Source organism: Phyllostomus discolor, chromosome 2, assembly GCF_004126475.2.
Source record: "Phyllostomus discolor isolate MPI-MPIP mPhyDis1 chromosome 2, mPhyDis1.pri.v3, whole genome shotgun sequence".
Classification (NCBI taxonomy): Eukaryota; Metazoa; Chordata; class Mammalia; order Chiroptera; family Phyllostomidae; genus Phyllostomus; species Phyllostomus discolor.
Window position 1 is genome coordinate 179838469 of NC_040904.2, and position 121629 is coordinate 179960097.

At 38.1% G+C, this 121629-nt stretch overlaps 3 protein-coding genes across 8 annotated transcripts; 2 read left to right on the forward strand and 1 right to left on the reverse strand.

Moving 5' to 3' along the window:
* Nucleotides 1–401: 401 nt before the first annotated feature.
* Nucleotides 402–29288, forward strand: TM7SF3 (transmembrane 7 superfamily member 3). Its single transcript, XM_028532210.2, has 12 exons — nucleotides 402–658; nucleotides 6697–6851; nucleotides 9347–9497; nucleotides 11475–11595; nucleotides 14574–14745; nucleotides 18442–18619; nucleotides 21366–21452; nucleotides 22730–22810; nucleotides 23425–23577; nucleotides 25960–26057; nucleotides 26630–26792; nucleotides 28505–29288. The coding sequence occupies exons 1-12, from the start codon at nucleotides 568–570 to the stop codon at nucleotides 28765–28767; spliced, it is 1713 nt and encodes a 570-aa protein (XP_028388011.1). The 5' UTR covers nucleotides 402–567; the 3' UTR covers nucleotides 28768–29288.
* Nucleotides 29289–33289: 4001 nt separating this feature from the next.
* FGFR1OP2 (FGFR1 oncogene partner 2) lies at nucleotides 33290–60491 on the reverse strand. 2 transcript variants are annotated; one of them, XM_028532762.2, is made up of 7 exons: nucleotides 60196–60491; nucleotides 47827–47975; nucleotides 44217–44334; nucleotides 42092–42234; nucleotides 39574–39687; nucleotides 36758–36871; nucleotides 33290–35297 (listed from the first exon to the last, which is right to left on the reverse strand). In XM_028532762.2, exons 2-7 carry the CDS (start codon nucleotides 47959–47961, stop codon nucleotides 35160–35162), a joined length of 762 nt encoding a protein of 253 aa, XP_028388563.1. In that variant the 5' UTR covers nucleotides 47962–47975; nucleotides 60196–60491; the 3' UTR covers nucleotides 33290–35159. The 2 variants fall into 2 exon arrangements, with proteins under 2 accessions (XP_028388563.1, XP_028388564.1); XM_028532763.2 differs by lacking the exon at nucleotides 39574–39687 and having other exon boundaries at nucleotides 60196–60489.
* An 89-nt stretch (nucleotides 60492–60580) lies between these two features.
* INTS13 (integrator complex subunit 13) lies at nucleotides 60581–89598 on the forward strand. Of its 5 annotated transcripts, none has more exons than XM_036019234.1 (18): nucleotides 60591–61130; nucleotides 62111–62346; nucleotides 64311–64385; nucleotides 71787–71989; nucleotides 72345–72425; nucleotides 73772–73862; nucleotides 75313–75441; nucleotides 75570–75593; nucleotides 76988–77072; nucleotides 80321–80410; nucleotides 80577–80666; nucleotides 82147–82325; nucleotides 83633–83803; nucleotides 84044–84198; nucleotides 84493–84723; nucleotides 86222–86361; nucleotides 88199–88334; nucleotides 89082–89593. In XM_036019234.1, the coding sequence occupies exons 2-18, from the start codon at nucleotides 62122–62124 to the stop codon at nucleotides 89116–89118; spliced, it is 2142 nt and encodes a 713-aa protein (XP_035875127.1). In that variant the 5' UTR covers nucleotides 60591–61130; nucleotides 62111–62121; the 3' UTR covers nucleotides 89119–89593. The 5 variants fall into 5 exon arrangements, with proteins under 5 accessions (XP_028387899.1, XP_035875127.1, XP_035875128.1 ...); XM_036019235.1 differs by lacking the exon at nucleotides 60591–61130 and adding an exon at nucleotides 61269–61287 and having other exon boundaries at nucleotides 89082–89598; XM_028532098.2 differs by lacking the exon at nucleotides 75570–75593 and having other exon boundaries at nucleotides 60581–61130; nucleotides 89082–89417.
* The last annotated feature ends 32031 nt before the right edge of the window (nucleotides 89599–121629 follow it).

Sequence of the window (121629 nt, forward strand, 5' to 3'; positions counted from 1 at the left end):
GGAAACCGTTATTCTGGCGTTTTGAGCACCCGATTCCTCTTTCTATTTTCTTTTTGCAACGGATCGTTAAATTCGGGAACAGGGAGCCTAGAAATTTAGGCCGCAACAACGTTCTTTTTACTTTAACGGTGGCTTTCGTAAATGGGAGAGATAAAAAAGGGAGAAGTGCAGGTTACACCACAGAACTTCCTGGGTCTCCTTCGAGCTCAGCGCGGGGACGTGGGAACGCCGCCTGCCGGGAGCCCACCCGGCGCCGCGAGGGGGCGCGCGCCGCGCGGAGACACCGCTCTGTTGGTCACCCCCCCCCCCTCCTGGGCCGCAGGGCGGTGACGTAAAAGGGGCGGGGCGGCAGGCGGTAGTTGGAGGGAGAGAGAAAGCGCCGTAGGTGCAGTGGGGAGTGTGGCCCAGGTTGCCGGCCAGCCTGCGGACCTGGCTGGTGCGCGGCGCGAGTCCTTGGCGGGCGATGGCGCCGAGCGCGAGCGCCCCGGGGTAGCGAGGGCCAGGCTGCGCTGTTCGGAGCGCGCCGCTGTCCGACCCTGGCGTCGGCTGCGCCGGGCCCGGGCTGCTATGGGGATCCTTCGGCTGACGGTGCTGGCGGCGCTGGCGGCGCTGCCCGGGGTGGCTGGTGGAGCCGAGATCGTCGGGAACTCCAGCGTGGGTAAGGTCAGGGTGGCCCAGTTTCTGCAACCCAAGCTGCTTTTTGTATTTCTTGCACGGTCGAAATCCACCTCAGGGTATATCCACCTAGCGGGAGAGGTTCAGAGTTCAGAGCCAGCAGGAGCGGATCAGAGTCCTCTCCTGCAGAAGACAATCCCCTTTGCTTAGGAGGCCTCCTAATTTAGGCTGTGGAAATGGGAAGAGATACGTAACTCTCTTTCCCTGAGGGAACAGCCGTGTTTGTGGGTTTAATTTAACACTTGAAAGCACCGCTTTGATCCCAAGGGGTGTATCTGAGCCTTTGGACTGTAAGGCTTGGTGCAAAAGCGAGGGCTTTACGATTGATGATCCTCCCGACTGCAGCAGGTTTTTACACTCCAAAATCTAGATGCTTTTCTAGTTGGTAAACTCGACAGAGTTTGAGAGGAAAAGTGAGCTCAGATTGGGTTTTAGATTGTAGGTCATGTGCTTGGCGAATGATGGGTTTTAGTCGTAATGCGTGGTTTGTTAATATATAAATTGTGAAAAGCACTAATTGTGCTGAGCTGATCATCATGTGCTTTTCCCTTGAGGTTAAGAGACTAGTTACGGTTCTGAAACATAGTGTTTTATGAATAATGTGATTTTGTTCCTAAATACGTATCTTTGAAAAGCTCTTATGCAAATTGAGTTCTGGAATCTTTGCATAGAACTTAAGGCCAAAGCTGAAAAGGGAAGTTATATTTTTACAGAAAAAAATAGCCTCTTTTATCATAGGATACTAACATTCATTGCAGTGCAGAATGTGTCAGGTGTTGTTCATGGAACTGTTATTTAAGCCTCACGTGGCAGAGGGTGAATCCCAGGCGGAAGGTGATGATGCTCACTACCCAAGCAGACAGCAAATAAGGGCACAGGCAGCATTTGAACCTGAATAAGTTTTGCTGCCAATTTCAAGGTCCTTCCAGCGGGTTGTCAAAGCTGCCCCCAATATTTAACTTAGTATGGTGCTTTACTCTCAATTCTTCTGTGAGTTCTCATTTCTCACAATAGCCTTATGATGGAGGTAGAAGAGATGATGCTCCTCCATTTTAACAGGTGAAGAATTAGAGAGATTGAGTTTGTAGTGGATCCAGGCTAGACCCTGAGTCAGGAGGGCTGCAGCCCAGAACTTTTCATCTCTAGGTCTGTGTGTTAGTATTTTTATACAAAAGTTGAGAAATGTGAGCAATTGAGAGAGTAGTATTTTTTCAGATGCTATTTCTTGCCCCTTTTCTGTGACTTCAGCCCTTATATTTCATCTACCATGTTATTCTTTTTGCCTTGCGTTAGTGTTGTTGCTCTGTGCAGAAGGACATGTGGGAACTTGACTGCTGAGTGATGATAAAGCTGATGTTCTCCACATTTGTCAGATAAAAATCAGTATAGAAATTAAGAAAGACTTAGTTCAGTTCAAGACTTGTATTCTCCTGCTGGAAAGTGGCTAGATTTCTGTTTGTGGATTCTGATAACTAGGCAAGCTGAATAAATTAAGCAACTGCTGTAATTTAGGAGGACCTACCCATCTTTAGCAGGACAGGTTCCCTTACACCACTTGAGTAGTGGCTTGAAAGCCAAATGCATCTTTGAAAGGGGCAGACAGAGTTCCTAGAATGAAGAGGATGCTCTCTGTGACCAGTGGGCACAAGAGGGGTGTCACACATTTCAACAGTTTACCCTTGCCTTGGAGTTCCAGTTCTTTACTGCCTTGACGCCTATCGTTATTGTTTATTTCGAATCCATGAACTCACATGAAGTTACATAGCAGTTGGAGTTGTGCAGAATGTCATTTGAACCTTCTAATACGTGTGCTATTGATAGTGTTGTAAGTAAGGGAGCAGGCCATTTATGTAGTTAGTTGCTAGTGATCTTTTTCTCTTGAAAGTATGTGACAGGTGGTATGTACACTTTTGTGTTTCCTTTCAGCTTTTAGGGCTAATGAAACTTCATAAGATATAAATGAGCAATTGGGAGGGGCAGTTGAATGCCAACCAGTTCCAGCAGCTAAATGAACTGCTTCTATTTTTAATATTTCATTTGAAGAGAATTATGTAGACTGAACTTTCACAGATCTCTCCTAGAATTTGGTTGTTGAGTGAAAATACAAACAATGGAGCACAATACAAAAATGGTAAAATGAAGAGTTGAAAATTTTAAGTTTGCAAGGTTTAGGATCCGATAGGAAAAGAAAAGGGATTGGGTAGTTCTCTGTCAAATGAAATTCTTGGGAAGAAAAGTTGGGTAGCAATGAGGAAGAGTATGAAAAATAGAAGAGTCCCCCCTGTTATGGATCAGATGGTAAAAAATATTTTTAGCAAAACCAAAAAAACCCCAGAGGCACTGCTTTCTAGAGGAGAGATACAGTATAAAGGTGCTGTCTCCGTGGTAGCCATCTGCTCTGTAATATTGCTTGATGTAGTTTTCCTCCCACTCCCAAAGTCACAAGATCTAATTATGCCTCATAAAGTGTTTCTGACAGATCCCTTTCCAGATGGCTTCGAGGTGAATGAGGTTCCTCTTGACTTCTACAGGATATATTTTGGTTGTATGCCTTTATTTGCCCTGTGTGCTTTTATGAGTAGAAATTAAGGGCAGATTCTGCTAGACTGAGCTGTTCAAGTTACCTTGACTTTCAGTATTTTTCCTTGTCCCTCTGAGGAAGTCTCCTTCTCAACTTGATGCTTATGATGGATGTGCCGAGCACTTAACACCTGTTAGTCCTCTTCTTCCCACTGGTTTATTTGTAGGACCTTACTGAATGTCTGACTCTTTTTGTTTAACATAAGATGAGCCTCTGAAACACTGGAAAGCTAATGGAGGTTAATACTATTTTAGTGGGTGGTGTTGGACAGTTTACAGAATTTTCCCCATTTGTTTGATACTTGCAGCAGCCAAGGGATTTATGTAGCACAGTTACCTCCATTTTATTGTACCATGAGGGAACTCAGGCCCTGAGAAATTACTTCCCTGAGATCATAAAATTGAACTATCATTTACTCAGTGTTTACTATGTGTCAGCTAGGTGACCAGTAGTGTACTAGGTTTCGGAATGTCAAACATGACAAAGCCCTGTATAGCCAGGAGTTAAACCATAACTGATTTTGTTAATACACAACCTTCTATAAAAATCGTGAAATGGCCCTGGCTGGTGTGGCTCAGCAGATTGAATAACAGCCTGTGAACCAAAGGGTTGCTGGTTCGACTCCCAGTCAGAGCACAACCTGGGTTGCAGGCCAGGTCCCCAGCAGGGGGCATGTGAGAGGCAACCACACATTGAATTCTCTCCCTCTTTTTCTCCCCCCTAAAAATAAATAAATAATTTTTTTAAAGAAATTGTGAAATGGCTCTCAGACTATGCAGAGGTAACGCTGCCAAAGGATTTTCATGCAGAAGTTAGATTAAAGATAACTGAAATAGGAAAAAATTACTTATCGTTCCCTAACTCATCAAATGTTGAATTAGGTGTTCTCAACTCTGGCTGAACATTAGAAATCAGCTGGAGAACTTTTTAAAAAGGCATATTGGTGAAGAGATAACTAGAAATTTACAGTTAAAAGAAAAAGTAAGTTGCCTGGCCAGTGTGGCTCAGTTGGTTGGAGGAGTATCATCCTATACACCAAAAGACTGGGGGTGTGACTTCCAGTCAAGGCACATCCCTAGGCTGTGGGTTCAATCCACTGTTGGGGCGTATACGGAAGGCAGACACTCAGTGTTCCTCTCTCACCTCAATGTTTCTCTCTTTTTCTTCTTCTCCCTCTAAAATCAATAAACATTTAAAAAATATTAAAAATAAAAGAAGAGGTAAGTTTATAATAGCATCAAGAAACATTAAATATTTAAGGCTAATTATAACGGGGTATGTAGAGGCACTACAGAGAAAACTATACAACATTCTTGAGATGAATTGAGAAACAGTATGTAGAAGGCTATCTCAAATTCATAGGTTAGAAAATTCTGTTATAAAGATGTCATTTCTCCCTAAATTAATACATTTAGTGCCATCCAAGTCTAAGTCCCAGCAAGATTTTTTTAATCTGTGTGTGTGTGTGTGTGTGTGTGTATAAATTGAGAAGCCAGTTTCTAAAATTTACATGGAAGTGAAAAAGGGCCAAAAATAGTCAAGATAGTCTTGAAGAGGAAGAACAAATTTGGGGCAGAAAAACAAGATGTAACCCTAATGTTAGCTTAGATAGAGAGACCAATGGAACATAAGAGTGCAGGCCCAAACCCTCACGGAAGGTTGCTTGAATTACGTGAAAAATGGAATCACAGGGAAACTGTATTTTCGGGAGAGGTTTCTATGTCAACTGCACGTGCATATGGAAAAGGGCCTTCCAAGCATGAAGGTTTCAAAAAGAGCATGAATGTTTTTCAAATTGTGTAGCTTCTTTCTGATAAGAACACCTCACTATCACTATAGAAATTTTTATAAACAGTGAACTGTATAAACAAAAGAGAAATCACTTAAAATATATTCCCAGGGATGTCTACATTTAATACCCCTACTAATTTTAAGTTACTGGTTGTTTAATAATGTATTTTAATATCCTCATCCTATTTTTCCTTACTGTCTTTCAAAGCAGTGAACAGTTTGGTTCTACAAATATTTCTTTTTAAAAAAAAAATTTTTTTTTATTTCAATCATTGTTCAAGTACAGTTTTAAAAATTTTTTTTAAAGAGTTTATTTATTTTGAGAGAGAGACAGAGGGAGGGAGGGAGGGAGAAACATCAATGTGCGGTTGCTGGGGGCTGTGGCCCGCAACCCAGGCATGTGCCCCAACTGGGAATCGAACCTGCGACACTTTGGTTCGCAGCCTGTGCTCAATCCACTGAGCTACACCCGCCAGGGCTGGTTCTACAGATATTTCTTACTTGTGATTTATCTTCACTCCGGTTTACCTGTTTAGTAGATTATTTGAGAATTAGGTTGGACTAAGAAAGAACTGATGTACAGCTGGGACAAAGACACATAGAGGCCATGGCTCGTGTGGCTCAGTGGACTGCAAACAGGAAGGTCGCCAGTTTGATTCCTAGGCAGGACACATGCCCAGGTTGCGGGCCAGGTCCCAGCTAGGGGCATATGAGAGACAACTGACTGATATCTATGTTGTTCTCCCTCGCTTTTTCCCTCCCTTCCCCTCTCTCAAAAAATAAATAAATAAAATCTTAAAAAAAAAAAAAAAGACACACAGAGAACCAGGGACAGAGTGAGTGAGTTACACACAACCAGAAATGGAGGCAAGTAGACAGATGAGAAGGGCCTAGACGAGGTGCTGGAAAGCTATTGTTATAACTTCTCTTTTATGTGGACTCTGAACTTGATCTTTAAACTAACAAAAAGCTCTTTTTTTCCAGAATACCTGTGGTTCATGACTATATGTGAAGTATCTGGCATGAGCATTCAAATGACATTTTTGCCAGTGTTGATGGCACCTTCTTTTGCAAGCTAGGTAATACAGTCCCGTTTGACAGGTGAAGAAATTGAGGTTCAAGGGAGTTAAGAAACTTGTCTAAGATCACACAGCTAGTAAATGGTGGCATAAAATTGAAGTCAACTCTGTGTCTCCAGGATAACTTCAGAATTCATTAGATCATACTGTTCTTTCATTCCAGTGCATTCACAATTAGTAGTAGCTCCCCATGGCCGTTAGTTCTTAAATTCAGGGACTCTGTTCAGAATAGAATCGGTAGAGTTGCTACCAGATGGGAAATTTTTGTCGGCTCTGGGAGCCGGGTACCTTGAACACCCTCAGCCACTTTAAGTATTGTTTGCATCTTTTGAAATACCTTTTTACCACTTTAGTTCTTAGTTCTACCACTCACTAGCCGATTCACCCTGGTGGGCTGCTTCACCTCTTTAAGATTGTCCTCATCAGTGAAATAGGGGCAGTGACAATGTTGATCTCGACTGGTTTTTCTTTCTGATCATTAAATTAGTAGTGTGCATGTTCACATACATGATCTCTACAAATGGATATTAGCTGTGCATATATTACAATGAAACATTTCTCTCGTTCTAGGTATTACTGAGTTTTCTGTGGGAAAATTTAGGTACTTCAAGCTCAGCAGGCCCTTTCCAGAAGAAGCTATTTTGCGTAATATTTCCAGCAATGTGACTTTTCTTATTTTCCAAATGCATTCACAGTATCAGAATACAACAATTTCTTTTACCAAGGTAAGTACAAAGGATTATTTCTGTGCAAACTTCTCCATGTTTGGAGGCCGTGCATTTTAGTATAAGCATTAGAATTTGATGCCTCTTTCTGTTTAACTGTATATCTTACATTTTTCAACAAATTAAGTTTGGTTTCTTTTAAGTTAATGGTTTAGACTGGCTAAGAGGTGAGTATGTCAGGCCTTACCTGAGCGTGGTGACATGTGGCATCAAGAGGAGGTGACAGAGTGCTGTGTTCTGGGGGTGGGGGGGAGGGACAAGTTGTGCCAAGTGTTTCCTGTCTGAATGTAGTTAGAGTTTTTCTCATGATTTCCCACTTTTTCTTTTTATTACTTTACCAGGCCCTTAATGATTTCTATCTGAGGATACATTTTAATGAGTTTTCATTTTTGTTTAGCCATTCAGTGTTGAAGTTTACTAAGACCTGTACATTTAATAAGACCCTTTAGGATCAACTTTATTCTTTGGTGTCTCATGGAAACAAAAGAATCCTAAAACAGAGTTCATCTTGTCCAGTGGTGGGCTTCTGGCAGCATGTAGAACTCGTACAGAAGTCATCACTAACCCCCTAACCTCAACCTCAGATCTGGGAAGTTTTCAGATGCCTTGGATCAGCCTAAGTTGTTAAAGACCTGCCATTTATTTTAATTTTTTATGCATCTATTTCTATTTGGTTTCTATGACCCATTAGACAAATAAATTCCACTCTCTGTGATGTTGTGTTTCTTTTATTTGTCCTAAGCCTATCTTCTAATAATTGTCTGGGATTTGCTAGACAAAGCTCTCTTGGTCCAATTCATATATATTTTATAGGTATTGGTCATATTATCTTCCAAACTAAGTATTCTGTATTTTTTTTATTCAGACGTACTGCTCCTATCATAAACGGTTTGAAAGTGTGTGCATTGTGTGGTAGTTTAATAGACGAGAAATGGAAGTGTTCAATTGAGGAAAACAGGAAAGAATACATTGTTAATTGAAAGAGATAACAGTGTCTATGACCCATATAGAAATCAAAACATGTTAAATTTCTTAACTTTCTTAGAGGAAAACCATGCCAATTACTCGGGGGAAGCCAAGTTTTTTCCTAGGACTATATTCAAAAGGAAACTTCCTATTTAGGCCCTTACATAGGAGACATAATAAAATGGCACTTACATAATTTCCTTCTTAACAACATGACAGCACAGACAACATTTGAAGGAAGAGAAAGGGTAGAGAAAAAAAGCATTCATATTTATTGCATACCTACATGTGCTAGGCTGGTGGTTCTTAGCTCCTGGGGCCATAGATTTTGAATCCGCTGCAATCTATGGACTCTCTCTGGCAAAATGTGTAGATACATCTGTATGATTGCTGTCATGGGGACCTCTGAAAACTCTGGGCCTCTGGGGCTTCTAGTTAGAAACCCCAGTGTCTGGTTTGCCATATAATTAATTTAATTCTCACCACAGCTCAACAAAGTAGTTACAATGCCTGTTTTTACCTCTGAGGAAACAGAGCTTGGATAAAGAGATGTCAACATAACTAATGTGACAAAAGGCTTGGATGAACAACACCTCAGGCCTCAATTTTCATGCAGAAGGAATCTTAGTTGTCTTTAATTGTAATAACGTTTCTTCATTGTGCTGTGTTCCTTTAGTTCTCACTGTGTCTGTACTACCGAGGTGATAAGCAGGACTGCAGTAGCTCTAGCAGTGAGTGGTCTGTGTGAAGAGAACTGTTTCTGTTTCCTGTGCCCTTCCTGATGAACTGTGGCCCTTTGGATTTTTTGGGTCATTGTGGTTGGATTGTTGAAACTGTTTGCTCCATAATTTGTCATTTAGTATTTGGGTCATTCTCCCTTATGCTTGTCCAATTGAAACCCATCTGTCACTTATGGAAAACGCAGTCTGCAAGTCAGTCTGCACTTACAGGAAAACCTGTCATGGAAACGTAACATATGCCAGTCACAATCCTCCAGCTCAGTTTTAGCTAAAAATAGGACTGCGAGTGTTCTAAGAACTTCCTGACCTCCTAGCCCATCATTCCCTGTTTCTGCATTGCTGTTTTTAATGTTCTGTGAAGCTCGCTCTTGCCCCAAATCCCTCAGGAACGGTATTCCACAGCTTATGAGACATTGCACTCCCCTAGTCCATGGGGTGTTTTCCCCTGAATAAAGGACATCAGACTCATTATGGAGTTCTTTTCATTTCATCATTCAGTAGTAGTGTTAGTACCTGACATAGTAAGTCTTAATTTGGGGAACTGAAAAGCTTGGAAATTTTATTGCATCTGATCAAACAGCATGTATTTTCAGTAGTTCTTTCATATGTCTGTGTAGGCACATTCACATAGAGGTGAAAAAAATTATTTAATTATCTAAAGAAGGCCTGTTTTTATTCCTTTTTGCTTTGAGAAGGTTTGGAATAGGACATGCATACTAGATCAGCTCTGGAACTTACATACTTTGCTCAACTCCCTATTCATAAAGACTCTTTTCTCCCTTACTGTAGACTTTCCTTCCCAGTACCTCAGCAACAGGCATTGACAAAGGACTGGTTTTCATTCTCAGACCAGAACAGAGTATGTGCTTTTGGTATATGGAGGCTTTAGATGCTGAACCTGTCCAAAATATGGCCATCCCACTCTCCTACTCAGAAACAGGTAACCTTTCTGTCTTTGACTCCCATTGCTGTCCAGAATATGGGGCTTGTTCATGAAAATTTAGGGAGAACTGTAATCTTATTAAAAGTGTTTATTGCAAACATAATATATTTCATCAGGCCTGATGAAATTTATTCATTCAAAAAACATTTAAGGAGTGCTTGGAGAAGCAGTAACAAAAAGACAAGATGTAGTCCTGAACACTTGAGATGGTTATTCTAGGCAGAGGAAGGTGCTAAAGAAAAATGGAGTACTTGGAGAATGGCAAATACTGGGTGTTTCATAGTGTCTCCCGCATGCCAGGCACTGTTTCTGGGGGATGCGAACTGCCCCGGAATAAGCATAAGGCCAGGGAGTAGTCAGGAAAGTAAGAGAAGAGCCAGGAGGCTTTGCCTGAAATAAGGAGTGGTAAATAGTACATTGCAGAGAGGTCAGAAGAAGTGACTGACAGTGTCCATTTCAAAGTGCAGTCAGTGGTGGCCTTTAAGGAGAGTCATTTTAGTGCCTCAGTGGGGATGAAAACTAGATTACAGTGACTGAAGAGTAAAGATGAGGTGAGGAAATTTAGACTACCCTGAAAGTTTGATGGTAATGAAGAAAGGGAGCAGTAGGTAGTAAAGGAAGAAGAATCCCCAAAGTGACCAGAATCAAAGAAAGACAGTATTATCTGTAACAAAAGTGTAACCTGATCAAAAACCATGGACTTCAAGCCTCCATGAAGGACAGTGTACAAAGAAAAATGATGAACAATGGAACTTGGTCCACAATTAAAATACATATCCTTTTCTCCCATATGGTAAATACTCATAAATGTAGTGAAAGGAAATTATGAAAGATCACAGAATTTTGAGAAAAAACCCACACCATGTTAAAACACGTGCACGGGGTATCTCCATTCCAAATCTTGCACAGAGTGGACCACCAGAATTCCTAAGTTTGAGGAACGTAGGACCTAACTGTGGGAATGAGCAGATGAGTGTATGCAGTTGAGATCTTATCCATCCTTAACTTGGTTCGCCTTGTGTTCTGTCTTACCTCAGGCTCTCCACTTGAGCCCACTATATACAGTTCTTTGTATGGAGTTGAGCTCATCTCAAATGACTGGCTTAAGTTTTGTCTTGCTTAAAGGTCATGAATAGGATTTCTAGTAAGAACAGCTGTTTGAGCCATATTATTAATAAAATGAAATACCCAAAATTTATTTTGTATTTAATTAAGCATTCAAATAATGTACAAGTACACTGGTTTTGGAGGTCTTTTGAGATCTCTTACTCTTTCATGTACACACAAAGACTTTTCCGGAACTGAGGATGACACTGTCTTTCTCCCTGTTGAAAGAAGCATGTAAAAAGTAGACACCCCCTTCTCCATTTATCAGGAGTCCCTTTTTCTTTGGTAGTGTTTTTTTCCCCCTCTCCATCCCAGGATTCTTACACTCTCTTTTGTGGGGTCATAGACCCCAAAATCTAATAAAAACCTATCTCCCTAGGAAATGTACACATTCAACATGCAATTTCAGGGCATTCATGGAAGCCCTGAAACCCATTCTCGGATCTCAGCTTAATAATCTTGTCCCTTCTGACCATTTCAACTCCAGAATTTGGCAAACCACAGACTGAGCCAGATCCTGCCCACTGACCATTAGTATGTAAAGTCGTGTTGGAGTGCAGCCATGCCTATTTGCTTATGTGTTGTCTATGGCCATTCTCGTGCCCTAAGGGTAGGGTCGAGTAGTTGCCACAGAGACCATCGGGCCCTTGAAGCTTAAAATAGGCACTCTCTGACCCTTTAGGGAGAAAAGATTTACTGACTCCTGTTCTAGAACCCTTAATCTCAGTTCATTAGGTCATACAAAACTAGAAGCTCTGTAATTAACTTCTATACGTAAAGTTCTTGTAAAAGTAGAGTTCAGTTTTCTCAGTATAATTTGAATATATGAAAATTCTGTGTCCAGTGACTTTCTTATTTTTCATACAGATCCTATCCCTGGAGGCTGTAATTTGGAGTTTGATTTAGATATTGATCCCAACATTTACTTGCAGTATGATTTCTTTGAAACAACTATCAAATTTGCCCCAGCAAACCTAGGCTATGCAAGGTATGTCTGTCTCTTAAAATTACTTTTAGAACATTCATGACTAGCTTTTCTATAGATTCTGTGAACTCTTTCAAAATTCATTATTCTATTTAGTAAAATTGAGTTGTTTAATTTTTTTAAAAGATTTATTTATTTATTTTTAGAGAGGGAAGGGAGGGGGAGAGAGAGAAAGAGAGAGAGAGAAACATCAATGTGCGGTTGCTGGGGGTTATGGCCTGCAACCCAGAAATGTACCCTGGCTGGGAATCGGACCTGGGACACTTTGGTTCCCAGCCCGCGCTCAATCCACTGAGCTACACCAGCCAGGTGAGTTGTTTAATTTTTTGAATGAAAGTAATTCATATGTTATAACTAATGCTGGAGCTGTCATGTATAGTTAATATTGCCTTCTCCAATTGTAGGAAGAGCCAGATGTTGAGTCTCTATTATGAACTTACAAGTACATCTTAGTTTCTGTATAGAGTTTAATTATTTTTAAGTATATTTTATTGATTATGCTGCTACAGTTGTACCAATTTTTTCCCCTTTGCTCCCCTCCACCTAGGACCCCCCTTACCTCTAGCAATTCCCTCCCCCTTTGTTCATGTCCATGGGTCATACATACAAGTTCTTTGGCTTCTCCATTTACTATACTATTCTAACATCCTCTTGTCTATTTTTTACTTACCAACTATGCTTCTTAATCCCTGTACCCTTTTCACCATGCTCCTCCTCCCCTATGCTCCCCCTCCCCCTCCCAACCTCCAAATGATTCCATATCTATGATTCTGTTCTTGTTCTGGTTGTTTGCTCAGGGTTTTTTTGTTTTGTTTTGTTTTGGTTTGGTTTTTATTCAGTTGTTGATACTTGTGAGTTTGTTGTCATTTTAATGTTCAGAGTTTTGATCATCTTTTTTTAAGTAAGTCTCATTAACATTTCTTGTAACAATGGTCTGGTGATGATGGCTTTACCTTGTCTGGGGAGGACTTTATCTTCCCTTCCATTCGAAATGATAGCTTTGCTGGATAGAGTAATGTAGGTTGTGGGTCCTTGCGTTTCATCACTTTGAATACATCTTGCCAGTCCCTTCTTGCCTGCAAAGTTTCTTTTGAGAAATCAGTTGATAGTCTTATGGGAACTCCCCTGTAGGTAACTAACTTCTTTTCTCATGCTGCTTTTAAAATTCTTTCTGTCTTTAACCTTTGGCATTTTAATTATGATGTCTTGGTGTGTGCCTCTTTGAGTCCAACTTGTTTGGTACTCTCTGTTCTTCCAGGACTTGTGATTTGCCAAATTAGGGAAGTTTTCTTTCACTGTTTTTTGAAATAAGTTTTCAATTTCTTGCTCTTCTTCTTCTCTTCCTGGCAGCCCTATGATTTGGATGTGGGCACCTTTGGAGATGTCCCCAGATGCTTCTTATACCATCCTTGTTTTTTTGAATTCTTGTTTCTTTTTTCCGTTCTGGTTGAATGCTTATTTCTTCCTTATGTTCCAAAGCATTGATTTGAACCTTGGTTTCCTTCCCCTCACTATTGGTTCCCTGTGGATTTTTCTTTATTTCACTTAGTGTAACCTTCATTTCTACCTGGGCCTTTTTTATGCTGTTGCCATGCTCAGTGAGTTCTCTGAGCATCCTCATCACCAGTGTTTTGAACTCTGCATCTGATAGGTTGGCTATTTCCACTTCACTTAGTTCTTTTGGGGGGTTTTGTTCAGTTCTTTCATTTGGGCCATATTTCTTTGTCTCCTCAATTTGGCAGCCCCCCTGAGTTTTGCTTCTGTGTATTAGGTAGAGCTGCTTTGATTTCCTGTCTTATCACACCTGTTAAGTTGTATGAGGCAGAGCCTTAGGTATTTGCCATCATTGGACAGCCCGCTTCACTCTTGCGTGGTTCTGTGTGGGGGGAGGGCTCGGAGAGAGGACAGTGCCACTGCCTGGCTTCTGGAGGTTTGCCCGGCACTTGCCCCATTCGTCACTTCACCCACTTCCCGTATGTGACTGGTGCCCTTCCTGCTGTTGCTCTGGTGGTGAGGCCCACTGTGGGTGGGTTTGCCTATGTTAAGTCCACGTGGGCCCTTTAAATGGACTCTGCTGAAAAACCAGCAGTTTCTTCTGTCACCCCCACTGGTTTTTACAGCCAGAAGTTATGGGGCTTTATCTTACAGGCACTGGAACCCTGGGCTGTGCAGTCTGGCTTGGGGCTGGGATCACTTGCTCCCAAGGCATCCCTCCCAGTTTTTATCCACCACACGTGACTGTGGGTGTGCCCATTCCACTGCTTCTGCTGCCCCTCTGCCCTGACTTCACATCCCCACCCCTTCCTCATCGGGATCAGTGTGGCTTCTTTAAATCCTTGGTTGTTGAACTTCCATACAGTCTGATTTTATGGTGGTTCTGGGTGTTACTTGTTTTGGGGTTTAGCTGTAATTCTCCCTGTGGTTGCACAGGGAGGGAAAGCATGTCTGCCTGTGCCTCCATCTTGACTAGAAGTCCTGTGGAGAGTTTTAAATACAGAAAGCATTTTGGAGCTGTGAAGCCTACTTTTTTTTTTTTGTAAGGATTTTATTATTTTAATGAAAACTCTGCTTTAGTTTCTACTTTAATAATAGTGATAGCTAACGTTTGAGTAATATTTGAATGTTCTCTGTGCATCATCCACAGTGCTGAGTGCTCTATGTTGTCATTTAATTCTAAAAATTTTATTAAGAAGTGGCAACTATTCTTATCTTACTGAGAGGTTCCCTAAGGGTCATTAAGATTAAGTGCCTTGCCTACTTACAGTTAACAAATGGCAAAGCTGGCACTTGACTCCAGACCTGACTGCTGACATTAACATCTGGTTCTTTAACCGTACTGCTTGTCAGTGTATCATCATTCTTCAGGATGCCAGCACTGGAACCATTGTTTCGGAAGTTTGAAATTTGATCTTTTGGCTCATTTTTATAGATGGATCTTCCCCCACAAGGGATTGATGTTCAGTTTTGTTGCTTGACTTTAGAGGCACAGAATCTCCGCCATGTGACGTCAGCACGGGACAGGACACTAGGTGGAGATTGCAGTATGACGTTTATCAGTATTTTCTGCCTGAGAACGACCTCACCGAAGAGGTGCTGCTGAAGCATCTGCAGAGGATGGCGGAAGTGCCTCATGTGACCGCGAATGCTGTTAAGGTAAACAGTCCGACTCTCTTGATTTGAGGGGCTGGATTGCAATACCTTTGTACGAGTTTGAGTAGAGGAGAAGTTACCAGGAGCTTATTATTTTACTCTTCACTTGGTCTTTCTAGGATTCTTACTTTATTCTCTTTTATTTTGTTACCATCTTGGGAGGCTTTGCAAGTGATACCTCAAAGTAATGTTGGCCTTTTAAGGAGATGCATGTAAATTATGTTACATTTTAGTTGCAGCCACATACATGACCCGGTAATCTTGATATATGGATGGGAGTGGTGGTAATTTTTTATGTACTCCTACACCTATTAGATTAAAACTTTTGGCAAATATAAAGGTTATAGCATTTTGAGAGAAAAAAAAGAGAAACTGTTTAAGGGTGTACTCATTGGCATGGCATTATTATTTAAGCCCAATCTCCAAGTCTCTACCTCGGAGAAAAAATTTCCCTGAGCTTTTGAACCTCCATTCTCCTTACTCCTCATGTGAGGCATGGACCAGAAGGAATGGCATCACCTGGGAGTCCCTTAGAGTCGCAGACTCTTGGGCTTCACTCCAGACTTCCACAATCATCACTGGCATTTTACCGAGATCCCCCCTGTGGTTCCTGTGCACATTAAAATTTCAGATTCAGGGCAGGATTTTATGTCTTAAAAGGTGCTTGATAGCAGTCTACTATACAAGGTCATCCTTAGTCTCACGGTTAATGGGTAGTGTTTTTCCAGACTACTCGGATCCCCCCCAAAAGGTTGGGAGAGTGCCAGATTCTATAGAAAGAAGTCCTTGGCACAGAGCTTGTGTGGTGAGCCCAGGAGGTCAGTCCGCCGTAGAGCGAGTCTCATTTTGTTGCTGCGTCACCTAGGATGTCTTCGCCCCGTGCTAAGACGGAACCTTGGACAAGAAAACTGATTGTGCTTGTTTATAAATTGGGAAAAGTGTATAGTTTATCCTTTTAAAATAAGAAATTTTGAAGACCATGTTTATTCTTACAAAGAGTATAAGAACTCACAGAACAGGGCCTTTTAAGGTTACTTTTTAACATTTAGTTAAGAGAATATTGTGTGCCAGAATTCAAGGAAGCTCTTGGTGATTAGTGAGGCCATGGCAAAAAGGCTCTGGAGCCTATGTGAGGAGGCTCACACTTGCCAACTTTGGGACAACTCAGTGAACAAAAAGCAAATGATTAATTATAGTCTTGAACTAAGAAAAACAAGTTTGTACTGATAAAAAAAGAAAAAGAAAAAGCTTGCTTCCCTTGGAAGAGACTCTTAGACCAAATAATTCTTAAAATTTATACAGGGAAGGAGGAACTATAATTCATTCTCAGTTTATGAGAGAAAGCTCTTTACAGAATAATGTCAACTAGTAAGTGTAGAAGGAATAGAAAATCAGTCTTTTGTGACCCTCAATGAAATAATTGAGGCAAGGATCATCAGGTGAAAGATTGTTGAGGGACAGGTTATTACCAGAATGCCTAACTGGCACCTGCAGAGTGCCCTGGCCAGTGTGGCTGGGTTGGGTGCTATCTCGCAAAATGAAAGGTTATCAGTTCCATTCCTGGTCAGGGCACATGCCTGGGTTGTAGGTTTGGTCCCAGTCAGAGCCTGTACAAGAGGCGGCTGATAGATGCTTCTCTCTCTTTCTTTCACCCGCCCTTCCCCTCTCTCTAAATATAAATAAAATCTTTAAAAAAATAGCACTCCCAGTTTAATCCTATTTGTAAAGAGAAAATGGTTTTAAGAATGGAATGATCTGATTGTTTCCTCCTTATCCATGTGGTCAACATAGCTTCACTGACAGTGGGTCCACCTGCATTATGTGCTCATATGAGTGCAGGCTGACATTTCACCATTACCGTCACCTGTGGAATATTCTAACAAAACGTGTTTAACCTGAATGCAGTCCTGGGAGTTCCTGTTTACAGGAACCAGTGGGGGATAAAAGTACAAGTGGGACACCATGAGCACAATCTGAGAAATGCAGATTGTGGACTACTCTATAAAGTGACTGCCTTTAATCTCTGCCAAAGGCATTGGGTGAGTGGGAGTGGGGGAGTGGGAAGGACTCCTGGATTACTGAGATGAGCACTGTGCATGAGACTTGGCTGGATCTTGGTTAAAGGGGAGAAAAGCTATAAAAATGTTTGGAAAAAATCTGAATATGGACCTTGTATCACATAAGAAATTATTGATTTTCTTAGGAGAGCTAAGGTATTGTGGGCATGTAGGAGACTATGCTTCATATATCATATTGTGCTACTAAAGTGGTGGTAGAAGAATTGGTGGCATAGCATTAGCGTCACCAGAGAAATTGGTGGAAAAGCAGAAAGTCAGGTGCCTCCTCTGATCAACAGATTCAGAATCTGAATTTTAATGGACTGTCCGATGCATAGGCACATTAAGTGTGAGAAACAATGCTTTACGACGTGCATGCTGAGGTATAATATTTAGAAGTGGAAGGTCGTGATATCCGTAACTTACTTTGAAATGGTTCAGCAGGAAAAAATAGAGGGGAGGAGGAGAAGGAGGGAGGGATAGAAAAGCAAATATGGGAAAATACTAACAGTGGTTAAATCTAAGTGGTGGTATTATTCATTATCTTATTATTTCACTATTTCTGCAAGGAAAGTTGCATAATAAAAATTTGAGTGAATAGGAGGTACATTTTGTTGAACTTGACCAAATTCTTTGCCCAGGAAACATTTATGCAGACTAAACAAGATTTTTAAACAGTGAAAGTCCTCTAAGGGTCTCACAATTATTTATTCCAGAAAATATAATGTATAATTTTCTCACTTATTAGGAACATAACTTTGTATTATGATTACATGGGGTTTTTGTTTCTTCTGTTATATGTATTACCTATTTAAAAATGACCTTTAAAAAGGAATTTTCTTTTAAACAAACCTGTCATTTTTTTAAAGATTTTATTTATTTATTTTTAGAGAGGGAAGGGAGGTGGAGAGGGAGAGAGAGAGAGAAACATCAATGTGATGTTGCTCGGGGCCATGGCCTGCAACCCAGGTATGTGGCCTGACTGGGAATCGAACCTGCGCTCAATCCACTGAGCTACACCAGCCAGGGCTTAAAAAGGAAATTTTGAAGTTAAGGAATATTGCATAACACAACTACATGTAATGTTTTCTTATTTTAGAGCCTGTTAAACAGAAATAAGCGGGTGCTGTCTGTGAGGTGTTAACAGACTCTGTCAGCTCTGTGACTAGTAGTCATAGCTAACATTTGCTGAGCACTTCCCCTGTGCTGGGCATTGTGCTAAGTACGGAGGGAAGGCTAGTGAGCAAGATACATGTGGTTCCTGCCCCTCTGCTGTTCATAATCTAGCAGATGAGAAAAAATTATTTTTGCTTTGTTCTAACTAGCCTTTACATGTTATGTAGATCTTATTTTACTTAATTACTAACATTTATCACTATACAAAGCTTTGGAAACATTTGGGTAAGAGCTTATTTATAGTGTTTATAGTAAAAAACTATTATATATTCCCTGCATATTGTTTATAGTATAGTAGTGCCTACAAACTGTGTAGGACAATTTTTTGACAATGCTAAATAGGTTGGTGTATATTTTAAACAAGAATTATATTTAAATTTTAAAATTATCACATGTAAGTAGATTATAACAGAACAGCCTTTAAAAAAAAAATCTAAGCATTAATCATGCATTATCTTGGCTTCAGGTGGTTACTCTGACAGCTAATGATAAGACCAGTGTCTCCTTCTCCTCCCTCCGGGGACAAGGCGTCATTTATAATGTCATTGTTTGGGACCCGGTTCTCAATACATCTGCTGCATATGTTCCTGCTCACACATATGCTTGCAGATTTGAGGCGATGGAGGGCAATTGTTCTTCTCTTGGTGAGTATTGGATTTAAACTTGGCAAGTTCTTCTTTGGCTTTGCAGATCTCTATCAGCTAATGTAGAACTTAAGAATATTAAAAAGTGCTTTTGTACAGTATTCATTTCCTCATTCATTCATTCATTCATTCTACAAACGCCTTCTAAGCCCTTATACTACCTCACTCTACTCTCAGCACTGGGACATAGCAATTAATAAAAGAGCCAAATACTTGCCATCCTGGAGCTTATATTTTAGTGGGGGAGATGAGACAGACAAGAGAAATTTGTGACATATATAATACAAAAGAAAGTGATGACTGCTGAGAAGCACCACTGAAGTAGGGAAGGCACAACAAGTGGCTGTGAGAGAAGAATTTGAGATAACGTGGCCAGGGGAGTCCTTGCTGGGAAAGTAGTATTTTAGTACAGACCCAGAGTGAGGCAGGGAGCCTCGTGTCTGGGGGTGCCTGCCAGGTAGAGGGAACCGCGGGTGCCGGGTCCCTCAGCTGGGAGCTCATGGTGTGTCGAAGAGCTGTAGCGAGAGCAGTGGCTGGAGGAGATGGAGAGTTTCCCAGGCAGGCAGGCCCTGTCCTAATGCGTAGCTTTTATTTGACGTGAAATCGAAAGGCATTGGAGGGTTTGAGCAAATAGTGCCGTGATTGGACTCATATTTTAATGGGACTACTCTGGCTGCTTTTTTGAGAAAAGTTGGGGCAAGAGCAACAACAGATTGATTAGCAGGCCATTGTAATAATCCAGATGAGAGATGCCAGTGGTGGTTTAGTTACAATGGTGGCAGCAGAGGTGTGACAAGATCATTCTCTGCGTGTGTCCTTAACATTTTATTTCGAAATACATCGTTTCATGGAAAAGTTGGAAAAATAGTTGCACAAATTTCTGCATAATCTTCAACCAGATTCCTCAAATGCTAGTTAACATATGCTGTTTGCTTTAATTCCATTTATAGTTCTATATAGTATTTTTCTATAAAGAAGAGCTTTCTCTCATCAGCTGGGGATGAATTACAGTTCCTGTTTTAAAAGAGGCAGGCTAAATTCCTTCCCTTCAGCAATTCCCAACCATAGGACTTAAAATAAGCAGGCTATGGCATTATCTTTCATTTCATCTTTCTTTTGGGTTCTTTGTTCTCAGAAAAGCTGATATGTAGGTATGTGTTATACCCTACAAATTCTGGTCTGCTATCTTGTATTTCTTATTTAAATGTAGGTCTTTATGATAATCTCCATCTGAGCACTCTTAAGTAGCTTATGTGTTTTGATTGGTGCTAGGTTTGTAACATTTTTTTTTTAAAGATTTTATTTATTTATTTTTAGAGAGGGAAAGGAGGGAGGGAGGGAGAGAGAGAAAGACATCAATGTGCGGTTGCTGGGGGGTTATGGCCTGCAACCCAGGAATGTACCCTGGCTGGGAATCGAACCTGGGACACTTTGGTTCCCAGCCCGCGCTCAATCCACTGAGCTATGCCAGCCAGGGCTTGTAACATTTTTTACATGAGTTTTATATAGGTGTTTTGTTTTGGTTTTATTATTTATTTATTTAGAGGGGAAGGGAGGGAGAAAGAGAGGGAGAGGAGCATCAGTGTGTGGTTGCCTCTTGGGCACCCCCAGCTGGGGACTGGTCCTACAACCCAGGCATGTGCCCTGACTGGGAATCAAACCTGCGACTCTTTGGTTCACAGTCCGGCACTCAGTCCACTGAGCCACACCAGCCAGGGCGGGAAGTGTATCCTTTGGCATCATGAAGCATGTCATGATTTACTGTTAATGCAATTTTCTCTTTTCTCAATGCTACATTTTTGTCCCAAAGCAATAAGTATAATTTATAAAATTGGTAGTAATTTTTTCATGTGTGAATTATAGTGTAATACATGCTCTTTTATATTAATGTGAGTTTTGGTTAAAGTTTTTATTATGGAAAACTATAACTTCCATATACCGTTATTCAGCCTAAACAGTACTGATTTGTAGACATTATCTTGTTTTAGCTACACACTCACCTGTGTCTCTGCCTCCCTAGCTCCTTTATCACTGGATTCTTTGAGATCAAATCACTGAATCATCATTTTGCTCACAGAGTTTTAGTATGCAAATTCTAAGATAAATGCTCTGTTTAAAAAATATAGCCACCGTATCATTAACACGAGTTTCAATTAAAAATAGTGAAGATAATTTCTTAATGGTTTTAAATTAACAGCCAAATGTTGACATTTCCCCAGTCATCCCAGTTGCTTTTCATAGTTTTTTGTTTGCAAACAAATCAGGTTTCAGATGAGGGCTGAACAGGATTTAGTTAATGTGTCTCTTTTAGTTAATGTGTATCATTTAGTTAACATGATTTGATTTAGTTAATGTGTCTCTTAAATCTGTTTTAATCCAGTTGTTCCGTCTTCCTCCCACCTTTTTTTCTTGTAGTTTATTTGTGAGGAAACGGAATTGCTTGTTTTAGGTACACTTTCTCTTCTTCTTCTTCTTCCCCACTTCCTCCCCACCTCCTCCACCAAGAATATGTTACATGATTCTCTCAGGAAGTATGTTTCTTATTTCTCCTTTTGTCATACGAGCAGCCGTTGCCTTCATACAATAGTTCATTGACAGGTGGGAAGGGTACTTTTAAAATAAATCACACATGTACAAAATGCATTATTGCCAGGTGACTTTGCTTTTTTCATGAAGCTTTGTTCTATTGACTAAATACAAAGTATCAAATTACATATATTATCCCCTAAATTTTCTTAATTTTTAGGAAGAGCATCTACCAAAGTGTTTTTCACTCTTTTTGCCCTGCTTGGTTTCTTCATTTGTTTCTTCGGACACAGATTCTGGAAAACAGGTATTATGTCTGATGTAGTTGCTACTTATATGCTACTTGTGGCCTTTTTTCTTAAATACTGTGGGGAATTTATGACCTGTGATTTATCTCCACTGTTGTCATAGATTTGTGGCTGTGTTGTTATAGTAAAGATTCTGAGTTGCTCTGCACTTTTCTCTTTTCTGAATAATGAGTGTAACCTTCTCTTGTTAAGAGGGGAGTGACATTTGGTTTGTGCAGCAGACTTCTCCCATTGCTAGACTGGCTAGTTGGCTAAAGATAACAGGTTAGCACTCAGGGCGTCAGTGTGAGAGAAAGGAGATGTGGATTTTGGTGATGGTGAGTGACATGCTTTCATGTAAGTCAGGCTGGGGGCCTCCATGTACCATGAGATGGAAATACCTGCTCGGTCCTGGGAGATGCAGACAGCGGACGGGAACCCCGCCGTCTGCTCAGGGACACGCAGTGCAGGGAGTAGAGTGTAAATTATGCTCACTGGATTGATTTGACTTCTTTGGGTTGCCTTTTATGTAACTAGTGTTTGCAGTTACTTAAAAAAAAATAACCTTATTCATTAACAGGGAGTGTAAATGCAGCACCACGGGGAGAGTGAACATAGTCCTGATCTCATAAAACTCTTCAGACTTGCCTAACTAACCTGTTCAAAGTGGCAGTCCCTTTCCCTCCATCACTGTATCTTTTTTCTTGATTGAGGGAGACTATTGTGAAGAATATACAGTTCCTCAAAGTGTAGAATGCTTCTGTACCAAAGAATTTAATTGCTAATTGTATGCAAGGTGCCAAAGATATTACTAGATATTTTCATGGATGAAGACAAGAGTTAGTTCTTCATCTTAAACAGGAAAAGATGAGTTTAAAGAAGATAGAAAAGCTACATTTTGCTTTGGAATATGTGGGGGTTTTTTACCTTTTAAATTTTAGTTTTGTTAATCTAACAAGTTGAAATTTGGTGTGCAATTTCAGATTAGACACAATGAGAAAAATAATATTCTTGCTTTAAGAAGTATACCTATATTAAAAAGAGCTCAGAAGTTAACAACTGAGCAATTGAAATTGACCTATATACAAGAAGGTATATTCTATGGTTAATACTTTAATGTTATACCCATTTAATAGTAATATTTACTACCAATGATTTTTCCTCTTTTAAATAATAATTTTCCTCTGAATGCCTAAAGTATGAGCATGAACTTGTATATTAGATATTTAACTTGCATTGTAAAAGGTATGCCTAACCATAAATGTGTTTTTTTCCTTTACTGGTGATTTGCTACTAGAATTATTCTTCATAGGCTTTATCTTCGTGGGATTCTTCTTTTATATACTGATTACAAGACTGACACCTATTAAGTATGATGGTAAGTAAAAAATGCCGTTTAGTTGGGTGTGCAAAAAGAAAGATGCTATGTTTATACTCCACCTTTGCTTCTACGGTTTGCTGGTGTTGTGTGTGACATGCTACTATATTATAAATAATATAAGGCATATGTTCTAAATAACTTTTCTAGACTGCTCATTCAGACCTTCTCTCTAAAGTTTTTGGTAGTTGGTAAATTAGTTCTTAGGGAAATGAAGGGCCATGTGGATGATAAATCTGTGTTCCAGCTATGTGGTATTCAATAACAGTCAAAATGTTAAGATTTTCTTTACCTTAAAACAAAGACAAATCTCCTTCCTTGTCAATTTAACAGAATGCTTGTCACCTCCTTTTCTTCAGCCCCAAATTATAGGTGGTGCCAGGCCATGCCTGCCCCTAGATCTGGAAGGTTTAGTCCCCCTGCTAGTGTTGGCCTCTCAGACCGTCCCCTCCCTGGGCAGAGCTGGTGCCAGTTGCATAGCACCGCTGAAGAGTCCACCAGCCTTCTGTTGGTGTTTGACCAGCAGAAAGGCCAAGGGTGGCTCTGGTAATGGTTACTGTGTCTAAAGTACACAGCAGGAGAAACTAAACAGTTTGTCTTCTCTCTGTGTTCAGTTCGTCTGATTCTGACAGCCGTCGCTGGAAGCATCGGTGGGATTTTCTTGGTCGCTGTGTGGTGGCGATTTGGGATCCTCATGCTCTGCATGCTGTGTGTTGGACTGGTGCTGGGCTTCCTCATCTCCTCAGTGACTTTCTTCACTCCGCTGGGTAAGAGATGCACAACCAATGTTGTAGGTGCTCAGCTCCTCCTTTGAAAGGTCTTACTCGGGCTCTCTAGTACAAATCCTGCCTCAATGGGGGTTCGGAAATTTGTGCTTAATGACGTGGCACGTTAGGGAGCCAGCACAAATAAGATCCCTCTTTCCTCAAAGGCACCTGTACTACGTGACTTGTGGGATGTCTTTCGAGGATGCCGTGCACCTCTTTGTTGTGGTAAGGCATGTGGCTATGTGTGTTTCTGTCAGAGTTAATGGAGGTAAAGGTCATTCTTTTTTTTTTTAAGGTTTATTTATTTATTTATTTTTTAGAGAGGGAAGGGAGGAAGAAAGAGAGAGAGAAACATCAATGTGCAGTTGCTGGGGACTGTGGCCCGCAACCCAGGCATGTACCCTGGCTGGGAATCGAACCTGCAGCACTTTGGTTCATAACCCGCGCTCAATCCACTGAGCTACACCAACCAGGGCTGTAAAGGTCATTCTTAATATATGGCAGAACAGTGGTTTTTGTGTTTCATTTTTTTTCAACCCTTGAACTCTTTATTCAAATGACTCCTAAGCAGAAGCCCAATATATCCCATGGATAAATTTGGTGCTGCTTTGATGGCAGCCGAGTTGGGGGACTTGGTGCTTTGTTCTTGGTCTTCTCTTTTCCCTGTAACCTCCACTCCCACCCTTCGCCAAACCTTGTGTTCCTAAGGTACGCACTTGTAGACATCCTGGGGCAGGAGCACAGAGGTTTGTTTTTGTTTGTTTTTTTAAGTAGTTCAATTTCTATCAAAGAAAAAAAGTTAACTTGTAAGTTAGCTTTCTTTGCAGTTGTGCAGTAACTTAAATTTCCTGATTGTTGTCAAAAATAGAAAAGAGAAAAATAGAAAATCCACCCTCTAAATTACTCTATTAGGCTGTTTCCTTCTTGTGATGACGGTTCGTTCTTATATTACAATATCAGATTCAAGCTGATGGGAATGTTAGATGTAAGTACAGTTGTCTGTTTAGCTGTCAGCTCTCAAGGACACAGGGTATAGCAGAGTGCAGTTGGCTCTCCAAAACTTTTTTTTTTTACGACCAAAGAGAATTGACTGCTTTTTTGTTTATTGACCAATAAGAGGCCTTTTTGTCCAATTTTAGCAAACCTATAGCCAGGTTCGTTCCCACAGCCCACCCTGCAGGGAGCTCTTTTTAAAAATTTTTTACTCTTTAATTTGTGTGAATGGGAGTGTGAATTGGTGCGGCCATGATGGAAAATAGTGTGGAGGTTCCCCTCAAAATTGAAAATGGGCCTGTCTTACAACCGAGCAATTCTGCTTCTGGGTATATATCTGAAGAAACCCAAAACACCGATTCAAAAGAATATATGCACCACTATGCTCACTGCAGCATCATTTACAATAGCCGAGATACGGAAGCAGCCCCAGTGCCCAACAATAGATGGGTGGAGAAGAAGCTGTGGTAAAATATATATATAATGGAATATTACTTGGCCATTAAAAAGAATGAAATCTTACCATTTGCAACAGCATGAAGGGACCTAGAGGGTATTGTGCTGAGTGAAATGAGTCAGCCAGAGGAAGACAAACCCCACATGATTTCACTCGGATGTGGAGTCGGTAGAGCCCCCACTCTACAGGATACCTGGGTCTCAAGGTACAGGGCCACCTGCAGGTGGACTGAGTGATGGTGCCAGTGTCTGTATTACATCATTGTCAGGCTTATATTCTTACTATTTAAACTTGACTTATAAATAGGAGTTCTGATATATTCATCCTGTGTCACTCAAAGTGTGCCACATTTTGGAGAAAGTTTAGTAGGAGCAGATAAGTGGTTAGCTCCTGTCTTTCCTGATGCATTAGGAGATCACATCTGCCAGGATGCAGTGGCTGAACATGAAATGCATTGATTGTAAAAATCTACTAAATGGACTTTGCTGCTTATATTAGGTGGGAGTTCATATACTTAACTCTGAATGCCATTTACCTGTATTTTTTACTTTGCAACACAAAATCATGGAATCAAAGAAATTTAGAGCTAGACTGGATGATTTGGAGTTTGGAGATGAAGTGGTTTAATCTTCTCATGTTATGGGTTAGGAAACTGAGGCTCAGAAACAGCTAGTGAATGGAAGAGTGTGGACTAGTCAGGCCTCTTCTAAATTATCCTGGTAATAAATGCAGAGCATTTACATGCTTGATTTTACTCCTACCTTTATACCTGCTAGGACACACCCTTCAGAGATCATTGCCTAGACAGTCAAATGAATAACATCAGAATTCATTTCTGATCGCCAACACATTCCCTGGTTGTTACATTAAACCTTCTAATATGTCCTTACACAGATGTTGAGAAAGTAAAATTTTTCTTTTTGCTTTTTCAGGAAACCTAACAATATTTAGTAATGATGAGGTGTTCTGGGTGACCTTCTCTGGTATAGCTGTTCTCATTCCAGTCATTTTCATGAGCTGCCTGAGAATGGTAAGTGTTTCACCAAAAGTTGGATTTATTTATTATATTGTCCCGGGTCTTCAGTTGTTCACTTATTGCATCAGTTTGCATGTTTTATTCACTGGGGAGAGCTTTTGGGGATTAATTTTAGATAGCCTTGTTACTATGAAAGCAAGAAAGTTCTAATCATGATTACCATACAGTGTTTTTGTAATCAAGCAGGACAGGTTATCATTGTTAATATGCTTTTGACAGTGGGAGCAGAGAAGGTGGGACTCTCTGTAATGCAACAGCCTGATGGACGATTAGCTGTCTCTCCAAAAGAAAGGTTCTTCATCTAATTAAACTTTATTGTTGAAGTTCTTCCACAGGGAAGATATTTTTATGTAAGGTAAACTGTGTTTTAAGGACTCACTGTGGGTGTTAAAGATTATTTCCAGTTTATCCTTCCAGGTAACCTTTGTTCGGCTCTAAGGCTCGGTCCCTTTTCCTGTGCCCCATGGCAGCAGAAGCGATTCCCTGTGGTTGAGGCCAGTGGTAGGAGTTAGGAGCTGTTCTTGTTCTACCAGAGGCGAAGCCTAAACTTTCCCGCTCTCCCGCAGCTGAACATACTGGCTTGTGGACTCGTTGGCTCCTACTCGGTGGTCTTGGCCGTTGACAGTTACATGTATACGAGCCTTTCTTACGTCACTTTGAATGTACTCAAGAGAGCACTCAGCACACACTTCCGCGGCGCTTTCACAAATGTGCCTTTTCAGACTAATGGTAAGACTCTAAGTCCACGAATCGGTGACAGTCAACTAGGACATTGGCCCGCCTGTGCTATAAAAAGCACTGGTAATTAGATTAAATGAAGGTTAACGGGGTGGAGAGAAAATTAACTGGACACAAGAAAGAAACAAACACTATACAAATGCTTAAAGCCCTCTGTGATCAATGCTTAACTTATGATCATAGAAGCAAGACTTTAAATTTAGCAGTTCGTAACTTCTAAAAATCTACTAAGTGAACTTAGTTAAGAAATTTCTAAATCAGGATTGATCGGGTTTACCTGGTCAATCCGAGATGTGAGGAAAGCGATGAGACTAAAGATGGCACCTGGTGGGTGGGGTGAGGTCTGGAGTGAGAATGTCACCCCGTTTTCTAAGTTATTCCCTGCTTCCCTCCTTTAAAAAGCATTGTAGAATTGCTAATTGAAAGTGAGAGTGATTTGTAGTCATTAAGTGTATTATTTCCTTTGTTGTAAGATTTCTATCCATTAAAGATTTTCCATTAACTTTTTAAAAAGATTTATTTATTTATTTTTTTTAGAGAGGGGAAGGGAGGGGGAGAGAGAGAGGAACATTAATGTGTGGTTGCCTCTCACGTGGCCCACAACCCAGGCATGTGCCCTGACTGGGAATTGAACCTGCGATGCTTTAGTTCGCAGCCTGAGCTCAATAGACTGAGCTATGCCAGCTAGGGCTCCATTAATTTTTTGAAGGAAAAAAGACTATTAAATTAAATGTTCATAAAGATTGTAAGATATGTTGGTTTCAGAAATGTTAAAACTTGGAGAATGGAAAAGCATGTCTTACAATCAAAAATGTATAAGCACAATCATGATTATTACGAATATTTAAGGACAAATCTTTCCCTGTACTATTCTCAGCCTGCTCTTGTTGGATAAGAGGTTGGTGGTACATCCCTGACTGGTGTGGCTCGGTGGGTCGGGTGTCATCCCGTGAACTGAAAGGTCACCGGTTCGATTGCCGGTCTGGGCTCGCACCTGGGTTTCAGGGCAGGTCCCCAGATGGGGGCGTGTGAGAGGCAGTCAGTTTATCGTGCACATCAATGTTTCTCTCCTGCTCTTTCTCCACCCTCCCTTCCCCTCTCTCTTAAAATAAATAAATAAAATCTTGTTTTTAGGAAAGGATGTTGATAGTAGAAACCTTGAAATCCACGTGTCTTTTAAGTTTTACGTACAAGATGATATTTTGCCAAGCCTTTTACTAGAAGCTCAGTGCAATTTGCCGAACCTCGCCACGCGTTTCTGTACCCACCGTGTATGAGTGGGGTGAGGACTGGGGAAGAGAGAGCAAGGTGGCGCCCGGTGCTCCCTGACGTGCCTTTGGGAGGCAGACCTGGGTTGCTGCCTTCTCCTCTGCCCGCTGCGAAAAAACGCAGACAGCTGTGCCTGTGGGCACCGCTCATCAGATATTGGATGTCAACGATCCAAACAGCTGGTCTCTTTATACCCTGCCCGGACTTTCAGATGCCTGTAATAGAAAATTCCTGTTTTCACATGTAAGACTATAGCTTCTTCATTCGTTCCTTGGTTTGTAAGTAAGGAAATAACTTATGTTTGGACAAACCCACCACAGAGTCTAGTTTACTAAGAAAGGCTGGCATGGATTTAGTCTATGAAAGGTGACATGTTAGATCTGCTGGGTTTTTAAATCACAAAAGTTCGAACTGTGATTTTTACTGTTTTTTAGACTTTATTATCCTGGCAGTGTGGGGAATGCTGGCTGTAAGTGGAATTACGTTGCAGATTCGGAGAGAAAGAGGACGACCACGCTTCCCTCCCCACCCATACAAGTTATGGAAACGAGAGAGGGAACGCAGAGTGACCAACATCCTGGATCCCAGCTACCACATCCCTCCACTGAGAGACAGGCTGTATGGCCGATTAACCCAGATCAGAGAGCTCTTCCAGAAGGAACAGCCAGCCGGAGAGAGAACACCCCTGCTTCTGTAAATGCCACAGGGCTTGGCCAGTGGATCTTACAGTACAACCCAGGCACCGCGTGTCAGCTTTGGTGCTTACGCCCAGCCTGCTTCAGCCGTCTGCAGTCAAGTCTAGTGAGAAAATAGGCTTCTGTCCTGTGTGTGGTGTCCTTACTGATGTGTGGTAGGGCTATGCAAGGAGATTATGATCATTCTGAGTGAAGAAGATGACCAAAAAATTGGTGGTAGGCAGGCTTTTCCTTATTCCGAAATACTTAAGAAATTACTTTTTGGCTTACATGATCAATTTGTAACTTCTTGAACAATTCTCTCACCAGAGTCTGTCTAAACCTGGGGACAGAGGCACAGAGGGTGATTTGATTTAAGTGTTAGACTGAATTTTTTGCCATGTTCAGAGGTTTAAGGATTTAATCTGGGGTCTTTGAACTTCAGAGTACAAAAGAAGGAGAACTACCTTAAAAGCAGTCTGATTACTTAGTTGCATCTTTCATAGTATCAGATATTATCAAAAGTACTGTTCTTTTGCTTATTTTTGTGATAAAAAACATTTACCACGTCTATCATTTTAAGTATACAGTTCAGTACTTTTTGTTTTTTCCTTTTATTGCTTACAATGGTAATTTAAAAAGCTAAATTATTTCAGTTATTTGAAAAGAGGTCAAATTTATATAAATAACAGAACTTATATATGGATGATTTATTTATATTCTAAATAGCCTTTTTTTTCTTTCAAGACCCTTTAAAATAGTATTGACAGCTGTCTCTGATTTAAACCATATTAGATGACATAAGAATTGTTTTCTTTTTAAGAACAAATGACTCCTAACTTAATCTGTAGTCCCATTAATAAGGAAATCTTTTAAAAATTTGTATTTTGTAATTCTTTCTGCTAAGTTAGTTATTGTATTGATGTAAAATATAATTTCAAAAAATATCTCTTCTGTATGAAGCCTTTGTACCATCTGTGTTTTGGGTTTTTTTTTTTTTAAGATTTTATTTGTTTATTTTTAGAGGGGAAGGGAGGGAGATAGACAGAGAGAGAAACATCAATGTGCAGTTGCTGGGGGTTATGGCCTGCAACCCAAGCATGTACCCTGGCTGGGAATCGAACCTGGGACACTTTGGTTCCCAGTCCACACTCAATCCACTGAGCTACGCCAGCCAGGGCTCCATCTGTGTTTTAAAGTGATGAGGAAATAAAAAAATATTCAGGTGTTTAATAGAGCTGTTTTTTGAGTTAGGACCTTGGCATTTTAAGGAGAATCCCTTCAGTTTTGATCCCTTTTCACCCACTCCGAGCAAGTACCTGGATGCCCTGGGCTGTGCCCTGCTCCTTTTCCTTTACCCATCAGAGCCTCTGCTGCCCGCTCTGCTTTGGACTTGAAGCCGGCGACTGGCATGCCTGATGGCGGGGCGGTCGTGGTCGTATGGGCATCTGTAAGTTAACCACTATGTGAAACAATGCTGCTTTTCAGAGTTTTTTTCAAAGCACAATAGATTTCTGAAGGTTCAGGTAACTGAAAAATTTTCAACATTTGCTTTTAAAAGTGTTTTGGAAAGGCTAGAACAAAATGAAAAATATAAAACTAATCATTTTGCTTTGAAAAATTATACACAGGTGTTTGTTTACTGTTTGTAATCCACAGTTTATATGATTGCAGTAACACTTAAACTTGAAGGAAAAAAATCTTTGTTATAATTTATCTGAAGGATTCTGGCTTCTGCCATATCTTTGTACATTCCAACAAAGTTATGTGGAATATTTGTGAGTTATTTTCTAAACCACCAAAATGTACTGCCAGTGAAGACTGTTAAGACGAAACACGCTTTTTTGGAGGGGGATACAAATTGTTAAGAAAGTTTTATGGTAATTTGTGAGTAATGAAAAGCAAGTTTGTACAATTTTTTAATAATAAATTCCTATTTTGAAAAATGCTAAAAAGTCTCATTATTATAAAATTCTTACAAAAATTTTTACCATCTATATTTGTACCATAGTAACAAGACATAAGATAGTTTCCTAGCTATAAAGACAAAATTATTTAATTAGAAAATAATTATTTGAAAAATCAAATAGTAGTTTAAGCATAAATGATAGGAAATGGAGGAAATCTGGGCAGGCCGCCGTCTTTAATGGATTAATTTGTGTAATGTCATTAGAACTTCAGGTGTGTCAAACTGAAGAAAAGTAGGTAATATTACTGGAAACTTATACTGCTCTTTAAATGTCTTGTTTCTGATAACCTGTTACAGGTTAACTGCCAGGTTGCCAAACCACAGCAGCTAACCAATGCTACAGACCAGGTGAGTTCTGCAGAAGATGGGGCAGTAAACTGATTCTGACAAAGAAGTGGCTAGAATATTAGACCAGGAATGGATTTTGGAAATTATACCTCACCCCTTTACTTTATACATGAGGAAATACTTTTTTAAAGATTTTTTATTTTTAAGAGAGATGGGAAGAGTGGAAAAAAGGGAGGGAAACATTGATGTGTGAGAGAGATTGATTGGTTGCCTCCCACACACCCCCAACTGGGGACCTGGCCCACAATTCAGGCACGAGTCCTGACTGGGAATCGAACCAGCGACCTTTTATTTTGAAGGCTATCACTCAGTCCATTGACCCACACCAGCCACAGCTATACCAGAGGAAATTCATGATGGAGTCAACTGTATGAAGAAGTCACAGTTATGAAAGAGTGCCCAGACCAAAATTTGGGATGCCTGACTCCCTTTGCAAATGTGCTTTATACTTTATTGTACTGAAAATGTAAGTCACTGGTTATTTTCAATTTTTGTCTGGCAAATTGGTAGGAAGTATTTAATGTTAATATTGCCGTGGTCTCTTCTTTGGAGTTACAATTTTACACAGTGAAGACAAGTTTTTCCAAGTTTATTCTCTGAGGCCACAGGCCATTCAAGGAACATAATACTTAAAAATTCTCATTATCCATACATATTTATCTGCACAGCAGCATTTGCATAGAAGATATTGGTATAAAGTTTACTCCTTGATGGTGTATTTGATACTTGTTACTGAATTTCATTAAAACCCCACAATTCTGGGCCCTTGAGCTTTCCCCAAGAGCTTTTGCTGTGGACTGAATTGTGTCCTCCGCCAAATTCATGTCGAAACCCTAACCCCCTTAGTACCTCAGAATGTGACCATATGTGAGACAGGGCTTTAAAGAGGAAACGAAGTTAAAATGAGGGCATTGGGGTCTGATCTGACTACTGTCTTGGTAAGAAGAGATGAGAACGTGTGGTCACCAGGAGAAAGTCCATGTGAGGACACAGCGGGGAGGCCACATGCAAGCAGAGGACACAGCGGAAACCAACCTTGACCCTGGACCTCTAGCTTCCAGTGAGAAAAGTCAGTTTCTGTTTAAGCCATGGAGTCTCTGTTGTTTTGTGATGGCAGCCCTACCAAATGAATATGCTTTACAAATCCTTTTCCCTGACTGTTGATTGCAAGATCTCTGGACAGTCTGCCCATTGTGTCTGCAAGCACCACTCTTTATCGAATGGAGGTAGAGGGGGTTCTATCTCACCAAGGGAGTACGGATACATAATGGGAGTAAGAACTGAGCCCTGGGGCTCTCTAATGTTAAGTTGGAGAAAAAAAGGAACAAAAGAATTTGAGGTGCAGCCAGTGAGGTACAAAGAGAATGTCCCTTCTAATTTCAATTAGAAATTATTATTCTCTGACAAAGACAGTGGTCACCAAAAATTAAGTTCTGGATTTATGATACTACATCATCCTTGAGGCTATTTAGAAATACAGAATTTGGGAAGTCACCTTGATAATAAATATCAAAGAATGTTGCTTTGAGCAGAAAGCATTTCATCTTCAAGGTTGTATATAACCGATTTTTTAGAATTGCATTCCCTACATTAAGATGAAAACTAAAGTGGGTAGATGACACATGAAAGATGTGTTTGTTTCCTAGGGCTGCTATATATTCTCACTGGCCGGGCAGCTTACAGAAATTTATTCTCTCAGTTCTGAAAAGCGAGAAGACCAGGAGTTTCAGGAGTCTGAAATCAATCAGGGTCAGTCCCTTCTGGGGAGTCTGAGGGAGACTTCATTCCATGCTGCTCTCCTAGCCTCTGGTGGCGCCTCGTAATCCTTGGGGCTCCCTGACTTGCCCAACAATCTGCATCTCTTCATGGCTTTCACCTTGTGTCCCTCCATTTCAAATCTCTTAAAAAAACGTGAGTCATTGGGTTTAGGGCCCACCTCAAGGTCCTCCCAACTCTGCAAAGACTTTATTTGCAAATAGGGTCACGTTACTAGAGAAGGTTAGAACCTGAATATGCTTTTGGGGGGGCGGTGGTACACACTCTTAAACCCACCACAGAAAATAAAGAGGCTTTCAGGATCAATAACAAGTTGATGACCAATCCCTCAAATAGAGAGACCAAGTTGTGGCTAAGTACCAGCTTTGTGGTAAGCAGAGAGAACAGTCCTAAGAATAAATGTAAGTAAACATTGTTTTCAAATTAATCTGGAGAGCACACAAATTTTAAACACTCATCTTTATTGATAAAATAGGCTCCTATGCACTACATACCTCCAGACATAAATTTTAAAAAAGTATGGGATGGAAAACTTTCTATATAACAAAGTAAATGTCTTTAAACACCAAGATCTTAAAATTATATCCAAGTAAGAAGACTAAGAATAAATTAACTCAACTTATTTGTTTACAAAAATATCAAGTAATATTTCATAATAGAGCTGCCTCAACGAACTGCCTCAGACTTCATCTCAATTGTGTAGCATATTTTCTTTCATTCTAACTTGGGATAAAAACTATATGAATGAATGTGCCATCAAATTAAGGGATACTTTCCCAAAAACAAATAGAAAAGTTAAAAAATAAAAACTGTCATTTATTTATAAAACATTAAGGCCTCTGAATGAGAACAGAAGTCAATTTAACGTTTGGGTCCACAGCCCTTTTCTACTCAATCAGCCCCATTAGCCCCACTTACCCCAAACTTAAGATAGAAAAATTCTGAAAAGTAGTTTTAAATTTTACCAATCTATGAAATTATACATAAAAATTGCCATGTAAATATTTAACAAATTTATACTCAAAAGTAAATTCTCTATTGTGCTAATTTTCATAGGTACTTAATATAAATGAGCATAATATATTTGGTCATATCTGCCACTCTTATCCTTTTATTCTGTAATCACCACAAAATAATAAAAATTTAGATTTCAATTGATGTTAAAGCACACTTCTATTTTTGGTGGCTTTAAAAAGTTTAAGTTTACATATACTGGATATGTATTTTATAGAAAAATAAAACAAATACTTCTAACTCCATTGATTTTTTGGTCCCTCTCTAACTGAAAGGTTGTAAGAAAAATCTTATCGGTTGTGAGGACCAGGTGGTGCTTAAGAACAGATCCAGAAACATTTAAAAAAATTTTAATGTACTTTTTCTTCTCTTAATAGTTACTTTTCAAAAAGGGCTTTATGAGGCAGAGGATTCCCCAATACACTTTGCAATAACCATACCTAGCTAGCTTTATCAGACATTTCAACTCTGGTAGCCAAATGAGCTCCATAATATCCTTAAAGATCAACCAGAGAAGAGAAAAATCTCATCTTCGTTACTGGTTTAGAACCAAAACTTATTCTTTCAAAGGAGTAGTTTAACCTACTAATTACGTCTCTTATAAGATCTTTCTTAGAAAGTAGTATTCCTTGTCTTTCATTCCTGAAAAGCTATTTCATATGCTTAGCAATTATGGACAATTGTTTGCTGAGTTTTAATTACGGTAAATTAGTTAAAATTAAATTACCTCTTTTGTTTATGGTGCATATAAAACATTCCCGCAGTTTTTCAAACTGAATTTTCTTTGACAAAAATTTAAATTAATGGGAAGTTAGGTAATCAATGCTGAAGTTTCATGGTACATAAGCTATTTGTTAACTTTGACACCAAACAGGGAGGAAAAAATTTAGTATGACTATCTTCCATTCACCAAACTGTGAAAAAATCTGTATGTTAAAATTGGAATAATTTCATGAATTCCAAAATATTTATTGGGAATATTCCTGTTTATCCAAGTACCATCCAGAAAGCCAACAGCACTACTGAAAGCTCTTGATATGCTCAGCAGTCATTGTGGAAATCTTCAATGTGTTCAGCAATTAACAAAATCTTAGTTTCTACTTTTCAATTGTATTTTGGAATAAAGTCTATGACCATGAATTATACATTTTGTGTTGCTATCTTAAAATGTCATTGCCAGTGCACTGTACACTGTACATATTATAGAAAATAAAAGGGTAGCTTGAGGTCGATTTTTCCGTAATTCATTCACTTTAGCAGGCCAGTCCCGGGGATCGTGTGGAGCCTTGTAAGAAGCTCACAGCCTCTTCAGCTCTTCCTTAGACTCAGGTCACTAGTGGTCACTAATGCTGACAAAGACGTACTTTCTGATACATCATCTTTCCTCAGGTTCAAAAATGATTCTCGAGTTATTTGAAGGATCTCTCTCAAGCCTTTGTTTTCTTGCTATAAGAAGACAAAAACAAAGATGCAGTCACCAAGGTAGCTATAAGAGCACCAACGTATCTTAAGAAAAGCCAAACATATGACAAATAGAAAGCAAGTTCTGTAAATGACAGGCACTAAATGATATATGCAGTTGTAGCTGACAACTTGAATCTACAGAACACATTTTTAAAGAGGTAGGATCCTGTGTTCAAGAAGTCTTCCACCCATGCAAAGTCTTCTTTATGCAGCTGTAATTGTAGATGGAACCTCAGCAATTGCCTTATTTTACAATCACAGTATAGATGAAGAAAATAACATCTAGATTTATATTGTCATAAACTCAGAAAGTTTGTAAATAATACCCTGGGACTATAACCTATTAGTACTTTAGTACTTTAATTACTTTCCATGATGCAAGAAACGTAAGACGAGCCATCTGGTTTGCTTTCCTAACTGGAATTCAGCAGCAGCAGGGCTGGTTGAGTACATTGTAATGTTTTTGTTTTTGTTTTTTTTAAAGATTTTATTTATTTATTTTTAGGGAGGGAAGGGGGGGAGAGAGAGAGAGAGAGAAACATCAATGTGCGGTTGCTGGGGGTTATGGCCTGCAACCCAGGAATGTACCCTGGCTGGGATTCGAACCTGGGACACTTTGGTTCCCAGCCCGCGCTCAATCCACTGAACTATGCCAGCCAGGGCTTTTTGTAATGTTTTTAAAGAAGGAAAATAGGTAACCAAATCTAGCACTGGTAAACAACTTTACCTTTTTTTTCTAGTTACTGGAAGAAATTTGCAGACATTTAAAAATTGCCCTGGCTAGTGGCTCAGTAGATGGAGTGTCAGCCTGCGAACCAAAAGGTCGCAGGTTTGATTCCCAGTCAGGGCACATGTCTGGGCTGCGCACCAGGTCCCCAGTAGGGGCACGTGGGAGGCCACCACACACTGATATTTCTCTCCCTCTCTTTCACTCTCCCTTCTCCTCTAAAAATCAGTGAAATTTTTAAAAAAGTAACTTCACCAATTTATTCTCTACCACTGTCTTTGGTTTTTCTAAGTTTCAATGGTACAAGGCAGGGATGTTCAAACTGCAGCCTGGCTTGAGGTCTGCTATTATAAATTAAGTTTTACCATAAATTTTGCATTACAATGGCCTAGTTGAGTCTACAGTAGAGACTGTCTGGTTTCTGAAACCTAAAAGACTTACTATCTGGCACTTAAAAAGTTTGCTTAATCCTGTTACAAAGAACAAGAAAACCTTGCATGGCTTAGAGAAATAATTTTTGGCCCTCTGACCATTTTCTCCACTATGATTTCAAAATGTACCTTTTAAAGCATAAAAGCCTATTCTACTGATTTGGATTACTCAACAATGATTTATGCTTTCACTACACAAAATAAAGGACCATACTGTATGGGATATATCTTCTGGCATAAATCTCTGTATGAGTTTTCACCCATATTTACAATTTAAAACTTACTTCCAACTGAAATATTCGTTCCTGTTCCTTACAACCCTGTTGCTCATCAATTTCAATGGCTTTCCTCATCACTGCTGCCATTTCAGTTATCTGGTCAACATGTGCTTGCAATTCCTGGAACAAAGAGTTGGCAGTTACAGATTAGTGAAATGCTGTATTATTTTTATTTTTGGATCCTCTTCTTTTCATCAAATCTGCATTGCCACTTAATATGGATATAATACTCGTATGCTGCCATTTAACATGAATTACTTTATCAAGCAGATATTACAAAAAGCTGACCGACCACAATTGTGCTTTTGAAATTAGACTGCTGTCGGGACTAGAATTAAGGATAAGCAGAACAATTTAACTAATACACTGGTTAAGAAGAGTACTCATATTTCTCATTCTTCTCACTACAAATGATCAACAACTTTTTCTTTTTTTTGCAATTACCTATACTATTGATCAAAGTAATGGGAAAGATAAAAGTTTATGACATTCATTCTTTCCCCCAAAGATTTCATGATTTACAAATATTCCCTGTATTACCCATGCCTAAAAATTTATCTCAATCCAATATAGAACCTTCTAAATTATTAATCCTCTTTGACAGCAGAAACTGTACCTTATTTATATTTGCTTATTAGTGTTCAGTACATAATGCATAATAAATATCGATAAAATATTTATCGATAAAAAGCAGAGTTCTGCTTTTAAGTATTAAAATAATAAATGGCCTCTTTGCAAACTGTTCAAAATATAATTTCAGTATAAAATAGACATTCACAGTTTTTTTGGTGCAACAGTAACAAATTTCTTCAGTTGCACTCACTGTTTTTGCACACCTACAATGTGTCAGGCACTGTGCTAGGCAATAGAAATATGAATTCTGTGAAACCACGTTCCCTGATTTCAAGGAGCTTACAGTCAAGTGAAAGATACAGACAAAACATTTAAAATCAACGTAAGCTTGAGAGTAATAATTTTTTAAATGAAATGCTTCTATAGACCGTTATTCACTGTCAATTGAGGGTTATTTTACTATATTAATAAGTACAGAAGTTAAAAACAAAAGTTAACAGCTCCCCAAGTAAACATGAAGTCTCTTAAATAGTTGTGCATTTCCTATTTGTATAAAGGGTTTGAACAGGACCCCCTAAAACCTAGAAAACTAGTAAGCCATGGAAGGAGATGGAAAACAAATAGGACTATCTTTTGCAAATACACATTTAATACCTTCTTAAGCAACAAAAATGCAGGTCCTTATAGTATTTTAATGGGGAAACCTGTACAATGTTAGTACACAGAAAAGGCAAAATAAAGGACTAATCGACACTGTCCAATATGGCACTATTTAAATTTACATTAATTAAAATCAAATACAGTCTAAAGAAATGAGCGGTTCAGCCCCTTAGTTGCACTGGTGACAATGCAAGCACTCGACACCGCAGGTGGTGGTGGCCTGCACACTGGGTCGCACAGATAAGAGCACCTCTGCTGCGCCAGAGAGCGCTGCTCCAAGGCCCCGGATCGGATGATGGCAGCGAGAGTGGTATCAAGACTAACATCTGCCATACTCTGCAAAATTATTAAAACCCCTCCCTGTATAAAGGGAGCATATAATGTTTAAAAGTCAGTTAAGGACAGATAACTACAGACACAAACTGAGAAACGATGAGTAAACATTTGGAATACAAACAGCTCTCTCAGTTTATGAGTTTTTGTATCCTATGGGACTGACCTAGGTAAAAAACTATGCAGGAAGTAAATAATTCTTTGCCTTTAAAATGGAAGAAAACAAGATACCAACACTTTTTTCAGGACTGAGTCTATTCTAATAAAATCATTGAGGGAAAAAACAAAACAAAACAATTTTTTGAACAGAACAGCACTTTTACAGGCCCAGTTCATGGATGGTCCACTTATTACAATAAACTCTTTGGAGAAATATAGATCTTTTAATGGGCACAAAAGGTCAAGACCTGTGCTTTCAAGACTCTTAAAGGCAAGGAGTGTCAGCAAAATAATTCTCGAACTGTCTTAACATGCCTTTTTCACTTGTCACCTTTGTTTAGGTTTATTTCAACTTAGGTCAATAAAGGCCAGCCACAAGTAAGTTTGGGGAAAAAAAAGTTAAGACACAATGGAGAGTATACAACTACACTTAATAACACTTAAACAAAGACATTTCAATTTTATGTAAACTCAAAGGAAAGGACCGAAAACTATCAAAATCTGAATTAAAACAGTTCATTTAATAATTTGATTGAACAGCCCTGGCCAGGAAGCTCAGCTGGTTAGAGCGTCAGCCCAATACACCAAGGTTGCAGGTTTGATGCCCAGTCAGGGCACGTACAAAGAAGCAACCAATGAATTCATGAATAAGTGGAATGGCAAATCGATGTTGTTTTTCCTCTCTCTCCCTTCCTCTCTTTCTCTAAAATCATTAATTAAAAATTTAAAAAATAATTTGAACAAAATTTTTATGAAATCAGATTGAAATTACTGCAGAGACCATGTCTTTGATGTCCAGAAAGAGAGTAACTGTTTCAAGTTTACTAAATTTGCGGCAGTAACTGGTAAGAGGACCCAGGGGAAAAGCCGGCCGGAACAGCCTCTAGAGCCTGCCCCTACCTAACAGGGCGTGTGTGACACCACACGCGCAGGATTAATGACGGCCTTAAGTTTTCTGTATTTTTGCGTGGCTATTGAAAGCACAGCATTTTAAAGCAATTTCATTTGTTTGTTGATTTACTCTGGCATAAAAGAACTTTTTAAATGAACCCCCCTTCCATCCACACCCCCAAAGGTGACTATTTTATTTAGTGTACATTCTGATTTGCTTCCAAGTGCCTCCTCTCCAGTCCAGGCTGAGGTGCTTCAAGGATGTGTCGAGATGCATCAAGGAGGAATCCCTCGGAGCTGTTACGATGTACCATGTCAATCTGTAGTACAGAGTCATTATAATGTTAATACGGACATTATCCGTAATTTAAAAACTGAATGAGTGTTAGTTCATGCGTGTTAGCCAACTGTTTGAAATGTTTGCTTTTTTAAGATTTCCAAAAAGGCACTGTTCAAAAATAATGAAAAAAAAAAGGGTATTTGGATGAAAATGAGTTCTCAGTTTGACTTTTAAATGTGTGCTCAAAAGCTTTTGGGTAAGGGTAAAAGTCTGTATTACAGTAGTCTCAAAAGGGTCTCTTATTCCACACATGCTGTTATTTGTAACTCTGTTACCTGTAAATGTGTTATAAAACTGTTTAATGTTTAGGCAGGTCAGGGCACTAGTACCCAAACACGCTGTAGCATCTCTTATTTCTGCACCTTCGTCACACCAGTTTCTCTGCTCACCTACTTCTGCTTGTTCACACCCAGCCCCCACTAATTAATACCTGACTGGATTTAGATGGATTTCTTCCTTCTCTTACACTTTCCCAAATTCTCCTTAAGAGAACAAATCTTGCTTCCTCTAATATTCCAGTAATAATCCCTTTTACTATTTTCCGATTCATCACATCCTACCTTGTATCAGTTATATTTTTATCTGTATCTCCCATTATACTGTAAGCTCCTATGATAGAATAATGGAAGTTATTCAGTCATTCATCTTATTACTAACAATAACTAAGCCAGTGCAAGTGTTAACAGATGTCTGTTTAATTGAGTCAAAGTGTTTCCTTTTTGGGAAAAATCAAAATCACAAACATTAATATGTATTAGTTGGAATTAATAACAAGTAATTGAATAGCCATTTTATGGAAGGCAAGGATCAGCACTTACGATGAATTTAATTTATATAATGAGAAAAGATGATTTACAGCTATCTTCAAAATGTTTCATTCACACTGCTAAGTTAATAACACATTTCTGATGAATGGTAAAATCTAATGTGTTTTAGAAAACATTTACTTTCGTCACAGGTACTACCAGATGGAACCAGCAAGCTGCAGTATCTTATTTTATGCACTTTTTGGTCATAGTATTCTCTTTAGATCTTAAAAAAATTACTTCTCAGGGTATTAAACATAAGGACTTATAGAATTTCTTGAGATCACATATTTTCTTAATAATTTAAAGTCAATTCATCTTCATACCTTTAAAAACCTCTTAAGTTACACATTTAAATATATTTTAATAATCTTTAACAATAGACACATTTTATATTCAAAAGACTGCTACATAAACATTCAATGTTTTTCTTTTGGTTAGGAGACGAATATAGCATAATTAGTTAACATTAAACCCATATTTATTTATTTAATTTACTACTTTACTATTTGACACAAGAGATATCTGTTACTAACTTCCTCAATATATAAAGTTGTCATACAAAGACCTACCTATTAGGCATTTAATTTTAATAGAATTAATAATTAAATAATTTAAAAATACCTATAAGCACTATGGTGGAATAAAGAATCCAAAATGTGTTTCAATAATTGAGAAAGATAAAAATGGGCCTTAAAACAACATTTCTTAAATAATATTTGTTATAACAATTAATAGTTAGCTCTTCATTTTCCATTACAGGTAATGGCCTAGTAGCCTAGCAATCTAAACATTTGCTCATGATACTTGCTCATTATAAATTCACAATCTAGTCTAATATTTTTACTTCATACAGCAATTAAAATCCAGTTTAAAATGAAAGGTAAATGGTAAGACTGTTCTCCTTGTCTTCACAGTAGCCGTCAGCAAACACCGGCTCACACGCAAAGGGAACAGACACAGGGACAACAAGAAGTAAGATGAACAGAAGGAGAAACACTAATTTTTAGCCAGCTCAGCTTTTCTGAAAACGATGTTCCTGATATGTGATTTGTGGGGAGGGGAGAAAATTTTAATATGTTGCTTCTTTTCCTCTCCCTGACACTGTGTTTTTTCCATTAGAGTCAAGATTATAATTTGAATCAATTAGCCTTATTCAGAAAATAGTAGTAAGAAAAACAAATCTGCCTTTATCTGTGTTCAAATTTTCAAAGTTTTCCACATTTCAATTTTTGTTTGTGCAACAGATGTCAATACACAAATCTACTGAAAAAATATTTCTTAAAAGCAGATAACTTTATAAAAGTAAATCTGAATTGAATACTTACCTTTATCTGCCAAAAAAGTTTACTTTTTAATATATATTAAAACTACTAGAAGCAAAGAAATTAGAAGAGTAAATCTAACAAAATGATATATAACAAGAAACAAAAAATTAAGGAGAAACAGAAAATGTCAAAAAGATGAAGTATTCAATATCATGTTAAATATTTATCATGTGATTTAAAAAAATTCTGAACGCAAGTTAACCAATTGTCATTCTTCCCCATTTCAAATTGTATTCATAGAATGGATTACCTTGGAGTGTTGCTCTTTTAACTTCACTGTGAGACCCGGCTCATCTTTTTTGCTAGCCATTAGCAATCTAAACATTTGCTCACGATACTTGCTCATTATAAGTTCCAAGGCAGACTGATGTTCTTCCAGGGATGTACGTAATTCTATCAAGAGGAACAGTATATTTTATTCAAACTTTTCTCTTTCATATTATACTTATAAAAGCAACTTATAAAAGAGGGTATTTTAAAAAGAAAACATGATGGCTAGGAATCTAGCTGTATAGAAATAAAGATACCAAAGGGAGTCCTTTATTAGTTTTTTAAATGACCATTTAAAACTCATTTTTTGGGACACATTTCAACAAACACTTACTGAACAACAATTAGGTATCAGATGATGCTCTATATTAGGAATACCAAAAGGCCTTGGAGCTCAGGGTATAGTGAGGAAAACAAATATATAAATAATTATACGTGGTAAGTGCAGAGAGGAGCTCTACTCAAATATATATTAAAAGTATGTGAGGAGAAACTGGGGAAAGCTTCAGAAAAGCTTGAGATGAACTTGCATTCTATGAGCCAAAAAATAAAGGAAAGGACATTCTAGGCAGGCAGGCATGAAAGTGAATAGCATGTTCGGAAACTAGTTGGGGATGGCAAAAGCAAAGGGGAAGAGAGGTATGGGAAGAAGACAGAAAAGGCCTGGGTTGACTTTGAAGGCCACTGGAAAAGGAATGTCACTTACAGGTTCTGTGACTTTAAGCAAAATGATGCACGAGTATAACAAAATCAATTTTACGAAAGTGTAACTGATATACACAACAGTTAAGTTCCTGTGGCATCTCATCAATGTTCTAACAAAACAACACTGAACAAACTGATGTTATTTGAGGACCTGCTGTATAAATGAGGGTTCTTAAGCAAAATAATAATATGATCAGATTTTTAAAAAAAGATTTTTAATTTATTTCTTAGAGAGAGAGGAAGGAAGGGAGAGAAATATCGATCAGCCACCTCTTACATGCCTCTTGCAAGTCCCCAACCCAGGTATGTGTCCTGACCAGGAATCTAACTGGCAACCTTTTGGTCCACAGAGCGATGCCCAACCCACTGAACCACACCAGTCAGGGCTGATCAGATGTATTTTTGAAAAATCAGTCTGATGCCTGTGTTGAAGAAGGACTGCAGGGGAAAAGAGAATGGAATCAAGGAGATCAGTTAGGACAGTTCAGGAAGAGACTGCAAACACCCAAGCCAGGGAACAAAGCAGTGGGATCGCAGAGAACGAAAATGAGTTATTTCATAGGTGACAACAATGGCACAAACTGGATATTTACAGTGAGGATCTAAGATGACTCCAAGCAAGGTAGACATTCAAATGTAGAACAGGATAACAGGCAATAAATGTGATTTAGAAATACTGGGTTGGCCAAAAAGTTCATTTGGTTTTTCCTGTAAGATGGCTCTAAGTAGCACTTAGTTGTCTTTAACTCCATTTGAAACAATTTTGTTCGATTGTATGGTGACAGCTGTCCTATCAGTGTACGTTAAAAAAAAAACTTCTCAAAATTGGTGAATTTTTTGTAGCCATTTTATATTGAAGATAGAAGAAAATATGCAACATTTTTGGCATATTATGCTTTTTTGGGGGGCATATTATGCTTTACTATTACAACAAAGGTAAAAATGCAACTGAAATGCAAAAAGATTTGTGTAGTGGATGGAGAGGGTACTGTGACTGATTGAACACATCAGAAGTGCTTTGCAAAGTTTCGTGCTGTAGATTTCTCACTGGATGATGCTCCATAGTCAGGCAGACCAGTCGACGTTGATAGCGGTCAAATCAAGACATTAGTTGAGAAAATCAACATTATACCATGTGGGAGAGAGCCAACAAACTCAAAATATCCAAATCAACAAAGTTATTGGTGAAAATGAGAAATTTGTCTTTTATTTTACAGAAGTAAATGAACTTTTTTTGCCAACCCAGCATGAACTGTAGAAGAGATGAGATTAACATCAAAAAGTAAATTTAGTCAATTACTTCCCCATTTTTGACAACATTAATTGATTTCAAGTTGATAGTACAATTGCAGATTAAAGTTCTCTTTTAATTTGCTATACATAATAATAACATATCTTGCCTTTGTTCTCTTGTTGCAATTCCCTGATTTGTCTGTTTTCTTGCTGGATTCCCATAACTAATGTGGATCGTGGCCGATGTCTTGCAACTTCATTAAGTTCTTGAATTTCTTCCTGATACTAATGAAAATATTAAGTAAGAACATGTGGGAAGAAAATATTTGGAAATACAAATCTGAGGCATATATCTGATAAGGGCCTACTATCCATAACAGAGAAAAAACTCTCACAACTGAATGATAGGAAAAACCACCCCATTAAAACCTGGGCAAATAAGTTCAGGGATGTAATGCACAGCACACTGAGTTAACAGTATTATATTATGTACTTGAAAGTTGCTGAGAGTAGATGGTAAATGTTCTCACCACACACTTGCAAAAGGTAATTAATTATGTGAGGTGAGGGAAATATTAACTAACCTTATTATGGAATCACTTCATAATATCCAATTAGCAAATCATCACATCGTTTGCCTTAAACTCACACAATGTTTTATGTCAATTATATGTCAACAGAGATGGAGAAAAACCTGGCAAAGGATTTAAAGAGACATTGCTCTAAAGAAAATATACAAATGGCCATAGCACATGAAAAGATGCTTCACATCATTAATCATTAGGGAAATGCAATTCAGTACAAGATACTACTTCACAACTTCTAGAATGATTTTAATCAAAGAGACAAGTAATAACAGATGTTGGAGAGAATGTGGAGAAACTGTAACCCTCACATGTTGTTGATGGGAATGTAAAATGTAACTGCTCTGGAAAACAGTCTGGCAGATCCTCAAAAAGTTAAACCAGAGCTATTGTATGACTCATCCATTCCACTCTGAGTTATATACCCAAGATAACTGAGAACGCGTCCGCACAGAAACTCGTACATAAGTATTTGCGGCAGCACTGCTTATAATAGTGAAAATACAGAAACAGTCCAAATGTCCATCAGCTGATGACAGGTAGACCCAATGTGACAGACCCTCATAATGGAATATTATCTGATAATAAAAAGGGATGAGATGTTGATTTCTGCTATAATATGGATGAATCTTGAAAACACAATGGGTCACAAAAAGCCCCATATTGCATGATTCTGTTCATATGAAATGTTCAAAATATGCAAATCCATCAAGATAGAAAGATTAGTGATTGCCAGGGGCTGAGAAAAGTAAGATAGAGGCTTTGGGGTGAGAATATTCTGGAATTAGTGATTATGGTTGTACACCTTGTGAATATTCTAAAACCCAATGAACTGTATCTTTCAAATAGTAAATTTTATGATATGTAAATTATATCTCAACTTGTGCAAAAGAAATGCAATATTCTTTCTTTTTTTTTTTTTTTGTTTTATCCTCACCCAAGGAGCTGCTTATCAATTTTAGAAAGGGGAAAGGAGGGAGAAAGAGAGGTAGAAAAACATTGATGGGAGGGAGAAACATCGATCAGGTGCCTTTTCTATGTGCCCCAACAGCAGGCCGAACCCACAACCCAGGCTTGTGCCCTGACAGGGAATCAAACCTGTGATGTTTCAGTTTGCAGGATGATACCTGACCAACTGAACAATACTGGCCACGGCTGTTTCTTTTTTTTTTTTTTAATATGTGGGAATCTAACTTTAAAATTGTATGCCTTCATTTTAAGGCATTTGATGAGTCACTTACTAGTAGTCATTATAACATTCATGGTTCTAAATTTGGTTGTCAAACTCCTTTTTTTTACAACTTAATACCAGGTACATGAGGTCTGTCTAGAAATAATCCAGCCACTGGTAATATAATGAGAATGGTTGCGTGACATCGATGTAACTTGACAGCCCAGGAAAGTTCACTGTGCTATGATGACTTCACTGTACCAGTTAGTGAGGGCAGTAGACACCACTGAATGAGCATGTGTACTATGTGGCCATTGCAATTCAAAATGATTAAGGGAGTAGGGCAATGAATCTGCATCAAATTTTGCACTAAGTTTGAACATTCCTCCATGGAAATTATTCAGATGATTCAGAAGGCCACAGCTATGGGAAATTGGTGATTGGCAACTTCATCACGACAACACGGCCACTCATGCATCACGTCTCATGTCGTTTTTTGGTGAAACATCATATCACCCTAGTGACTCAGTTGCCCTACAGCCCAGATTTGGCACCCTGAAACTTCTGGCTTTTCCCAAAACTAGATTCACCTTTGAAAGGGAAGAGATTTCAGACCATCGATAATATTCAGGAAAATACAACAGGGCAGCTGATAGTGATTGGAGAACTGTGTGAGGTCCCAAGGTGCCTACTTTGAAGGAGACGGAGGCATCATTATCCTGTGTACAGTGTTTCTTTTCTTTTTCTTTTTAAAAGAAATTTTATTGTTCAAATACAGTTTTCTGTTTCTTGTATCTTTTTTATTTGTTTGTTTGTTTATTGTATCTTGTATCTTCTTCAGTAAATGTCTGCTTTTCATATTACATGGCCGGATAGGATCTGGATAGACCTCATCTCTCCACTGGTGTGCATGCAACAACTGCAGAGTTAGGGAGGTATATAATCTGTTTAGGGCAACAGAGTTGCAAAACAAACTAAGTAAACTTGTTCCATTATTTTCAGTAGCTTTGACAGAAGTATTATCCCAGGTTGCTTCCTTTGACAAAATGAATGGTTTCATAAGAGTGAGCTATGAATATACATTCCCCTCGACTGATTTCCATGGTAGTATCAGAGACTTTACAATTCTCTTAGAGTTAGCCCTGGCTGGCGTAGCTCAGTGGATTGAGCGCGGACTGGGAACCAAAGTGTCCCAGGTTTGATTCCCAGCCAGGGTACATGTCTGGGTTGCAGGCCATAACCCCCAGCAACTGCACATTGATGTTTCTCTCTCTCTCTCTCTCTCTCCCTCCCTTACCCTCTAAAAATAAACAAAATCTAAAAAAAAAAAAAATGCATGGTCATTTAAAAAAAAAACCAAAAAACAAAACAAAACAAAAAACCACAATTCTCTTAGAGTTGAAAATTTTGTATCAGAAGAGGGCTTAAATTTTAGCTAAATGCCATAACCCACTGGAAAGTCCTTATGTACAACACCAAGGATAACAAGGAATGAAGCCCTTTTCATTTTTTCTAACTGGCAGCATTAAATGTAAAATAAGGCAGCAAGTATAAATACAGTAACTGCATGAGCTGTAAACTAGTTATTGCCCTGCATTATTTAAAAAATTTATTGTTAAATAACTTTACCTAAGTACTTTTATAAAGAAAAATATAAACATTTTTATATTATAAAAATATGAGAGGAAAATATGTATCTATATTAGTAAATGACATTATCTTATCTTTCCCAAATGTATCTAGACTGAATAAATTCATGTATTTTCTAAATGCAAATGTGTGTGTCAGAAAGAAAGTGATCAGGTCTACAGGTTTTACAATATCTATAATATATGTGTGACACGACAAAATTACATTCTCTCCTAGAGTAAAGCTGACACATATAAGTCAAACTACTTTTAAATTTTATAGGGTACATTAAACAAATACTAATTACATAGAAGTTAGTGATTCAAGCAATACATAAATGTCAATGACTGCTTTTTTAAAAACTAGAATCAACAAGAAAGAAAAAACCCAAACCTGCTTCATCGCTTCTACTCGCTTGTTGAGAGCTGTGGTCTGCTCAATCAGAGATTCCGCGGCATCATCGTGATCTCTCAGTCTTTCAACAAGAGCTTTAGCGTCAGCAAGTGCCTTTTCAATTGTGCAACTCATCTCTCAAGGAATACCTATAATTAAAATTAAAATTAAGACTCAAAGCTAGCATGCCATCTTATTTTAGTTTCATATTAACACACACTTCTGGAGCTACATTTGTTACAGGATTGTTCATTCTCTGGGGAGGAAAATCATTTAAGAACACTGGTGGTGTTGCTTCTGTTAGGATGGCAGAAGCTTGAAAGTGAATTTATATTTGAAAATATTAGACAATATACAAGCAATCTGCAGACATAATCAGAATATATGTAAAATACCCTGAATTTATAATAGGGGAAAAGTACACATACAATGAATACATTTTATATTATGCAGAAATTGTGCTCTTCATAAGGGCACTGCCTGTCTTCTCATTTGTGAAAAATGTCACTTTGTTAGTCTGTATTTTGTAGTCAGTCTGACTATAAGATCCTTCCTAGCTTCTGCTTGGTCAGGTGACCCAAGACAGCATTCACAAACACACACTACTGACCAGCTGAAACAGTGTCTATGTGTCATGATAAATCAAGGTGTCAACCTTCTTCTGGTGGAACTTGTTTCTTATATAAAGTTGCATTAATTCTACCCCCGCCACCCACCCACTGGGCAATCACCAGCTTTTTCTCTATATCTATGGGTCTGTTTCTGTTATTTACTCATTTGTTTAGGGGATTTTTTTTTTAGATTCCACATATAAGTGAAATCATATGATATTTGTTTTCCTCTGTCTGACTCATTTAGAATAATACCCTCTAGGTCCATCCATGTTACCTCAAACGGCAAGATTTCACTTTTTATTGTTGAGTAATATTCCATTATATATAAAGAAGTGATACATGTACATCACTTCTTTATATATTTATCTATTGATAGACATCTAGATTGCTTCCATATCTTGTCTATTACTAGTAATGCTGCAATGAGCATATAAATTCATGTATCTTTCCCAGTTAGTGTTTTGGGTTTTTTTTTGTTTGTTTTAATAAATACTCAGAGATAGAATTGCTGGATTGTATGGCAGCTCTATTTTAATTTTCTAAGGAATCTCCAGACTGTTTTTCCCAGTGGCTGCACTAATTTACAATCCCAGCACAGTGTATAAGGGCTCCTTTTTCTCCACATCCTCGCCAGCACTTATTGTCTGTCATTTATTGATAGCCATTCTGACAGATGTGATACTTCATTGTGGTTTTTAATTTGCATTTCCCTGATGATTAGTAATGCTAAGTATCTTTTCATGTTTATTGGCCATCTGTATGTCCTCTTAAGAGAAATATCTATTCAGGTCCTTTGCCAATACTTTAGTTGGATTGCTTGTTTTTTTGTGTTAATTTGTATAAGTTCTTTATGTATTCTGGATACTAACCCCTTATTGGATGTATCATCTGCAAACATCTTCTACACTCAGTAAGTTGTCTTTTGTTTTGTTGATTGTTTCCTTTGCTGTGCAAAAACTCTAGTTTGCTGTAGCCCCGTGTGTTTAATTTTCTTTTTGGTCTTGCTCAAGGAGACATAGTCAAAAAGATATTGCCAAGAGCAGTATCGAAGAGTTTACTGTCCATGTTATCTTCTAGGAGTTTTATGGTTTCAGGCCTTACTTTAAGTCTTTCATCTAGTTTGAGTTTATTTTTGTGTATGGTGTAAGAAAACGTTCCAATTTTATTTTTTTCATGTGTCTGTCGAGTTTCCCCAACACCACTTACAGAAGAGACCGAGGGATTTGTCTTCTAAAATTGGAGACATTTAGATAAGGGTACTTGGAAATAGGATTATCGGAAAAAAAACATTAAAGAAATCAATGTCCCAAACTGACTAAAACACAAAAGGACAACTATCCAAAATTTGTCCAAGATGCTGCTATAAGGGAGACATTAGCATACACAATGCCCTGTCCTTTTCTAAACTTCAAAGGGAAATTATCTAAAAATAAAAAAAAAGGAGGGGGACAGTGGGTGGAGCAAACTGGCTTGCAATAAGTAAAAAATAAAGTAAAAACAGAAAATATATTTGTTTTACAATCAAAATAACTGGTTGTAACAGATGCTGTAAGAAAATGATTTAAAAAACTTAATTTGAAAGTCTAGAGAAAATTGTAAAAGACTTGAGATAGATACAGTTTATCTTGGTTTAATAGAACAACTCAAGTACCAAAAATCTCTAACAATCCCAGGTCTCAATCTGTAAATGATATTATTGGGGCCACTATCAGAAGAATACTTATTTATGCTCTGTAACACAACATCTACAAGTTTAAGAAAAGGATCTGTTTTCAAATAAAATTCACTAAGGCTGCTATATATGGTCAGATGGTAGGTGATTTAGACATGACCTATGGTGTATAAAATTCAGTAAGCTACAAAAACAAACAAACAAAAAAACTGTGCTTCCAGAATCCTCTGGGCAAAAGAATCCATAGGCATAGATTAACTGGAACTGAGCCCTGAATCGAGATGAAGCCTTCCTAGATAATCATACATCTTTCTCGTTTTTGAACTATGAAGAGGCTATGCTGTGTTCTGGGGATATTAGTTGAACAACATGGCACCTAAGACCCACTGTCTATTAAATCCTAAGCCTTAATTCAGTAGCTAAGGCTTAGCCTCCTTCTCTCAGTAATGGACCTCCACTAAATCATCTTAGAGCTTATACAAAGTCTTTTAGCCTAATGTTACCACATGCAGCAAATCCCTATTGCTAAAGGAAACCACTCTAAAATTTCTCCTAGCTGAATAATTATGAACTATTGTTCCTTTCTCCTTTCATATTACCACCCACTGGAGTAACACTGTTACTCCAAAAATCTTACCTATTGAAAGAAAACCTTATGATTGTGTTTCCATAGATCGGGAGGTGCCCAAGGCCAAATTTTGAATTTTCTAGTACCAAATCATAACTTTATTGTCTGTTAGTGAATTTTATTTTTTAAATTTATTTACTGACGAGAGAGAGCAAAAGCTAGTGAGCAAGCGATAGAGAGAGAAAGAGAAAGAGAGAGAGAGAGAGAGAGATCTATTTGTTGTTCCACTTATCTATGCAATCATTGGTTGTTTCTTGTGCGTGCCCTGACCAGGGATCAAACAAGCAACCTCGGTGTATCTACCCAACTGAGCTACCTGGCCAGGGCATGTTAATGACTTTTATATGAAACACAAAAGGTGACAACAGATACTTCAGTCACTCTGATAAAATTAAATTTCTTATGAAAGGCCAAATTGATCAAATGACTTAACTGTGGCCTTCTTAGACAGAGCAACTTGCTAAAATAAGAGAAAATTTATGCACTAATAGTTGGATCATTTTGGGAACAAATCACTTCTTTGAAATGTTGCGAAGAAAAAACATTCCTCAGATATCCCTTAAAAACAACAAATAACATTACTTGATGGCTGGATACTACCTAAAACAATAAAGGCAGAGACACAGAATAAAAAAGATACAAGATAATTTACTATACTATAGATACCATGAAGCTATTTTAAAATACTCTATAAAAAGATTGCTTTGACTAAAAAGTCTTTATGCAAGGGCCTCATATAATACAAGAAAATCATAAAAAATCCATGAAGAAGTTCAAAAATTCCATCAGATACACAAAATCTGGCCTGACAAATTCCAAAAAGAAACATGGGGTGACCAAGTTGTAAAATCCGTGAGATAAGAGCTGCCACTATCAGAATGGCTACCTGATAGCACCAGATAAAACCTCAAATGGACACAAGAAATTCCATGAAACCTCTCGTATCAGCTGGAAAAAAATTAGCCACAATATTAAATACTGATCGGAAAATGTGATGGATAGCAAAGGTTGTGACCCAGTGTATACCTTATTATTTGTGAATAAATAAATCTGAAAAATTGTGAAGCTGAAGCAAGGGCTAAAACCATTCTTAAAAGATTTTCTAACATCTTCCACTGGATTTAATAGAGTACCCTCTCTCTATGGTTTAAGAATATGCAATGTTCCTAAATATACTGATAATATACTAGTATGTTTCTGTTATGGATGGCTTGAAAAAGTCCTCTGTTAAAAAGCCATAATAAAATGGGGACAACTATAACTGAACAATAAAAAAATAAAAATTTTAAAAGTTTAAAAAAAGAAAGAAAAGAAAAGCCATAATACTTACAATGGTTAAAATACTATTATACTTTGTGTTTCCTACCAAGGACATTCTAAATTATTGATCAAGTAATACAAAAATATATTTAACTAGAACAATTATTATTTTTTCTTTGTCTTTTTCATTTTTTTAATCCTCATCTGAAGATATGGTTATGGGTTTTAGAAAGAGAGGAAGGGAGAAAGAGAAACACTGATGTGAGAAAGAAACATTGATTGATCTTTGGCGCCAGACTAGGGATCTAACCCACAACCTCAGTGTGTGCCCTGACTAGAAATCAGAACTGCAACCTTTTTGTGTAGGGGATGATGCTCTAACCAACTAAGCCACCAGCCAGAGCTGGAACAATTCTTTTATGAATTTAAAGTATGCAACATTTTGCCTCTTTCTTGGGAATTTACCTGTTTTTATTATTCCCAGACCTCAGCAAATCCCAAAAGGGATAAATCCAAGAAGGTGCAACTCAGACACATCATAACCAAATTTCTGAAAACTGGAGACAAATAAAAACCTAGAAAGGCCGGTAGAGAGTAGAACTTAAAGAGCTGAAAAAACAACTGTCGACCTGGAATCCTGTATTCAACAAAAATTGCCTTTACATTAAGAAGGTGAAAGAATCAGTCTCAGATGAAGAAAAAATCAATTAATTTCTAGATTTGTTTTAAAAGAAATTCTCCAGAGACAAGTGAAATGATATCAGAAGGAAACTTAGAACATTCAAAATCAAGGAAGAGTAACGAAAACTGTAAATATCTAGGCAAATATAGTAAACTATTTTCTTCATGAGTACTTTAAAACATCAGATGTTTGAAAATAGGAACTATAACTTTTGTCTGATAAAACTTCCAATTTATATAAATATAACTACAACATAAAGGCAGGAGGTTAAGTGGACCTATATAGTAATAAAGTTTCAACATTTCACTTGAAATTATAAAATGTCAGTTATAAGTAGTATGTAAAAGTTACACACATACATAGTAATTCCTAGAAAAATGTCTAAAAAACTGTATAGAGATAATACCTTATTTATCAACATATGAGGAAGAGGGCAATATGGTTATTGGTACAGGACATATCATGTTATTCAACTGAATTCCCTACACCCAGGAAAAGTAAAAAATCACAACAGATGAATTAAAATGAATTAAAAATGCCCAGTAACCCAAAGAAAATGAAAAAGGGGAACAAAATATTAAAGGAACAGACAGAAAACAAATGATACCACAGTGAACCTAAAACTAAATGTATTAATAATTACACTAAATATAAATGCTCTAAACACACTAATTAAAAGATAGATTATCAGAATGAATTTTAAAAACAGGACCCTACTATATACTGTCTATACAAAACTCACTTCAAATATGATGTAGGGAGGTGGAAAGTGAAAAGATGGAAGAAGATACATAAACACTAATCAAAAGAAAGCCCAAGTGTCAGTGAGCACACAAAAAGATGCTCAATGTGATCAGCTATCAAGGAAATGCAAACCAAAACAGCAGTGAGATGCTTCACACCTACTGGGATGGCTATAGTAAAAATGACAGATAGTAAGGGTTGGGTAGGATACAGAGAATTTGGAACTTCATAAACTGCTGGATGGAAAACGGAGGCATTTTGGAAAACAGTCAGGTAGCTCCTCAGAGGGTTCAACATACAATCCAGCAATTGTACTCCTAGATATACACCAAAAATGTCAATCTGCCCATGTCTGAAACTGTGCATAAATGTTCACAGCCAAAAAGTAGAACCCCAATATCTACCAACTCATTAATGAATGAATAAAATGTGGTATATCTGTAAAGGTGAAATTTTTTGACAAAAAAAAAAAGACATGCTACATCATGGACAACTGAAAAAATTATGCTAAGTGAAAGCAGCCAGTCGCAAAAAAACACACACATTTTATGATTACGTTTATTCATATAAACGTAATCATGCCAGTCTAGAAGAGGCAAATCCATAGAGGCAAAAAACAGATTAGTAGTGTCTAACCCGGAGGAGGGGGGCAGGGAGGAGGGAGAGGGGTGACTGGGAGAAGTAGGGAGAATAGGGAGTGAACGTTAAACGGCACAGTATTTCTTTATGGAGGAATAAAAATACTCTTAAAATTGTGATGGGTCGCACAACCCTGTAAACATATATAACCCACCAACTGTATACTTTAAATGGGATTTTACACATTTAAATGGCATGTGAATTATAGCTCAATAAAAGTGTATGATATATAAATTATATCCCAATAAAGGTATTAAAAAATGATAGCTGAAGCAGCTATATTAATATTTAGATGAAGTAACTTTAGAGAAAAGATACATGGATGGCAAATTATAAGAAAATGTTTATCACCATTCTCTATTAAAGAAATGCAATGAAAACTACAATGAAAACCACTACAGTCCTATTAAAGTGATTAAAAGTACTGACATACCAAGCGCTGGCAAGGATGTAGAGCAATTGGAACTGTTATACAATACTGGTGAGAATGCAAAGTAATATGGCCATTTTGGAAAATGGTTTGGCTGTTTCTTACAAAGTTAAACATATAGCTACCATGTAACCCAGCAATGCCACTTCTGGGTATTTACTGCAGAGAAATGAGTGGATAAACAAAATGGATTACTACTCAGTAATAACACAGAATGGAGTAGTGATACAGGCAACAATTTATGTGAATCTCAAAGGTATTAGGCTGAATGAAAGAAAATAGTCTCAAAAAGTTACATCCTGTTTCCAGTTACCTGGCACTGCCAAAAGGACAAAACTATAGTGAGGATAAAAAGATCAGCAGCTGCCAGGAGTGAGGGGTGGGAAGAGGGTGTGGCACCAGGGATGTTCAGGGGTGGAGAGTTCTGCATCCCCACTGCAGTGGTGGTTACATAACCCTGTGTACATGTTAAACTGAATAGAGCTGTTATCCAAAAAAGGACTATTTTTATGTTGATTTTTTTTAAAGATTTTATTTACTTATTTTTAGAGAGGGAAGGGAGGGAGATAGAGAGAGAGAGAGAGAGAGAGAGAGAGAGAGAGAAAAACATCAATATGCGGTTGCTGGGGGTTATGGCCTGCAACCCAGGCATGTACCCTGGCTGGGAATCGAACCTGGGACACTTTGGTTCCCAGCCCGTGCTCAATCCACTGAGCTATGCCAGCCAGGGCTTTTATGTTGATTTTTTAACTTAAAAAACGCTCTTTGTCCCCAAGATTTTGTCCTTGTCTTTAATCCATCTGTTGTTTATCAGCATGTACAGTATAAGGCAAGCATCTATTACATTTCCTTTCTTTTTATGGGGGCAACTAGTTGCTCCAGTCCCATTTATTGGAGAATATATTCTTCCCCCACTGAATTTTTTAAAAAGTGAAATATATTTGACATATAGCAGTATGTAAGTTTAAGGTGTACAACATGTTGATTTGATATATTTATATATCATAATATGATTGTCACTGTAGCAATAATTTGCACCTCTATCACGTCACATAATTACCAGTTTTGTGTGTGTATATGGGTGGAACACCCCTACTAAATATTAATGCCACACCTGTTATATGTTTTTTTTTTTTTTAAATAAATGGTATGGGTATGTTTCTGAGCTCTCTATTCTGTTCCTGGGTCTATTTATCTATCAAGTTCTGTATCAATACCATGCTGCCCCAACTATTACAGTTGTAAAATAAACTCATTATCTGATATGGCAAGCCATCTTTTTCTTCTTCAAAATTGTCTTACCAATTCTTAGCTTCTTTCCAATCTAATTCAATCCACATTGACCCCTAGAGCACTCCTGAATAAAATCAAACTGCTAGATCATTATTTTAATTAATTCAAACAGTTGGTAACTTTCCAAACCTGACTGAGGACTACTACCTAATAATGTCTTTTGGTCAACAGGACAAATGTTCCCATTTCATCTATGAGGAGATAGACTCAGGGATTCTAAATATAAGGAGATGAGAATGATAGCACAGGCAACAAGGAAGGAGCTAGGCTAGTACTGTAACAGGGTGCAGCCAAGAAGGGAGGCCCCAAACAGGGATTTGGAATGGGGTCCAGGAAATATTAGGATGTCCTCCTGCCCCCCCGCCCCCACAGGTGTGGGTTGGGGGATGGAACACCTGGAGCAGGGCCATCAGAGCTGTTTTGCATAGCAACAGCTTTGCAGCTAACCTCTGGTGTGGTCATTTAACATATCTATAACCTTTAACTGGTTACATAGATATGTTAAATAGCTGTGGCCATGCTCTGAGCCAGGGGAATGGAAGTAACTTCCCCACCAAGACATAACGGGGGGGGGGGGGGGGGGGGGGGGGGGGGGGGGGGGGGGAGGTCCCCCGAGTTACAGCGCCTGTGTGGGAGTTTGGATAAGACTGGCTCCGTGACATGGGGCCACACCTGCCCAGATTCACAATGGCAGCCCAGTAGAGCTGGAAGGATATGAGAGTCCTGGCAAGTGTAGCCAATTGTGGGAGGAGTCGGAAATGGGGCTGCAGAGGAAGATTGGCGTGGGGATTTAAACCCAGACAAGGCAGCCCTGGGAGAGAGAATCACGCGAGTTTGCCAGAGTGGGGACTCCCGAAGCTTTAGAAGGGGGAACAACCACCCAGCTTTAGCAGAGATCCTGGAGACACAGCTGATGGTGCCGGGAACTGAGGGAGGTCTACCAGCCGAGACGGATTACTGGGAAGAACTGGGGGCGTGCCTGAGCCATGGACTTCTTTTTCTTTTCCTGAGATACGGTACCCCAGACTGGGCAAAGGGGAAAGACGGACTGTGTGTGTTTGTGGGTGTTTTAAGGGACTTTGGGATTTTGATGAAGACATTAGGGCACTACTTTAAGTCTGTACAGCATTAAATAAACATTTCCTTTCCTTTTCACGAATCTCTGGCATTGAGAGATGTCTTTCCTATAAGGCAGTGGACATAACGAACCTGGGGGGTTCCTTTCGGTAAGAGTACATTGCCCTCGGCTCCCCCTTGGCCCCCCCTTGGCCCCTGCTGTTCTGTAACAGTACTATACCAGAAATAGAATTGCTGATCCCCAGTCTAGTGCTCTACTCAGGAGCCAAGGTGGATGGATGCCCAGGACCCTGTTTGCTTTTACCTGTATATTGTAAAAACCATCTCAGTCTCCTTGGCTGGAAAAATAAAGTAAATTCCCTGACCTTACTTCACCAAGTTGACTTCCAAAATATTTTAAAACATTTCAAGCCAGCAATAGAAAATAAATAGGAGTGTAAATGAAAAAAGGATGAAAAATAACAAAATTTCAAATATTTTTTCCTTATAACTAAGAAAAATCTAGCATCCATTTTAATTAGGCATTACAGTTAATTTTAAGACCAACAACAAAAGTTTATGGATAGGTTTTTTGAAATTACAATTAACATTCACATTAAACAACATTCCCTAGATTGCATAAAAAGACTACAATAAAAATAAACTATGTTTAAATTTTGTTTTGTAATTATAAAAACAATGCTACTCAGAGAAGTGAATTTTAAACATCAGGTAATTCAAAGCATAATTTTATCAGCATTTCAGAAAAACAGTGACACAGTTTCTAAGAATCTGTATGTTCATTTCCTGTATGTGAAACCACAGAAAAGTTTAAAATATTTTATAATGTGCATTTACTTTGCCACCCGTTTTGAAAAACATTGTTTTTCCCCTCTTTTTTGGTTGGTAAGTGGGAGGAAGACTATTTCCAAATTCTCTAACAAGTTTTAAAAATAGACTCCAGTTAAAAAAAAGTATTCTCAATTTATCTGTCTATTTTTATACTGTTTATTGTAATTAACACTTACATTATCTTTAACAGGTAGGCCTAAATTACAGGTGAAATTTTTCGAGAGCAGGTTTCCACTTGCATTAGCCATATTCTCACACATTCTGCCACCCAAAAACATTCACAGTCAGGCTCTTGGCAGAGAGTTCAGAACATTCTGCTGCTAATAAAAGAGAAACCACCACCCACCCATGACAGCAACTGACAGCTGTTTAGTTTTAGATTTTGGTTAACAAAATTTTAAAGAAATTTAAGTCGCTCTTCTTTCTTTTAATCCACAAACTGAGTATGCCATGTAGCTGGACCTACAGAAATATCGTGACTACTGATAGGACATTCACTGAAATGTCTTCAAATATCAACAATCTAGTTTAGCTAAAAACTTTTATTAGTTTGCTCAGGTAGGAACCTAGTGGCAATTAAAAAATAATATTAACAGACACATACAGAAACAGGCATAGTATGGCTTTCTTTTAAATTTATAATTTAAAAAGATCAAGAAAGAATGCATGTAAGTTACTTGTAAAAATAATCACCTTATACAGACACATCAGTGTATTTGAAAGCACAGAAAATTTTCAGTCCTTGAAAATGATGGAATGAACATGTCTGAAGCTTTATGAAGCAGATGAATTTTTAAAATTGGAAGAAACAGAATTTTTTTCTGGGAGAATTTTTAAAAATCACGTATGTTACCTTAGAATTATGGCTAAATATAAATTGCATTTATGTGTGTGTGTATATGTGAGAATATATATATATTCATATAGATATGATAATTCAAAAAGGAAATAACCTAATCTAGATCAGTTATATCTAACCAATGGGCCAAGGAGTCATTGAAGAGGTGCATGGATGTACATACACCAAGCATGGTATTTCTCTCACACATATAGCCCACTATTTTTCAAATACAGCCACAGATTCATATAATAAAAAAACCCAAAATCAATTAAAAGCAGGGCAGTTTTTAGCCATTATGCATAATTTCAATCAACAAATACTACAAGTACAACCACTTCTGTGTTAGGGGTCCACAGTTCCTTATATTCAGAACAGGTCAGCGGCCATTTAGCTAATATTCAAGGTTCCTTCTGGCTCTAAAAATTCTGATTTTAAGGGCACTTAGGTCTCCTATGGTGAATCTTTACTATTACATTATAAATATTTACACATAAATACACATATATATATATAATGCCCGTATGTGGCAAGCATTAGACTAGCACTTGCTACAAAGATGACTTAGACATGATTTCAGACACAAGCTCAAACTGGCTCAAACAAGAGACAGATATATGAGCAAATAATACAATCTTATAAATACTGTTAGTATTTATAAACATGCAGAACTGCCTCAAGTGCTTTGGGAGCACAGCAGTATTATCAATGTCACCTGGGGGATATGAGGTGACAATGATCTATGAATTGGGTTTTGATAGGTTGTAAAAACAAAAATAAAGAAAAGTAAGCATTCTAGACAGATGGTGCAGCATGGAACAAAGGCACAGGGCTTTGAATGTGCATGGCATTTTTGGGGAAACAGCCAGTTGTCTGGTATGGCTGGAGAGTAAGACAGTATTTGGAGACGCAAGATGAGACTAAAAAGGTAAAATGGATTGGGAAAGACAGTAAAAGGTCCTAACGATACTGCTTACCCATTGGGCAACAATTCTGTCAGCAATATGGTTATTGGTAAAGTTTAAGGAGTGATATAAACAGATTTGAATTTCAGGTGATAACTCACTAGGAAGGGTGATGGTGGGGAGACTGAGCTGAGGGAGGGACAGTGCAACAATTCCGGTGAGAGAAGAAATAATACAGTGCAGTGCGGGTGGAATTGCGGAATCAAGGACGAAAGTTTCTAGTTTGGACAGCAGGATGGATACTGGTACAATGATAAAAAAATGGGATGCAGAAAGGAGGAGAACAACCAGAAAAAAAGTAGTATTCCTTGGGGGGGCAGTTACAAGAAAAAGGGAATAGCTGTCCATGTCCTATACTGCAAAGAGGTAACTGAAAACCGAAAGGGTCCGTTCTTCCTCCCCTCAAGGGTGAGCTCCCAGGTGGGTTAGGCAGGAAGAAAACCGATCAGGAAGGTGTGTCCAGAGGGCCAGGGTCAAAGCTTTTCATTAAACTTGCCGCACTTCAGTCCCGGAAAGAGGAGCTCAGAGAGGACGCCGCGGAGGAAGTACCGCTCCCAGGAGACGGTAACCGGCAGGTGGACAGGACTAGGACCCGGCGGCCCGTAGTTCAAGAGGGGCAAAGCACCACAGCCGCCTAGGGAAAGGAAGCTTACGGCTCCCTACGCCTGCTCCTGTCCCTGGATTTATTCCACTTACTCTGGTCTCAGTCCCTCGCAGCCGTCAGCTGTGGCGATAACGACTCAAAGCCTCTGCCAAAGGGGACCTATGCACCCGAGGTAAGCGAGTCCTCTTGTTCAGCTTTTTCAGCAAGCAGACGCAGAAGCCCGCACAGGTAGTCCAGGAGCAGCTGAAGGGTCAGCAGGGATCGGCCCCATCACTGGCTGGGGAGCCGCATCCTACTAGAGCTCCTACAACGACTCAGCCTCGCGAGATTTTCTTCTTTGCGTCACCACGGGGGCAGAACGAAGAGATTTATTTGCAACTTCTCACTGACATGCGCGAGAGATGGGGGCAGGTCCCTTATAAGTCCCTCCCCATTCATCTACTCAGGTTTTTGCTTGGTTTCTCACAAAGTCTCGCGAGTTTTGCCAGGGAAACCGGCCTAGGTGAAGAGACCAAGAAGGGGAGACAGGGTGGGAGGGCCTTGCGCTTAAGGGCCTGTGTCTGGTTTAACTGGTGCTGTGGCTGGTACTTCGCTGATGGGGAAGCTTTCAGGCCGCCCGGAACAAACCGCCCAATGGGTGATTGGGAAAATTAGTGGGTAGAAAGTCTCGAGGGTCGAAGGCATTTTTTTTTCTTTTGGCTCCGCCCTCTTCCTGTTCGGCGACCTGGGCGTCTGGCCCACCGAGGGGGAAGGGCAGGTTGGCGGGGCCTTCGAAGGGTGCTTTGCGCACGCGCGAATCCCAGTGTGTGAGTGTTTGTGTTCACGCGCACGCGCGCGCGCTCCCGCATTTAGGAAGCTTGGGAAGAACTGGTGTGCTAAGAGATGAGCGGAGAAAGCATAGTCCCCTGTCTTTGGTACCAGACACTCCTGACTGTGCGCTGACCCTCCCCACCCAACCAGCAGCCTTTGCCAGAGAGGCTGTGGTCCATAGCCTCTGTTCGTTTTCACTTCAGGACCAGGCACGAAAGTAAGCTAAACCTCAATCCTGAGGTCTTCCTTATCCACTCACCTTGTACTTTCCACCCCGCACCCTCCAGCAGAGTGTGTCTAAATTTCTCAAAGAAGAGTTTTGCATGAAGGGGAAATGCGTTTGAAAGCAGAAGAAAATAGCTGGATCGTTAAAAGTCAGTTCGTTTTGATGAACACTTTTGCTTCTGCTTACCATGTGCTTTTTGAATGTCGCTTGTCTCTATTCAGTATAAGATTTTATTAACGAAGCAAGGGAGTTTTTATAAAAAAAAAGTTTCAGAAGTTTCTCCTCCCCACCAGTGTGATGGTAGCAACTAAGTTTGTCTGTTCTATGTGATGAATTACTGTGGAGTTTCAAAAGCTAAGGGGAACAGGGTGCATTTGGGATCTTTATCCTAATGCACAGACCAGATATACAATTTATGTTAGATGTGTATTATGTTTTGGTCTTTTCTGTTGCTGTCACTTTTATTTCCTGTTAATTGCCCCACCCCTCCCCTTTTCAGGAGTCATGAGACTTTGGAGGGAAGCTCAAAACTGTTGACTTAGGTTAGTTTGGGGGTTTACATGTGATTGCTGTCAATTAGCAAGGATCATCAAAAGAGTAGTTGAAAAAATATTTGTCACTTATTATGTTTGGTATTACGTAAGAAAATCAAGTGCTATTATTTGTAAAGATATTTTCTTTTGACCATATTAATTTCATGTGAAAAGCACAAAAAAAAATGTGTGAAGTGTAATTTTGCTTGTGACTGATAGAGTGCAGCTTAATATGGTGTAGCTCATACCTTGAATTGATAGCTACTTTCTGGTCTGACCTCATTAAATCTTGTCCTTTTTTGGATAAATTTCTTTGGCTACTGATTATTCATGTTCCCTACAAAATCTTCTTGAAGAAAAGACACATTATTTAGAAATAATTTAAGATATTAAATGTTAACTGTGAGACATTTGACTAATATATTTTATCCTTAACAGGTTAAATCAAAATGAAGATTTTTTCTGAATCTCACAAAACAGTATTTGTTGTGGATCACTGCCCTTACATGGCGGAATCATGCAGACAGCATGTTGAGTTTGATATGCTGGTGAAGAATAGGACCCAAGGAATCATCCCATTAGCCCCCATATCTAAATCATTGTGGACCTGCTCAGTAGAATCTTCCATGGAATATTGTAGAATAATGTATGATATATTTCCTTTCAAAAAACTGGTGAGTGTGAAGTACAAGCAAAATAATGATTTGGGGGATGTACTTAATTACCTATTAAATTTTTTTATGTATGAATTTGCTGTAGATTTGATTTAAAGACGGTTTACAACTTTAAAAATGTGGTATATAGGATCCCCCTTTGTGATTAACTGTCATGTGTATTAATTGGGAACCAACAGTAACAGCTAACAGTTATGCAGCACTTACGGGTGCCACATATATTCCAAAGTGCTTCATTTATATTAACTCTTTTAATTCTCAAAGTCTAAGAAGGCAATTACTGTAATTACTAGGATAATATTCAAAGTGTGTAATAACCAAAATGGAACAGGCACTGACCATTCATTGTTGCTAGCTAAGCAGCAGGGGTGTTGGCTGTAAGCAGTTTGTCAGACTGTGTTGGTATGTACCATCTGAATATCAGCCTTGTATATTACTGCCACAATGGAAGTGCAGAAACTGAGGTAAAGAGAGGAAACTTATCCTGAGTCGTGTAACTAGTTAAAGGCAGAACCAGAATTCAGACCTAAGCGGGCTGGCTGCTTACATAGGTCTAGTGAATGTGTACTAAATCACTGCAGGATTTGGCCATATTAGAAAGAAATGCTCTTTAAGGATGCTAAGCAGAAATTGTTTTTACCAATAAGAAACGAAATTGCATATCGATACACATTTTCAAGTATAAAAATTTTCTTTAGTGTTCAGGATCTCAACTGTTTTATTTTGAGAAAAGTCATTTATTTGGTCATCCAGAAGTGGATAATTTACTTTCTGTCTCATTCTGGAGCAGCCTAGGCTGGGACCTAGCCAACATAGAGAGTCAAATATTATACATTTGGATATATTCTAAATTAAAATATAAGTTTTAATCCCACTGCAAATTATGCATTATACAAAGAGAAAAAAAAAAGACATGAGGAGAAGGATAATTTAGTGATTTAGAGCACAGACTTTGGCTTAAATTCTGTCATTATTCACTACCAGCAGAGTGACCTTGATCATGCTGCTTAATTTTTCCAAACCTGTTTCCCCCCATATAAGCATAACACCTGCTGCTTACAATTATTGTAAGATTTCAAGGAGATAATATAAGTGGCTAGTAAAACATATCCCTGTCTGATAAGGCTTAGGAGGGAAGGGTACTTATCAAACTTATGGGGGAAGCAAAATTAGTATTTCATGGATATTAGGGGAAAAGATCATGAATTAGATCATATAGTTCAAGGGAAAGAAATGATTTTACCCTTTTCCCAAAAGGGAACATAGTCATCACTTAACATACTTTCTAATATATCCTTACTGTCATTGTTTTACTTGATAATATTTTTTGGTTTGCATTTTACTTTAAAATTTAGAATGAAGTCCAAATCCATTATTTTGGATTTCAGTGCCCTCTGTGATTAGGCTCCTGCTTATTTTTCTGAGCTGAACTCCTGCACTCTCTCTGCTCTGACCTTCACCCTTTTGAGAGTGCTCAGAGGCTTTTGCATTTGCTGTTTACCATACCTGGAATTCTCTATCCCCAGCTTTTTCTGAGGCTGATTCTTTTGGGCATTTCAGGTTCCTCCAGTTGCCACTTCTGTGGAGAGCCCTTCTCTGTCCAACAAACCTAAAATAGTTAATTACCTTTTTCTTCACATTTATCACTCTGAAATTATCTTGTTTGTTTGTTCCTTGTACTACACTCTTATCTTACCATACCTGCCAAATCCCCATCTTTCCCCACATTGTGAGAGAACTGTTTAATTCCTTGCTATATTCCCATATACCCTGTACTGAGAATAGCATTGTGACATGTACTAAGTATTCTATACCTATATGACTCAATCAACAAATCAGTGCTAGAGGCTTCGAATTTTTTTTATTGTTTTTACTGTTAACTAGTAGCAAGCTGTACATTTTAAATATGATGTGATCAAATGGAATTGGAGTTGAATACTAATTATTTCTTTGAAATCTATTAGGTGAATTTCATTGTGAGTGACTCTGGAGCGCATGTTTTAAATTCTTGGACTCAAGAAGACCAAAATTTGCAAGAGGTATGGTTAGGTTTTGAACTGTGGCCTTTTTGAAAATTATCTGAATGTGGTGCTACTTTATTAAAAACGATTTAAAATTTTTTGTCAATATAGTATTTGCACATAGTTTTAAAACACCAACTCATATTAAAAGAAAAACAGCTATCTCCATTCCAGTCTTTCCCCACTTTCTAGAAGCAAACTTTCAACTCTAGCTTATTTAGTATTCATTGTACTTCCTATTTCTAAGTAACATTTTTTACTGCCATTTATATAGCTTGAGGTTAAACTTTATTTACCATTGTTGTCAGTGAGGATTTATCTTTTATATTCCCTCGCACCCATGCCAGTATGCGTGCCCCCTTCCCTTTCTTCATTTTCACAATATTGTTATATCAGAATTTTTGGTTAATTCATGATTGATACTTGCTTTAAAATGTTTATGTGAAGTGTTATTAACTGCTAAGCCAAGTAATGTGTATGATTATTTATTTTTTAAGATCTTATTGAGCTATTGTGGACATGCAATATATATAATGACACGCACTCACTCTCAGGGGTGTCCAGCCTCTTGGTATGTCTGGGCTACACTGGAAGAAGAGGAGTTGTCTTGGGCCACACATTAAATATATTGTGACACATATACAAAAAAAAATCTCCTAATGTTTTAAGTAAATGTACAATTTTGTATTGGGCCACATTCGTAGCCATCCTGAGCCACAGGCGGCCCAGTGGCTACAGGTTGGACACCCCTGAGTCATACAGCATTGTATAAGTTGGAGGAGTACAGCATAATGAGTACACTTACGTATTATTTCCCTTCTTGTACAACTTCCTGGAATTTATAATTCCCTTTTTTTTCTAAGTTTGCTTAGTTTTCTGTGTATCTGTTGTTCCTTTTCCTTTTCATTTTTTAAAAAATGAAAAGTTTTAAAACTTTTGAAACTTTGAACTGTGGCCTTAAGTTTTAAAACTTTTCATTTTTTAAAAAAATCATAAATGCATTAGAAATTTAGCGGTTTGATTTTTTTCCCTTGCAAAACTTCTCAGAGCGCAGTCCTCTGCTTCTGTTGGAATTGACTGCGTTCTTGGTCTGGTATACTGTGGTCATCTTCTCTCTCCCTGCTTTTCAGATCCCAATTTTTTTCTTCTTTTTCTTTGTGTGATCTCTTGTTTTGGTAGCGAATAACCTCCAGAATTTCTGTAACTTGCCATATTTTACCATGTATAATGCGCACCCCCATTTTTGGCCCAAACTTTCAGAAAAAAAATCTTTTGTTTTAATTTTCTAATCCAATTATTTATTTATATTTAGATCCTTGTTTTTTATATTATAAAGGAATTTAGCATTTATTTTTGAACATATTATGATATAAGAAATTTTATATAACATAATTGCAAAACACAAGAACAGGTAACAAGATATTTCAGGTACTAACCATGTATAATGTGCATGCTTATTTTTCTCTCAAAAATTTGGGCAAAAAAGTGTGCATTATACATGGCAAAATATGGTTCCTTAGACTTATTGATACTTGTAGTATAGACATTTCAGGTTGGAAATAACTTTTTCCTCAAAATTCTGAGCACATTACTCCACTATTCATAGTTTCTAGTATTGGTGATAAGTTCAATGTCACTTTTCTTCATAATTTCTCTTTGAAATCTTTTAGAATCTTTTCTTTCTACCTTTATGTTCTGAAATTTCTCAGTGCTGTGCCTTGGTGGTTAGTCTTTTCTCATTTATGTGTTAGGGAGAGAAACATCGATGTGTGGTTGCCTCTCATGTGCCGCCCACCAGGGACCCAGCCCCCAACCCAGGCATGTGCCCTGACCAGGAATCAACCAGTGACCCCTCGGCTGGCAGGCCAGTACTCAGTCCACGGAGCCACATCAGCCAGGGCTCCCTGTATTTCTTTGATAATGTTCTTGTCTCTGTGTTCTTTGTCTTTCTAGAATCTCTATTGGTGGGCTGTTGGACCTGCTAAATTAAATTCCTTATTGTTTTTCTCACTGGTCCTCTTATTGTTGTTCTACTTTCTAAGCCTTTCACCTACTTCCTTTTAACCCTTATATGAAACTTTTTATTCGATTGTATTTTTAACTCCTAAGAACTTTTACTTGGGCTTTAATTATGTCTATTTTTGTCATATCCTTGTTTTATGGGTATAATTTTTAAATCTGAGGGTATTAGTAATAGTTCATTTAAAGTGTTTTTTTTTCTTATCTCTGTGTTCTCAGAGTTCTTTCCATATTGAGGCTTTTTTTAATGCCTTGAGACATTTAGCTATGCAACCTTATTCAAAGGTGAGTCACCAAACAGCAGCTTAGAAGATCTGCATGTTGTGAAGTAGCTATTACTGACTGAGCTTCACTCTAGGTTAATCTAATTGTTTTCACTGGGGGATCACCAGATGTCAGGATCAACGGATCTTCTCTTGGGGACTGTTGAGAGTCTTCAGAGAAGATCTTCCATGGTTCTACCCGTAGGCTATTAGACTTGGTTGTCAGCTTCCTGGGCACCGTGGAGAAGGTAGATTCTACCATCCCGTAGGCAGACTTTCACATAATCTTTCTGGTTTTGGTCTAGTACTATACTCTCCAATATAGGAGCTACTAGCCATACATAGCTACTATTCACTAATTAATAGCTACTATTTAAATTCACATTAATTAAAGTTAAATACAAAACAAATTCAGTTTCTCTGTAGCACAGGCCATGCTTCAACTGCTCAGTAGGCCATGTGGATGGTGACTACTGTGTTGAACATCACAGGTGTAGAACATTCCCATCATCACAGAAAGTTCTGTTGGGCAGTACTTGTATCTTACCCTTATACTCTGCTGTGATTTGTGGTATTCGTGCTTGTACCTTTCTGGTTCAGTTCCTCCAAGGAACCTGATTCTGTATCTAGGGGGATGAGGGAGAGGTAGTCACTTACATGGATAGGGTGTGATGTGGGAGTGAAGTTGCTTCTTACACTCTAAGTCATTCATTGTTTCGGATATCTTGCCTAACCCTTTCCTTATGTTCCTGAACTTCTCCTGAGTTCTGAAGGGCCTATCATCTTTTTTTTTTCCTGTAGGCACTTAGATTTCAGATTATTCAGTCCTCTGAAGTCCATCCCATTCTTCCATCCATTTTGATATTCTTACTAACATCTATTTGCTTGTCTCCTTCATTCTCTTTATCTTTGTGGGTTCCTCCCCCTCCTTTGGTTTATGATTTTTAAAATTAAATTACTACAGTTTCAGTGCAGTGTTAGGAGGGAGCAGAACTAAACCCATGCTTAATCTGTCAAGTTTATGCTTTTTAAACATTATTTGTCTAAAGATGTTGAGTTTGTCATAGCTTATGTTCTATGCTATTGTTTAGTTGGATAGAAGACTTTAAGTTAACTAGGTTCACTGACGGGTGTGAACATGAGAGACAGGCAGTGGTGAAGTATTTGAACACATTGTTTGAATTATTTCATGTTGAAATTTTTCTCTTAATGGATGTTCCTCAGTGGCAATAACCCCATCCAAATGTGTTTTAGATGGAACACTTTTAAAGAAAGTGTTTTGCACAGGTTTGGCCTTCAAATGTAGTGGTTAGTATTTATTATATATGTATACATGTCGAACCTTTCTCTTTCTTGAGATGACTCACTCCTGGGGAGTCTTTTATTTTCTTGGCTTTGCACTCCAGAATGTGCTTTATTCTTTCATTACTTGAAAAAATATTAAGGATTCTATACATTCTCCTGTACTGTCTTTTTGCAGTGGCTTATATTCTGCTTTACTTCTTTGAAGCGATACTGTGAAAAGCTTGAAACTTCTCTAGTTGTGTATGAGTAAAAATAAGTTCAAATGTATACAGCTTTTTCTTAGTTTACCTCTGCAGTGCAGTAAAAGGTATGCCTTTGATAATGGTAGTATACTGATGTTAAGAGAATTACTACTTCCCTCCATTTCCTGCAGGTGAAGGCACCTTATATCACACTCATTGCTTTAACATTTTTTAAAAATTTACTGATTTTTAGAGAGAGGAAGGAGAAGAGAGAAAGAGAAACATTGATTTCTTGTTCCACTCATTTATGCATTCATTGGTTGATTCTTGTATTTGCTCTGACCAGGGATCAGGCCCGCAACCCTGGTGTATCAGGAACTACCCGGCAAGGGCCCATGCTCATTGCTTTTATATTGTATGACCTGAAATGGAAACTCCAATTGTGAAGGCAACTATATTATATTAGCAAATCTCTGGTGTCTCGACGATGATATAAAATAATTGACATTTCATATAAATTATGAATAATCTGTATGTTAACACATTTAATTCTCAGTTGTGGTTACCCATGTTACACCTTCCCTAGTTGTGAATAATTGTGATAACAAGTGGAAGAGGCTGATTAAAGAAGGTTTGGTCTGGAAGGATTGTAGGTGAAGGCACCTTATATCCTTCCATTGTTGACTCCATTGTGCAGGCGAAGGCCCTGAGGCCCAGAGGGGCCAGAGTTTATTTAACCCTCACGCCTGGCTCCAGGGTTCTTTCTGTTGTAGCTCATAACTCTATCCCACACATCTTAAATTTTATTACAAAAAAATTGTCAGGCTTCAGGAGTTTTGGTCTTTTGTTGTCTAAATTAAAATTTGAAAGTGTCACATTATGTGAGACAGGTTCTATTGTTATTTTCACTTTCAGGTTAGGAAAAGGACTAGGAGAGATTGACTGGGTTCACGTAGTAGTAAAAGGCAGAACCAGAATTTCACATACCTTTATCTGAGCATAAAAAATAAGCTTTCTTCAGCTATGTTCCCCAGCACCCTACCACCCTTCCCCTAAAATAGTACTTTTTACTGAGCTTCTTTTGTATACCAGTGACTTGATATAGTTGTTTATACACACTATTTTTTCTTTCTTTTTTGATTACTTTTTATGAATAGGTGATACATATGCAGCTCTAAAATAAAATAAATGAGGTCTGTTCAGAAGGTGTCTAGCCAAGTAATATGAAAAATAGAGACACTTACTGAAGAAGATACAAGATACAAGAAACATTGTACATAGGACAATGACACCTCAGCTCGTTTCAAACTAGGCACCTTGAGACCTCATACAGTTCTCCCAATCACCATCAGCTGCCCCTTTTTATTTTCCTGAATCTCATTAACAGTCTGAAATCTCTTCCCTTTCAAAGGTGATTTTAGTTTTGAGAAATGCCAGAAGTTGTAGGGAGCCAAATCTAGGCTATAGGGTGGCTGAGTCACCTGGATGATTTGATGTTTCACCAAAAACCTCTGCATGAGATGTGATGCCTGAGCATGTGTGTTGTCCTAATAAAGCCTCCAATCACCAGTTGCCCATAGGTGTGGCCTTCTGAATCATCTGAATAGTTTCTGTGGAGAAATGTTCAAGCTTAACACAACATCCGATACAGATTCATTGCTCTACTCACTGTCATTTTGAATGCAATGGCCACACAGTACACATGCTCACTCAATGGGGTTTACCCAGTGAAGTCACCATTGTTCACACATGCGTGTTCCAGTCCACTCTCCTGGGCTGTCAGGTTACATTGATGTCACACAAACTTCTTATATTAACAATGGTTGGACTTTTTCCAGATAGACATTGTACATATGTACACATGTATGTGTGTGTGAATGTAAGTAAAAGGTAAACCTCCACAAGTTTCCCACTCATCCCCTGTCCCAGTTGGTGGTGTGCTGAGCCTGCTCATACCAACTTGGGAGAGCTGACTGTGTACATCTCCCACCAACTTCATATTCAGTGAAACTTAAAATCAGCTCTCATGGGAATATTTAACCATAGATATTGATAAACACTACAAATTAGAGTTCCCCCACCTTTGGAGAACTGGTTCATCAGCACATCACTGTTTATCCTTACCACTATGAGGTTTTTATGGGTCTTTCCAGAGACCCATATATGGGTATACAAAACAAAGTCCTCCTACTTTGTTCTTTTCAATATTATTTTGGCTATTCTGGGTCCCTTGCAATTCACATAAATTTTAGAATCTACTCGTCAGTTTCTATAAAGAAGTGTATTGGTCTCTGACCAGTGTGGCTCAGTTAGTTGGGCATCTTCCTGCAAAGTGGAAGGTGGCCAGTTTGATTTCTGGTCAGGGCACATAGCTAGGTTACGGGTTTGATCCCCGATCAGGGTGAGTATGAGAGGCAACAGATCAATGTTTCTCTCATTGATGTTTTTCTCCCTCTCCCTGCGTCTCTCCCTCTCTCTTAAAAAGAAAAAAAAAAAGCCCTGGTGTCTTAGTGGATTGAGTGTCAGCCTATGAACCAGAGGGTCACTGGTTTGATTCCCAGTCAGGTCACATGGCTAGGTTGTGGGCCAGGACCCCAGTAGGGGGTGTGTGAGAGGCAACTACACATTGACGTTTCTCTTCCTTCCTTTCTCCCTCCCTTATCTTCTCTCTAGAAATAAATAAAATCTATTAAAAAGAGGGAGAGAAAGAGAGAAGAAGAGGAAATCTACTGGGATTCTGACAGAGATTGTATTTAATTTGTAGTTCAGTTTGGGTAATACTGACATTTTAACAACATTAAGTTGCCAATCCATCGTCATGGGATGTTTTGCACTCATTTAGATTTTTAATTTTTTGCAACAATGTTTTGTAGTTCTCAGAGTAAGGTTTGCATTTCTTTTGTTAAATGTATTCTTAACTATTTTATTTTTGTTGCTATTATGGATGGAATTGTTTTTCTTAATTTCATTTTTAGATGGTTCGTTGCAAGTGTGTGGCAATACAATTGATTTGTGTATTAATTGTGTATCCTGCCACCTTGCTGAACTTATTATTTCTAGTAATTTTTTAGAAGATTCCTTAGGACTTCCTACATACAAGATTATACCATCTGCAACAAAGAGGTATTTATTAGTTCTTCCTTTGCAATCTGAATTCCTTTTCTTTTTTTCCTCTTATTGCCCTGTGGTGATACTGGACATTATTGTTCTGTTTCTGATCTTAGAGGAAACTCATCCAGTTTTCATCATTAATATGATGTTATCTGTAGGTTTTTCGTAGATATTGCAGTACTATTTATCTGCTTAAGGATGTTTCCTTCTGTTTCTAGTTTGTTGAGTGTTTTTATCATGAAAGGTCTTAGATTTTGTCATGTATTTTTGGAGATCATGTGTTTTTAAAATTTCTATTGATAGGATACTCATACAAATTGATTTTTGAATTTTAAATAACTTTTGCATTCTTGGGATAGTCCCCCTCCATCATGATGTATAATTCTTTTTATGTGTTGCTCAATTCGATTTGCTAGTAATTTGTTGAGGATGTTTGTATCTATGTTTACAAGGTATGCTGGTTTATAGTTTACTTTTCTTGTGTCTTTGCCTGGCTCGTGCATGCTCTTGTCAACATAATTGTCTTCCCTTTTATTTAGCTAATGGCAGCATTAGCTGCTGTTGGGCCCCCTAACCCACGGGCAGACCCAGAATGCTGCAGTATCCTACATGGTCTTGTTGCAGCAGTGGAAACCCTTTGTAAAATTACAGAGTACCAACACGAGGCCCGAACTCTACTAATGGAGAATGCAGAGCGTGTTGGAAATAGAGGGCGAATTATTTGCATTACTAATGCCAAAAGGTGAGACATTAATCACTGTAATTCACACGCAGGGAATTTTAATGTCCTATTAGAACTTTTATTTTAAAAACGAGGGACAACATGTTAACACTGAAATATATCACAAATGGCCTTTCTAATATTGAAGCTTTGTTTATTCAATTTAAGATAAAGACTCAGTGAAAACTTTAGATTGTCATGTAGATTAATTTGACTTCTCTCACTGGTTTTTTCACTGGTTATTTAGTGTTGTGAATGAGCATGCTAAAGACAATCCTTAGTGAAGTAATTTTTAAATGCCTGTAGCTGAATAGTGTTTAATTTTTCTCTCACTGTTTATTCCTCTAAGTTTGTTACCTCTTTTTTATGCCACCAGTGATAGTCATGTGCGAATGCTTGAGGACTGTGTGCAGGAAACAATTCATGAACATAATAAGCTTGCTGCAAATTCAGACCAGTGAGTATAACCATAAATGAAATAAATATTTCATGTTATAGTCCTATATATTTCATTCTAATTATTTCAGCAGTTTTAATAGGAATTGGTAAAATTGTCTTCAGCCTCTACAAATTAGTCAAAAGATGTATTAGATCAGAAACTTTTCCCCCCCATTTTTCCTTTTACTTTAAAATTTTACTTTTTACTTGATTGGATCTATAATGTAACATATAAATTCATAATACATATTTGGTTTGATGGCTTGGTCTCATATTTTTTCAGATTTTAAAATGAGTAAATTGTTGGTGGCATTATTCACCATGTACCGCTCAAAACACAATGAATTGCATTATATGATTTTTTTTAAAGAAAAAAGCTATTAAAGATATGTTTTGTGGACAGTGGCAATGTGGCATCTAAATTAGATTAAGCTATTAATTTCCTTAAATGACTGCTGGTATTATTGTTAATGAGTAGGGTTATTCTCACTAGGAGAATCATGCTGAGATATTTAGGAATGAAGTATGATTCCTCTACAACTTACTCCCTAATATCTTAATTTTAAAAAAAGAGTGTGTATATCTGTTTAGGTAGTTGTAGAGAACAAATACAACTATCACTTAATGAATCTAGTTTAAGGATATATCAGCATACATTGAATAGTACTTTTCTTTCAACCTTTTTTTTAAATAAATTTTTTAAGAGTTTATTTATTTATTTTTAGAGACGGTAGGGAGGGAGAAAGAGAGAGGGAGAGGGAGAGAAACATCAATGTATGGTTGCTGGGGGCCATGGCCTGCAACTCAGGCATGTGCCCTGACTGGGAATCGAACCTGCGATGCTTTGGTTCGCAGCTCGTGCTCAATCCACTGAGCTACGCCAGCCAGGGCATTCTTTCAACCTTTCTGTAGGTTTGGGAATTTTCAAATGAAAAGTTGGGGGAAACTTTTTAGCATTACAAGTCCTGCATTCTGGAATAACCAATTATAGATCATGGTTAACATTGACTGATAATTTGTCCTTAAAAAACATTAGTAAAAAGGAAACTGATGTACAACATATTTATTTTCTCTGTGGCAGTTATCTACTGAAAATTATACCTGATTATAAGAATTTTCCTTTTATCCTTTAAACATACAGAAAATTATTTTTGCATTGAATTTAATTAATATTCAAAAATTATTTAATGTTCATACAGGTACAACATTTATACAGTTTTTCTAAATATTTAGCTTTTGTGTTAACAGTAATAGCTGATTGTAAAGATACACTGTTTTGGTATATTAAACTTTCAATAGTTTACCTGCCTATATTCTTTGCATAGTATGTATTCTTATATTCTAAGTGAAAAGTTTCTCTTTAAGTCTTATGCAGATACAGAAGTGTGAGCTTGTCTTGATCCATACCTACCCAGTTGGTGAAGACAGCCTTGTATCTGATCGTCCTAAAAAAGAGGTAAATGCAGAACTAATGGAAAGAAGGATCATTGTTAGTTGTTAATAATAAATACTAAAAAGAGTTAGCAATAGAATGATCACAGTTGCAAACATTTTCTTTCAACAAAATACAAGGTGAGGCAAAAGTAGGTTTACAGCTATGAGTGTTCAAAACAGAATTTGTTCTTGTATTGTTATTTATTAATTAATTGTATTCTTTTCCATATGAACAGTGTAAACTTACTTTTGTTCCCTTTTTTCCACCCTGTATATAGAGTTTTCAGAGCAACCTGCATAGCAAAACACCTCAGTTGGTTCTTTATGTTATAATTATACATTTTAAAGTGTTTTCTGCTTGGCTTGCCTGTTGATGTTTAAGTAAATGTGTTGTAAAATCATATATAGTTTGTATTGTTCCTTCTGCTTTAGAAAAGCAATATATTCTTTAACAAAAATACACTCCAGTAACAGAAATTCATTTTACCCATTCAGATGGAGAAATAAAACTAATTTCCAACCTTGGTTTTACTTTTTAAAAAAATTTGAACATTTTTAAAAGAAAAGTCTGTTGATTATTAAAAAGAATTTGCCTCACATAATATTCTCCATTAGTGGTCTACATTTAGAGATATAGATATATGCATTTATATAATTATAATAAATGTGTATGTTGTCATGTTCAAGTTTTTCATTTAGCCTTATTTCATATAAACATGTGAAATATTACCTTAGTCTGTGAATGTTTTATAGTTAAGTGGTATTTTTAGGTCATCACTGAAGCTCACATGAGCTTTATCACTGTGTTTTTAGGTGGTTTCCAGTGTAAGCCCCCTTTTCATTAAGTTTTTTCTGTGTCTTTTGATAATGTGGCAGTATGTTGGGTTTACTTTGTGATAGCTAAAAAACTTATTTACAATAAATATTGTTACTGTGGAACGAGTAAACTTTGTGTTACCTTGTTATAAGTAACTTTTGGCTGCTTTATCACTTTCATTGGTGATAAAATATGATGTTTGTAGTGATGCCACATTCTTTATAAGTAGTTTTATGTTCAGAGGTTTGTTTTCTCCACAGAATGAATTATTTTTTTTCTACTGTATTTCTGTGGGCCACTTCAAATCCATTTTGCCTGTAGAGAAATAGAAGTAAAATTACAAATGAAAAGATATATTTAAGTCAAAGACTGATTTGCTCTAAGTTTCAATAGGACAGGGAATTTTCCTGTTCTTGGCTGCATCCTCCAACAGCTCATACAGTCTCTGGCATATAATGTAGGAAGTTCTGCTTGGTACCTATTTTTGAATGATTGAACATTTATCACTGAAATGATCATGATTAATTCATGGACCTTTTTACTTTTCCAGATTCTAAAAAGTGAAAGCACTTAATATGGGTTGAAGTAAAATGTTTAGCATTCAGTTACAATGTATTAATGTTTCACAGAGTATTTTTTTCATGCTTTTCTGTAGTTGTCCCCTGTTTTAACCAGCGAAGTTCATAGTGTTCGTGCAGGACGGCATCTTGCTACCAAATTAAATATTTTAGTACAGCAGCATTTTGACTTGGCTTCAACTACTATTACAAATATTCCAATGAAGGTAAGCAGTTCTTTATCCTGCTATTTTGAAAGCGCTGTTTTGCTTTTTAAACATTTGTTTGACATGTATTATTTATTTTAATTGAACCTTACTTTTTTCTCCCCATATCATGTTTTCTGTTTTGCTAGCCTACATTCAGTGTCTTTGACCAGGTCAGTAAATACTGAAAAGCAACAAGAAAGGATCACAGACAAAATGCTGTATTTTTCTAATAAGAACATTCTATATCGACTTTCTGGTTTTTAATTATATTCTTGTTATTTTCATCAAAATATAATCTCTATCTTAAGTGATTACTTTTTCTGTGATTCTTTTTCTGACAGTTGTGCTGTTAGTTGTGTTATTTACTTACATTGTGCATTCTAGCGGGTCTTTTATTTTCTCTCTTTGTTTTTGCCCACCAAGTATAAAGGTGTTTGTAACTAATACATATGCCTAGGGAAAAATAGCTCATAGTTTTAAATGAGTTTATTACCCTACCTGAAAAATCAAGGGTGTGAGTCTTATGATTTTATTAATGTATATTCTTAAGAATCTGTTGCTACCTGTTTTTTTTTCATCATATTACCATTAAATTGTCTAGAACTAGCACAATGGCTAGCCCATAGTAAGCTTTAAATGAATTTTTACCAAGTGGAATTGATTTTAATTTTATTAGTTACGTTTACAAATAGAGTAATCATCATATCTAAAAATGCAAATAGAACAATGAAATTGAGAGTTATAAGAAAGTCTTCCACCATGTGACGAACACTAAATTGTATGAGAAGTACCTTTAATTATTAATTTCCTCCTTATACCACTAGCTGGCTTTTAAATAGAAATTGTGCTTTACCTCATAGAATGGTTTGAATGCAGAAGCTATTAACAAGTAAAGTAGCATAATAGGTGTGCTTTATATAATGTTATGAGTTATAAGAAAAATACTTGAGTGTGACAGGTACCTTGTTCTTAGCATTTGATTACATTTGTGTGCTACTGGTGTGATTCTTTATTCAGCCTCTTTTTTTCTTGTAAATAGATAATATAGAAGTTCTTATTTACTATTAAGTGAAAACAAGTTACCAAAGTGGTTTATTAATCAGTGTTTTCTTATTTTATATAATTGATGTTTGCTAATTTACTGTAGGTATTTAAAGATGCTATTTCCTCCTTTAAACAACTATTTCACTTTGAATTTATATAAACTGTCTCAATTACATTATACTTATTTACAGACAATTTGTGTATATTTGTAAGACAATGCATTCAGAGTAAAAAGTTTCTAAAATTTCTGCATTAATTATGTGTTAATTCTGATATAACATAAGAAAAATAATTAAATACTGTATTACTTATATATAGCCAGTAGTTTTTGATGGAGTTTATATTTCAGTGGAAAACTATTGCATCTTTAAATAGATTCATTACAGTGCAAACTATACCATTATTATAGCTAAGTTTTGTTGGGTGAATTTGATCTTACTTTAAGCAAAAAGCAAAATTAATAGTTAATAACTTCTTTATTTAAGAAACACAATCAAGTTATTTTAAATTTTGCTTTAAGGAAGAACAGCATGCTAATACATCTGCCAATTATGATGTGGAGCTGCTTCATCACAAAGATGCACATGTAGATTTCATGAAAAGTGGTGAGTAAGAGACATTGCAAAGTCCTTAATGTGTAAGATTAACATATGAAAGCATAGGAACAGCTTTGAGATATTCTGTAGTAAACAGACCTGATTGTCTTTTAGTTCATTTGCTTCCAAACTTATCTGGCATGGAACTAGTGTTCTTTCTGTAGAATTTACTTTGGGAAAGACTAAAGTGTTGCAAAAGAGAGCCAGTAATATTAGAGTTTTTCTTTTGTAGGCAAGCCACCTTGGGAAAAGGAGAAGAATGGGAGCTGACTTAAAAGAGTGATAGACTTATAGCTTACCTGGATAAAAATCAGTTGTCTTGAAATTTTGTGTTATTTTTTTTCCTCTAAAAAGTATTTGAATCAGTGGGTCCTTTCTCTAAAACTGTAATTTTTGCTACGGTATCAGCATGGTTTAGGGGAAAAGACTCTGGAGTTAGGCGATAAGAGTTTTAGCTAAAGCTTTCCCACCAGCTAACAGGTCCTATGTGTTTGTCGATTTCTGTTTATGTGCTTGCAAATTAAAGATGCTAGATTAGGTGAGCTGTAATATCTCATCCATTCCCCAAATTCAGTGTAATTGCCTTTAAAATTGGACACTCTGTTAAATCTTCTAGAATGTTTTCTATGTAAATTGATGCTACCAGAGAATTAAATGGTTGATTTGGATTATGTTGTATACATCTTTTCTGAATTAAATAGCATGAGCCAGTCATAACATATGTTACACATATAAGGAATCTTAAAATGAATATAACATGAATTTTTAACAGTAGAAAAACTATTAAGGTAAATGGATATGATAATGTTTAACTAAGGAATAAAGAACTTGTTTCAGAAATTACACTATGTGGAAACTAAGAGCCTGTGAGGTACTAGCAATTTTTAAAACTTAAAAAAATGATAAAAATATTCTTTGTAACACAACTTCTCAAAAATAGTTGTTGATCGACCTGTAGTTTTCTATTACACATGGACACCATGCACAAAATGCTATGGCGGCAATAGGAAGAGAGTGCTGTGGGAACACAAGAGGTGGCATGTGACTATGGCTCTGAGTTGGGCAGGCTTTACAGAGGAGGTGCAGTAGAGCTGGATGTTGATGAGTAGGCCTATACGTTAGCCCAGATACCTTCTCTAAGCTCCGTATCTATACAGACAGTCCCCAACTGACTTGTACAGTGGTTTGACTAAGGATTTTTTAACTTTATGATGGTGAGAAAGTGATATGCATTCAGTAGAAACCACACTTAGAATTTTGAATGTTGATCTGTTCCTGGGCTGGAGATGTACACACTGCAACCCTCTCTCCTGGTGTGGGGCAGCAGCAGCGAGTCCCAGCTCCCCGTCAGCCTCATGATTACGTGGGTACACAACTGGTACTCTACAGGCACTGTGTCGCCAGCATTTTTTGGGTGTTGTGTTTGAGCACATTTAGGTAGGCTAGGCTAAGCTATGATGTTCAGTAGGTTAGGAGTATTAAATGAATTTTCAACTTACAATAGGTTTATCAGGACATAACCCTATCATAAATCAAGGAGCGTCTGTATTTTCTACTGCCTAATTACAGTAAGTTCTTACTTAATGTCAACAGGCTCTGCAGTTTTAAATGAAATAACATACAATGAAAGAAGTTTTACCTTAGGCTAATTGATATAAATAAGAGTTAAATTCCTATGGCATCTTATCAACATTAAAATGAAATGATGTTGAATCAAACAGTGTAATTTGAGGGCCTGCTATATATCTATTTGATATCTCCTAGGCACCTAAAACTCAACATACACAAAACAACTTCTGAGTTGTGCCCTCTGAACTGGTTTTCTAATGTTCTCTGCCTCAGGCCATAATCCTATTGTCTATCTGGTTATAGAAGGCAGAAACCTCAGAGTCATGTTTAAGATATCGCTCTGTCATTCTTCATTTCTAATCTATCATCACATTTTCTTTTACTTTTTTTTGTCTTAAACAACAGAAATTTTATTTTCTGTTCTTAAGGCTAGAAATTCAAGATCAAAATGACTATACAGTTAATTTCTTTTGAGGCCTCTCTCCTTGGCTTGTCGATGGCTATTTTTATATTCACATGGTCCTCTGTATTAGCATATCATCACATTTTCTTGATTTCATCTACCAAGTATCTCTCAAATACATCTGCATCTGCAGCTCCACTACTATTACCATCTCCCTATTATTAATCCAGCCTATTATTTTCTTACACTATATCCCACAGTAGCCTTCTAAATGGTATTTCTCTTTATTCTTGACCTGCTAACTAGAATGACTCTTACAGTGCTAATCATGACATACTCTCCTTATCTTAAACCCCACCCAGCGCTTTTCTGTTGCCCTAAGGATCAAGGCAAATTGTTTAAATGTCTTACAAGGCTTTGAAACTCTTCATGCTTTCACCTGCCACAGTATCTTGGCATATGCTGTTTTCCAAGCTCCAGTACTCTTTCCTTCCTTTCTTTAGTTAATTTCTGTTCATCCTTTTAGAACCCAAACTAGTTTTCATTTCCCCAAGAAGCCTTCCATGATGTCTTAGCATAGGTCAAATCTCTTGATAAAGACCCTCATAGCACTGAACATATTTCCTTCAGAGCTTTGTCAACTTTATAGTTTTGCATTTATTTTTTATTATTTTATTAATACCTGTTTACTGTAGACTGCATTCAGGCCAAAAATGCTTATTGTTAAATGCTATATATTTACTTTCCCTGTCATTTGATGTTTCTTTTCATAAAATCATTAAGATTCAGTATAAATAATTATGCATTTTAGATTCCTAAAGCTTTCTTTAAATACTTAACCATGTTGTATTATTACTTAATGGTATCAAAGGGGAGCAACTGTAGATTCTAGATATTTTTAAAAATTTTGCTATTGAATTTCAGTGCTGTGGTAGATGATTAAATTAATTAATGAGAAATTAAACACTTACTTTAATCATAGCTAATATCCAAACTCTATTTGGTATTTTTCTTTTTTTTTGATTAAAAAATGTCACTGATGTTTATTAGAGCAAAGGTGTTTTTTTAATTTTATTTATTTATTTTAATTTTAATCATTTTTTAAGTACAGTTTTCTCCCTTTTACTCCCAATCCAGCCCGCCCACCCAACCCTCCCCATATTTGGTATTTTTCTAGGAGACGTCATAAAAAAGATGTTCTCCGAGAGGTATATTATAAAATTTAAACTCAGAAATCTTGGGTAAACAATTTGAAATGTACCGTTTCTCTGACTTATTTTTACAGGCGACACCCACTTGGGTGGCAGCAGTAGAGAAGGCTCATTTAAAGAAACGATAACATTAAAGTGGTGCACTCCAAGGACAAATAACATTGGTAGGTATTTTAAAAGACTTTTAAAGTGTTTTAAAGGGCTCATTAATTTGCTGCTTTTTGAATTTTTGTTTTACATTGTTTTACAGCATTCAAAAAAACAAGTTTTTTTTCTCTTATGGAAATATTTCCTTATATTCTTTCAAATCAGTGTTCTCTTCTATTTCAGAATTACACTATTGCACTGGCGCTTATCGAATTTCACCTGTAGATGTAAATAGTAGACCTTCCTCCTGCCTTACTAATTTTCTTCTAAATGGTAACTTTCATCATTTAATTGTTTTGACTGAGATTGTTACAAGTGAAATCATTAGTGAGAATATGTGAAAATGAGAAATCTGAAAAAGCCATTTTTTCAACATAGTTTAACCATTTTATTTTGCAAACTATTTTAAAGTTATATAATTGTAAATACCCTTTACTAGTTTTACTAATGTTTAAAATTAAGATGACTTTATGTGTTTTGGACTATTATATCTGTTTTAGTTAATATATTTTTTAGTAATTTAATTTAAAAAGACCATTAGAGTCTACTTTTCCATTTTTTGAGGATAGAACAATACAGGCATTTATCTTGGCCTATTGAATTTTTTTAAATTTGACTTTGGAGAGGGAGAAGTAATATTGATTTGTTTTTGTTTTTTAGATTTTATTTATTTCTTAGAGAGGGGAAGAGAGAGAGAAAGAGAGGGAAGCATCAATGTGTGGTTGGCTCTTGCATGCCCCACACTGAGGATCTGGCCCACAACCCAGGCATGTGCCCTGACTGGGAATCAAACTGAGGACCTTTTACTTTGCAGTCCTGTGCTCAGTCCACTGAGCCACACCAGCCAGAGTCATGATTTGTTGTTCCACTATTTATGCATTCTTGGTTGCTTCTTGTATGTGCCCTGATCGGAGGAGATGGAATCCATGACCTTGGCGTGTCAGGAAGATGCTCTCTCCAGCTGAGCTACCTGGCCAGGGCCTTGGCCTATTGAACTTTAAATTACAAAATATACATGAACTTATTTCTCTTTGAACACTCTATCTTTACCATAAACATTTTAATGGTATGCTGTATTATTCTTACACACGTGGTCTTAAATTTGTGTTCTCCTTGTTTGAAGAAAATTTAAAAAAACTAATTTTTGGATTTCACTTACTAAATCTAAATTCTAATACCTTTTGTGGTGATTCTCATCATCAGCTAGGGTTTTGAACCACTGAAATGATGAGTTAGCCAGCCTTCATTATAAGATTAATTTCATAGTTATATTAAGCACAGTTTGATTATCAGGCTGTGTAAAATCCACATTAAATAACATTTGGTAATGTAAAATAGAAAGTAGTTACGATAATAGTGCTGATAAGTAGGTATTGTGAAAGTGAATTGAGACTTTGCTTTCTCCCCTAAATACTTCATAGCTTTGATAATGTTGAGGGTTATCCAACAGTTGTTTCACTTTTCTTCTTGATGTTCAATGGAAAAATTTTACATGAACTTGTAGTTGAATGAAGAGTATAACCAAACATTATACCTGAGACCACTATATTTATTTTGTAAAACCATCTCTATAACTGTGTAAGCTTGGAGTGACCAAGAGAAAACTAAGGCTAGAATTCAGACTTTATGGACTTGAAATGCAGTTGTAGTAACTTAGCAATGCTGGTTAAAATATGAGGGTAAATGAAAAATTTCGACATAAATGTTAAAGGAAAAAGATAAGAGCCCATTTGAATGTCATTACTTTTGACAGGTCGTTCTGTTTTATTGGAACAACCACGAAAATCAGGTTCAAAAGTCATCAGTCATATGCTTAGCAGCCATGGAGGAGAGATATTTTTGCACGTCCTTAGCAGTTCTCGATCCATTCTAGAAGATCCGCCTTCAATTAGTGAAGGATGTGGAGGAAGAGTTACAGACTATCGGATCACAGTAAGACTAGTATCTATACAATTTTTTTAAGGATTATTTATTTATTTATTCAGAAAGGGGAAGGGAGGGGGAAATATCAATGTGCAAGAGGTACACCAATCAGTTGTCTCTCAGAGGCCCCCAAATGGGGACCTGGCCTGCAACCCAAACATGTTCCCTGATTTGAGAATTGAACCAGCAACCTTTCAGTTTGCAGGCTGGCACTCAATCCACTGAGCCACACCAGCCAGGGCCAATATATATAAATTTTATAATTTGAGTCTATTATTATTCAGCAAGTGGTTATTGAGGGCCTATTATATGCAAAGGTCTGTGACAAAGGGGTTTTGGAAGTTGATTATTTGTTTTATTTAGGTGAATCATCCTTTAATACTTGCTCAGAAGAGTTATTTATCATTACATAGTCATCCTTGTATATTAAGTGTACGCTGAGAAGTATCTGAATAGCGTTGACATACTGGAATTATAGGAAGGAATAGAAATTGACTTGAACTAATATTTTAGGTGGAACTTTATTTCTAGTAACTTAAATGGCAAACAAAAACATTTTAGTAGATTGCTGCAACTTTGAAATAATGCTAAATTTTCCATTTAAAGGTTCATAAAAGAAAATTGTGTTTATTTTTGGTAGAAACTCTATTGTTCTGATTTTAATTTTTCACTCCTCCTTCCCTCATTTATATTTGGTATTTCATGGCCGTCTCCTTTTTGAGGTGGTTATGAGAATTAAATGTGATTGATGTATGAGTGTACTTTGTAAACCGAAGTGTTATATACTGTAAGTAATTGTTTTTGATTAGGCTTTTCTTTATTGTTTTTATATTTTTTAACAAGGAGAAAACTAATAAATATTGTAGAAGACTTAGATACAGATATCTGTAAAAAAAGGACTATAAATTACCTATAATTTCATTATTCTAAGATAATTGTTGATACTCTGATGTTATATCAAAGTAGCTTTTTAGTAAGCAAATTGGTATTCTGATGTGATTCACTAATTATTTTTTGTGTATATGATATAAAAGAGTTAAAGTATAGAAATTGAAAAATAAGTGTTCCTTATTTAATTGTGCAAACAGTAGTGAATGTTTGAGGCTTTTTTTAATCTCCATTGTATAATAATAAAGGCTGATAGGTTTCATGTTCAAAAAGAAAAAATGAGGGAGAGGGGAAGGGGGAGCTATTAGAGAAAATGCTTTGTTGGGTATCACAGGACGGAAGACGTCAGGGAAACAGACTGTTACATGTAATCCATACTGAGACATTAGAAAATAGTTTCTAATTTTATCTTATTTGGTTATCATTAGGATTTTGGTGAATTTATGAGGGAAAACAGATTAACTCCTTTTCTAGACCCCAGATATAAAATCGATGGAACTCTTGAGATCCCTTTGGAACGAGCTAAAGATCAGTTAGAAAAACATACCCGTTACTGGCCTATGATTATTTCACAGACCACCATTTTTAACATGCAAGCGGTAAGTGTTAAATAGTTTCAACTTTTCTTCTAGATTAGTAGTTTATGCTTTCCAGATACCATTTCTCAATCAAAGAATGAAATATATGGTTTTGCTACAGTTAAATAATTATAATAAAACTGAACTGAAAGTTACAGATTATCTGGCCAAGATGATGTTTAAGATCAATTGAAGTTCTTCCTAGATGCTTTGACATTTATTTTTCAAGACAGATTTTTTTTTCTTTTTTTAATGTCACAGGTAGTTCCATTAGCCAGTGTTATTGTGAAAGAATCTTTGACAGAAGAAGATGTGTTAAACTGTCAAAAAACAATATACAATTTAGTTGATATGGAAAGAAAAAATGATCCTCTACCAATTTCCACAGTAGGCACAAGAGGAAAAGGCCCTAAAAGGTAGTTTTTTTCCCCTTCTACATATCACATTTACTTGGTACATACTGTTTTTTTACCCCAGCTTATTCTGTATATAAATAATATATTGGGGGGTACTTATATATACATACATATGATCAAAATGAAATGATACAGAATAAAAGAATTGGTTACATTATAACATAGAATTATACCATTAGCTATCTAGGTAAAGAAGTCCGTGTTTAATTATTTTCTTTTACTTTACCATAAGTGACACTTGAATGTTATGCTACAGGGTATTTCTAAGATTGTTATTTTAAATCTTTATTTCAGAGATGAACAATACCGTATCATGTGGAATGAATTAGAAACCCTTGTCAGAGCTCATATCAGTAACTCGGAGAAACATCAGAGGGTCTTGGAATGCCTGATGGCCTGTAGGAGCAAACCCCCAGAAGAAGAGGAACGAAAGAAACGAGGAAGAAAGAGGGAGGACAAAGAGGACAAGTCAGAGAAAGCAGTGAAAGATTATGAACAGGAGAAGTCTTGGCAAGATTCAGAGAGGTGGCTTGTTGATACTAAAATAACATCATTGTTTCTTTTGGCATATCAATTCTGCATCTAGAACATTCAAACTTCATTTAATGGATGTTCTTTTAGTGTATATTTATTTTATTTATAACTTAGATTTTCATTCTTAGTATCTAAAAGATTTTAGACTTAAGGAGTTATGATTTACTATTAGTGAAAAGATAGTGTTTAATTTTTATCCTAATTAACTTCTGAAAATTATAATTCAGGATGTTTGGTATCAGTATTTCCTTGATGTGTTATTAATGTCAGAGACATAGTTTTATTTCTTTGTTTGGTAAATAATGATTGAATACCTGTGGTGTGCCAGACAGTTAGCATAAGGTTCCTGCCTTGGAAGAACGTACAGTGTTGTGGTAAAAATAGGCAAGTAAGTCACTGATGACAGCAAAATGTGGAAGGTGTTGTTATAAAAATAGGCACAGATGTCCTTAGGAGCACAGGGAAAGAACAGAGTCCTGACTCTGAAAACTGTCCTCGATAGTACATCTTCCTAAGTTCATGATTTCTAAATAAAAGTATCTTAACATATTAGCTGTCTTTCATCTTCTACCTTCTTGCCAGAAATCGGGCAAAGAACCAGGGAAATGTTATAATGGCTGTGTAGGAAGTCCCATTCAGAACTTATGATGAAAAATTTCAAACATTTATTCTACTGTAGATTAAATATTTACCCATCACCTACTTTGACCAAGTATCAATTCATGGCAGATTTTATTTCATATATATTCACATCCACTCCCCTCACCACCAGCATCATCCGCGTCCCGTATGGGAATATTTGGAAGCTAATTCCAGAAATCATATCACTTCACCCCAAAAGAAGCAGAATGTAGAACATTTCTCTTTGACTTTAGAAGTACACTTCTTCCTTAGTGCTACCAAGCTTTTGAAACAGAATTGGCTAACTGCGAGTAGGGGACAGAGAGTCCTCTCATTTAGACCACACTGATACTCAAGTATTTGTCTGTGTATTTTACAAGTGTTTTTGTTTCCTTGGAAAACTCAAAGTAAGCTTGGAGTGTTAACTTTTTAACTTGTGGAATGTAAATAGATGCTCACAGTACATAAACTAGGGAGCAAATGATAATTAATTACTTAATTTTTTTTGTAATTTGAAATAGTATTTTTGTCCATATCTTTAAAAATTGAAATTGTGAACTTTCTTCCAAAGGTCATTAGCTTACTATTATTTTCTTACAGTTTCTCCATTATTTTAATATTTATAGCTAACTAGATTACTAAATTATTACATTATAATGATGAAGGAAACGGGGAAAACTTGTGTTTAATTCATTAAGTTCTCTTACCTGATTTTGGATTGACATTTAGCTTATGATTAGTTTCTAGATTTACTTTGTGAGAGTAGCTATCTTTTATGAAGACCGGCATTCAAATTCCAGTTTAATTATTGACCATTTAGATTTCTAAACATTTTAACTTTAAATTTTATTATTTGTACCTCTAAAAGATTAAAAGGCATATTAGAACGTGGAAAAGAAGAGTTGGCTGAAGCTGAAATTATAAAAGATTCACCTGACTCTCCAGAACCTCCAAACAAAAAGCCCCTTGTTGAGATGGATGAAACTCCACCAGTAGAAAAATCAAAAGGTAGGGTAGAACTGTGGTAACTGTGATTGTAAAATGTTGTCCACCTTAGTTCTGTTTTGTATAGTTTTATTTAATATTGTTGTGTATATCAGGAAGAGCTAGTAACTGTTCTATTGTTTAGCAGATTTTTTTTTATAGCCTTGGAAAATAGAGACAGTAAATATATTTGCCAGTATTAAAGAAAAAGTGGTACCATGCCTTCATTAGTGAAGACTTTGGAAAATAAGAACTTGTACTAAAGTCTGTGTTTTAAGAAATTTTAATTATGTAAACTTAAATCTGTTTATGTTCCTGACACTGTAGTAAGTGGTAGGTTATTGAAGACAAATGCTTTTCCTACAGCCCTTACTGGATTTAGGAAAAGATCTAATATCACCCATCTATTGATAAATTAAAATGTGGTGTGCATCAGCATCAATAAATATATTATAAATAATATTTTTATTAAAAAGCCTTTACTTTTTCCTGTTCCAATTTAATCTTTATTGTATTTTTCTCCCCATTACCATTTAGTCCCCTTACACCTCCCTCCCTTCAGTAACCACTACTCTGTTGTCCATTTCCATGAGTCCTTTTTCCTTTTTTTCTCAATCCCTCCACCTCCAAGGTCTTTCATCTCTTATTTATAAGCTGATAGGCTTAATTTCCTCTTGAAGGAATTCTAGGCATTAAAGATATGATTTGGGTTTGGGAGCTCCTGTAATCATTGAAGGCCTTAGTTATCTTAAGGGAAACTGGATTTAGTCCTTTTAGGATAAATGGGAAATGGTATGACAAAGGACTGATATCTTGCCATAAGATTTTTTTAATGTAGTTTTTGAGTAGTTTTATAATTTTAGAATTTACATTTAAGCTAGGATCCATTTTGAGTTTTTTAAAAATAAATTGCAAAATATGGGTCAATATTTATATTTTTGCACTTATGTCCCAATTGTTCCAGCAGCATTTGTTGAAGATTATCCCCTCTTCATTGAATTGCCTTTGTACCTTTATCAGAAATCAATTGATTTTATATGTAGGAATGTATTTGTTGGTCTGTGTGTTTATCGTTTGCCTTATTATGTTTATTGTAATACTACCATGATAACTACCAGTAGAGTCTTAATATCAGGTAGTGAATCTTCTAACTTCTTCCTACTTTTCAAAGTAGTTTTGGCTATTCTAGTCCTTTTGCCATTTCATATCGTGCAAAAAAGAGTTAACATAGCAAGCTTGAGGCTATTAACATTAGAAGAGCCTGCTTGTAAATTTGGCCCTTGGCTGGCATCTGGGAACTTGGCTTTTAAAACATTCCCTAAATGATGAAGTTATTTTGTCTTTCATCTAAGCTGAACACCTGCTTTCCTTCTGGGAGTCTGGAATTTTGGTAGCTGTAGTTTGGCAGAGAATGCCCTTGTGACCAGAGGCAGTAAAAACCTTCAACTCTGAGTCTCAGTGGGCTTTCCTGACAGAAATATCGTATACACGGCTGCACTTTTGCTGCCAGCAGGAGGTGGCACTGTGTGAACTCTCACTGCAGGGAGAGAGCATGGGAAGACTGCAAATAGATTCCCCCAGTTTTTGCCTTACTGATTGGGCCATGTATACTTACTGTGTGGCTGTAATGATTCTTAGCTGTGAGTGTAACTTTATGTTTAGTCATTTGAGTCCTTCCAGCAAATCACCAAACTAGTAGGTGGTCTTGGAGACCCCTAAACATTTAAATGTTTGAATAAGGGGAAGATGGTGTTGCTTTAATTGTATAAAACAATAGAATTCAAGGTAAGTTTTTAAAATTTGTAAATTTTGAAGTAATGAATTATTCTACCTTTTTTTCTTCTTTCAACTATAACACCAGGGCCAGTATCCTTATTATCCTTGTGGAGTAATAGAATCAATACTGCCAATTCCAGAAAACATCAGGAGTTTGCTGGACGTTTGAACTCTGTTAATAACAGAGCTGAGTTATATCAACATCTTAAAGAAGAAAATGGGTTTGTATTATTTATTGTAGAAATTGATATTATAAGTTAAAATGTAATGAATACTCCTTTATGTTCAGCATTTATTACTAATATTATGAATTGATACATGTTACCTATAAAGAGAAATAAAATTAACTTTTTTGATTCTTAGTACCTGAAAAAGACATGATTCTGTTGATTGTAACCCTGAAAGTATTTACTTCTTAGAGCATTTTTACTTTGTTCAATAAACATCATGGAGGGAAAAATCATAGAGAAAACTTAGTATGTAACACCGAAGCTGTAAAATAATGTGGGGAAAATATTTTCTGATTAAGTAACACAGTATTAGGAATATTTATTTTAATTGAATAAGTCTCAGGTTTGATTATTTTAATTTCTTTTTTAGAAGACATTTTGATAATGTGTTGGTAAAGGAACTTCTTTAGTGGAAAAGAAAATAAATCTTTGACTAAATGGCAGGAGTTTTTTTCCTTGGTTTCACTCGCAGAAGTGTATTGAAAAAAGTGGCCTTTGACAGGAGACTCTGGGAAAGTCACTTAATCTCTCTGGGTCTCAGTTTTTTCTCCTCTGCAAAATGAGGAAGTTAAACTGACCAGAGGAATGCTAACCTTGGTTCTTTTCTAAAGTGCTAATATTCTTCTGCTTGTTGAATATTTTAGAGTTTAATTTCATATGAAAGCTATATAAGGAGAAAAAATATGGATACTTAATGCTTTATGTTACCTACTCATTTTTTTTCTTCCTATTTTTCAGAATGGAGACAACAGAAAATGGAAAAGCCAGCCGGTGACTTGGGGAACTAAATCTACTATATTGCATAAATATTTTGGGTGGAATTTGATATAAGTACTTTTACAGCAAGATTGTATAGTTATGCAGCCTGGACTGGTTTTTACATTTTTAAAATATTTCAACTATCTTTTTGTATTAATTATAAGATTGGCACATATGTCAAAAAATACATTTGAGATTTGTCCTCCCAAATCACACAAATTTATTTTATGGTAAAAAGTTTTCCCCCTGGAAATGTTTTTTAAAAAATTCTTAGGCTTCTCTTTGCCAAATAAAACTATTAAAATATTTGAAATGCAAAATATTGGAGTATTCCTTTAGTAAAATATATTTATTTAATGACTGACAACTTTTAGAAATTAAAAAAATTTTATCAGCATTTAGGAGAGATTTACAATATTTAATATAAAATCTTCAAGGTTAGTCTGCAGCATATGTAGTGCTTTTCCCAAAAAATGTTCTTTCTGTTTGCTTATTTTGTATTTTAAATTTTGTTTATGTGTTGCGCATTTAAAAGCAGAATTTTCAGGTAATTGGTATAAATTTATATTTACCCATATTGGATAATGTTACTTTTTATTTTCTGCTAAAAATTTATTGTCCATTGACTTTTCATACTGAAAGAGAAGAATAAAGGAGAATACTTTACAGACGTAGAAGAAAGGAAAGTTGCTAGGTTATTTATTTTCATCCTTGAATAGAATCTTGGTCTCCTCATCATTGAGAAATGTTGTGGTTATCTGGTATACCTCGGTGACTCGTCTTACTGTGCTGCTTCATCTGGAAGCTCATAACATGTTGCAAGAAACATGTTATGTAAATGTTGAATGCTAATTCTAAGCTTGTCATTTTTCCTTGAGTGTTTAGTAGAGGAAGGAAAAAGGTCTTTCTTTCATCAATATTTTCTATTAAAAGAACAACTGGTATTTATTTATTTACTTTTTTAGTTATCCATCTCTGTGGGTTTTTTTTAATAATTTATTTTTATTGTATTTTATTACCATTTATCCCCACTATAGCCTTTCTACCTCTACCTGTTGCCCTCCTCTGCTGTTTTTTTTTAAATTTTTAAAAAATGTATGGGGAGTGACATTGGTTAATAAAATTATATAGGTTTCAAGCGTACAATTCTATAGTACTTCATCTGTGTATTGTGTGTTTACCACACAAAGTCAAGTCTTTTTCTGTCACCATTTATCCTCCTTTTAACCTCTCCTCTCTCTCCCAACCCCCATTTCTCTTTGGTAATCACCCTCCTGTTGTCTGTGTCCCTCATTTTTTTTCCTTAATCCCCTTACCTTTGTCTCACAGCCTCCCAATCTCTCTCCTCTCTGACTCTGTCATCCTATTGTCTATATCTGTGAGTCCATTTCTATTTTGTTTGTTATTTTATTTTGTTTATTAGATTCCACATATAAGTGAAATCATATAGTATTTGTCATTCTCTTACTGGCTTATTTCACTTAGCATAATACTCTCCATGTCTATTGGTGCTGCCACAAAAGGTAAGAGTTCTTTTTATGGCCAAGTAATATTCCATCGTGTAAATGTACTGCAGCTTTTTTTATCTACTCATTTACTGATGGGCACTTCCAAGTCTTGGCAATTGTAAATAACACTGAAGTGAACATAAGGGTGTGTATATTCTTTTGAATTAGTGTTTCTTGGGATATATTCCCAGAAGTGGAATCAATGGGTCATAGGTTGTTTTTAATTTTTTTGAGGAAACTCCATATTGTTTTCAACACTGGCTGCACCAATCTGCGTTCTGACCAACAGTGGACAAGGGTTCCCTTTTCTCTACATTTTTGCCAGCACTTGTTTGTTTATTGATGACAGCCATTCTGTCAGGTGTGAGGTGGTATCTCTTTGTGGTTTAAATTTGCATCTCTCTGATGATTAGTAACATTGAGCATCTTTTCATCTCTGTTGGCCACCTGTATTATGTTCTCTTTGGAGAAGTGTCTATTCAGATTCTTTGCCCATTGGTTAATTGAGTTGTATGTCTTTTTGGTGTTGAGTTGTATAAGTTCTTTATAAATTTTGAATATTAATCCTTTATTAGATGTATCATCTGTGAACATGTTCTCTCATTAAGTAGGTTGTTTTTTTATTTTGTTGATGGTTTCCTTTGCTGTGCAAAAACTTAGTTTGATGTAGTCCTACTTGTTTATTTTTTCTTTTGTTTCCCTTGCCCAAGGAGATATATCAGAAAAAAAAATATTGCTACAAAATATGTCTGAGATTTGACTGCCTATGCGTTCTTCTAGGATTTTTATGGTTTCAGGTTTTTCAGCCTTTAATCCACTTTAAGTTTATTCATGTGTACGGTGTAAGAAGGTGGTCTATTTTCATTTTTTGCATGTCCAATTTTCCTGCCGCCATTTATTGAATAGACTGTATTTACCCTGGCTGAGGCAGCTGACTGGCTCAGTAGGGTGACAGGGCATCTAGAGGGGGCATCTACTGCATTCCCCCAGGTTGATGCCTATGGAGGGGAGCGCTCCTCCCAAGAAAGACGGCATCTTTGGTGTGGGAGAGGGACTCGGCACTGAGACCTTGGCAGCTGTCCTTTCAGCCCTCTCCCAGAGCTCTAAACCACAGTCTCTCCTCACATGACTCTAGTCTGCCCCTCCCTCCCTCTGCGGCATTCCAGGGTGAGTGGCTGCTAGTGGGATGTTGTGTGCTGTCCCTGTTAGAGGGCACCTGGTGAACAGAATCCCCACTGCTTTTCACGCCAGATGTATGAATGCCTCTTCCCAGCTCTGATGCTCTGAGCTGGGGAGCCTGGCTTGGGGTTGAGACTCCATGCAGAGGAAGCCTTTGCAGGTGAGGCATCCCTCTAGAATCTCAGCTGCTGCCCATGGGAGGGGGACCAGCCCTTTTCACATCCCCGCCCTTCCTGTAAGTCTCATTATGGCTTCTGTAAATCATTGGTTATAAGACTTGATCAGCTAGTCTTCAGTTGGTTATTCAGGTCAATTGTACTTCCAGTTTGGTCTGAGGAGGAGCGAGTGTACCTTCCACTGACTCCACTGCCATCTCTGATGTCTTCAACAACTGATGTTTAAACAGGAGTTCAGCAGGCTTTTCTTCAATCCAGGGAAACTTAACATGACTCTATTTTTTTAAGTACTCCTCAGCCTCTGGATTCTTCCTCTCCTTAAGCTAGAGCCATTTTTATCCTTACCACTGTGTTTATATATAAACCTATACAAATCATGTACAACCATGACCAAGCCTAATTAGCACTTTAGACTTTGCAAGATTTAAGAGCTATAATCCAATACTGAATAATTGCATCATATTTACTTCTGTTTGGGTTCTGATCTTTTATATATATTTTTTCTTATTTTCAGTTACATTGACATACAATATTGGTTTCTGGTGTACAGCATAGTGATTAGACATACAACTTCTGTCTAGTACCCATCTAACACCATGCATAGTTATTACAGTATTTTTTTAAAGATTTTATTTTTAGAGAGGGAGAAAAAGAGGGAGAGAAACATCAATGTGTGGTTCCCTCAAGCGCCCCCTACTGGGGATGTGGCCCACAACCCAGGCATGTGCCCTGACTGGAAATCCAACCAGCGAACCTTTGTTTTGCAGGCCTGCACTCTATCCACTGAGCCACACCAGCCAGGGTTATTATTACAATATTAATGACTGTATTCCCTCTTTGTATTTTATATCCCTGTGACAACTTTTATCACTGGCAATTTGTACTTAATCCCTTCACCTTTTTGTGTCTTACTCTTCATACCCATTTTTCAACTTGTGCCCAGTTGGGGTCCCTTGTTTATTTTTATTCATTTATTTATTTGTTATTTATTTTTTTAAGACTTAATTGACTTTATTAAACTGAATTAGGCTGTATCCCACCGAGCAAGTAGAAGCTCCTCTGGTTTATATCTTTGTTTTATTTAAAATGTTTTCTTAAGATTTTTATTTATTTTTAGAGAGAGGGGAAGAGGGAGAAGGGGAGAGAAACATCAGTCAGTTGCCTCTTGAACTTGCCCTGACCAGGGGCAAAATCCTCAACCCAGGCATGTATCCCGACCAGGAATCGAACCAGAGACCTTTCTGGGACGATGCCCAACCGACTGAGCCACACTGGTCCAGGCGATCTCTGATTTTCCAGTATTTCTTGATCCAAAAATCTTTTCTTTTACAACCCATCTTCAAACACTGGGATCCTTTTGTGCTCTCAGTTTGTGTTTTTCCTTTTCTAATATGCTAAGGCCATGCTACTTATTGACACAGTCTTATCTACATTTCAGTCTCCATTTTTAGATATTATTTATGAACTGCTGTTACTGTGCTCTTGTAACTGGGAGACTATTTATATGCTTCATTTTGAACTATTGTGCCACTAGCTTCCTATATATTATTTTATGTTGTTTGCTGTCAAGACAATTCAGCTGGCTCATGCTATCTGCTTACCTAGATGTCTTAAAGCATCTCTCACTGTCATAACCCTTCCCCTCACCCCCTCACCACTATTTTTGTCCATTTTAGGACAAAAATAGAAGAATGACAGTTGTTTTTTTTTTTTAAACAGTATCTATATTGAGGACTTACTAGTCAAGATAATGGACAAAATTTAATTAAAAAAATTTACTACCCATCCAATAGTGGAATGTCTGCTTAGGTCCAGACTTAATGATTGTGAGAATCAAAGTTACTTTAGTAGAGAGAACAGCTATACTTTCAATTATATTAAAAGACTCTAATATCAGCATCATTGTAGCACAGAAGACACCCCTATTTCTGCCCTTTTGACCAGGGCAGAAAGTTTATTTAAAGAATTAATGGCTGAGTCCTGGCTGGTGTGGCTCAGTGGATTGAGGGCCAGCCTTTGAACCAAAGGGTCGCCTTTTGAATTTCCAGCCTAGTGCACATGCCTGGGTTGTGGACCAGGTCCCCAATAGGGGGTGTTCAAGAGGCAACCACACATTGATGTTTCTCTTCCTTTCTTTCCCCCTCCTTTCCCTCTCGAAAAATAAATAAATAAAATATATTTTTTAAAAAACTTAATGGCCAAGAATTTCCCATGGGAGATATTTGGATGTCCAAGTTCATGAAGCTTATAGGCCACCAAATAAAATTAAAGAGATCCTCTCCAAGACACATTATAATAAAACACAAAAATCAAAGACAGAATCATAAAAAGAGCAAGAGGGGGAAAAAAAAACCTTGTAACTTACAAGCTATCCCCTGTGATGCTATTAGCAGATTTCTCAGCAGAAATCTTACAGGCTGGGAGAGAGTGGGATGTAAAAGAATAAAACTGCCAAACAAGAATACTTTACATGGCAAAGCTGTTCTTCAGAAACAAGTTCAAGGTGAAGTGAAAGGAGAATAATTAGTAACATAAAAACCTGGCAGTATACAACCCATGGTAAATGTAAGTAGTCACCTTCAGAATACTCTAATACTATAATATGGTAGTGTTAAGTACTTTAGTATAAAGGTTAAAGGACAAGGGTATTAAAAACTATAGCTACATTAGTTTTTAATTATATTTTATTGATTACACTATTACAATTGTACTGATTTTTCTCCCTATGCCCCCCTCCACCCAGCACCCCCCATTCCCTCAGGCTATCCCCCTGCAGTTGTTCATGCCCATGGGTCATGTGTATAAGTTCTTCGGCTTCTCCATTTCCTATCCTGTACTTTACATCCCATGGCTACTCTGTAACTACCTATTGTACTTCTTAATCGTCTCACATTGTCACCCATTCCCCCACAACCCACCCCCCAACTATCAAAAGGTGGTTTGTATCTGTGATTCTTTCTTCTTGTTTCCTTTGTATTTTTAGATTCAACTGTTGGTACATACATATTTTTGCCATTTTATTGTTCACTGTTTTGATCTTTTTCTTAAATAAGTCCCTTTAACATTTCATATAATAATGGTTTGGCGATGATGAACTCCTTTAGTTTTTTGGTTTTTTTTTTCTCTGGGGAGCTCTGTTTCTGCCCTTCAATTCTAAATGATAGCTTTGCTGGGCAGAACAATCTTGGCTGTAGATCCCTGCTTTTCATGACTGAAAATTTCTTGCCAGTCCCTTCTAGCCTGCAAAATTTCTTAAGAGAAATCAGCTGATATGGGAACTCCCCTGTAGGTAATAACTTATTTTCTCTTGCTGCTTTTAAATTTTAAGATTCTCTTGTTATCTTTACACCTTAGCATTTAATTATGATGTGTCTTGGGGTGGGCCTCTTTGCATCATTTTGTTTTGAACTGTTTGCTTCCTAGGCTTGCATGTCTGTTTCCTTCACCAAGGGAAGTTTTCTTTCATTATTTTTTCAAATAGATTTCCAGTTTCTTGCTCTTTCTCTTCTCCTTTGGCACCTCTATGATGTGAATGTTGGAATGCTTGAAGTTGTCCCAGCGGCTGCTTAACCTATCTGTTTTTTATTTTTTTATTCTTTTTTCTTCTTCTTGTTCTGATTGGTTGCTTTTTGTTTCTTTATGTTCCAAATCATTGCTTTGATTCTTGGTTTCATCCACTCTACTGTTGTTTCCATATAAATTGTTCTTTATTTCAGTTAGTGTATCTTTTGTTTCTGACTGGATCTTTTTTTATGCTATTGAGGTCCTCACTAAGATCCTTGAGTATCCTTATAACCACTGTTTTGAACTATGCATCTGATAGATTGCTTTATCTTTGTTTCATTTGGCTCTTTTTCTGGAGTTTTCATCTATTCTTTCATTTGGGCCATGTTTCTTTGTCTCCTCATTTTGGCAGCTTCCCTGTGTTTGTTTCTATGCATTAGGAAGAGCTGCTTTGACTCTGTGTCTTGGTAGCATGGCTTAGTGTAGTAGGTGTCCTGTAGGGTCCAGTGGCACAGTCTTCCCTATCACTCAAGCTGGGTACTCAAGGTGTGCCCTTTGGTGGGCTGAATACACCCTTTTGCAGCTGAGCTGTGGTTGCTGTTGGCAGATCAATGGGATCGATTTACCCAAGCCGGTCAGTTTCGAGGACTGGCTATGACTACATAGTACCAACCTCCACCCTCTGTGGAGGATCAGCTATGCAGGGGCAGGGTGGTGGTGCTCTGATGTGGTCTGTAGCTGTGTACTGGGTGCACAGGCCCTGGGGTTTCTCAGGTGGAGCAGGCCAAGGTCAGGCCCCACCTGTATTTTGCCCAGATCCACCCTGCGTGAATTATAAAGCGATCTGAGATGGCTGAGACTTTTGCTGGGCTTGGAGATTCCCAGGTGAAGTTAAGCTGTGAATCTAGGCTGGCTGCTGCTAGTGCTGGGCCTGGGGCTCACTGAGGCCAGATGTTGCTTGTTAGAGGATTTAGGAAGCTGTGAAGCATGAACGAAGACAGCCATTCATGTGGAAAAGCAGCTTGGGTGGGCCCGTAAGTTGGGTGGGAAGGAGTCTCTGGGGATCTCCAAGGTAGGTCAAATAGTGTTAGCCAGGTTGATGGAGTCTCAGATATGGCACCAGCTGGCTAGCTCAGTGGCTGTGTGGTTGGGGGTGGGGGAGCTCAAAAAAGGGACAATGGCCTCTGCTCACCTTGATGTGAGACACCCCATTTTCTCCCTGTATGCTATTGGTGCCTTTCAAGCTGCTACCCAGGTGCTGGAGCGCAGAGGGAGTGAATCTGAGTAGGTGAGTCTGTGTGTGGGTTCTTTAAGAGGAACTGCTTGGGACTGCTGAAGTTTCCTCTACCAACTCAATCCCCACTGGTTTTTGCAGCCACAATTTATGGGGACTTACCTTCCTGGCACTGAAACCATGGGCTAGAGGGCCTGGTGTGGGGCTTGGACTCCTCACTCCCAAAATATCCCTCCCAAATTTTTATTTACCACATATGGGTGTGGGACCAGCCAGTCCCCTCATCTGCACCTCTCCTACCAGTCTGAGTATAGTGGTTTCTTCAGTTCTGTAGTTGTCAGCCTTCCATTCACCTCGATTTATGATGGTTCCCAATGATGGTTCTATATTCTAGTTGTAATTTTGTTGTGGTTGTGTGAAGAGGCAAACCATGTCTACCTACACCACCATCTTACAATAATTTTTGTAACATAATAAAGAGGTGATTTGTGACATGAAAACCGTAAAGGGGAAATAAAAGCCTAGAGGTTTTTATGTGGCTAATTTGTTATCAGCATAAAATGGACTAATACAGCTGGAAGATGTTTTATGTAAGCCTCATGCTAACCAGAGCTGACCTAGAAAGTGGGCAGTGGTGATGGGGGGCGGTGGCGGGTAAGGAAGGTGGCAGATGTTGGTCGAAGGGTACAAACTTCTAGTCGTGAGCCAAAAAGCCCCAGGGATGTAATGCAGAGCATTGTGATGATAGTTGATAAGACTGTGTCATAATTTGGAAAGTTGATAAGAGTAGATTTTAACTATTTTGCTCACAAAAAAGAAATGATGATTATGTGAAGTGATGGAGGTGATAGCTAATGCTATGGTGGTAATCAGTTTGCAGTGTAGAAGTACATCTCAGTTTGCAATGTAGAAGTTATATGTCAATTATATTTCAGTGAAGTTGGGGAAAAAGATTCTACTAGCTAAAATCTTTACTTGTCTCATAGTATAAGACAATGTTCACAATGCTCTTACCACATGATATGTTTAGGAAAAAATTAGAGTCATAAATACTCAGATTTTAATCCAAAAAGTTCTAGTTTACTTGAATATTGTTTAAAATCACTATATGGGCGGGCATATGCAAATGTCATTACAACTTACATATAGACTTAATATATGGATTGATTGACATTAATGCTTCGTGAAAGTATTAAAATCAACCTGAACTATTGAATGCTGTACTTGAATTCCTGAATTTACAGTTCACTTAGGTGCCCTTAGTTGAGGGCAAAACAGTCTACAGTACTTTGTTTGAGATTGTTTAGTGAAGCACTGAGTTACTTGGCTCATTATTTCTGGCACATTTTAATGAAAGTCACCAGTGAAGTTGCACACATGTAGAAAAACTAAAGTGTCCAGGTGCTAATTTTGCCATGGAGGTGCTGCTAATGTGACTAATCTAGAAATTTCCACATTATTGTAAAGATATGAAGCATTAGACTTAGTTTAGGAAACCCCAGGAACTGAATATATAGTTTTCAAGTTTGATTTCATTGAGATCTCTAGTTCCATGATTAAAATGAATGTATTTGATTGAAGCATGTGAAATTGCCATTTTTATTTGCAAAAATAAAAATGGAATATTGGCAATTTCATAGGGTCCAATCTATATATAATTTTCATCTCCTGTCTGAATATTCAATATAAAATGTAAATTTAGCAGGTCGTATGTGTTGAAACAAGTTGCTCCTGGTGAAAGGTGTAAATGTAACACAGTGTCTGATTAGAACCATTCCTGTTTGTAACATTTTAAATTAATTCCGTGGTTGCTTTGAATCAGTTAAAAATGAAAAATTCCTAAAGAGAAAGCATGATATTGAATTAAAATGCCACTTTAATTTCTTTCTAGTAAGGAGTGTGGTAATAGACTATTTAGATTAAAATATTTTTTTTATCAAGAAACTGTTTTTCTTTTTTTAAAGATTTATATTTATTTATTTATTTTTAGAGAGGGAAGGGAGGGAGGGAGAGAGAGAGAGAGAGAGAGAGAGAGAAACATCAATGTGCAGTTGCTGGGGGTTCTGGCCTGCAACCCAGGAATGTACCCTGACTGGGAATCAAACCTGGGACACTTTGGTTCCCAGCCCGCGCTCAATCCACTGAGCTATGCCAGCCAGGGCTAGATTAAAATATTAAAAGGAGAGATAACTTGTTGGCCTGTTTAAAAACAAACATCACAATATATTTATGTACTTACCAAGTTACCTCACAAGGGTCCTGTTTAAAGAGGTGGAAGAGAAGGCAATTAAAGGCCAGAGAGGCCGGAAGGCATGAAGAAGTGTCCCAGGACCTCAGAGCCACACAGAAGACTGAAGACTGCGATGAGGCCATCAGAGGACATGCCAGCCGAGATGCGGGTAGTTAGAGCAAAAACCCATTTCTGTGACATGTTGGGAGTGAAAACTAAAGTGCAGCAGTTAAAATGTTAGTTGAATGAAGTTAGATTAGAGGATGTGAGTGTAATCAGCTGTTTCAGAAGTGTGGTAAAAAAGAAGTGGCCTTGCCTGGTACGGTAGCTTGTTAAGAGAACAGAAACAAGGCAAGATTCGTTGTTATTTCTTTTGTAGTATTAAAATCAGTATGATGAGTCTATTTATAGTATAAGATAAAAGTACAATGGAGGGGTAATGATTCGATAATTCTTTACTCATGCATAGTAGAACTTGAACCTATTGCAGAATTTTATTATTTATTGTTAAATTATTTGGGTCTTTATGTAAAAGGTTGTATGAGTAAACTTAAACTGGCAGTTTTAAATTTATAGCATTTTTCACATTTATGTGTATTCTTTGCAATACAGCAATTACTTTTCATAATGGAGTAGCCAGTACTTGAGTTGTGTGTGGTAGTGGTGACCTGGGTGACATAAATTTATAATTGACCATTTCCTCCTGGCCTTACAGGGGAATAAGGTGATTAGAATTCATTGGTCTTGCGTTGATACAATTAACATAGAGGATGAATTATTTATTTATCTTTTGACAATTTGATTCAACAATGGTTTGTTTTACCTCATTTCTGTATCAGTTTGCCCTGTTTCTCGTGCTGATGTTGATGCACTTGGACTTCTGGTAGCATTACTTCTCCTCTGGCTAAGGTAAAGTGATGGCTAATGAGATCACCAGGCTAATGAAATCCATTCACAATGGAGTAGGGGGTGATGTTCTGGAGGTTCTGAGAATGGCGGCTGTTGTTCTGTGGTGGGGGTCACACTTCTTTCTGCAAGGCTGATGTTGAGAAGACAGTGGAGGTACGCTTCTCCGTAAGTGAGATGAGAGGGGAACTTCACAGTCCAGGAGAGGCCGATTTCGGGGCCTTCGCACATACATTTCTTGGTTAGTATTACTTATTCAGGTTCTCCCTTGAAACCCCGGGCACTGAGCAATAAGAAAAGCCCTGCAGTTCTTACAGAAATGGTAAGCAGCCCTCGCTGCTGCCACCGTAGTCAGTAGTCATCTACCTACCAACAAAGCCAGAAATTCTAGGTCCAGGGGCTATTTTCTATGCTGGATGAGGCAACAATGCTGTTTTCAGTTAAAGAGCCATCACCTGGCTCCAGAATAAGGCATACTCCTGTATGTGTGATGTTCTCAATTGTGCCAAGTTTGTATTCTGGTAACATAGCATACGCACAGTTTGGCTTGACTTTTCCATGAGATCTCCTTAGGTTAAAATCACTTCCTGAGTTTTCCTGTTGGGACACCATTTCCGAGAACTGCCGTTGACAAAACATAGAGCCCTGTTATACCGGGTGTAATAGTAGGTCCTGGTCTTAGGGTAGTTAATACAGTTTGTTTAGGGCTAGTGGAGTTTATATATAGTCTGATTTTAGCAAAAAATCCAGTCCTCTCTCTTCTCTGTGAGTGTGTGGAAACTGTTTTGTGCGCAGAGAGTAAGTGTGGCAGGGAGTACTTCTGGGCAGCTTTAGTTCAAGGGCCAAAAGCATCTGTGTAGCCAGGCCCCCAGAATCAGTGGCACAATGAATAAATTCCTGAGGGGAATATTGAAAATCCAGTTCTAGGGGCTATCCATATAGTATTTGATGAGTCGAGTTAAATTGCAGCCAGCTTCCCAGGCCTGAGGGACATTCGTTCCCTGGTTTTATTGCAAGCCTCCAGTGAGTTGAGTTGCCACCTTCCTGATCATAAAATCTATCCGAGGAATTGGGAAGTGAAGTCTGTGTCCAGTAGTTGCTATTATCAATCGGATTGGATGAACAGCTGTTGGAAACATGTTCAATTGACCTGGAAGGAGCAAACAAGAATAGTTTCAGTGAACACCACTCTTTAAGTGTTTAAAGCTACCTTGATGGTTGCCTTACTTTCCCTATCTTCACTTTTTGATTTACACAGCAAAGTGGGAAAGCAGCTATTGGTATTCAATAGATCTATGTAGTCGGCCATCCCATGTTTGTGTACCACATGGGTAGCTCCAGAGAAGAGTGAGAGGGACGGACTTTTTTCATTTCCGTTTTTAACCTTTGATTTGGGGACCCTACCTCCATCTACTCAAGGGTCAGGTTCATCCATCTCAAGCCCTGCCTGCTCTTCCTTTCCCGTTTTTTTCTCCCACTTCCCTTTCTTACTCCTCCTCCCTACTTCATCTTCCCTGTTATCATCAACTTGTAGGTTTAGCGTTATAGCCTTGATGCTGCTTCTACAGACCCATGGAGTTTGTTAGTTTCCAAATATCCTAATCCTTTCTGTCTTAAGTTATAATACGGAAGAAGATCCTGAAATTAGCACTGTAGTACAATAGTGTCAAGTAACCAAGTCTGTGTTAGGGGGCTTCAGAAAAACCATGTTTTGGCAGTGAGCCCAGATTCCTAAGCCGACTGTGTTTTAAAAGCTCATTGGGGAATTTTTTTGAAGTTCAGCACATTAAAGTTGTATAATTGAATAGAGACATAGTAATGAACTAGTGCTCTAATTTTAATTAACACATGTAAATCTCAAAGAAGCTAGAAAACAATTCAAGCTCTGTGTGGATATGGTTCATGTTTGAGAAGGAAGATGAGGTGACTATCACAGAAGCAGGGATACGCTGCAATATGACAAAGGCAGGTGGCTTTAGATATTGTGGGTAGCTCTAAGTTGGAAAAAAGAGGAGTGTCATACTACTGGGCAGAACTGAATCTGGAAGACAGAAGGGGGAAGTCAGTGATGAACAGAAAGACTATTTTTAAAGTGAGCTCAGCCCTGTTCCATATTTCATGGGATTAGTTAACAGTGTGTGATCTGACTATTAGGGAGATGAGTTTCAAACAAGCTCAGTTTCGTCAGCTTTACCATTCCTTGGTGACAGAACTGCTTACCGGGGTGTGACATGTCCTCAGGTCTCTGAGATTCAGAATGAAAAGCACAGGTTGTCAGAATCTTGGTTGCTTGAAGCAATTCATATTTAGTGAAAGACAAATTGGTTATACCTTGGCTAAATAATGTTTCTGGAAACTGTCATGAATCCAGATAAGATAGCAAGCATCTATTTAACTTAGATGTTTAATTTGAACATAGAAGTCCCCCAGCATTAAAATTATTTATGAAAATTTCCATAGAAGTTACCATATAAGTATGCTTCAATATGAAACAAGTTCTAAGAGAATCACTAATACAGGTTATCAAGTTCAGAGAAGATGAGCAGAGATAATAACATGGCATTTAACAGACACAATACACAAACACTATGCATAATTTCATTTTATCTTCACAGCAAATATATTGGGATAATTATTATCCTCGATTTACAAATGATAAAAGTGAAACAATAAAATTAAGTAGCTACCCAAGGACTAGCAAATAGTATATTATAGGGCTATATTTTGAACCCCTGTCTGACTGGATACTGAGTTTTAATTACGATACTGCCTGTGTTTGCAGTATATTGTGAGAGAGAAGCTAAAGGGAAGAAGATGGTCTTAACTCTACCAATAGAGATTGAGCTTGTTATCAAGCATTTTTCTAATTACGGTGGACCATGAAGTTGCCATAGATGATTAGTTCCTTTCTGGAATTAATATGATTTAGGAATATAATAACTAGACAGAGCATGGTCTATGTGATGGCTTGAAGGTCCTTGTGGGTTTGTGAGTGTCTGACAAATCTGAATATTTATTGTATATATGGTGTAAGATGGATACTGTATTTTGCTGTTGACTTTTCTTACAGAATATAGTCTTAACATTTTTTCCTCCTGAAAAATCGCTATTTTCCTTATAGAATTACTGGAAAACATACAGAGAAGAAAATCTAACACTCATAATTTTACCACAGTTAACATTAGTCACTCTGTTTTAATCTTAACATTTTAATCTTAGCACTCTGTTTTAATATTTTAACCAACATTAGTCAATTACTGCTTGTTAGAATAAAGAGTCATTGAAAATATAACACAAAAAAAACAAAGCAACTATCACAGTCTTACCTTGTGTATTGTTGTTAATGACAGAAGTAGGCCCATGTCTTGTTGTCAATCAGTTTTTGGAGGTACATGTGTGACTTATCACCATTTCAGTAGAACCCCGGCTAAATATTGTGTCGCTTGGCAAAGTTTTGCTAGTTCTTGAGAATTTACTGAAAGCTGAATGTTCTATGCCTGACTACCAGTCACTAAGAAAATGTATTATATAGTCTTTGAGCCCATACTTTCAGGTAACCCAAATGCATTTGCAAATTAGGGCAGCTCAGAAAGAGACAAATCAGATAAATCATGTGACTGAGTAAATGATGAGATCCCCTTAAAATAAGATTGAAGTTTTTTAAGGTTTTTTTAAAGATTTTATTTATTTATTTTTAGAGAGGGAAGGGAGGGAGATAGAGAAACATCAATGTGTGGTTGCTGGGGTCATGGCCTGCAACCCAGGCATGTACCCTGACTGGGAATCGAACCTGCGACACTTTGGTTCGCAGCCCACGCTCAATCCACTGAGCTACGCAAGCCAGGGCTAGATTGAATTTTTATAGTCATCACAGGATGAGTCTTCCTCTAAGAGGCTGTTGATAAAACAAGCAGTTTTCCAGGGCGGAAGAGTCAAGTTGGATGTACTACCCCATACGAATTTGGTTCTTATGCTCATACCAAGAGAGAACATTGTAGAAATGGGGAATGAGTGGATCTGTTGAGTAACTTTAATAAGAGTCTCAGTCATATGATTGTGCCTTTGCTTTAGTTGGCTTGACGGGGCAGTTGGCCGAACTCAAGGGGAAATGGAGGCTGCCAGTGCTACCACTGCTGATGCTGAAGGTGTCCAGAGACTGTAGATGACTGTACAGATCTTTCCAGACAGACTGGAACAGAGCCACTCCATCTGCTGAGAAATGTTGTCATTGGACATAGTCCTTCTGAAGGTGTGGCTATGTCCTGTATGACTTCCTCAGGGATTGAGGACCCAGGAAAAGGAGGGTACTTGGATAAGGCAAGGAGGGCTTGTGAATACCAAGCTTGACTAACTGATTCTAAGATAAGGTCAGCATAACAGGAGGCTTTTCTATTTTTGTTCTGTGGATTAGGGTGTGCCTCTTTATCTCCCACTCTGTAGAATCCGATTTTTCTAGTAACATTAATACAGTAGAAGTTGTCAGTCAGAATCTGCCAGTGAAGTAGCGGTTAGTACATACAGAAGGAATGACCTCAGGGAAAGCAAAGGAGTATTCAAGGTTTGTTGTCAAGGGCATTTGCTTTAATGAATTCTGTGATACTACTGTATGCAGTGGCCTTGTAATCTCATGCACCTGGTATATTTGGAATAAACTTGGGATTAGGAATGGGGGTGATTTGTCTTAAGGTAGCAAATAAGCTGGGGATAGATGATGCCTCATCCTTAGGGATCCAGTGAGTCACTAAGGTTGGCAATGAAACGGAATGGCTGGCTTAGTTTCGTTGTTATTTCAGTTGACTCCATTGTTGTGACTGGAATTAGCCCTTAACTGTCTGAGTCTTCTTTGAGATTTTTAAAGTAATCTCCAGCCTTCAATCTGATATCCTCAAATTTGAGCAAGATACTTAGATGAAGCATGCTGTTGAAAAACTTGAGTTAGCTCTGGCAACAATATAGAAACCTCATGTTCCATAGGCCAGTGGAATTCTACAGTGACCTTGTAAAGCAATGACATACCTAGGATCTTGGGCTCTCACTAGAAAATTCTACAGTTGCTTGTTTATCTTGCTTCTGAATGGGCTCACAGTCACTAAAGAAGGATCCTGGTGAGAATAGCATGCTCGGGTCTATAGCAAAAAGAGATACTCTTGAACACCAAGAGCTTCAGCAGCTGCTTTAAGAGTAATTACAGGAAGGAAACTTGACTTGGGGTGGCGAACACATAATGCAATACAGATGATGCATTATAGAATTGTACATCTGAAACCTATATAATTTTTGTAACCAATATCACCCCAATAAATTCCATTTTTAAAAAAAGTAACTTCAACTATAATGGTGGAAAGCTTTTTTGAGCCTCCTTGAGTGCTAAAAATGAAGATTTAAAAGAGTAACACAGCATGGATTGTTGCTTTATTAGCAATCCCATAGTTTTATGTAGTCCTTTGGAGTGTATATAGTATTCTCATATACATCATCCCACTGCCACCTGCAATAACTAGGAGGACAAGGAGGACAGGCATTCCAGTCACTAATTTATAGTTGCCGGAACAGAGTCAGAGTGGCCGAGTATGATGCGCAAAGGCACCATGTGTCTGATCCAGACCCAGGTGTTCTGACTTCAGATCGGAGGGTAGAGGTTTCTGTGGAAAAGTTGTGGGTTTTGGAGTTAGAAAGTTTAAATCCAGTTTGTCACTTAGACTAGTTACACAATTTTGAATTATTTAGCTGATCTGAGCCTCCGTTTCTTAAAATAGAAAAAAGAGTAACACCCTGCACAGAGATTCTGAATAGTAATCGATGTGAGGCACTTTGGGCGTTACCTGGCACACACGTAAATGGTTCGCTCTACTACTACACCTTTTCCTGTTTCTTTTTTCCTCCTCGTGACCTTTCTTATCCTTCCCTTTCCTGACTCTTTCCATGTGTCCTTCTCTTTGTCTTGTCCTTTGTCTTTTCTTTCATCCTTCCCTTTGTTCTGCCTTGTTACACTTCTCTATTTCACACCTTTCGCAACTAGACCAACAGTGGATCTCCCGGTTAGTGGCCCCTGGAGTTACTAAACATGCTCGTTTAAGTAACAGCCCATAGTTGGGCTTCTGTCTAGGGTTGGAGTCACTCAGCCAGTGTCTGGATGAGACACTAAATGGAGACTCAAGTAAGAACCCTCACAGATCCAGAAAGACTCTGAGGGTGGGGTAGCCCTAGTTCACTGTTGAAATGAGCAGGCATGCTATACCCAACAATTATGTGTAAAAAAATTCTAGTTCTTTCAAGAAAAGGAAAATAGGATTTATTTTTAGGGTGAAATAGATTTTGTTTTTAATGCACCCGCAAGGCTTCCATTTCTTCCCTTCACCTCCAGGACTTTCCAGTATAGGAACTGCCATGGAGTCCACAAGGCTTTTCAGGATCCCGGCTCTGCTGACCTCTGCAGCCTCGTTTCCTGCTACTCCCCAGCTTGCACTGTGTTGCAGCAATACCAAATTTCATGTGGCTTCCCAAACACACTGCTGTTGAATGTTTTTGTACCACTAAACAGGTCCTTCTTTAATCCTATGGGGCTCTTCTCCTTTTCTGGCTGGCTAACTTCTTCAGCTTTAAAAATCCAGTATGACATGACCTTATCCAAAAAGTTTTTGCCAACATCCTCCCAAAATTAAGTTACTGATTTGTCTTTATGTCTTATGTATGGGTTGGTTATTGCATTTATTTCACTATATTATAATTTTTTATCTGCACCCAAAGACATATTTATTGATTTTTAGAGCGAGGGGAAGGGGGTAAGAGAGAGAGGGAGAGAAACATCGATGTGACATTGATCTGTTGCCTCTCACATGCACCCTTACCAGGGATCGAACCTGCAACCTAGGCATGTGCGCTGACCGGGAATCAAACCCTCTACCCTTCAGTTTACTGGACAATGCTCCAACCAAGTCAAATAGGCAAGGGTTACTTCACTATATTACAGTTTTTTATTTTTATCTTTTAAATTCCTGCATACACTACTGGGCTATTAGACTGAGTTCCTTGGCAGCAATGTATTCATATGATTTCCTACTTCTAGCTCAGGAATCTGGAAAACAGTAGGCACTCACCAAATTCTTATTGAATGAATACATGAATAAATGAAAAAGAATGAAAAAATATGCAATAATATATGTGAAAATATTTTATAAATTGTGAACCACTATGTGGGAGTTAGTTATTATTGACTTTACTATAACTCATAATTTTTTGAAAGTCAAATAACTTTCTAGAGAAGAACTTCAAAATTTTAGATTAAGAAGCATAGTAAACAACATGGTTATGTCCATCATGGAAAATTATTTGGGGAAAGTAAAAAATACTCAAAATGTGAATTATTAAATCATGTAGAACTTTACCTTTAATAGATAATGCATGGATACAGTGTAAAATTCATAAGGTACAAAAGGAACATACTATAAAATACACAAAGTTCATTTTCCACTCCCTCACCCTGGTTGCCAATCTCCCAGTGTCTCTCCCTTATTGTTACCATAACATCCAGATGTATTCCATGCTTATCGGGCATATATGTGTGAGGATGCTGCATTCTGAAAGAGAAAAGGACTGTTTTCAATTAGAGCATGGTAAAATAAAATGGTACGAGAGGTAAAAACTTAGTTCCCAAGATTTAATTTATTTGGGGAGGTTGTTTCAAAATTTGAGGAACTTCATAGTAAACTTTGTTTTAAGATCCTGTGGATTAGCAGCATCGTGAAGTGTATGATCTCCCCTCTGATTTGGTCTATTCCTCACTCGGTCTCTGATATGAAGTTTCGTTCTCCAGATCCTGCCCTTGCTCCGCACACAGCTGCCCTGGCCCTTTTGAATGAGGACACTGAACCACTCGGAGAAGGAACCAGGCTCGCTCCTGAAGGGTACCTGAAGGGTAAAGAGAGTGGAGGCTGTTTGTGTTTGCAGGGAAACAGAGATCCCTGGGTGCTAGCACCATGATTGGTGACCTCTTCCCTCGTCCGATAAGGGCAGTCCTGCAAAGTCTTCCTAGGAGAATTATCTTCCAGGCATCCTGGCAGTTTGACCTTCCGAACCGGTGAAACCTGTTCAATGACACGTGAGATAAAGTCTGAACTTGCCTTTAGGAAGACGTTTTAGATTTGTTTACTCTGTCCCTGTGGCAGAGCATTGATACCAAGAGTTCAAGATCTCTATTAATTTTAATCAGAAACCAGTTTTTTAAAACCTAAAAACACATTCTTTCTCAGGCATGAAGTCCTTATGGAAAACACAGACTTCAAGTAGACATCACAGAGTCATCATTAAAGTTGTTAAAATACTTGGCTAAGTAGTTCACTAAAAAAAAAAAAATGTTTACCTAAACCTAGCAACTACTTAATATGACTGACACTCTAACTTGTATCTGATTAAATTCAAATATTGTTTTTCTTCTGAGACTGCATTCCTCCGGGTCGATTGTTATTTTCGAGCCTTTGTTAGTGCTCTGAGACTCCTACATTTGAGTTACTACAGGGGGCAACTTGGGAAAATTGAGCCCTATTTATTTTTAACATCTGTAAGAACACAATACTGAACCGATAGATTAGAGATACTTAGAGGCTTACCTGAAACTGACTTATTTTCCTTGGAAGGCATATGGTAAAACTGGATAAGAGAATCATTTTCCAATAACAGCAACATGAGTATTAGTCCCAGCGAGCATATCCATGGAGACAGAGGTGAGCGCCAGCAGAGATCTGGTGTGGCTGAAACGCTTCCCATCCAGTTCAGCCACAGATGGCTGCTGGCAGTGCCTGCTCCCCTGCGTTCCTCACTGGTTTCCACGGCCTCAGCATACACTTAATTCTACACAGGTAACTGGGTATCACTTTACTGAACCGCAAACGGCTTAGAACAAAAGCAACAACATGTGAGCTCAACCCATTAATACTTGTTGGGAAGGGGGAAATAGATTTTGTCTATCTTGAGAGCAATGTGTAAAGTTTAGAATCCTTTTTTTTCATATATTATTCACATTAAATAATAGTTAAAATAAAAATAGGAATTTTCCATTAACTGTATCTCAAAACATCACTGCTCTGTAGTCACAATGAATTGAGTGAGAGAGGGAAACTACTCATAGATAACATTTTTAAAAAGATTTTATTTATTTATGTTTTATAGAAAAGAGAAGGAAAGGAGAAAGAGACAGAAACATCAGTGGGTGGTTGCCTCTCACAAGTCCCCCATTCAGGATCTGGCCTGCAACCCAGGCATATGCCCTGACTGGGAATTGAACCAGCAATCCTTTAGTTTGCAGCCTGTACTCAATCCACTGTGCTACACCAGCCAGGCTCATAGATAACATTTTGACAGCATCTGCCTGGCATTGCTCCCTATCTCCATCCAGCTGCACCTGGAGATTAATAGGGGACTCCAAAAAGAATGAATCAGTGCAGTAAAAACAAACACAAAACAACAATGAAAAGCCTTCCCTGGAGACAGCCTTGTTCCCAGTTTCCTCGGTGTCCTTGGATTAGACCTCAAGGCTCCCACCTTCTCAGCATCTGTGTTCCTCTTTTGGCCGTAGCAATCTCCCTTTGGGGAAATGTCCCTCTCACTTCACGATGATCTGCCAGTCACAGTCACCTGTCTCTCTGGCCAAAGGGGTGAGCAAATGACTCAGGCTTGGTCTCATTATCCTCAGTGTCTTGGGGAAAGACCAGGTTTGGGTAGGAGATCCAGGCTCAGCTTACCAGAGCCTTTCTCTGTTTTCTGGGATTTTTACATGGAAATGCTGGGACATAAATCCCTCCCTTTCCTCTCGAGTGCTGTGTTAACCTGCCGCTGCCTGCCACCACTCCTGCTCCCCACTCCACCGCAGTGCTCTCCCAGCACGTCCAGTCCGCCCCCACCTGGCTTCTGTGACTTGTTAGGGAACAGCATCAGACACAGGCACTCTTGAACGTGCGGATTAACCCACCCATTGTGTTACCAGCCTATTCCTTTCCAGCTCCTGTATCTGCTCTGTGCCAGTGGGTTGGTCTTCAGAGCATTTCTCAATTGTGGTGAGCATGAAGTCAGAAGAGGCCCAGGAGAGGTGCAGCAGGAGGAAGGCTTCTCCTGGTTTCAGTGAGCGGTGATGACTCTTGCCTACTGCTACTGTAGGGCTCACCAATGTTGTATGTGGAGAGGGACATCCAGTGGCACGTCACAACAACTGCACGCTGTCCCTCGGTGACCTCACAGCCTGGCCCGGGCCCAGCCGCCCTGATGTGGACACCGGCATGTGTTCTCCACCTGACATCAGCAGGGGCACCCGGCCTCCCTGTGTGCACCCACCCACCGGCTGGGGCTTGCTGCGTCCGGAGGGCTGTTTCCTGCTGCCTGGTGATGTGGGCCCCCTTTGGCTCAGGCAGCCTGGCCAACTCCCCTGCCATAGTAGGGGTGGCAGCACACCCTCTGATGAGATCCCAGTCCCACCTTTGGGGAGTGGGGCCACCTCCGAGTCCTCCCTTCCTCGGGCATGTCCATGGACATTCCTTGGGCATCCTCTAGAGTTCTCTTTACATCTTTGGGGAGGTTTTTTTTAGTTACTGTTCTATTCTAGTTTAATCATTCTTTTTATACAACCTCCCCTGCTCAAATTACTGTATGTTTTCTATTTTCTGATTGGGCCCAGATTAATTCACCCTTTATTCTTAACGTTACTTCCAGTTCCTGTGATTGGCTCGGCTCTTTTCTTACCTCTGTGTTGTTAATGTTTTATTATTCCATCTCTGAAGTCTAAGTAAAATGGGAGAAGCAATCACTATTTTACCTTTTTTCATGCATATATGAAAGACGTGGTACATTCATTGTAAAGTGACATTTCCTGTTGGTTGTATTTATCATCTAACAACATTTCTTTATATCTTGGCTGGACTTTTTCAGCCTCTTCCTGTCTCTGAGCGTTTCCAGGAGGTTGGGTCTTGACGCTTGCCTTCTCTCTGTACCTTCGCATCCCACATCTTGAACTGCATCCCGAATTCTGTTGGAACTCTGGGCTCACGCCTCCAATGTCATCTTCAGTCATTCTCCACCATCCAGGTGCTGGAAGGTAATGCCCTATGTTTTTCATTGGACAGTCAAGCCTGCATTAATTCAACATGCACGAGAGCCCATAATATGCAAGGTGCTGTTCTATGTGCTGGCCTTGTGGAAGTGAACAACTTAGGCAAAATCTTTGCTTCTGTGGGGTTTATATACCATGGTTAACCCTAATCTATCCTTCCAGACTCATCTGCCTGCGTTTACTTGTGCTCCGGGGGAAAAGGAACTTCATTGTTGTTTCCTGGCTCTCCCCCAATTATCATACCTGACATGATCTTGATCCTCTCCATCTAAACTCCAAACCCATCTGTGAACCCTCAGCAGACAAGTCCCGAAACATTTCTTATAACAGCGGTTCACATTTTTCCATAGCAACTTATCCGAGGGATCACATATGCCCTTTGGTAATAGTGGCTCAGTGTGCATCTATTTTCAATGAGTAATGGGCAAGTTTTTACCCGAATCTCAACATGTAGGTGTGAGGACGTGGAAAATATTAAAATCTCCCCAGTGATTCTGATACGTCTCCTTAGAAGGGTACGTTACGGCTCCTTCCCTGTTGAGTATCGCTGGTCTATACTTTGTGTTTCTTCATTAAATGCTGCTTTTAAAATATTTTCTATTCAGCTCTCGTGTCACACGTCTTTAAATAAATGGGAATGTATTAGAAAGAAGTCAGTGGAGCTAACACTTCTTGAGAGTCTTCCGGGCCTGCAACTTCTGGTCGTGTATGTAGCACACAGAGTGTTAATATATATATATGTACATATATATTTTTTTCCAGCTGTTGCCCAATGCTTTCTTTTTTTTTGCCAAAGAATCCCTTAATCTTTTACTTCATGCTTAATTTCAGATAGAAAAATCAAAGTTATACCTAAATATGAGTTAAAGCTACAAAACTTCTAGAATAAAACTTGGGGGAAACATTTATGACCTTGGAGTAGGCAAAGTATTCTTAGATATAAAAAGCATGTGATTACAACAATGGCTTATTTATTTAAGTGGACGATACCGAGTGCTGGCAAGGCTGGGGGACAGGGGACTCTCCTGCATTGCTAATGGAGCTGCAAAGGGGCACAGCCACTTTGAAAAACATGTTGACAGTTTTTTACAAAGCTAATCACATACTTATAGAATTTATGAAATGCATAGTTTATTATTATTTTTAGTGGTGATATGATATGACAGGACCCAAAATTTGAAGCTACTTTAATTATTTTTAATGTTTCAAATAAAGTCAACATAAAATATTATATTAGTTTCAGGTGTGCAGTGCAGTGGTTAGATAGTATATAACTTACTAAATGATCATCTCGGTAAGTCTAGTGCCTCCTGACACCCTACGTACTCATTGCAATGTTATTGGCTGTGTTCCCTCTGCTGTTGCTTTATACTCCCATGACTATTCTGTAACTAGCACAAAATTTGAACCTACATTAAAGATAAGCAGCTTCCTTTTCAATGAGTCAATCCCTCCTTAGAGTATCTCTTAATGTATTTTTTTCTGCTCTTAAATCAGCAGTTGGCTGGCTGTTCGTTAGATCAACATCCCCACCTCATTAGGCTCCAATACAGAAACCGCTTCCCTACTTTAGACTTTTTAGTTGCTTATCTATATCCTTTTTAATTTTTGCAACATTGTTTCACATGAGGAGAGTAGAAGTAGATAGACTCTAAGACAGGATTTCATCTTGTCTAAACATAAAAAGACCATTTCATTAAAATGATAACTGGGGGGAAATGTAACAAAGCACTGGCAACATGTTTGAAGCTGCCTTTGGGAAACTGGTGTTTTTGTATTCGAATGAGTGCCACCCTGAAGGTGTCCCATATGCACAGAGGTTCAGTCTTTGAACTCCCTGTGAATAGAGTGATGGTGCCAGGAAGAAATGCATGTTTGTCCGTGAACCAGAGTGTGGGTCTGTACAAATTGCCATTTCTTTTGCTATAGCATCTTGGAGTTAACGACTCTTAGAATCTGTTATTCTGATGAGTTCTGAAATAGGAAGCACCCTCCAGTCGACAGTGTGAGCTCTTATTAGGCATTTAAGGCTTTAATAGAATAGTAAGTGCAAAGTGGTAGAATGAGTAAGAAGATGCCTTTAAATGGAGGGAGTTAGGAGACCTGGCTTCTTGTTCATTTTTGCAATTAACCAGCTGGGGCATATTGGGAAAATCGCTTCCTTTCTCTAGGTCTTAGACTGTGCAGTGGTTAAATCAGAGAGGGTCAGTTTAGAAGCTCCCTGTGGTCCTTTTAATCCTGCATTTTACGATTTTGTAGTTATAGGTGTCAGGAAGATTATGAATGTGAAGCATTCTCCCTCGTGGCAATCAAGTCAGCTAACAGGAGCAACTGCCCTTGTTACTTGGCTCTCAAGAGGGAAGCACTTCGGTGACTCCAGAGGGCTGAAGAGACTGGACCTGTCCAATTCCATTCCATACTGCACACTGTTGAAGAAATCCTAAAACAGATTTACTGGATAGATTGGGAATATGTGATTTAGTCAGTTAGAAAGCTACTGTCTATTTAAATATGTGGGAACTTACGGGGTTTTTTTTCCTATTACCTGCAGCAAATGATGGCAATTAGAATTTAATTAAGGTAGGCTTTGCCAGAGTATCAGATTCTGTGTTTCTTTCAACGAACAGGGTGATAGTAGAAGTAAACAATAAAGGATGATCCCATGGTTTGAAAATCTTGATTTTAGGGTACTAGTCCAAAAGAAAAAAACATTTCATATACAAGATCTAAAAGCCATGCCGATGGAAAACAATCTAGGGCTAGAAAATTAATTCGAGTTGTGAGTTCAGAAGGATTAGAGACTGCGTCTCTTATTCCCTCAGAACCCCCACAGCACATAGACAGGTACACCGCCTGCAGTGGTTGCCTAGTAACTGCTTGTTTACGACAACTGTGGAGGCCACCTCTCTTCAGCCAAATTCCCTAACTAGAAAAATCAGGGGAAACACAGACATTAAATAATTTATTTTATTGATTACCAGATTGCTTTTTGTTAATTTCCCATATTTCTGTCTTGTTATGTTTTAGGAGAACTAGCTTTAAACAGCTGGATTAAAAAAAACAACAACCTGGTCTGACATTTGCTTTTTTATGGGATAATTTAATACGTTTCCATTTATTGTGGTTATTGACACATTAGGACTGCAGAAATAAATCTTATCGTGTCTTTCCTGTTTGTGCTACCTTTTCTGCATCCTTTCTTCACTTTTGTTGTCTTTCAAATGTATTGAGTTTTCTCTTTCTCTTCTTATTTGGTGTTTTCACATGCATTAACTTGGAAGTAGTATGTGTTGGGTCTTTTATTTTGGTGGTTATTCAGATTATTTTAATAGGAATACTTGTCAGAGTTTATAGTTATTCAATAGTTTCACCTTCCAACAAATGCCAAGACCTTAGTATGTTTTAACTCTGACTACCCCTTCATTATGTGTAAGCTACTATAACCATGTTGTAGGCCAATTATTACCATTGATTTTTATTACATTGTAATCAGTGTAGTCCATTATTACAAACAATCAGTGTTGTTTCATTTTACCCACATGTAATCAATGTCTGCTGCAACATTTCTTTCGCAACTGAGTCCTTCCTTTTAAAATTCCTTCAGTGGTCGGTTTTGGTAGTAAAGTATTTCTGTTGTTATTTGTCTGCAAAGTATTTAATTTATTAATTTAAATTATCACTTATTCTTAAAGTATAGACTAATAGACTGATAGCTGTTTTATCTCAGCCTATTGAAGACATCATTTCACTACCTTCTGGCTTCCATTATTGCTGTTATAAAGTCAGTTCTCTGTCTGATTGTTTTTGTGTTATGAGTAATATGTCTTCTCTCTACATGCTGTTGTCTTTTTGTCTTTGGTGATTTGCCATTGTGACTAGGTATGGGTGTGTGTGTGTGTGTGTGTGTGTGTTCACTTTGCTTGTTTTGTTTTGTTTGGTTTCCTTGGATCTGTGTCTTTTAACACTGCTGAAAAGTCCCCAGCCATTATCTTGGCAAATATTATTTTTTTCCCTATTCTGTTGGGTCATTCTGGAATGATAATTAGACCTCACTCTGCATTTCATGCCTTTAACTTCTATTTCATATTTTTGTCTCTCCCTAGGATATATTCTGAATTTTTTTGTATCCTTCAGTTCTCAGGTTCTATCGTCAGGTGTAGCTAACATGCTATTAATTCAATTTTTGACTTAATAGAAATTATATTTGGTTCTCTTTAAAATCTGTTTATTCATCTTTAGAGTCTCTTGTTTTTACTCATATTTGAGTTTTCACTTTTATTTCTTTAAACATATTAAACAGTAGTTTCATATTCTATATCTAATAACTCCAACTCAGAAGCCCTCAGGGGTCTTTCTGCTGTGTTGTTTCTACTTCTTATCCGTGGGGCTTGTTTCCCTGTGTGTCCTGTGGTGTTCGGTTGGGAGTTACTCCTTTTCCTTGGATCTTTTGGGGAACTTTTGAGGTCTGGGTTTTCTTCTGCCAAACATGTAGGAGACAATATCATCACTTTGGGGAAAATGTCCAGCCTAAGTTTTTTGGATCACGATGGCAGTGTGAATTCAGGCAGGATGTCCCTGTTAAAAGTCGTGCTGTAAATTACTGTCAGAGAATGCTTTTACTCCGTCTGAAGATCTGAATTTTTTTTTTACATTTTTGCCATTTTTATCCAACATTGTATTTGTTTCTATTGGGAGGGTCACTTAGGGTGTCTTAGTGGCTGTGCTGCGGGGAGTGAAGTAGTTTTACAAAGTTCCAAGTTGAATGCAATTTGTTTTTGACACAGAGTGCAGCGCCACATACTTTGGATTAAGTTCAGCAGAAAGAGTGAGACTTTGCCCTGCTGGTGTGGCTCAGTGGGTTGAGCACCGGGCTGCAAACTCCGCTGAACTGAAGGCTCCTGGGTTTGATCCCTGGTCAGGGCACATGCCTGAGTTGCCCGCAAGGGTCCCACTGGGGGCATGCCAAGGGCAGCCGATTGATGTTTCTCTCCCTCTTTCTGACACTGGCCAGCTTTCAGGATTTACTCTACTTAAATTAAGATCTGCATCTTGCCTTTGAAATGTGAAATTTGAGTTTTAAAAGAGACTTGGATGACATCCCTCCTAGTAAGTTAATGTCAGCGAACGAACAGGTTGTACTTATTTAAGAGGGACCATTCTGGGGCTGGTTCACACTTGGTACTTGATGGGAAGGTGTGCTCACCTGCTGAGGAGACAGCCAGCTGTGCCCTGCTGTCCCCCGGAGACAGCATTCCTCCTTCCCTTCCCTTTTTTCTCTTTTGATTTGCTCAGTTGCCCTGGGGCCAGGAACAGGTATTGTGTCCTAAGAACATTTCTGAAAAATACTTTGCTTTGGAAATTCATGTGAACAAGTAAGATGGTGTTCCTAGAAAAGGCACGTAAGACTGTCTCCCTGTGTCTCCCTCTGTGGGACCCAACCAAACCGGCTGAAACAGACTTGTCAATCACGCCAGCTCCAAAAAGAGGGAAACTCCTCTCAGCTGCTTGCTGCTGCTTGTGGCCCACACAGCCTCCTGATGTCTTCCAGCTTCCATTTCTTTGATTTGCTTCAGGCTGCTGACGGAAACTTCCATTATCCCTGGGGAAGTGGCAACTGAGTGTGGTTCCTCATTGTAGAGGGGCAGCAACTCATGGCCAACGATGAGACCATCCCCTTGCTCCCGAGTGGTGGTCAAGCAGGCAACCTAGAATGCTGGTCAGAAAGAGATGGTTGCAGAGTTTGGGATGTCTCAATAAAAGATCTCTCAAACAACAGCTTATTTGATAATAAAAAAAACCATTTTGAGTGTCCACTGTGGCCTGGCATTGTTCTAAGTGCTTGGGATATAATAGCGAGCAAGGCAATCCCATTCCTGGAGTGCACAGACCTCCATGGAGGACAGACAAGAATACAGACGATTCCATCACAGGCACTCCTCCTTCCATTGTTCTCAGCTGTATTGCCTTTCACAGATGTTGCATTTTTTTTTCAAACTGAACACAAGATCCCTCCACCAGCAAAAAGACTGTGACTCACTGGGTTGTGATACTCATTCTGTTGAGGTGGTCTGGAATGGAACCTGAGTTATCGCCGAGGTAACACTGTGGTTCTGTAACGGAGTTTAATGAGGTCCTGGATGAGGAATGATAGAAGCTATGACCTGAGTGGATAGAAGTCTCTGTCCACTTTACTGGTTCCACATTGAGCTTTTAGTCAAAATTGTAATATTGCAACACATATAACCACAAAACATATAAAACAGTATGCTAGTAAAGTTCTCTCTAGCATAAAAGATATGAAGGGTAGAGGAGGGTGGGGTGAGAAAAAGGGCAAGGAATGATGATGAAAGTATTATAATTATTTGACCCTTTTGGACCTTTCAGAGGAGTTTTAAATATATCAGAAAGGCTGTTTAATAAGCATGTGTTGGTACACTCCCCTGGCATACGTAACTCTCTGAGAAGAGTGGGAAAAGGAGGTGAAGAAAACTTTAGTTTGGAACTAAGAAATCCAACTTTAGTATTTTTCCTTGTTTACAAAAACAATCTTATTTTTTTAAATGAAATCCTTATATAAAGAATATTTTTTAGGGCTGTGTGCTATGACAATGATGGATGCATGTCATAGTATATTTTTTGTCCAAACACACAAAAGGTACAGCACCAAGACTGAACCTTGATGTAAGCCGTGGAGGCTGGGTAATAACAATGTGCCAATATAGGTTCAACAATTGTACCAAATATGCCACTCTGGCGGCGCATGTTGACAAGTGGGGAGGCTCTGCCTGCGTAGGGCAGGGAGTGTAGGGGAAATCTCTGCAAATTTGACTCAATTTTTCTGTGAATCTAAAACTTCCCTACAAAAATAAAGTTTTGATTAAAAAAGAGAGAGTAGACCAATTTTACCTTTTGGGTGTGGGCTCTGGGCATTTGCCCCTGCCCAAGTACGTAAATCAGATGTTACAGCCCGAAGAGCCCATCGATACACAGGCTCTTAAATGAACAGGAAAGGCTCTAGCACCACAATGTGTTGGGGTTTTCTCAGGAATAATAGTTAAATGTAGCTTGATACTCTCGCTGGAGCATTAAGATCGTTCTGTTCACTCCTCAGCCGACACGCCTGAGTGCGGGCTTACTCAGCAGCGTCCCCTCTCTCCGTGCCACAGGCTGCTTGTCTGCACCTGACTGCCTCTGCGTCCTCTCAGCTGGAGTCTGGGCACAAAGGCAGAGCTTGATAGTTCAGTTTTTAGTGGCCGTCTCCATGGTGATTCTGACAGGAAATAATCTTTGACCCTTCTGCTACTGTTTGTAGAAGCCGGACTCCAGGCCTGGGAGCTTTCTTCTGCACCCAGCCCGCAGAAGCCGAGGCTGCCTTGTTTCCCTGGTATCCTGGCCATCTGGCCGTGCTTTCCCTAGATCAGGAGGTCAGGCAACTACCATCTCCCCTGCGGGGGAGCAGGTGGAGAGGGTGTGCGAGTGGGAAAGCCTAGTTTTAAACAGGGCAGACTGTGGGCACAACACTTACCAGGATAGCCTGGCATGATTAGAAATCTTTGTCTTTTTTGTATCATCAACAACACTCTTTTGCTTGGTATGCCTTTCTCATTAGCCCTGCCTGAAAATTTCACTCATTCTCTGTTACTGAGAAAGAACACTACATTATTTACAGAGCTAAGTTTTAAGTATCTGATCATTTGCCACATATTTTCAGGTTACAAAGAGAAGTCGTCTTAGCAAGTGGAACATATAAGAATGTTTCATGAATCCCAGAAAAACGAAATGCCATTTCTTGGGATATAGACTGTAGGCAAACCGCTGTGTGGGAGCCCTGGGTACCAGTCAGTCTTGGTGGAAGCGAGTTAGGCCTCAAAAGAAAGGAGGGATAGTGCACTGAAGAGGATAATTTGGCCTACCTCATTCATTTTCCTTAGGGCAGAATTAGTGCATTCTGCACTTTAGCTGTCATCCACCCAGAGGTAATTTTTCTAATCACCAGCAGGGGGACCTAGCTGACCGTAGTCAGGTGATTGCATTTGGAAGAGAAAAACCTACTGGCTTTCAGTTAATTTGGAAACTTCTGTTTTGCATGTTGCCTTTAAATCAGATGCAACTTTGTGTTTTATGTGGATTTTTATTGGTAGGTTAAATACCTTCATTAAACTGAGGTTTTGGTTGTCATTCTTGATTCCATGACAGGTTCAAGTTTTAAAAATTAAGACTTTTTATTGTTGTTTGGTTTCTGGTTAGCCAATGTGAGTTTTTAAATGCACCGTTAGGGACATTTTATCCATTCGTGTGAAATCTCAGATAACTGTGGCTTGCACAGGAATCAAACCTTACCCTTTTCTTTACTTCATACTTTATATCCAAATCCTCTTGGTTCTGCTTTCAAAATAGAAAGGCTTATGGTGGGGTTTCATGCTAGCATTTCTGAGTTCATGGATTTATGTTATCACTTTTTATCCATTTTAAGGAACTGGAAATATTCATATTCACCTAAACTGCTTAACTGATTTAAAATGCATACTTTCATAGAGAAAATATATTATATTTCTAAATCAAGCATGTCTCGGCATTGCTATCTTGTCCACAACACCATTATTTATTCCCTGGAACAGCCTTGTAGCTTGTACCTTTGCTCTCACCTCCCCTTTCCACCCACCTGGCAGCCCAGTTTGGGCCACCAAATCTCCAAAGGTCCAAATGTTTAATATTTTCAAAGAAATTTGCTTGGTGGTCACCTCCCCTTTCCTAGTTTGTCTTCACCTTATCCGGCTGACCATGCGGACGTCAGCCCCTGACGGGTGATGCAGGGGAAACTGGAGACGACAGGAGGAGGAAGGAGGAGATGCTGTGAGGGCTGAAACACGTAGAGGTGAGCCATGGGAGGGAGACTCTAGTTCACGATGGACAGGAGGCATTTGCAAAGGATTCCACCACTTAGTGACGCACCTTAAAATTTTTTGCTTCAAGATAAACAAGTCTCAGGACAAATGTTTAATATGACCACAGACTCCAAAAGGTACAAGCTAAAGGTCACATAACTCAAGATGAATACGGTCCAGGAATTTTCAAGCAGAGATAAATGTGGAGCAAAACAAACAGGATGACCTCAATGAGTATAATAGCATTAAATGCAAGGACCAAGTTCAAAAGGATTTTTGTCTTTAAGGAATTTCTTTTTTTCTGCCAGATTTCTGTTTGTAAGCTTCAAACACTATTCCATTCTTGATTCTATCTGAAGTATGACTAGGTAGGGCAGATAAAACGGTAGCAAATTGAATGCCAGTCAACAAACTTACTGTGTAAGAAATTTCTGTTTATCTGTAACCTAATTTCTGTTTTGAGCTCCCATTGTTCCAATTCAACAGAAATTAGTCTCTGTCCCCTTGGGGATTTCCTCCCACCCTTCCGAATGTTGCATCTGATTTCTGGGGCACGGGGTGTGTGGTCTGCGCCTGACCGCTGGTCATCGTTTGTCCACACTGCCACCCACTGTGATGACTGACACGGGGGGTGTAAGAACCCCTACCACCCCAGCTCCCACTGGGACCACACACTCAGTCCCCAGCTACAGCTCACAGCCACTTCTCTTCTTTCTACATCTCTTGATCTGGGAATCCACCGATCTTTCCGGAGCTTCAGTAACCCCTTCTTTCCATCTGACGTTTGAGTGGTTGAAAGAGAAGGGGAGGGGCAGGCCCCCGTTCAGGGGCTACATTAGCATCTGCATTCTGACTTCTTTTCTAACATGTCTCCTTCTCCACGCCTGGGGAATCTTTGTGTAGTCTTGGGTAGGAGCTCTTTCTGTAAGTTACTAAGTGGAAATCTAAATCTTACTTGTGGTCCACATATTTCCCATTCCTGTTGGAGCCTGGATTTTGGAGACTCAAATGCCAAAAAATAAAAAAATTTTAAAAACCCTCATTTTTTCCCTTTGCTTTCTATTAACCTGTTCTGTCTTGGAGTAATAGAGCTCAGAATAACCTACCTGCTATTTGAAAGATGGTGAGAATGAAAAAGGTGTACCCCAACTCATATCTCTCTATTGATTAATTCCCTGGCAGAGGCAGCCGGAGTGACATCTGAAACAAAGACTGACCCTTTTAATGCACGCTAAATCATGCATATGAGCTCCAATGAAATGAATAGGAGCCTTTTAAGAAAAAATACTATTATAACAAGGGAAATTATTTAGGATAATTACATTTAGGGTGTAATCAGATTATATGGAGTCCATCTCTGCTATGATCTGGCTGTAGAACCCTGAGCCAATCACTTCACCTTCTAGGCACAGATTTTCTCACTTTTAAAAGTGGAGTTGATAATGTCTACTTCACAAGCTTTTTGAAATAATTAAATTGCATTAAGTAATCAGGCTGATGCGTAATAATCATTCAGTAAAGGCTTGTGTGTTTGTTACTCATCCATCCATTCATGTGCTCATCATTTCTCCCATCAGGCATTCACTCCTTACTCCTATATAGCAAGACGATAGCCACTGTTAATAAACCCTTTGCAATCCGAACAGACCGGTCATCTGGATGTGACTGCCCTAGCCATATCACAGGTGTAAGGCCTAAGTGCCATCAGTGAAGATGAACCCTAGATTCACTACTCCCATGGATCCGAGGAGCTCATGGCGGGGGCCTCCCCTTGGCCCTCGCTGGTTTCTAGTCAGCGAGTTTTTGAGCA

Excerpts from the sequence above, each read along its gene's own strand:
- TM7SF3 (XM_028532210.2), top strand. The coding sequence starts at position 568 with ATGGGGATCCTTCGGCTGACGGTGCTGGCGGCGCTGGCGGCGCTGCCC. Across the intron at positions 659-6,696 it reads CGTCGGGAACTCCAGCGTGG|GTATTACTGAGTTTTCTGTG; the intron begins GTAAGGTCAGGG and ends CTCTCGTTCTAG. Across the intron at positions 6,852-9,346 it reads CAACAATTTCTTTTACCAAG|ACTTTCCTTCCCAGTACCTC; the intron begins GTAAGTACAAAG and ends CCCTTACTGTAG.
- FGFR1OP2 (XM_028532762.2), bottom strand. The coding sequence starts at position 47,961 with ATGAGTTGCACAATTGAAAAGGCACTTGCTGACGCTAAAGCTCTTGTT. Across the intron at positions 44,335-47,826 it reads GAGTAGAAGCGATGAAGCAG|TATCAGGAAGAAATTCAAGA; the intron begins GTTTGGGTTTTT and ends TATTTTCATTAG. Across the intron at positions 35,298-36,757 it reads AACGAATATTTCAGTTGGAA|CAAGAAAACAAAGGCTTGAG; the intron begins GTAAGTTTTAAA and ends GTCTTCTTATAG.
- INTS13 (XM_036019234.1), top strand. The coding sequence starts at position 62,122 with ATGAAGATTTTTTCTGAATCTCACAAAACAGTATTTGTTGTGGATCAC. Across the intron at positions 71,990-72,344 it reads TGCATTACTAATGCCAAAAG|TGATAGTCATGTGCGAATGC; the intron begins GTGAGACATTAA and ends TTATGCCACCAG. Across the intron at positions 80,667-82,146 it reads TACTAATTTTCTTCTAAATG|GTCGTTCTGTTTTATTGGAA; the intron begins GTAACTTTCATC and ends TACTTTTGACAG.